This window comes from Lampris incognitus, chromosome 15 (assembly GCF_029633865.1).
Source record: "Lampris incognitus isolate fLamInc1 chromosome 15, fLamInc1.hap2, whole genome shotgun sequence".
Classification (NCBI taxonomy): domain Eukaryota; kingdom Metazoa; phylum Chordata; class Actinopteri; order Lampriformes; family Lampridae; genus Lampris; species Lampris incognitus.
Window position 1 is genome coordinate 29,985,677 of NC_079225.1, and position 144,179 is coordinate 30,129,855.

A 144,179-nucleotide genomic window follows, 5' to 3' on the forward strand; every position below is an offset into this window, starting at 1 on the left:
CGTCCCCCGTTTTGGAGTCCACTATTTTCCCGTCCAGCGCATCTAGAATGAACTTCGCCAGGTGGACCTTGTCCTTGCATATTGCTTCTAAGAGGATATTGGTGCCAATTCGCCCGCTAGACTTGAGCATGGTTGTCAAAAATAATTTACGTTTTCTGTTTTTTTTTGTTTGTTTTTTTTGTTTACGTGAGGCGTCATTTGCTCAGGAGCAGGTTTAGTACAAAATCTCTCTCCCAAACCTGAGCCCATCCAAAACAAACATAACCAGATCGCTGCTTTATAGTGATGCAGTTGCCATGGCAACGTTAATATATCATTTGCCGTTCTTTGTGCTGCTTTCTAATGGAAATATTATCTTATGATGATAATGAGGGGGCTTCAGAGAGCGAGCGAGCCGCCTGCGTTTGTGAGTGGGTTTGGGACGTGAATCTGTTTAGCACTCGTTGAATATAATTAGGGTGAAAAACACGGAGCCACATTTTGCCATTGTTTGGGGATGAGATGCATGCACGGTCTCTCTCTCTTTCTCTGCATGTGGTGTACTCCAGCCATGGAGAGCAAAATATGCCCTATACAGTCTCCGTTTAATCCGAGAAAAGCAGACTTTGGCAATAATATGGGGGGGGACTATAGAATGGATTATTAGACGACAAATCTGGTCAGCGCTAAGACTTTCATTGCCGTTTCAAAGACAATGTGTCATGCAAATATCGTATGCTGTGATGCTAAAGCAAATGTGTTAAAATAAGGTACAACAAGCTGGTCCTGTGATACAAAATAACATCTGCTTCAGATTATAGGAAAACAGCAATGTACATGTTAAAGCCCTAGTAAAATTTCAAGTAAAGCCACATGGCCCTTGTTCACCTGATGCACTCATGCACAATGGGAATATTTTCTGAAAATGAGTAGTATGTGTTCAAAGTATACAAGTCAATAAGTATGAGCAGACCTATATATGTTTCATTCACTCTCATTTATATATACATATATAGCTTGCATTGTGAAGAGAAACAAATGAAGAGCCACACAATCTCTAGCCCCATTTTACACCTGTACTTTTTATTGGTACACATACTATAAAACAGTATTAAAGGAGCCGGATAACAACAGTATTTTCATTGCTAGAAGTTCAACAATACAATATAAATACAAAAAGAGAGAAAAAAAATAACAACCACGGAACGGTCTGTTGACAGGCTACAGTTGAAATAGAAAACAAGAAGAGGAGATAGAAACGGAGGAGATAAAAATCAGTGAAACTGATTTGAAAAAATAAAATAATCCGCTTTCTTGACAAACTAGAGCGAGAGGTTACATGTAGTCGCACAACAAAACATTCAACTAGTGCAAAAAAAGCCACTAACAAACATAATGTCTTAAACTACACACTATATCTAATATATAATATATTTCATATGTATATTTATATATATTTATATATATATTTATATCTTCATATAAATAACCCCTTAATTTTGGCATTTATCGTTTGTAAAATAATTTAAACGTCCTAACAGACATGGAGTGGCACATTTGAAAGCGACGGAATAAAATTTTAAAAGCACTTTTTTTACTCATAATCTCTGCACTAGATAAGTGGTGAGCATCTACGGTGACGTGTGCTGCAGGAAGGGCAAACTGGAACAGAATAACAAAAGACCAAAGAAGAAGAAGAAAAAGAAGGAAAAAAAAAACCCTGTGGCTGATAAATGTCTTTCCCAGCATCCAATAAATCCAACTCTATCTATCCCCGAGCCCTTGAATGACAGGAGAACCTTTGGACACATTTGGTCAAAAAAAAGTAAATTAAGCTACATACATTCCAGTATATACAACAGCATCTCTTCTACCCTTTTCGTGTGATACAGCAGAATAAAACATTACAAAAAAAAAAAAAAGACAACGAAGGGTGTCTGTGAGTGCAACGTGAATGCCTGGCACAATCACCTGTGAACAAATACTACAGTACCCATGGCGTAACCTCGTAATAGTTCCATCATGTAATGCTCTCTTTGCAGCAGCACATCATGCAAACAGTGTCATCAGACCTGTGCCATGGCTAGCACTCCCCCAAATTACCGGCCTATTTGCTGCGCCTCACAAACAAACAACGATGTGTGGGAAGTTTTGGAGGGCCCCTGCTGCACTTGTAACCGTGTGCAGCACCCTTCCCCCATGACCACCACCGGGGCCTGTGACTCGCACAGACACCAGGCCCGGTCTGGGAGTCGCGGTGTGGTTTGTGCTGTGATCGCCATGTCCAAAAGCTTTTGTTAGCGGCCCGGTATTACACCGTCTAATCTCCCCCCACCCCTATGGCCGAGCAGGGAAATAATGAGGATTACAAGTCGTGTCGGCTGAGGTACGGTCAAGAAGCTATTAAGGGAGCACCTCACTTCAGCCGTGCCTTAATGACCGGGAAAATGCCAAAGGAGATGGCTTTGATTTCTGCTGGGCTTAGGTCTGTGATGAAATGTTCGGACCCGTCGATGAAAACTGGTGCACGTCACCGGCATTCATGTGCTGCTACAAATGGATTCGTTTTGTTATCGGTGTATCACAGAAGGCGAGATGGCGCGGCCGCTGTCGTGGAAATTTCTGCATGACAGTTAATGCAACCTCCTTGGTATTTCCTCGTAATTAAAACAAAGTTTGATTGATTAAATCAACCTGAGCAATTACATTCAATTTCCATCTGCCCTTCCGAACCGCTCCCTTTAAAATCTTCTGAAAAAGAGAGTAAAAGCCTTTAGTAATAGACTTTAGCATTGTTGAATAATAATAATAATAAAAAAACAACAACAATAAGTCATACATCACAATTTTGTGAAATCAAAACAAATTTGCAGTGAAGGACAAGGTGACGAGGGGGGCTTTCTGTTCCTTGATACAGTGATTTTTTTTTTCCGTTCAATGTGTTTGTTTACATTCTTATTGAAACACAGAAAACCTACAGTAGTGCACTGCTACATAATCCACATTTTTTTTTTTTTTTATGATGGCCTACCACATATAAAGTGCTCAGGACAGGACTGGTGTTTCGCATACAGTGTATTTCACGTAGGGTTTTTATTTCCATTTGTGCTGACATGAAATAAAATCTTAAAACATATTTTTCTCGCCCTCTTCCACACCTTCTCCAGAGCCATTGCTGTTTGTACCGATAGAAAAAAGACAAGTCAAAAATTGAACAAATATCTGTTACATCCGTGCGAGTGAGCATCCTGACGAGCAGGTTTGCTTGTGTGTGTGTTTTGTTGCGTGTACTGTCTACTTGTGTGTGAGTGTGTGTCCACCAATAGCAGCGGCTTTAGGTTGTGTTGCCAAATGTGTGCACAATACAGTGAAGGTGATATGGGGTTAGCATCTACAGTGAGGGAGGGGATGTGTTGGTCTCTTGTGTCTCTTTGTCTCTCGGGTACTTCTTCCCCTCCTTCAACCAGTGGCTTAGAGCCCCGTCCATGAACAGCACCAATAGTTCAGTGACACCTAGTGCATGAGGGGGGCCTGAAAATGGGCAGGACTGAACATTTGGGGAACTGGGGGGGGTGGTGAATGAATGTATGGTGACCAAGATTAGAGGGCTGCTGGGTGTGTTTGTGCCTGTATGGGTGATGATGAATGAGAGAGTGTATGATGATGTCTATGAGAGAGACTGAGAGTATATATATGCTTGAAAGTGTGTGTGTGTGTGTGTGTGTGTGTGTGTGCAGAGAGGGGTGGGGATCTCGCATCAAAAGATGGACGTAAATGAAGTCTGCAGTGTGGGTTAGGTGATAAGATTGGTTGTTATGGATGGATGTGGTGGGGATGAGGGAATGTATCTGCATCTTGTGTGTGTGTGTGTGGGTGTGTGTGTGTGTGTGTGTGTGCAGGTAAGTGCATGTGTCCACCCTGCACCCTGGTCTTAGTTGCTCACACCACTGTGGCAGGTCTGCGATCCATCTCCTCCTCCAACTTCACCATCTGCTGCATTGCTTTGGCCTGTGGCGGGACGTTAACACAAGGTGTAAGCCACCAACAAACACACACACACACTTTGCACAAACTAAACCTCAACGGTAAAGGTGTGTTGTGTAGCTACACATCTTTTTGTCGAGCATCTGTCACATCTCGTTTTGGTTCCCAATACCCTCTTTAGATAAAACTGTACACAATACTTCCACATGCTTGGTAAACCCCTACCTTCTGTCACTGCAGGATCTTTACGGCGTTAAAATGTGTTATCTATTTCACAAGAGGGATGCTAGCTTCACCCAATGTAAGGACTTAGAACTTCTACTGGAGGTATCTGCTCGTGTCAGCTTGCGGCTGAGTGATACCAAATGCTTGCTAGGATGAGCATGTAATGGTCGCTGCAACACAGAGGAAGCAGAGGAGTGTGAGCTGGCGTGAAAGCGCATTGGGCGACTTCCTCCGCCCGGTGCCGCTTCTTTCTGCTTAGTAATGGCGTATGAGTCATAGTGATAAATGACTCCAGCTGCCGGAGAGCACTGCAAACACCCCGAGCACCGCTGACTGAAAACGCGGACGCGTGGTTTTGCATCACAAAGGGCTGCGACTCACACTCTTTTCCCCTCTTTTTATCTACCCATCTCTGGAAAGACCGGCCTGCGCTGCTCTGCGGCCCGGCTCTGCCTCTAATAGCAGTTCCCCTCAGGAGCATCTATGATAGTATTCATGTCATTCTCGGGGAAATACCAGTCCTCTCAAGCTCAGAGAGGGGGAAACTGGGAAGGTAAATTTAAAATGTCTAACGGGGGGAAAAGGATAAAATGAGGGAAAGACCGTTGTGGAGCAAGTGAAGCGCTGAGAGTTAGGTGGTGCTGTGAATTAGATGCAGAAAACAGAGAAATGGAGCAGAAGGGGAGAGTTGAGTGAAAATGGAGAAGCCTACCTTGAACTTGTTTGTTTGCATGGTGTGATTTCAAAAGCTGTACCAAAAGAAGCAAATAATATTTAAATCAAATGGATTTGTGCATACATGTACGACACATGTACAGACAATGGGGTATGGTAAGATGGAAACACACAACACAATAATGAAGACCGGAGACCTTTATATCTGAAATAGACCCGGATATGAATTCCACTGGACTTAAGTGTTCATCTATTTCATTGCTGCTTTGAGAAAGTCGAAAACCTATGTTGCCTGTTTACAGTTGTGTGCACCTTTTGAGAAGGCACGCCCAGTTGATTACAGTATTCCACCACTGTGTGATAAAAAAAAAATTGTGACATAACCCATTTTCCAATTAAATCATCTAGCCTGACACATTCAGAGCTTTCAGTTATTTTTTTGGGTTTTGATGGCTGGTGAAGCCACACTTCAGGCAGGATTAGGAACTAATTCATCTTAAATCACACCGCAGTTAACCAGCCCCCCCCCCCCAAAAGAAAACAAAAAAAAAACAGCAGCCACAAGACAAGTATGTGACAGCTGGGTACATTTGGGAGGAACATGCCATCGGACCCATGGACCTGAGCTTAACTAGCACTCATGTTAATAGTTTTGCTGATCTAATGGGTCCAAACAGGAGCCAAAAATTACTGGCCACCTGTCCAATTCTGGTAAATTCCAGCTGTGGTTGGTAAGTGTTGTTTGTTTTTTTTTTTGGCCCCCCCCCCCCTTTTTTTTTTCTCCCCAGTTGTACTTGGTCAATTACCCCACTCTTCCAAGCTGTCCCAGTCACTGCTCCACCCCCTCTGCCGATCCAGGGAGGGCTGCAGACTACCACATTTCTCCTCCCATACATGTGGAGTCACCAGCCGCTTCTTTTCACCTGACAGTGAGAAGTTTCGCCTGGGGGACGTAGGGCGTTGGAGGATCGTGCTATTCCCCCCACTTCCCCCTCCCCCTCGAACAGGCTCCCCAATCGACCAGAGGAGGCGCTAGTGCAGTGACCAGGACACAAAACCACATCCGGCTTCCCACCCGCAGACATGGCCGCAGACACGCCTGATGGTGTTTTAATTCAACGCTAATTTTTGTTTTCCAAATCCTGCAATCCAGTTCAGCTGCTGAGGTATTGATGTAATTCGGACTCTCTGTCTCTCTGCGCCACAGCGGCTGCTCACCAGAAAGATAATTAAATGCTCGATTTGGGAATTGTACCTGCTCGTTGAACTTGTCCAGTTTCTCCAACTGTTCCCTCTGGTTCTTTTCTAGCTGCTCCATCTCCTTCTGGTGCTTCATGGCCAGCTAGAGACGCACCAGCAGGGACATTGCCAAAGTTAGTTAATCCTGATATCTAATTCAAATATCTAATCAAAGACCACCCATGCAGCTAAAACACCATTATCACATAGTATAGCGTAATGCACAAGAGGAGACGTTATCATAGAGTCATAAAAGCAGTGAAGCATCTTGAAATTTTGCCTTGAGTAAAAGCAATGAAGGTTAAAGAATAACACCAATATGACTAAATCCTTTAAAATAAAATCAACTTAAAAAAGGATAAGCTATGTTTATTCAAGTTCGTGCATTATGGGTATTAATAAAGAACTTATCTTACTCCAACTTATTTTAATATACAAAGAGATGCAATGGAAAGAGATGTGTGAAAATATCAATCAGTAAAATGGGCCTTTTTCAATAAGCTGTATAAACACAGTGGAATGAGAATCACATGGTTAGGGTGTGTTTGGCATCCAAATTGTAGTAAATAAAAAAAAATTAAAAAAAACGTGAAAAGAAACTGTAAAGGACCGACCCTTTTTCTCTCGTCCAGGAACTTTTTAGTGTTACTGCTGTTCAATTCTCGCACTCTCCTGTGGAGAAAACACAGGCGAGGGTTGGACATTACAAAAACTACGCAGCACTGCGCTGACTTGCGGATGGGAACAGACACATGCATGTGGACGGCATACCTCTCTCTCTCCGCCTTGTTTTTGATGGACTTGTCCTGGCTGATGGCTTTGCTGTTCTCCATGGAGGTCTTTGCCTGGTTGGCGCGCATCTCTTTGCTCTGCCTGTGACGGGATACAGTAAAGCCACAACAGGTAATTAAAGTTAAAATATTTTAACTTTAATAATCTGAATACTACAAAATATTAACATCTGGTATTATTACAAAACACAGCTTTTTCTTAATCGCGCCAAAAGTGGGACATCATGGCATCTGAAATTCCACATGCGTTGTTGATATGTTTGTACGCTTCGGCCAAATGACAGCATGATACGTTGTTCAGCTTTCAGAATGTGCACTGACCGAGGTGTACAAGCCATAATACTTTGCAAAATAAAGAGGGGAACAGCATATGAATAAAAAAAAAAAATAGTACATGGGACGTGCTGTAGTATTCAGATTACTATTAGACTATTCAAGGGGTCTTATCCAGGTTTCCCACAATAAAGATATAATATTTACGTGTCAACTCAAAGACAGAATACTGACTTATCCCAAATACATATGTGCATGTCGTAAATGCAAACAATAATTATAATGATAACATCAGGGGGAAAATAAGGATATAAAAAATAAACATACTAACATACAGTGGTTTTGGATGCATTTTGCTGGTGTGTTTCTCTTTTCCTTTGGTTACATATCCAAGGTGTGTGTGTGTGTGTGTGTGTGTGTGTGTGTGTGTGTGTGTGTGTGTGTGTGTGTGTGTCTCACCGCTCATGGATGAGTTTGAGCTGCATGGTCTGCTGTTCTTGGACAGTGGTCAGTAGTTTCTTGAGGTGCTCACACTGCTGTGTGACATGGCTGTCCCTCATCTCCTGTTCCTCGTTGCTGTGGCTGCTGATCAGCTCTGACCACTCCTTGGTGTGCTGCGCTGTGATTTCCTTCACCTACACACACACACACACACACACACCAATGGTTCTCTAGCTGTACTAGTTGAACTTTGCCTTACAGTTAAGTTAATGCCATTAGGTCAGCCTTGTGGTATGTAGCCAGAGGTGTTGAACCTTAGCTTTGTGGTCAGTGGTTAGTGTTTGGATCTTATCTTCTGTCTCCTTCTTCAGCTCTTGGCAGTTGTTTTCCCTGTAAGAACAACAGATACATTCGAACAAGGGTCAAAATCAACGAAACGGTGGTAATGAAGCACTTTATACAAGCCGCGATGTCGAACGGTGTTTTACTGAGAAAAAAAGAACTTGAATACAGATAAAAACAAAAGACAAAAACAACAAATGAGCATTATAATTCAGATTAGAATCGTGTTTATTGGTCATGTAGGTTTGCACATACATGGAATTTGACTCCGGTTTCTTGGCTCTCTCAGTGTGCTTAACATAGAATAACAACACTACAACACAACGATCTTCAGATATATACACGAGGATTGACTTATACAGGCAAAATAAGAGGTGATAAAGTGCAATGGTGCAGAGAATTACGAGAGGAAAGTAGACACAGGAGGGTAGGAAGTGATGGATCGGATTATTAAGAAGGCTTTTGTATTCCAGTCATCTCAAAAGCACATGTAAAAGTTGTGTCCTTCAGTTTTGTTCTTCAAAGTATTGAAGGAGAAGTTTGAATTAGTAGTTAATACTAGCGCTAAGTTAAAGGGGCTGTGTGTACTATTTTGTCTTTCCTGAAGCATAGCACAGCATAGCATAACATAGCTGTGTGGAGTTTGCATGTTCTCCCCTTGTGATTTTTTTTCATACCCGTTTTCTGGGAACTCTGCCTCTGATTGGCTAGTACTCGTTGAGAGAGCGTTCACCTGGATTCCGGGAAGACCCGCCCCTACTCTATCTCTGATTGGCTAACCCTATCCCTAACCCCACCCTAACGCTAACCTTAACCAACCTAATCAACGGAGCCAACGAGTACTAGCCAATCAGAGGCAGAGTTCCCGGAAAACGGGTACGAAAAAAAATCACGCGTTCTCCCCGTGTCTGCGTGGGTTTCCTTCGGGTGCTCCGGTTTCCTCCCACAGTCCAAAGACATGCAGGTCAGGTGAATCGGCCGTACTAAATAGTCCCTAGGTGTGAATGTGTGTGACGGCCCTGTGATGGACTGGCGGCTTGTCCAGGGTCTCCTCACCTGCCGCCCAGTGACTGCTGGGATAGGCTCCAGCATACCCATAACCCGGAGTAGGATAATCGGTTTGGATAATGGATGAATGGATGGCTACAATCACAGCTGCCCTGATCATTGGAAAGTCTGGCCATGACACCCCCTATAAATGTTCTTCAGTTACCATCAACTCTCTGAGGACGCCAACAATTTTCACTCTAACTGCATGTGGTTATTAGCCCTGGTGTTTTTGAATTGGTAGCATCCACGAGCAGCAATATAGTGTATTGATCTGAATATAAGACAGGTTTTTTTCCTGGAAATACATCTGAAAAGGTGGGATTGTCTTATATTCGGCATCTGGACTTCAAAATGTCTACATACATTCACAACAACAGATGGCACCAAATATCTGTTAAACGAGTGTTGCCCTCCTGACTGAAGCGAGCCTCTTTTTGGCTGGACTGGCCTGTGCGGCCAGCCCTACAAATGCCAATGTCCCTGACTGACTGACTGAGTGATCAGTGTGACATGATTGGGCTGCTGGATCAGGTGAACAACAACAGTTCCAGCTAGCGGCGACCAACGACATCACTGAAGTTACACGATTGGTCGGCCGACCAACGATGTCGCAAGTAAGACAAGTTTCCCTATTGGCTGTGAATTAGCGCAGTGGTTCGCACGTGCGCTAATGAATGTAATGTAACGAGCACGAATGACTAAACTCGCTAGCCCGTTGGCTAAGGGGTCAGACCCTTTAGTTGACTGATTAGCGCAGTCGCCTGTGGTGCAGGTGACCTGGGTTCGCATCCCGGCTGCGGCGGTTCCCGACTGCCCCCTGAATTCGCTACATTGGTGTGAGAAGTGGGATGGTGAGACCACGAGGCCATCGGAAGCGCGTGCGCCCAGAGGGGTGAGGGAGCTGGTATGCTGAAGCGTGGGGACGCACTTCCCAAAGGAGGGGGGCAGTGTAGCGACCACAGACAACTAGACTCGTTAGTCCATGGCTAATGGGTTGGACCCTTTAGTTGACTGGTTAGCGCAGTCACCCGTGGTGCGGGAGACCTGGGTTCGCTTCCCAGCTGCCCCTGAATTCACTACATTGGTGTCAGAAGCGGGATGGTGAGACCGACCGCTAGGCCATTGGAAGCATGTGCGCCCAGAGGCGTGAGGACGCGCTTCCCGAAGGGGTGGGGTGGGGTAGTGTAACGAGCCCAAATTACTAGACTCGCAAACCCATTGGCTAAGGGGTCGGACCCTTAGTTGATTGGTTAATGTAGTCACCCGTGGTGCGGGAGACCCGGGTTCACTTCCCGGCTGCCCCTGAATTCACTACAGTAATATATTGCTGCTCGTGGATACTACTGAAATGCCTCATTGCAAAAAAAATAAGTCCAGTTCACAAACACCAGGGCTAATAGCCACATGGAGTTAGAGTGAAAATTATTGGCGTTATCCGATGAGAGGGTCTAAGGACAGGATGTTGTGTTGCTGTTAAGCCCACTGAGGTAAATTTGTAATTTGTGATATTGGGCTATACAAATAAAATGGATTTGATTTGATTTGATTTTCAGGTGGTAACTGAAGTGCATTTATAAGGAGTGTCACGCCCATACTTTCCACTGATCATGGCAGCAGTGATTGTAGCCAGGTGATTATTTCATACAAAAAATAAATTTGTGCTTTTCAACTGTATAAATAATAAGGGTTTGAAAACTGCTGTCCAGTACAGCCGCTGTTCAGGGAACCGATGTCAAAACAGCCACTTTCTAAATGTAGTCCCGGTCCAGCCATACTAGGTTTTAACCGAGTCTTGTTTTTTCTTTCTGTCAGATTTGTTTTAGGACTGTTCTACAATTAGACTTCACTTTGATGGTTAATGCAGTTAATGAATTTTGATAGGCTTTAAGGTTGTTTTTTCACTTTGAGATTGATAGCCTGATTGGCATTAGAAATATCAATAGACTACAGTTTATTTTAATTTTTATGGTATTTAAATATTATAAGTCATTCGTTTACAAATGTAATTTTATCTTATTTTATTTAAATGTGACAATTTCACCTAAAATATATTGAAAACATGATTTTATTTAAAAGATGTTAACAACAACAGCCTACTTTGTTTTATTCAATGTGTTTTTATTGTAAATAAAACGATTTTCTCTGTAAAATCAAGATTTGGTGTTCAAAAAAGTCTTTTTCCAAAATGAGTCTTGAATAAGGGGCGGGGGGTTCGTTTCTTATATTCGGATTTCAGAATCAGAATACTTTATTCATCCCCGCGGGGAAAGGTTGACACTAGATCCAACGGGGTGTAGACACGGAAGTAGACGTGATTGGTTGTTGCGTCGGCCACTAGGCAGCGCGGAACCTCGAAGCGCATTGATTGCCAGACCGACGGATAGAGCAATAGTTGGGGCGAATTAAGTTAATGTTAGTTAGCTAGCAATAGCATTAGGGTTAGGGTTACAGTACGATCTGGCAATGTTTAGGTCAGTTGTAAGCTAGCTAGCTAAATGTTTCACTGCGCATCGTTTGTTTCAAGTCAGTGCGCTTTGAGGTTCCGCGCCGTCTATTGGCCGATGCAACAGCCAATTACGGTTGCAATAGCCAATCACGGCTACTTCCGTGCCTACTCCCCGTTGGATCTAGCATCAACCGAAATTGGGTTACCAGCGATGTCGTTGGTTGGCCAACCAATCTTGTAACTTCAGCGACGTCGTGGGCGCCGCTAGCTGGAACCATCGTTGGTCACCTGATCTAACAGTCCAATCACATCACACTGATCACTCAATCAGTCAGTCAGGGACATTCCCGTTTGTAGGCTGCCCCCTGGCTGGTCCAGCCAAAATTAGGCTTACTTCAGTCAGGAGGGGAACACTCGTTTTAGAGATATTTGCCATCTGTGGTTGTGAATACATATTGCCATTTAAAAGTCTAGACCCGAATATACGACGATCCCACATTCCAGACGCATTTCCAGGGGAAAAAAAACTCTGTCTTATATTCGGACCATTACGGTACATAGGCTTTTGGTTAAAAGGAAAGGATTCACATAATGTTCTTGAGTTGTGAGTGCTTGTTTCCTCATTTACCCTCGTTTCTTAATTGCTTTCTCCAGCAATTTCTCCAGCGTTGTCTTCTCCTTGTCATTCAGAGAGACCATCTTGTCCACCTGGGTGCAATGGGATTTCTGCATGACGTTTTGATCCTGTGGTGATGAAACAAGTTGTGGTTGGAACAAATGAAGGTATTATAGGACATGGCAGCTCAGGACAGCCAGTTGGTAGGTCTGTTAGGGAGCCCAGGTATCTGCTAAAGGTTTGCTGATGCTAAGCGGCAGTTATAATCACTGAGTCGATGCCTTTTGGCATCAGTCACTGAAATCATAGTTGTCCTTATAGATACATATTCGTACACAGTTGTAGTCATGCCAGGTAATCAACTAATAGGAGACATCTGCATTAAGTTGTTGATTAGGTCTGGCCATATACAAGCACCTAATGTGGTCTTTATGATTCATCAAACAGAACCACTTTACCAAGTCTTGCTATTCACTGATTCTGTTGTGAATAGCATTTCAGATGGATAGTGTGTGTGTGTGTGTGCATGCATGTAGTTGTACACTTGTGTAGATAATTAAGGTGATAAAACAAAAGCCACGGGACAAAAGCCACGGGAAGACGAAAGTCTTCCCCCTTCTCTCCCTCAGCCTCTTTCAGAGGATTAATGAAAATCGAGTATCATGGCTCTTCAGTGGTTACGGGGTATGAACAATGGTTCTGTTCTATAAAAGAAAAGAAAATCACAAGAAAATCCCACCTTTGAATGTTTTTTCTTTAAAGTGTTCAGCTCCTTCTGCTGCTTCTTAATCAACTTAAGGTACGTCTGCAGGGAGATGAAAACAAAATGAAATACGGTAGACAGCACACTGCTTGAAGGGAGAAATGTTATTGAGCATAATCTTCCTTTGGTTGTGAACATTTAAATTCAGCTCAACATGCAGCGATGTGTGCTGACAGTGGCAAGGCAATGTGTGCATAGCAATACAACAACATGGCAATACATAGTGTTGCTCTTCAAGTGGAAATGAATATTCAGAAAAATAAATACAACAAAATGACAGTACATTTTATGTAGTTTAAGCCCCACTGTTAAGTCTGGCCTACAAACCCTGACTTTTCAAATCTGAGGTGACATCATTTATTTTCTATAGTTTTACACACCTTTTCAGACCTGTGTAGTTGACAGCTTTTAAGACAGTTCCAATAATCCACCACAAATTCAATAGTTCACAAACACCTTATGCTCTGGAGAAATTACAGAATAAAATGTTCTTTGCATGAACTCAATATGACTGAGCTTAACAGAGAGCATGAAAATACCCCAAGTGAACAGCCAATGCTGGTACTGGTATATTTTGGCTGTGGTTGGCAAATTACTCAATGCTACCAGCTACTTCGGAAGGTAGTCAGCTTGTCTTTATTTAGAAGAAGCCATTTTATTTTTTGTCATTGTATTCTTACAATGAAATTATTTCTCTGCATTTAACCCATCTTATTGTATAGCAGCAATGGGCAGCTGCAGCGCCCACGGACCAACTCCAGTTCTTCTTTCCATTGCCTTGGTCAGGGGCACAGAAAGGAGTATTAACCCTAACATGCATGTCTTTTTGATGGTGGGAGGAAACCGGAGCACCCGGAGGAAACCCACACAGACATGGAGTGAACATGCGAACTCCACACAGAAAGGACCTTGGATGGCCTGGGGTTCAAACTCAGGACCTTCTTGCTGTGAGGCAACAGTGCTAACCACTGTGCTATCATGCCACCCAAATTTGGTCTTAATTAGCCTTTTTGTACTCGTATTGCGGCGGCTATCTGATTAAATTATTAACTATGACTAAGCACTACAATTTATGTCAAACTGTCAGAGAATTGAATTGTCCAGGTGGTACGTTGACCCAAATCTGAGACTTGCAGCACCAATGTCACAGCATTCTAATATAAAGTGCTGTTTTTTGCCTTGCACCACAGTACTTTCATGCAGTGCAGATCTAAACTTAGCACAAAAAGTAAGGAAATGTGTGTTTGGTAGATTATTTCTTTGTTGTAACAATGCTTCTTGGCAATAAATCTTATATCAGGCACCTGATTGTCAGCACCTGTGGGGTACCAGAAGCTCAAAACAAGAGTCAATAGCAACAGCAGAATAAGCTGTTTGGCATTGGCAAACAAGATTTGGCAAATTTTTCATGGGCGCAACCCACATACTCAGCTCTGCTGCTCATCCCACAAATGCATGTTCCTTACAAATGTGGCGCCATTTAAAAGGGAAATAAACAGGCTTTCCAACAGTATAAGATTTATTGCCAAGAAGCATTGTCACAACAAAGAAATAATCTACCAAACACAAATTTCCTTACTTTTTGTGCTTAGTATATTTACCGTGTTATTAATCAATCTGAATATGAAGGATCGCTTGAAGATTTCACTAAACATTTTGTATGGTACTATTTTTTTTAACCCCATGTTGTTATGCACATCAGCTTTGTGTCGGTTGACAAGTATCTCAAAGTATAGGGGTAACTGACTCTGAGGATAACGGTCAGGAGTCGGGATACGAACCTTCATTTGTTTCAAGTCGTCAATACTGACATTAGGCACAAGCGCGGCTGTATCTGTAGTTGCAGAAGCACAAAAAAAAATCTCATGGTTGGTATCTGAAGCAAGTGAGTATTGACAGCTGTGTGTTACAAGTACATGTGCTGCACACATACAGCAGACAGGAATGGTTTTGTAGACAAACTACATAAGACAGGACAGAGTTTATAGTGAGTGCTTGTGTGTGTTTGTACCCTTCTTGGTCTCTGCGGTGTTGTTTTGAGCGGAATTGGAGGTCTGAGCCATGTCCGAACTGGCCTGCGGTGTCACGTTGGCCTTGACCGTGTCGCCTTTCCCCCTCCCCTTTTTATCGTTCTTTGAGCTCCCGCTGGGTACATCTGCTATGTCGTTCTACACACAGACACAACATTTCTTTTTCACATTGCAAATCTCAATTTTAAATGCAAATCTCCTGAACAAATTCTTCAGAATCCTTGCACGTATGTCTGCGCTTGTGTGTGTACCGTGTCGATGCCTAGAGCCTTCATCTGGTCAGCTCTCTTCTCAGCTATGGTCAGGAACTTCTTTGGGTCTGACAGGGCATCAACAATCGCTGGAACACACACAAGGTTTTACCAGTACAATACACACAGTACATGACATTCTCAGCAATCAGGGCATTCACAATGGCTGAAATACAAAACAATCTATAGTTGTATGTATGGGTGTGAGGGACTCTGGGTGAATTTACAAGCATGTTTTAAACTTCTTTCTCTGCTTTTTAGTACTACGGACATAAGAGTAATATTAATGTGTCACGGACAGTTTCTGTTTTCCTGAACACATCCCTGGTCATGATAGTAAAAGTTGGGCGCCCGGATAGCGTAGCGGTCTATTCTATTGCCTACCAATACGGGGATCCCGGTTCGAATCCCTGTGTTACCTCCGGCTTGGTCGGACAGACACAATTGGCTGTGTCTGTGGCTTCTTTGTAAGAATAAAATCCGGCTTCCCACCTACAGACTCAATTGGCTGTGTCTGCGGGTGGGAAGCTGGATGTGGGTATGTGTCCTGGACGCTGCACTAGTGCCTCCTCTGGTCAGTTGAGGCGCCTGTTCAGTGGGGGGGGGGTAATAGTGTGATCCTCCCACGCGCTACGTCCCCCTGGTGAAACTCCTCACTGTCAGGTGAAAAGAAGCAGCTGGTGACTCCACATGTATCGGAGGAGGCATGTGGTAGTCTGCAGCCCTCCCCGGATTGACAGAGGGGGTGGAGCAGCTCATCCCCATCGGTCTATGGGACAACTAGTGCATAATGCCACGTTTGGTGGGGGGCAAAGACTAATTTAGCAAGGGTACGGGTCAGGCGAGACTTGCGTCAAGCCGTTTGAAGCACAGGTGTTATTGTGCCAGTGCCACTTTACCCTTCATGTAGCCTGTCAGTGTTTTACATAATTTCTTGTTTAGCAAGGAGTGTCGCACAATGACCCAAAAGTCCATTTGCTGTTCTCCACTGTACACGCACTCATAATGGGCTTTGAATGGGTCTTCTAAAAATCAAAGTCACTAATAGTAAGAAATAAAACCACATGATTAATTTTCAATCAGGATCACAGTTAATGTTTTTTGCCCTAAACTGTAGATGGTGCAAATTAAATTAGAGTTTAGTTTCAGTGTCATTTAGATTACCGAGACATACATCAGTTCTTTGCTGAGACTGAACAAAATGGTTTTTTTTGTTATTATTTTGTTAACAAACAAATTAACAAAATTACACTATAAACAATAAATAATAAAAATAAATATAAATAAACAAATTAACTTTTTTTTTTGTTATTCTTCAACAAAGTATTCCTTTTTGAGACTGGTGACAATTTTCAGAAAACAAAGCTACACAAAGAATGGGAAAAACTCACAAAATCTACCCCAGTAGAAAATTATCTCACTGAACTGCAAATGGGAGATGGAGAGAGGAGAATAATTTGTAAACGATATCAAATCTTTTTGTCTATGAACCAAGATGGCTCTTTAAATATAAAGCGGCGATGGGAATCAGAATCAAACATGGGTATAACACAGGACACCTGGAAGGAAACATGCACAGAAGCAAACCCAGTCACAAATTCAAACACATGGAGGGAACTGAAATGGAAAGTAATCACTACATATTTTCGAACACCAGAGATGGTGTCAAAGATAGTCCAACACACACCAGTTCATGTTGCAGAAACTGTGGAGCACAAATTGGAAGCCATACTCACATATTTTGGTTGTGCCCTAAATTACATGTCTTTTGGAAAGAGGTATTTGATGCTGGTAAAGAAGTGTTCCAGCACAGTATCCCACAAGATCCTATGGGTGCACTACTGGGAGTAATACCTGGCGGTTTAGAGGGGCGGTCTAAGAAATATCTCCTAGGAATACTACTTACAGCAGCCCTGAAGTATATTACGATTAAATGGATGAAACCAGACCCCCCCCCCCAACCTTATAACTTATGGATACAAAAGGAGTGGGATGTCTACCATATGGAGCAAATAACATATTTAGTAAGGCTCCAAAAATGTATATTTACTAAGCGGTGGGGCCCTGTCATGGATCTACAATACAGTGAGGTTTTTTTTTCTCTTTTCTTTTTTTATTCTCTTCTCTCACTTTCAACTTTCACCTGTTGTTTCTCCGGTTTACAACATATCCCTGGTTTATGTGGCTATTACTTTACTTTGGAGTGGATCTTTTCCGCTGTTTGTCTACTTAATATTTGAAAGTCGTGATGTGAAGAATGTATATAGATGCAGCTGGAAAAGGAATAGTGTCGTTGTGTGAAAATATGTTGTAATATTGTTTAAAACTAAATAAATTAAGTAAAAACAAGAAAGAAAACAAAGCTAATAGCAGTGCTAATGGTTGCTTGGACCATGCCCCTGAGCTTTTTTAATGACAAGTCCAAATGTCCCATTCATCTGTAGGCCTCTGACTAGTTCAAAATGTCTGTTCAACAAATCCACTGTAATCATCATTTGCTCCATGCCATTAATTTGAATGTTTAAAACCAGCCCGAGGCAGAGAAACCCCAGAGAGACCGGGAGCCTTTCTGTTTTCTATTCCTCTCCTCCTCTCCACAAGGCTACAGCCGCCACTTTCCTAGTGCCCAGGAATAAATTGAACACAATGACAAAATGGGTTCAAAGTGTGAACTGTGTACATGTGTGTGTGTGTGTGTGTGTGTGTGTGTGTATGTGTGTGTGTGTGTGTTAAGTGCATGCCAAAAAAGATCAGAGGACAACAAAAGGGCCTGCTGAGGATGGACAATGGTCGCTCATGTAGATCAGATTGACACAATTGATGCACACACACAAAAACACACACACACACTGACAAAAACAGATTTTCTCTTGCTCTCATACACGCTCACTGCACTCTGCATACAAACAACAAGCAAAATCAAGCCGACTGCGTTCATGTTTTTTTTTTTGTTCTGTGTGAGCGTGTCTGCCCTCACCTCCAAAGCCGTCGGGCACGTAGGTCTTGAGGATAATTTGGCAGAAGACGGTGGGCAGCGACAGGGGCTTGTTGCCCTCGTTCCTCAGGGAGATGTGGCGGTAGCCCGCCTGAAGGCCGTCCAGGGGCAGGATGCGCTGGCCTATCAGCTTGTTGTTGTCATCGTAGACGGCTATACGCAGCACCGCCAGATCTGGTAGGATCACCTACGAGTGTTAGGAGATGTAAAAGGGGGAGAGGAGGGAGGACGGGAGGATGGAGGGGAGTGCGGAGTAGGAGGAGGAAAGGGAAGAAAAAAGAGAGGGTGAAAGAAAGAGGCAGAAAACGAGAAAAGGGTAAGTAAGAGTCACCAGGAATTCGGCCATCAACCCCACAGTAGGAATTGTGGGGAGCTTTTTACCATACTCAAATTATTCTGCCAAAAACCGCTAAACATGAACGCTGTTTTTGGAGGCAATCTAGCCAAATAATCTTTTTTTTAAAAAAATCTTTATTCTTTATTTTTTAACAACCTGCAACAGAAACGCAGCCATTAAGAAGAACGGCCACGGAGGAAAGAGTGACGGGACACTATCTGGAGACGTTCACACAGCGATCTGAGGGACAGCCGCTTGTGTCAAAGCCACATAGCATCACACAGCATATCGGACTACTGACAACACAATCTCTGCAGCTAACACACAGCCGGGGAATAGACTACATCTTGTATTTGCATGTACGTGTTCAGGTGTGCGTGTGTTTGTGTGCATGTTTTTGTGTGTTAAGTGTATGAGCCAGTGTGTGTGTGTGTGTGTGTGTGTGTGGTACAGATAAAAAGAGTTAGAGTTAACAGGGCTTGTGTGTGGAGATAAATGAACAGAGAACAAGTGAGCAAGAGAAAGAGAGCGAACAAGCAAGAGAGAGAGAGAGAGAAGGATGATTAATAACTGAGGAAAAGTGAAGGTAAGAGATAAAGCCAGGGAACGCTCACTAAGGATGATGTTTGTGTGTGTGTGTGTGTGTGTGTGTGTGTGTGTGTGTGTGTGTGTGTGTGTGTGTGTGTAGATAAAGGTAGCCTTGCTTGGAGATTATACAATACATGTGTATTAGTGGAGTGTGCTGTGCATGTGCTGAGGCACAGTTGTGAATATGTATGCAGGTCTGAAAATTTAAATATGTGTGTGTGTGTGTGTGTGTGTGAGAGTGTGTGTGGAGAGCAGCACTGCGGCAGGCTGTGATTGATGGTGTGTGTTAGCGAGCTGGAGTCACAGTCATGGCTGAGAGACTACTCATTTTGCTGAGAGCAGCACTATTACACACACACTCACATACACACCCACACACACATTCTTCCTCCCATCCTCACATGCTCCCTACTACCCCCCATTCTCTCCATCTCTTTATCTTTTTACCTCTCTCTTTAATCGTTCCTTTCAGAATCCCCGCCCAGTGCGAGTCATTCTTCCTTTTCCGCTTCCTCCACCATCTCCTTTTCCTTCTTTCTCTCTCCCACACTGCTACCCAAACACAGTCAAACTCAATCCCTCGTTCGCCCCGCCACAATCTCTCTCTCACCATCCCTCGCAAACACAAGGGAACAAAGGTAGGCCACACAACCCCACTCTTATCAGCAGACACGTTCCCCCCTTTTCACACTCTTCGTTTTCTTTTTCCTTGGGTCTCTAGATGAGGCAATCTGTTTTTTCTATTGTTTTTTTATTTCAGTCATTCTGTTGGTCTTCTTGTTCCAATTCAATGTTTATTTTTTCTTCGCCTGCTCCACCTTTCTGTAACTTTCTCTTCCTCCCCTCCCACATATTTTGACACCATCCTCTCTTGCTGTGCTGCACCTTTTCCTCTTAAAGTCTGGATTGGTGCCGTCTTCTCTTTCTTTTTATTCTCTCTCTCTCTGCCCAGTCCTCCTTTCTTCCCCCCTCTCCGCTGCGGTAAGGGCGTAGTAAACAGCTCCGTCCACCAGCGAAACCTCAGTTCAACACCAGTGCCTCCTGTGTCTTCCTCCTCCCTGTCTTCCATCATTCCTGTCCTCCTGCACCCCCCCTCCCATTGTTTCAGATAATGCAGCTTTTGTCCATGGTGAGCACGGCGTTCTGAATGTGTGCAACGCATTTCCTGCGCCGTGCCCTGTAAGGTATCTCCGCCTCCGCAGTTGTTGCCCCACCTCTCAAACCCCCCTCCGGCTACCTTTCTGAAGACGAAGGGCTCCTCATTGTAGGCGGGGTTCAGCCCGTTGTTCATCACCATGCGCGTGCGGAACTCCTTGCGGATGGTGTCCGTCGGCAGCCCGTACATGTCGACCTCCACGTACGTGCCGATTTTCTTATCCGACAGGAACTGGCCAGAGAACACCTAGACGGGTAAAAGAGGGAAATCTCTGAAATCGTTTGAGGGGTCGGAAGTTGATAATGTGGCCATTAATACGGATATCATCACAAACGGGCACTTTGGCGATACCGACTATTGCGTCGTCATTGTCTCTGGAATAGGACAGAAGGCCCTGAAGGGTATCATGGCTTTTTATTCAAAATGTGCCACACGTGACATAAATAGCAGCATGAGACAGGAAACAAACTGAGAAGGCTTGTGTTGATATGGCAACCGCTAAGGAAAAACTACATTTTGGTGGAACTACTAGCATGGTAGGAATGAGACTTTGAACAATTAGACTGCTTGGCTTGAAAGTACCCATTTTATGATTCTCACAATAAATCTATTTTATCTGGCTTTTGAAATGCAGTTTGTTTGGTCTTTTCATTTACACAGTGGTAAAACACTAATGAGATTGTTGTGTGTTAAATGATTCAAGGGTTTTGTGAAGCAAAGCCGTGCCTGCTACCTAATGCACAACATCTCAACAGGACGGTAAACGGCTGCGTTAACATTACTCCCCAGCATCTGAGAGTGCGGGTTTTTGTGGGGTCTTCTGAATGACAAAACTTTATTGGACTCATTCAAGTGCTATAAAATGAACAAATGAGGTTGTTAAACATCGCTGGCAGGCTCTGTAAGGCTACATTCAGACTTAAATTAGACCCAAGTGTGGGGTGTTTGGGTAGCGTAGCGCTCTATTCCATTGTCTACCAACACAGGACTTGCCGGTTCGAATCCCCGTGTTATCTCCGGCTTGGTCGGGCATCCCTACAGACACAATTGGCCGTGTCTGCGGGTGGGGAGCTGGATGTGTCCTGGTCGCTGCACTAGCGCCTCCTCTGGTCGGTCGGGGGCACCTGTTTGGGGGGGAGTGAGCCTCCCACATGTCCCCCTGGTGAAACTCCTCACTGTCAGGTGAAAAGAAGCGGCTGGCGACTCCACATGTATTGGAGGAGACATGTGGTAGTCTGCAGCCCTCCCCGGATCGGCAGAGGGGGTGGAGCAGAGATCGGGACAGCTTGGAAAATAGGGTAATTGGCCTGCTACAATTGGGCAAAAAGCCAAAATTTTCCTAAAATTTGAAGTTTTAGTGATTTTTAAAAATTTTTATAGTGTGAACCACATGTAAAAGCATCTTTTCAAATCTAATTTTAGCCACTTTAAACATGGTCCTACATCAGACGTACATCTAATATGCGGCCACGTGGTCCAAATCCGAATTGTAAATTCAGAATTTATGTAGATTTTATATCACTGTTCAAGGTACAAGTCACTGTCGTCATCAATCTGCGTCGCCAGGCTTCATGTATAGTTCAGTGGCTTTATCTGAACATAACCGGAGTAAGATGGAGGTTTGCGATTGAAGTTAGTGATGACTGAGGTCAGTGGGAGATGCCTCTACTTCCATCCATCCATCCATTATCCAAGCTGCTTATCCCAATTTGGGTCACGGGATGCTGGAGTCTATCCCAGCAGTCACTGGGTGGCAGGCGGGGAGACACCCTGGACAGGCCGCCAGTCCATCACGGAGCTGAAACATTCACACCTAAGGACAATTTAGTATGGCCGATTAACCTGACCTACATGTCTTTGGACTGTGGGAGGAAATGCACGCAGACACGGGGAGAACATGCAAACTCCACACAGAGGATGACCTGGGATGACCCCCAAGGTTGGACAACCCCAGGGCTCGAACCCAGGACCTTCTTGCTGTGAGGCAACTGTGCTAACCACTGCGCCACCGTGCCGCCAATACCTCTACTTAAAGAAGTGAAATGAACATTGACATTTGTACCTTGTTAGCTCATTTCCCCACGCATACTATGCAGCTATTCAACAACTTGCGCCAAAAAAGCATAAAAATACAGCTTTACTTATTTTACATAAGTCACCATATTTGAAAGGGCGGCGAGCAACATTCCAGCCAATAATTTTATATTATGTGTTGTACAATCCAATGAAATCCTGAAGGATCGAATCAAAGCTCTCCCTACCATGTGTCCTGCCCTAACATCCTGTTCTACTTGGCAATACGTCATATTACAGAATCAAAACACACCCTGAATGCCATTGCACATTGACTTTTTTTGGGGGGGGATTTCCCCCCCTCTTCTCCCAATTGTACTTGGTCAGTTACCCCACACCCCACTGTTCCGAGCCGCCCCAGTCGCTGCTCCACCCCCCTCTGCCAATCCGGGGAGGGCTGCAGACTACCACATGCCTCCTCCGATACATGTGGAGTCGCCAGCCGCTTCTTTTCACCTGACAGTGAGGCGTTTCACCAAGGGTCGTAGCGCGTGGGAGGATCACACTATTCCCCCCCACTTCCCCCTCCCCCCTGAACAGGCACCCCGACCGACCAGGGGAGGTGCTAGTGCAGCGACCAGGACACATACCCACATCCAGCTTCCCACACGCAGACACGGCCAATTGTGTCTGTAGGGACGCCCGACCAAGCCGGAGGTAACACGGGGATTCGAACTGAAGAGCCCCGTGTTGGTAGGCAACGGAATAGACTGCTATGCTACCCGGACGCACCATTGTCTTTAAGCTAAACATGAGGGCACACATTGCTTTCAGCCCTTGTTTGAATAAATTGCTACTGGAATCGCTGAGTGTGCAAGACTTCTGTTGTTCGTTTGCCCACAGAAGTTGTTTCAGGGTGGTGGTCTATTCACACTGATATCAAACATGAGTCACATTCAAAAAGGAATCTGAACAGCAACACAAAAAATATGGCAACAGAGAAAAAATTCAATTGCGTGTTGAGGCATGCACTCCCAGTGCAGCCTAAGAGCCTCCAGGTATCACCTTTAATCCCTGACAGCTTGGTTGGTTTAACTGACCTGTACGCTGCAGGTAGCGGCAATGACCCCATCCACGGGCGTCTCTGAAAAGGGGTCAAACATCCTGTCTGACCGCCGCATGAAGTCGGGCTTCAGCAGGAACCTGACCACACAGAGACATGCAGATTTCTTTCTCAATGTCATGATATGCAGCTGTGTGTTTAGGGTCTCAAAACTGTGGAATTACAAGAACTAGGATTATCTATTTGTGGATAATTCGATTCCAATCAAAAGAAGAACGTGAGAAAAAAAAGTGCAGACAGCAATATTAATGCAATCTGACATTACCATGGTCATGCTAATGGAGCCCTCGGAGATCTCACGGCGACAAAGGCGAGTTCAATGATCTTACAAAATACGAACTTTTTCTTCCTAGGGAGATTTTTAGACGTTATCAAGTCCTATAAAGTAATGGTCTTCTAAGGAGAAGTGTAAGTCAAGAAGAATTAATGCCTCTAAGTACGTTCGTGTGGGAGGGAATCTGCAGATGTTAACTCCGGGCCCATTTGAGTGGCATTAGTAATGAAGGGTGCCCATGACAGTGCTGATCGCCTCCCATATGAGATTTCCAGTACTAAGCGGTGAAATCTATTCCCCCGGGGTCCCTTATTAGAAGCTGAGGGACAGAGACAACGACGATGGAGAGCGAGGAAAAGAGGGAGAGATAGATGATGGAGACGGAGAGCAAGTGAGAGCGGCTGGCTCTGTTGCCGAGACGGTCTTCGGGGGAAAACACCGAGAGGAGAACTTCATCTCTGGAGCTCTCACTGGCTCTTGGGGTGGACGGTGGCTGCGATCACCGCCGGCAACCGCTAATGAGATGTGACACACTTTAATTGATGAGCTTTGGAGAGCGAAGCGGGAGGAGGGGCGGAACGGGACGAGATGAGCGGGGATGGAGGAAGGACGAGGAGGAGTGATGCTCTCACCCGCAGGAGCCGTTGTACTCAAACTTTCCCTGGTTCAACTGCATGGCCAAATCTGCAAGACAGAGATGGGGGGAGGGGGTTGAGAGGAGGTAAGTAAGACAAGGAATGATATCCAATGACAAAAAAAAGGCAGCTTTTACACGATGAATGATTTCATTCTTAATCTGCACTGTTTGGTGATGAATACTACAGATATTGGTGGCTTCTTTGACACAGAGCTCTTGCACTGCCCGAAAGCAGAGACAGAGAAGAGAGGAGAGGCTTTTTCTATTGCCCCGACATCTCTGTTTTCCCCTCCGCTAATCCTTAATTCACTCCTGCATGTCTTTTGTGTGCACCAATCCCTCCCTCCACATGCCGACTCACAGGAGGCCATATGGTCTGACCCCCGCGCCTCTGGTCATAGGGCAGCAGCTGTTTCACAACAGGCATCACTTACTTGGTCTTGAGTGTATGTGTGTGTGCACTTGTGTGCGTGTGAGAGTGTGTCTGCAGGTGCAAAGCAAAGAAACAATAAAAGTGTGTGTGTGTGTGTGTCTGCGAGAGAGAGAATGCAGTGGATGATTGCATGTCTGTGTGAGAGAATACAGTGTGTGTGTGTGTGTGTGTGTGTGTGTGTGTGTGTGTGTGTGTGTGTGTGTGTGTGTGCATGTGTATGAATAGGTATGTGAGTGTGTTTATATGATGCACACAAAGGTTCATTCATTACTTTTTGCATGACATAATGTTGCAGGATGACATGCATACCAATTAGAGAGATCAAAGGTATATCTCTGAACCAGCACAACACATAATATAATGAATAGTTGTTATGTGTGCATGAATTTGTGTGTGTGTGTATGTTAAAAGGGTGGAAAGGTTGAGAGGGGCCATAATTCTTTTCATGCTCAGTATTGTGTACTGCAGTACCAAATGTCAATTTGTTTCTACACTGTTTGTAACTATGTGCGTTTGTGTGTTTGAGGTCAGAGGTCCCATGTTGCATGCTGTAATTTTGGGACAGATAGTTGAGTAACAGTATGTGTGTGTGTGTATACCCATGTATACATGTGTAATGTCAGATGATCAGTGGCTTGAGCTGAAGTCAAGTATTTTGGGTTAAAAAAGGTTAACACCACGTGTGTATTTGTGCATGTATGTAAGTACTGCATGTGTGTGTGTGTGTGTATACATCCATTTTATGTGAGCTCAGAGTGCTGCGTGCTGTGGTACCTGGGGTCTGGAAGTTGAGCGAGACCATCTGGCAGCCGGCGTTCCAGAAGATCTGAGGCATGTAATTACTGGAGTCCACGCGGCCCCCTTTGGGGTAGATACGGCTCATCTGACGCTTGTTGTAGCTGCGCTGACGTTGAGGAAAATGGCATTTAAAAAAAGAGGAGAGGAAAGTTTGTCTGTGTAAGCCTCTGCGTGCGAGTGTACATGTATGCTTGTGTGTGTGTGTGTGTGTGTGTGTGTGTGTACATCAAGCAGACCGCAGGACTATTTTTAGTGCGGAGCAGCTTGGGGTCTGGCGGTCCATTGGAGAGATTACAAATATGTGTGTGTGTGTGTGGTAAAAAAAAAAAAAAAAAGCACACCGGCCCTCTCGAGACCCCGAGTTCTTTTTCCGCCAAAGGAGAGTGCAAAAAAATGTGGTTAATAAACATTACCCGTGTCCCGCCAATCAGCTCATATCTAGGTGACCTAAATCCATGAAGTTTAACCTCAACTTTTTTTTTCTTCATATTTTTCACTTCTCTTTTGGTGAATACATCACGGCCCTGCCCGGAGCTGCACACGAGGAGGTAACACAAAGGGTGGTCTGACAGGACGCAGAAGCGGGGCAGGCTAAGCTAACTGCTAGCCCATGCAGACCGGCAGTTCTGATAACACTGAGGGTGGTCTGGCGGTGGCCTCGCCTGGCGTTGACTGTGTTTTTGGTGTCGTCGCGTGGAGGTGTGTCGAGGGTGTCTGGCTGGGACAGCTGGTGTTGGATCGGCCGAGGGAGCTTGGTCTGCTGTGTCCGGTGGGCCCAAGGACCACGGCCCTGCCCGGAGCTGTGCCCGAAGAGGAAACACTGAGGGTGGTCTGACAAGATGCGGAAGTGGGGCAGGCTAAGCTAACTGCTAGCCCATGCACACTGACAGTTCCGACAGCCATCCTGGCTAGCGTTCGTTCCCTTCGGCAGGGATTTTTTTGTTTAGTTTGGATATATGTGTTAGTTTGGATATATACTATGTTAGTTTGGATATATATGTGTTCTTGTAGTTCTTGTAGTTTTTGGATATGTGCTTTTGTCTTTGTGTTGCACTGCTGTGGGCCGGGGGAAATGACGTTTCGTTTCATTTCATGCATGCAAGTACATGAAATAAATGACAAATAAAGTGTTCCTGATTCCTGATTTTACAGCTTGTACGGACAGACGGCTGTGCCCAGTAAGTCAGCAGGGGGATAAACCAGTACTAGAGCTACGTAGTCAGTGCTTCCTCACATTAAACTGTGTCTAAATACACCCAGGATGATGTCAGTCTCCAGTGCAACTGCTAATGGCTGCACTCTTACTTTAGCTCAGCTACACCATCAAGTGAGTTCCCTAGAGCCCAGAGGATACTTGACAAATTCGATGGCGTTGGTCTTCAGATAGCCCAGGCCAACCGACTCATTGAAAGACGACATGTTATGATAGATGTTCCTCTCTGAAAGATACAGGATAAAAAAAAGCAAGAAAGAATGAGAGGAAAAAGTTTTTTGTTTTTTATACATTAGTGCTTAGCCTGAGTAGGGCTCCAGCAGACTTCATGTAATCATGGAAGACAGGAAATGAATAGAAACGGCAACTTCCTAACTCATCATTCCAACCAACCAATAGTAAGGAATGGAAAAAAAACAAACTAAAACTTAATGGGGAAGAGCGGAACTGTTATTTTGTGAATACTATCTAGCTATAGTTTTATCTTAGTCAATTCAGGGAGTGTTTTCTATATAAGTTTTACTCTTACTCTTGGCATGGCTCTATAAGTGTAATGTAAATTGTAACAAAACAACATTTTGCTGAACTCTATATTGTGTGTGTGCTTTAAGATACAGTATGTACTTTTTGGGGGATTTATAGGGACAAAAGAGACAAAAGCCTGCAAATCCTTTAAATCATCTTCAAAGCATTTTCTGCAAATTACACAACATGTAGAAATACGGCTTTAACCCAGGATAAAGGAGCTCTTTCCACACACTGCAAAGAAAAACAAACTTTTCCCACTTTTGGAAGAAACCTTTCCCACACATTGATCAGCTGCGCTAAAAAACCGAGAAAGTTGCTGAACGCGGAGTTTACCCTCTGCCATGTCAAAGCTCTGGAACTTGACAGGCTGTGCGTAGTTGACCATGGCTGAGAGGTAGGGGTGAATGTTGGTGGTGGCTCCCACGTACGTGTACTGGGCTATTAGTGCCTCTTCGGAGTCTTCTGCTGCCTCCCCACCCTGCATAAAGACACACACCGTAGTATATTATACCAGCCGATACGACCATCACGCACATCTGTACACATGTGTACTTCATGGGTACCCTATGTCCTCATACAGACAGTCAAACTCCAGACAGGTGTATCTGTATGTGTGAAAGTTTGTGTGTGTGTGTGTGTGTGTGTGTGTATGGTTTGCGCTCACCTTTTTGTTGTTGTCCTGGTCGGATGCTTCAGAGATGTCTGTGGCGTCTGTTGCCTCTGTGGCCTCTGAAATCTCTGTCACCTCATCATCATTTACCTACACACACACACACACACACACACACACACACACACACACACAATTCATCTGTAAGTGCTTTGCTTACATCACTTGGTCCCAAGGTCAGCCCTATACTTTATAGATAGCTTTTCACCATCAGATGTAGCAAACTCTCAAAAATTGAACAGGGTCGAGTTGCTCTTTAAATTTCTGCAACCAGTTCACCAACTGAAGCCATTACATGGTCCCTAATGGGAATACAGGGGTGGACACAACAGAAACATCAAATTAAAGACTTTAACTTTGAAGCAATTGAATAAAAATGACAAAGGCAGCTACACAACTGAGTCGCATGAAGCTGAATGCCAATTAGCAGTATGCGCTCAGCTGTAAAAGAGGTTTGTCAATCAACACTTTATATGCATGTTTTCAAAACAATATGAACTTCCAAAGAGGCCAAATAGTTGTTGTCCAAGTTGCAGAGTCATCATTCACAAAAGCTGCAAAACTATTTAGTGTGACACTAGGAGCAGTCTCAAACACCATGACACATGGACCAACTACATCAACCAACAGGTATAGCTGGACAATCAGCAGGCTAACTACACTACACATCACAACATAAATATAGCTTCAAAAATTACCACAGAGTTGAATTAGCAGCTCTGTGACACTGTCTCAATGGAAACCTTTCATCATAAACTTCACAAAGCTGGAATTTATGGAAGTGGCTGTTATTGGAAAACTGCTTGTGGGGCGTCCGGGTGGCATGGCAGTCTATTCTGTTGCCTACCAACACGGGATCGCCGCTTCGAATCCCCGTGTTACCTCTGGCTTGGTCGGGCATCCATACAGACACAATTGGTCGTGTCTGCGGGTGGGAAGCCGGATGTGGGTATGAGTCCTGGTCGCTGCACTAGCGCCTCCACTGGTTGGTTGTGGTGCCTGTTCAGGGGGGAGGGGGAACTGGGAGGAATAGTGTGACCCTCCCATGTGCTACGTTCCCCTGGTGAAAAGAACCAACTGGTGACTCCACATGTATCAGAGGAGACATGTGGTAGTCTGCAGCCCTCCCCGGATCAGCAGAGGGGGTGAAGCAGCGACTGGGATGGCTTGGAAGAGTGGGGTAATTGGCCGGATACAATTGGGGAGTAAAAGGAGGAAACCCCCCCCCAAAAAAAAGAACAGAAAAAAAAAGGAAAACTGCTTGTATCCGAGGCAAACACACAAAGACATATGATCTGGTGTAAGGAGTATAAAACCTGGATTTATTAGTAATGGACAACACTATTGTGGTCTGATGAGTGGTCTCACCCTTTTTCCTACACCTGGATGGGTTTGTGTTGGGAGGAAGCCAGAGGATGTCCTCAAACCCCAATGTCTGTTGCTAACTTTTCAACATGGTGGTGGTCCGTCATGGTATGTGGAACATCTCAATGGAAACATCCGGTACAACGACTGCTCTACACCATCATGTAATAGCCATGGAATATGAGGCCATCCTAAAGGACCAGGTATACCCTATGGTGCAAACACTGTTCCCTTATTATGTTCCCATTTCCCAAAAATAAAATAAAATAAATAAATACAGCCCCTGAACACAGATAAACGAATTCAAGCGCGTTTCATAAACACCGGGAGTGAAGTGAAGTGAAACGCCCTCCATGACCTTCTCAATCAACAGACCTTAACATCGATGAACAATGGGCAGTTTTGGAGAGCAGAGAATGAAGTAGATATCCAGCTCAATAGGCTGTCAAAGAACTGAAGGCTTTTCTACTTGAAGAATGGTCCAATATCCCACTGCACACAGTACAGGACTTGCATAACAGCATACCAAGAAAGACTGAAGCTGTTTTTAAGTCAAAAGGTGGCTCTTCTCCTTATCAGGAATGAGATAGCCTATCAATATATTGTTTACTGTTTCTGTTATTTTGTCCAACTCGTGTATTTGAAAGCTTCCGTGTTGAAGTGTCTTTATGCATGCTCAAAAATCCAGGAGAGAAAATCCCAGAAAGTTGAATTAGTTCATCTGGACATAATGTTTATTGAGAGAGAAACGTTTCATCGCTCATCTAAGTGACCTCTTCAGTCTCAGCTGACTGCAGGTATCCCCACCCTTATAAACAATACAGTGGCATAACCACCGAAACCAATGATCGGCTGGTGCACTGTGTACCATCAGCTGATCGAAGAGAGGAGGACGACAGCTGTCTAAGTGTAAACCAGTGGTGATTATGTATGTGGTGGGAGTGTTGGAACAGCTGAGATGCGTATTTTCAAAACACTGTCTCAGTTGCTTTCAGACCCCAAAACACACTACACCAGAAAGTGGTCCACCCCAAGGATCGAGTTCCCTGGCACAAACAGAGCAATATAGTGTACGCTAATTGCTGTTACTTGTACATCAGGGAAACCAAACAGATGCTGACCAAGAGGATGGCACAACACAGAAGAGCTAACACATCAGGTCAGGACTCCACAGTCTACACCATCTACAGGCCAGTGGCCACTCTTTCAAGGATGAGGATGTGCACATCCTTGATAGGGAGGAACGCTGGTTTGAATAGGGAGTCAAAGTGGCCATCTATGTGAGGCGGGAACAACCATCCCTGAACCGGGGGGGCGGGGCTAAGAGTACATCTGTCACCATCTTACAATGCTGTGATTGCAACCACTCCCCAATCCTCTGTGAATAGTACACATGGCCATTGTAACTCTAGTTAATGGTCACGGCAATTAGCATATGAAACTGATCACTGTTTTTGGTCGTTATGCCACTGTATTGTTTATAAGGGTGGGGATACCTGCAGTCAGTTGAGACTGAGGAGGTCACTTAGATGAGTGATGAAACGTTTCTCTCTCAATAAACGTGTCCAGATGAACTGACTCAACTTTCTGTGATTGTGTTTAAAAGGCCATGGCACATTTTTACTGGTCTGATTTTCCACAGTAAGCACAATCACCCAATAAGTTTTTTTTAATTTTTATTGCTAGATTAAGAACTATTTTGGTGATGTACACCATCACCCAAATAATACCATAATGTGTATCTACCTACCTGGCACAAACGTCCCTTTTCCACTACATGGTACCGGCTCAACCCAACTTGACTCGCAGAGTGTCGTTTCCATTACCGTAACAGTGCCCCCTCAGTGTAGCTGGTCCGCGTAGATTTTGGTACCCGCTCCAGTTTTTTTGGAACCTCGACAAAGGTGGTACCAGAAAAGTGGTAACAGTTACCAAAATGCTGGTACTTCCCGGTAATGGGAAACGAAAAAAGTCGAGTCGAGTTGAGCCGGTACCATGTAGTGGAAAAGGGGCAAAAGAGAAGTGCCAGAGTGTGCAAAACAGGGTAAAAGACCAACAGAAAATAAGCAATTGTAGGAATAAGCCTAACTATATCTAAGATAATGTGCTAGAGATAAGAGATAGAGCAGTAAGTGCCAGGTTTCTCCATTGTACTGAACAGTGCCAGTTTGTATGGAAAGCATGCAATGTGTCTCTGTATCAACGCTAGTGAAATGACTCAGATAATCCATCTCTACTGCTCTTCTTACTCTACATGCGTCACCATCGGCATCCATGACAAGTAAGTGTCTATATCTCTGGAATTGGTTTCACAAAGGCAGCCACTTATTTACTGTCGAGATGTGGCATGGCTCTCCTGAGGATAGGGAGGTATGGTCACCTTCTGGATGCCAAGGATTTGTTTGGATAAAACTCTTGAGGGAGTTTTACAACATACCATTTCCAGATTTTCAGAGCAAAAAGGCATCTAATGCTGAAATATTTCTATTATGTGAGTAATTTATAACAAGCAAGCAAGTATAGGCTCGGTGTCTTGTTGAAGGGTACATTACCATGACAAACTGTTGCCTTTTCAAACAATTTTACATCCATCCACCATTATCCAAACCGCTTATCCTACACAGGGTTGCGGGGATGCTGGAGCCTATCCCAGCAGTCGTTGGGCGGCAGGCGGGGAGACACCCTGGCCAGGCCGCCAGTCCATCACAGGACTGAAACATTCACACCTAGGGACAATTTATTATGGCCGATTCACCTGACCTACATGTCTCTGGACTATGGGAGGAAACCCACGTAGACACGGGGAGAACATGCAAATTCCACACAGAGGATGACCCAGGACGACCCCCAAGGTTGGACAACCCGGGGGCTCAAACCCAGGACCTTCTTGTTGTGAGGCCACCGCACTCACTACTGTGCCACCGTGCTGCCCTCAAATGATTTTACAATGATGAAGGATAAGCGGTTTGGAGAATGGATGGATGGATGACATTACCTCATTTTTACATATGGAGGCCCAGTAGCATGGGCCCGTGGCACTAGAAATTCAGTAGTATTTGGTTTTCTTGTTTTTTTGTTTGCTAAGTGCCCTTAGATGGCGAGCCAACCTTCTTGATGCTGTTGTTGTGCTCCCCCTCTTTCCTCGAACTGACAGTGTTGCTCTGGGAAATGCTGTTGGCCTCCTTCTCACTGGGCTCCTCTGACAGACTGCTGGGGGCCTCCGAATTCAGCTCCTTGTCATCAGGCTCCTTCTCTCCTACGTTCACATTGACAAAACACACACACATGGCAATTAATGTACACCGCTTTCCAGCTGAAGAATTTTGTTAATTGTTCATTAAAATAATTAGCTCAGTCCAACTCTAATTATACAGATACACATTAAAAGCTGGTCCTGTTCCAAAAGCATGAGCAGTACAGTATGTCATTTCACAAATACAAAGACGTACATGTACATGTTTACTACCCCACCCCAACACACACACACACACACACACACACACACACACACACACACACACACACACACACACACAGATTCAGCAAGCAGACCATTCTCTGTGTCCTCCTCATTTTCCTCTCCCAGTATGATGGCGGGGGTGTTGGTTTCTCCTGCCTCCATGTGCTTCTTAAAGGACTCCAGCTGTTCTGTATTAAGCACACACACACACACACAAACACAAACACACACACAAAGTCAGCAGAAGATGGTGCCCAAATAGGTATTGACTGTAGGTGTGCAACCAGCATGTGCCGGGAATTTAAAAAGGCTATGCTGCCTACATACTCTGTTCCACTTCTGGTTTTAAGCGTTTATTTTTGATGAGGATTTTGCGTTTGAGGTCAGTCGGGGAGGGTAAAGGGCGCCCAGCTTCAATCTGCAGGAGAAAAACCACCCATTTTTGGCTGTCATTCAAGCATAATAAACTGTGGGGATGATTGACAAGTTGGCTCTGGAAATGAATACTAACCGGAAAGCCCTCCAGAGGTTGTCTGAGGAGAAGGTCCCCGAAGATCTCCTCACAATACTTGGCCATCTTATACTGTTGTGGTTTACTGAAACGCACACACACACATTAATAAGGTATACTGACAGAAAAACCAATACATTTGTTTGAATGTGGACACAGAACAAACACAGAAAATACTCACAAACAAAATCACCATTACTAACAAATACCTTGATTTAAATATAACCTTTGAAATATGACATGAATTATATCAAATAAATGTCATACTCTACCTGCAATGGTTTTCAAAGGACAAGATAACGGGATACTCTGATGTGACAAACGCTGTGTCTTTGATAGCTTGGATAACATCCTGTTGGAAGGAGGAGATAGTTGCTATACCCACTTGTTAACACAAGGGGGCAGGCTTACATAATGAAATATCGCCAAAGTAGCTGAACATGAGTCTCGCTGCATTCATGCTTGTTTGTAAGCATGTAGATATGTGTTTGCTTAATGTGCATACCTGTGTTTTCACCCAAATGATTGTGCGTGTATATCCTTGTGTGTGTGTGTGTGTTTGTTTGTTCACCTTAAACAGGATGTCTGTGCACATGGCCTTGCCATGAGTGATGATTGGCTCCTGGTCCTCTCCTTTCCCATCCCAACAATCTAGCTCTACACACCTGACAAAGGGACACACACACAAACCTCACTGATACACACACATATTCAGATAGTGTACATCCAGTATGCATATGCATATTAGATGTTTCACACTTTCTACAAATCAAACCAACACCGAATTGTTGGGATGACTATGGCTTAATTTTACTATCGGTATACACTCACACACATGCACACGTACACACACACACACACACACACAGAGTCATCAATGTGTGCACACTGTCAGTGTCTCTATAAGCATGCATGTATGTGTGACAATATGCCTTTGAGTAAATGCGTCTGCATTGTACAGTGTTTTTATATCCTCGAGGGTGTGTTCTATGCATATACTGTATGTTTGCATATGCAAATTTACATATCAGACCACCTATATTTTCCTGAGCTGGGTACCTGCATCCGGACAGGAGCACCTGGCGGTACATTTCCACGGAGGACTTCCCCCCGAACTGTCGGCCTGTAAGGTAAGTGTTGTGTGAGGAGCTAATGAAGTAGTGGGCTAGCGGCTGATCCATGTCCTGGTACAGCTCCAGCCGGTCCAGGAACACCGGTGCATTCTCGTCAGACATCAGGTACCGACAGAAACCATCGCTGGACATAAGGCCTGGAGTGGAGGAGGGAGAGGAGAGAGAGAGAGAGAGAGAGAGAGAGAGAGAGAGAGAGAGAGAGAGAGAGAGAGAGAGAGAGAGAGAGAGAGAGAGAGAGAGAGAGAGAGAGAGAAGATGGTTAATTGGGTGAAATCTTCACCCTGTTCCAAGTGAATATCACTGCTCTGTCAAAACCGATTCAGGGATATCAGGGTGGCAACAGGGTGTCCAGACAGTTAGAGAGGGTCTCCCTTTGTCATCAAGCATCTGCCTTGCTGAAGCTTTCGAGAGCAAGGCTCTGTTGAACCTTCAGGTCTACATGAAGTGAAACCAGCTTTACTCTCCAGCAGAGAAATACATATGACTGAGGTTCGATTTCATGTATCTACCTTGCTTCACAGACAGATGGCACTGCAACCTCAAAAATCAATTTGCCTTCCCTTTGCAGTCTCTCGTGTCTCCGTCTTACCTTTCTTCTTAAGATCTGAATCTCTCTCGTATTTCTCAACGATCTGCATGGCTCTCTTGGGGTCGTAGAACGGGAACAGGATCTCGTTTAACCTGGGGTCGCGCTGATTCTGTAGATTCACACACACACACACACACACACACACACACACACACAAAATGATAAAGACCTGCCAAACACGAGCAACACAAGTCCTTTCACAGACATAGTGCGACAAACAGCTCACACTAACACACAACTGGGAGGCCAACAGAACAAAAAGACATGGGAGGAAGGACCAGTAGAGCCCATATTCATTTAAGTATCTAAGAACTGGAGTGCTGTTCTGGGGCCAGCTGAACCCTGGAATTTAAAATGCAACTTGACCTGGCCAGCCTTCCCGAGTCAGTACTCTTATTCTTAGTAGCTTCAACAATATGGCCTTCAGTAGACACAACTTGACGTCTACACCGGACACATAGTTTCAGGTCTTACACGTGTGCATATAAAAATGAGAGCCACACTAAAAGGTGCAGTGCTAGCTAGGGCTGTGGGTTGGCAAAGGGTTTGCTAAGGGGAAGGCAGATGTTTGTGTTGAAGGGGAGTAAAGCAGCGATATTTCCAAATGCAGCAGCATCAAATACAGAAACTAGTTTAACATTGACCATTCGGGAGCCCCAGGTGGGTATAAATGAAAAGTGAGCCTCAGCTCTACAGGGGGGGGGGGGTGTCTATTTTTGCATGATACAAAGAGCAAGTGATGAGATAGCAGGAACACAGCCACACAGCAGCAGAGGGACTATAGAGCCAGAGCCAGCTTTCAGCCGCAGACAGGAGCAGACAGCAGGTAACACGGCGAGCCGAGGCAGGAGACAACAGGGCAGAAACCTCCATGCTCCTGTTGCCACGGTAACACCAATCAGACATTGGGAGGCAAACCACAGTAGGGGGCAATTAGGTATGGGGGGGGCATGCAACTACTAGAGAAGTTGGATGAAGTTGCCCTTACAAGCTGTCTGAAAGTCAATTTTACAGTTGTCGCTCTAAGTGATTGTCGTAGGGTGTTAATGGGGCGTTGGCTGATTCTAAATCTGACAGGCTGACGGGCAACTTCTACCCACAGCGGGAGAAGGGGGAAGGCAATGGAACTGCAAGGGGGGGGCCAAGCGGTCACACAGAAGAAGTTAATGAATGATGAAGAGCTTACTTCATTCAGAAAGCTGACTAACTGGTCTACAGTTAAATAATCAGTTTTGTCCCCATTGCTGCAAAGAAATTCATTAGGAAAAAAAAGAGACAAAATGTTAAGTCTCTTAAAACAGGAAAACGTCACAAGTCAGCAAGACGGTCAGTCAGTTAATACTTTCAAGCAAGAACAGCAAGTCTGACAGGGGATCACACTTAAATGTTACATGTTTAGCGATAACAATGTTATATCACCATTCTCAATAACATTTATACAATGTTGTCATTAGGTTGAACATAATTAACGTTGAACTGTGGAAGCAGGTTAGGCTGCCCAGAGGTAGTTAGTGCAGCAGGCGCAGACACACTTGTCCTGATTATTTCCAAGAAGACACAGTAGCTCACGCTGGGGGAGTATTTCAATGGTGGGAATCATTGTTCTATTTTGGCACACAGATGAAATATGTCCCATGCTGGAGACCCATTGGTGTTGGCAGCCAAGTTATGTATTGGAAGATCACAGAGCATTGTACTTTGGGGTACGACAGCAGTTGTCGCTGCGTGTAAAAATAAAAATGGGAGCAGAGGTAGGCTGAAAATGAAGAGACTTACATCTTTTTGAAGAGCTCCTCGATGTCTGTGCGAGGGCAGATCTTCTGCGTGAGGGCGTAGAAGATGTCGAAGGTGAACGCCGATGGCTCAATCTCATCATTCTAAGGAGGAAAAAACAACCCCGCCGGCCGACAACATTTGAGAACTACTCACTTACCCGAAAATGCAATGCCAGGCACTGTGGAGAACCACAGTGTAGATGGATTTACTAAGAAGCACTGATAAATGCAACCATCAGCATCTGTTTCAAGACCATGCAGATGTTATGGGGCAGGGCTACAAATGCATACAAAAAAAAGGCAAAAAACTGTTGACATAAGTTTCTCATTTGAGAAACATAGAAATGAATGTATACCACATTCAAAGGGGAATGTGCTCTAAATGGGCAAATGATCGTGTCCCCTTTGGAACCAATCTTGCTGCTGTCCTCGAATCATACTCATAAATAAAAACAGTCTCAATTCACCTTCTTTTTTTTTTTGAAGACAACAGCTACTGTAGAATGACCCTCATCTTTTGCTTTCAACTGATGCAAATGCTTCTGTCTCGATGTATTGCTACATCCAGTTGGAATAATTCCAAGCAAACATCTGGTGTTCATTTGACCAAGGATGCAAAATGGTGCAAGTGGTGGTTGTTAAAACTTTGGCATTGTCTGACCTTGCCACTGGGCAGACCAAGCTCCTTTAGGGCCTGAAAGATCCCCTTCTCTGTCTTCCCTGATGCAAACGTTCGTGTGATGCTGCAAGAGAGCGAGCAACATATATATATATATATATATATATATATATATATATATATATATATATATATATACATATATATATATATATAGAGAGAGAGAGAGAGAGAGAGAGAGAGAGAGAGAGAGAGAGAGAGAGAGAGAAGAAGAAGAAGAAAGCTACTTTATTTTGTCATTTTGTCATTGTAAGTTACAATGAAATGTGTTCTCTGCATTTAACCCATCCTATTGTATAGCAGCAGTTGGCAGCTGCAGTTCCCTGGGGACCAACCCCAGCTCTTCTTTCCACTGCCTTGCTCTGGGGTACAGACAGGAGTATTAACCCTAACATGCATGTCTTTTTGATGGTGGGAGGAAACCGGAGCACCCGGAGAAAACCCATGCAGACACGGGGAGAACACACAAACTCCACACAGAACAGACCCAGGATGGCCTGGGGTTCGAACCCAGGACGTTCTTGCTGTGAGGCAACAGTGCTAACCACTGGGCCACTGTGCCGCCCCGAAGACAAGTCAGTAAGTCCACTGTGACAACAAAGGACACTTAAAGATTACCCCTGAATGAACCACTCTTACCCCCTCACTGGAATCTTCCCATTCACGTTGGTCAGAAAGCACATTCTCATCCAACTAGGGGGAAGAAGGAGGAGGAGGAGAGTTGATATGAGCAACAACAAAATTAGAGAATCAAGCAAGAGCAAAAACAGAGAATTTGGTAGTGGTTATGATATAATGTGGGGTACTCACTGTTTCTTTAGACAGGTCATTGGACAGACATTGTTGGCCTTAAAGTTGTGAATCACTGACCTCAACCCATCAGTCCACTTCTACAAACAAACAGATAACAAGCACTCAGGGCACAGGTTATGAGTGTCACTTACACACACGCACGCACGCACGCACGCACGCACGCACGCACGCACGCACGCACGCACGCACGCACGCACGCACGCACACACACCACACACACACACACACACACACACTCGCATGTGCACATAGTCGAGAGGGTAGCCAATAAGCAGTGTTTGTAAATGCATTGCCTCGGGAGGGAATAAACACAAGCAAATTAATTGCCTGAAAGTTTACACACACACATAACTGTGTTCAAGAATGCAACGACAGAGAAATACAAACATAAACATACAAGCACAAACACACATAGGGACATAAACAGAGAGGATGGATGCGAAGCCATGAGAAGGGACTGTAAACAAACAGCTGGAAAAGGGCCTTGTGTGTTGCAGGACAAGAGGGCCCATTTCACCGGAAGAAAGTGGTACTCAGAAGGACAAATCTGCGAACACCTCTTACACTGTCTAAAAAGCAATATTGGACCACGGGTGGATACATGTTGTTAAGCATGTTATTTCCCTGAGACTGTGTGTGTGTGTGTGTGTGTGTGTGTGTGTGTGAATAACAGTAAATAACTCCGTCACATCCTGAGTACTGCTACTAAGGGCCACCTGCATGCTGTGAGTTGGTGACGGTGTCATGGTGCCTTCGAGTCTCTGTGTTTGTATGTGAGGTGTGAGAGAGACAAAGACAGAGAGAGAGAGAGAGAGAGAGTGCAATAGAATGAGAGAGAGACAGAGAGAGAGAGTGATAGAATGACAGAGAGAGAGCGAGACAGAGAGAGAGAGAGAAGGAAGCTGAGCAACCGGGGATAAATGTTTTAAACCACAGGGATGCAGGCATCTACCTGAATGTGTGTGTGTGTGTGTGTATGTGTGTGTGTGTGTGAGATGTAAATAACTCTGTCACATCCTGAGGATTGCTACTAAGGGCCACCTTCATGCTGTGAGCTGGTGATGGTGTCATGGTGCCTTTGAGTCTCTGTTTGTATGTGAGGTTGAGAGAGACAGACAGATAGACAGACAGACAGACAGAGAGAAACAGAGAATGATAGAGTGAGAGAGAGTCAGAGAAGGAAGCTGAGCAAGCGGGGATAAATGTTTTAAACCAAAGGGATGCAGGCATCTACCTGAATATGTGTGTGTGTGTGTGTGGGTGTGTGTGTGAGTGCATGTGTGTGAATGCATGTGTGTGTGTGCATGTGTTTACACAGTGTGCATGTGTGTGCTCTGACCTTCAGGCTTGTCTGCTGAACGCTGCTCTACGTAGATTATTGCTATCCTTGTGGCACTGAATGCTTCATGGCACAAACACCATTTATAACACCCTTCATCACAACAACATTCTGTCATGGCAGGTAACTAACACAAACAGTGAAGGGCATTTTCAGCTAATCGGTAACAGCACCTCGGATATTAACACAGAACTATAAATAATCTGAACAAATAGATGGATTGCCTTTTCACATTTTTTCGTCAGAAAAAAAAAAAGAAGGGTTGATCGTACCTGATGAAACTTCCCTATGTCGCTTGTGATTTATGTAAATTAAGCACTCGTGGTTTATTTAGACATTTGAAAATAATATTTAGCATTTCTTTTCTTAAACTGTACTTGCGTATCATATTCTATTTAGCTTAGCTCTGCCTCAACTATTAATTTCCCCCGTCAGGTCCAAAGAATGAAAAGTATTGCGTTCTTCAAGTACCCCAACAGCTTTTTCCTGCATTTGCTCTTTTCATTTCTCAATTACTGCGGAGCCTTTGGACCACTCTGGCCACGTTTTTGCTAAACATACAAAATATAAGATAGTTGACATTTTTCTGCTTTCCTTTCCCTAGCCCTAAGTTTTTCATTGCCTTGGTCCTGCAGTTATTTTGAATACATCCATTCAGAGTAGCAGATAGCAACGTGGCCCAACCCTGCAGGGAGGAGCAGGTGGGGTTGGCATGTTCTGGGCTGATCCGATTGGCTTGATTCTGCCAGGGCAGATCGATCCATGACCCGAACAGATGATTCAATCCATTAGAAACGGTCGTTTACAGTGTGCACTGGAGGCGGTACTTTAAGTAAAGTGTACACTTTCTGGAAATTTGCCAGCAGGGGTCAGCATTTGAAATGTCGGCTACGGTGAGAGCTACACTTCAGAGAGAGAGAGCGAGTGTGTGTGTGTGTATGTGTGTGTGTGTGTGTGTGTGTGTGTGTGTGTGTGTGTGTGTGTTTGTGTGTGTGTGTGTGTGTGTGTGTGTGAGTGTGAGTGAGAGAGAGCTGTGTGTGGGGGTATTTTTGGAAACAGAAGTGGAGATGGAGATAGGGATTAGTGGTTGGAGAGGTACCCCTCCTCAGCCACTCCATGGCCTAGAGTCAAAAGGACTCAACTTCTGAAACAATTACAGCCTTACTAGTGTCCACGAGAATGTGAAGAGAGAAACAGAGAGTGAGAGAGAGAGAAAGCGCAAGAGAGTGAGCTAAAGAGAAGCAATAATTAAAAGAGAGAAAGACTGACAAATATGGAGAGAGAGAGAGAGAGAGAGAGAGAGAGAGAGAGAGAGAGAGAGAGAGAGAGAGAGAGAGAGAGAGAGAGAGAGAGGGAGAGAGAGGACATGGAAGGGGTAGAGAGAGACAGGAAGGGATAAAGAGAGATAGAGACAGACGGACAGAGAGAGTGAAACTCTGACTCACCACACCTCCCCAGTAAACATATAAAACCAAGGCCAACTCTGGCTTGTGTGGGTGCCGGCATATGAACCGTTGACCTGGCAGAGTGCTCCGTGTCTGAATTCAGTATTCTGCTGGCGTACTTCCCAAGTGGCTGAGTGCTAGGCCACCACATTAACATTGATTCAACGCTGTATTTTGGGGGTTGCACATTGTTATTTGCAGCGCCAACACATGTGACAGAAACAGCATTGATGCGGCGCTGAAGCCAACCAGATAAGTTTGTTGGCCTTCTTTGTGTGGTCGGTACAGTGTGTGAATCCTGGGTGAACATTCTGTGAATGCCAGGATCGGGCTCCCAGTGTTTTTAGGAAGCACTTTGCGAGGACATTTTCCATGAAATGCTTGGCTATACATGACAGCCAATGGAAGGTCACATTATTTAGCCATCAGTGGAGGCCTCATAACGCCTACAGATGGACGGACGGACAGACAGATGGATGGATGGATGGACGGACGGACGGACAGACAGACAGAGACTAAAACACACACACAAACCATTCCTTAAACAATTATCATTTGATCTTTGGAGCCCTTCACAGCATTTGACAAAACTAAAACGTGGCCAGATTTTTCCTGTGTGGCTACAATAAGATCTACGACAAAAAAATTATTTTATCCAATCTGTAACGATTAAATAGGAAAGAATCATCTGCCAATAATGAAAGTCACCTGAAATGTGCATGACATCTTGTATTTAGTATGCGTGACTAAACTTAGCTCAAAAGAACAACAACAACAATATACATTTTCAAAATGAGTAAGTCCATGTTATGAACCGGACATCCGGCAGGCTCAAGTAATATCTGGTCAGTGACATAGTAACTGATGTTTTTATTTATTTATTTATTTCGGGTGTGGGTTTTCCCCCCCTTTTTCTCCCCAGTTGTACCCGTCCAATTATCCCACACTTCCGAGCCATCCCGGTCACTGTTCCACCCCCTCTGCCAATCCGGGGAGGGCTGCAGACTACCACATGCCTCCTCTGATACATGTGGAGTCACCAGCTGCTTCTTTTCACCTGACGGTGAGGAATCTCGCCAGGAGGATGTAGTGTGTTGGAGGATCATGCTATTCCCCCCAGTTCCCCCTTTCTCCCCGAACAGGCGCCCTGACTGACCAGAGGAGGCGCTAGTGCAGCGACCGGGACACATATCCACATCCGGCTTCCTGCCCACAGACGCGGCCAATTGTCTCTGTAGGGACGCCCGACCAAGCTGGAAATAACACAGGGATTTGAACCAGAGATCCCTGTGTTGGTAGGCAACGGAATAGACCGCCACGCCACCCGGACGCCCCCTGACTGATGGTTTTAACTCCAACCTTTTGTTTCAAAAGTGAAACAGTGTTAAATTGTCCCCCAAAGTCCGTGTGCCAACATCACTGTCATTGCACCTTTCTACATTTAATGTCCTACGTATGTAATTGACACATCAAATGATGTGTTTCTCGCCAAGTTCTTGTAGAGCTGGTAGCACGCGGATATTTACCCTGGCTGTGTCGGGACTATCGGCCACCATGAACATGAAGCTGAGGTTGACAAGGTCTGTGCCGCTGCAGATACAGATGACGCAGCCCTCCAAGTCTGACTCCGTCTTCCCGATGGCCTCGAATGACGACAGGATCTTTGGGTCCTGAGGGGGAGAGAGAGAGAGAGATAGAGGGGAGGCATACAGATAAATAAAAATAGAGCCACGGACAAGAAGACAGACAGAGAGAGAGATAAGGCGGGCAAATGATAGGTTGGCACAGCCACAGGAGGAAAGACGCTGATATGTAATGAAAAAGGCAAGTGTTATGGTTATTATTCACAAACCTGTCCATTGTGTACAATATAGTCCATATCAGTGTGATAGCGCAGTCAGTCCCCCCCCCCCCAAGTGACTGCATGCCAAAGTTTAGTTCCTGAAACACACAATCTAATGAAATGTACTCACAATACCAAACTCCCTTTTTAATCTAATTTTGACAGTCGCCATCTGTGCCCCGGTAGATAGCAATGGTCATTTGCTGTATGACGGGTGACAGAATATGGTCTTTAAAAAATTAGAGCCAGTCGTTCCTTACCGTCATTCTTTTTCTGTTCATTGGATTAGCTGAAATAGCTAATTTGGACTGCATAACCACGTTAGGCGTGGAGGAAAAGCCCTTCTGTCAATTGATTTTGGCCCGCTGCTTATAAAGAACACAATGCAGCCTTACAATTATTAGCTGTATCAGGCCACAGCTGCTGTATACGTGCACTTAAGACGTACACATACAGGAACACCAATGCATACACACACATAAGTCACACACACAGCCTTACAAACAGGCTGCCTCCAGATCTGCCAGCAATACAAACACCACCAGGTGATGGATGTGTACACACTGGTTTTTACCGATGCCTGAATTCAGCCGCTTGACATGTTTATGTTGAACCTGTCTGGGAAGCAAATCCTAATTAGTGGACGGCATCCACATGAGCATTCCCAAAGCTTCACTGCCTGTTCATATTTCATCTAGTCCACACAGTGCCAGACATGTAAGCATAATGCATGACTGTCAACACTGAACTGTGGCCAGTCAATATTTAATACATAGAGTAGCCACTGTACATGTTTGTGTGCATCTGTGGACAGTGTTTGTGTATCGAAGCGTATGTGTGTATCTAAGCGTGTCTGCCCTGATGTCAGTGAAATTAAGATAACATTAGCTGCCAGCTTTATTGAAAACAGCTCATACGGTGCAGCTGGTCAGTGAGCTTTGGCTATTAGAGATTCAGTTCCTATAGCAGGATGAGGGGAGTCATCTTGACAGAGATAATACATATCGTACCAGCGGGCAGTTTGATCCCAAACTGTGAACTCCTTGAACCGGTGGCTCACCGGCAGCCTATCATAATAGGCCATGGAGCACTAAGCCATGCAGCACAGTCTTTCATTATTCCCCAGTGGATCCAAAAGCACGAACCAAGGCCACAAAAAGTTCCAGATACAACCCTCAGCTGAAGTCAGCCAAAGGTCTTGTATAAATTTATAAGTTTAATATTTAATGTTTGTGTTGTCGAAACGGCTCGGATGAATCGGGCCACATGAGAGCCTGGCTCCACAGAGGGAACTCAACCACAACTCCCAAATCCGCCGATCGATCCAAGTTTGAACGATGTACCCGATTCAGCAGTCCTGCCCCCGATTATACTTAGAGCAAAAAGGGTTGTAGTGACAGAGGTCAGGAGGAGGTTCGTGAAGGGGGGGTTGCAATGGAGGGAGGGTGGAGGGTAATGGTTGCTGGAGGACAGGAGAGGAAATTGTCTTTTTCAAGGTCTCACCTTTGGCACGGCTCCAACCCGAATGCTGTTGATGAGGGAACATTCGAGAACCTGACCCTCCTAGGGAAAGAAAGAGGGAGAGAGAGAGAGAGAGAGAGAGACTTTTGACTTTCAACAATACTTTAATAAAAATCACAAGAAAATTACAACACAAAGACCAACATGATCAGCAACATCAGATTCACAGAATTTAAATCATCTCAGGACACTCCCCAAGATCAGCTCATCATCCACAGTACAGCAAAGTACATTTTTACAACACCACACACTGCGAAAACGTTCCAGATCATCCATCAATTTGAAGTAGCAAAAATCTACTTTTAAACGAGCTCTTAACATTTTTATGAACACAAAAACAGCATCATCATCCCCAGCTTCCTCCATTCTGTTTCTTCTGCTCAGGTACACGGCCATCTTTGCACGCCCCAGAACGAAATTAGGAAGCTGGCATTTGGCCTTGTTTTTCCAAGTGTACCTGCAGCCCAGAATGAACATGGTAGAAGGATGGGGGGGGGGGTAAAGAGGACAAAAGACATTAAAAGGTGAAAGAGAGACAAGATAACTGAGCGCCATTTGTTAATGATTTTTGAAGATTGAATGTAATAATCCAAGCAGAAGCAACAGCACAACCTCTTATTGCCTGCCAAATGCTATTCCTGACAAAGACATGACCCAAATATAAGCAGGCTTATGCAAATTACCTCAGACATTTTGTTATTTGCATAGTGTTGTAAGACTACTTGCAATGGAAAAAAAAAGAAGATGCATAAAGAAAACCGAAACTGGAGCTAGCGTGACTTGCATATTTGTCTAGTTTGTGAGTTTGATGATGATATCATTACAAACCTAACATAACGTTCGTTATGGCAGACCAAGTGAAATACAAGACAAACTCCACAGCAAAGTAAACCAACGCAGGCAGTGGGAAGACACCTCAAACGGTAAACCATTCACATCGCCATTAAAGTTCAGGACTTTATTTCCCGTTGCTTAGTCCTATCTTAGAGATGCAGAAACAAGACAATTCAAGGGCTGATTTTAGGGCTCCAGCCTAGGCCGATCATCAGCTTTTACATATGCGAGAAAATGAACATGTACCATGTTTTGCTGACATGTTCCTTAAACAGTGTTGAAGTGTTTGATGTGTAAACAAGACGAGGCCATTTACCGACTAGAGACACTTGAACATCCCCAGGCCACTGCTGCGAGTTCAAACGTGACAGGGGGTGAAGCGTCTTTTGTTTAGTTTTGTTTACCCACAAGACTACAAATGCCTACTGTGTGACCTCATCGATGGTTATAATTGAATTATGTAAGCCAGAATTTGATGAAATTGACGATGAGTGCGGCTGCAAGCGACAGCAGCCTCCTCCCTATATAGTGGGCTGATAGCTTCTCACTTGCCGTTACAAAACACCCGTCTTGCACATTGTAAAGACCAAAAATATTTACCTGCTAATAACGTAATCAACCAAATGTAATAAGGCCGATAATATAGTAAAAAGCCAATGATAAAATCTCAAACCAATATTGTAATCACAACTTTGGCTTTTTAAATTTTTTTTTTTTTGCTGAATAATGTAACAACCATGCCAGTAATATCATCAATAATAATTTTGTTTTTTTTTCCTTTGGAATTTTCCCCCTTTTACTCCCTAGTTGTACTTGGCCAATTATCCTGTTTTCCGAGCCGTCCCAGTCGCTGCTCATCCCCTCTGCCGATTGAGGGAGGGCTGCAGACTACCACATGCCTCCTCCGATACTTGTGGAGTCGCCAGCCGCTTCTTTTCACCTGACATGAGGAGTTTCACCAGGGGGACGTAGTGCATGGGAAGATCACGCTATTCCCCCCAGTCCCCCCCCCCCCCCAACAGGCGCCCCAACCAACCAGAGGAGGCGCTACTGCAGTGACCAGGACACATACCCACATCCGGCTTCCCACCCGTAGACACAGCTAATTGTGTTTGTAGGGATACCCGACCAAGACAGAGGTAAAACGGGGATTCGAACTGGCGATCCCCATGTTGGTAGACAACAGAATAAACTGCCACGCCACCCGGACGCCCCATCAATAATCATTTGTGCCAGGGCTTTTATTTTGATCAGGGTGAAGTCATCTGAAATAATGTCTAGCATCCTAAAACGAGCTGTATTCAGATCTGTATGACATCATACAACAGTTCCAGTATATATATGTTAATCTATACTTGAGTAATCTTGCTGTTGAGTAACCATGACTGCAGAAATGCCCTACTGGAGTTCATGTCAATTTGTTGACACATCACAGTTTAAGTAAACAGCATTTTCTGTCACTTGATTTGTTTGTTGTGTTTGAGTTTGTTTGTTCCTAAAACAAGAGAAAGAAAATATAACGCATCCTTTCACCCTAACTCTTTATTATGTACACTGATGGATGCAGGAGCACTCAGGGGGGCAGTGATTTGGTCAGATGTTCTGACAACACTGCATTGCTGACACTTCTCCAAGGTTCACCACCAGTCCACGGGAGTGCTCTCACCGATTTTATTTCTTGGTGTGATAACAACTTTGTGGACTTAAATGTTTCTAAAACCAAGGATAATTGATTATTCATCATTGATTTTGATGTAACAGATGCAGCCAAAGAATGCATCATACATGATGAAAGTGTGGAAATGGTTACATCATAAAATATTTGGGTGTTATTATTGATCTTCCTCTTGCGGCTTGTTTCCTGTTTTTCAGGGGTCGCCACAGCAGATTTGATCATTTCCATCAGTACCCTGTGAGGGCACAGCACCAATGGTGGCCGTTGTTAACCCGGGCCTCAACTGAGATCTGGTATGGTCTTGTCAAGCCGCATACTGATTTGACAAAAATTTACATCGGATGCCCTTCCTGACACAACCACTAACCTATGGACGGGGGTGGGGGTGGGGGGGCACAGGTAAATATTGGGATGGCTGGATGCCATCCCAGTATACATGGACTTGGGCCCATGCCTGTCACCATAAGGGTACTATTATCGATGACCGCCTTAAATCTGATGTGAACACTGAGGCTTATTGTGAAGTGGGGGCAACGGAGAATTCACCTACTCCACAAACTAAATTCCTTTTCTGTCAGTCCCTTCATCCTCTGTCGCTTTTATCAATCTGTTATTGAGTGCCTGCTGAGTTTTTCTTTTATCGGCTGGTTTTACAGCCTCACGGTGAAAGACAGAAACAGCCTGAACAACATTGTTAAAATCTGTTCTAAGGTCACCGGAGTGAAACAAAGACATCTGAATTCTTTTTGCAACCAACAAATCCTCCAGAAAGCAGCAAGTATGGTGGCTTCTGCTGGTGATGTTCTTGCGAGGGAATTTTATGCCGCCATCAGGGTGTCATTACGTTTTACCTGCATGTAAAACTAACCCTTATTCTAAATCATTCAGTCCCCCTGCAATTCAACTTAGTGCTCCATAGGGTTTTTTTCCCCCTCTGATTGTTTTATTGTGTTTATAGAGCTTATAGATTGTATTCCACATTTAACTCCCTGGAGTGTTATTATTTATTGTTTGCATTGTTTGTTTGTATGTTACTGTGTTTTGTGTACAACAAGCTGCTCCAAACAAATTGCCCATAGTGGGATTAATAAAGTTGTATTGTATTGTATTGTATTGTATTGTATAAAGCAACTGTTTGGGATTTTTGCCACTTTTCTACAAGATAGAAAGGCTGGCATTATGGATGGATGATACAAAAGGCAGGCAGGGCATGTAGTGTTTTTACATGACAGGTTTAGTTTGTTACATCATAAAGCAAAGTAACGCTTAACAAGCCAATAACGTAATAACTGGCTGAGAATGTATTATTACATCACTGGCAAATATATTGTAACGTGCATGGATAAGTAGACATGTTGGCCCTTGGCTGACGGGTCGGACCCTTTAGTTGAGCGGTTAGTGATATCTCCCGCACCGTGGGACATAAGGGTTCGTGTCCCGGCTGCGGCAGTTCCTGTGGTTGCCCCCCGAATTCACTACAATATGTTACTACATTGTTGGTCCTAGAATTTATTACATTATCGCTTTTTTATTACATTATTGGTTTCATTACATTAATTCATTAGCCTGTTTTGATACCACTGCATTTCCAGGGTTTATCTTAACTCTCCATCGACCTGAAGCCCAAAACTCACTGGATGCTGGGTTGTTCAATTCCAGGGAGATGCACCTCCACAACTCTGGCACCAAATATTTTAGCGAGCTCAGCAGCACACTACGAACTAACCATCAATATTATCATATGCAAGCGTTTGAATATTATAGTGCTGATGAAGAGTCAGGGGTGCCAGAATGGGGGGGGGGGGCATTGGCCCGCCAACTTTTACCCTCTTTCCACATTTTTTTAAAAGTCAAGAATCCCTGTATCCTCATTAATGCCCCTATACTGCAACACTTACGGTAAAAAGACGTTTCAATCGTTCATGTCCACTCCAAGAAATTACGTCAAATAAAGCACGCAGACATAAATCAGAAAGAATATTCACATTTTAATCCAATCAAAGGGCACATTGCAACACAAATCAGATGCATTGTAGCCTACATAGCAACCAATCAAATGATGTGTTTGTTTGTCTGTTTAAGCCGTTAATTTAGCTAACGTCAGCTCTGCTAGCTATCAATGTTGCGAACACATGCTTCTGCAAAAATGTCAAAAGAACCAGTGAATAAGAAAGTAAAATACAGCGAAACAAAACTAAACTTTAACAGTAATGTTACACCCCCACAGTCCACCACTCCATTGGAGCCTGGCCCCCAAAATCGAGAACCAGCGCAGCCAGAACCCCGAAGCAGCAGCTCCAGGACCGGGACTGCTGAGACTGTTGAAACCGCCAGCTCAGAACCGAAACATTATTATATGCTGTAATTCTTTTCGTAATATCTTAATTCGTGTTAACACATAAAAATATTACCTAAATAATTAATGTGTAATTCTAATTCTTTTCGTAATTTTTTTTACGAATATTACGTGTTAACACGACCAAACTACGTGTTACGTGTTAACACGTAATATGTAAAAAAAAAATAGTACGTGTTAATAGTACATAAATATTACAATATTAAAATAAGTGTTATTATTAAAATAAGTATAATTATTAAAATAAGTATTATAAAACTTATTTAAGTAAAAAATATTACATTATTTTAACGTAATATTTTTTATTTATTTTAACTTTTTTACTTATTTTAACGTTTTAATAGTACAAGGCAATAGTACGAGGCAAACATGACCAAACGTGTTAACACGTTAAAATAGTACGCGTTAATGCGAGCTTGGTCGCGTTAACGCGTAGAGTTTGATCGACCAGGCGTTCGGGTAGCGTAGCGGTCTAGTCCGTTGCCTACCACCACGGGATTGTCGGGTCGGATCTACGTGTTACCTCCGGCTTGGTCGGGCATCCCTACAGACACAATTGGCCGTGTCTGCGGGTGGGAAGCGTTTGTTGGGTGTTTGTCCTGGTCGCTGCACTAGCGCCTCCTCTGGTCGCTCGGGGCGCCCCCCGGATCAGCAGAGAGGGGGTGGAGCAGTGACCCGGGATGGCTCAGAAAGAGCGGAGTAATTGGCCAGATACAATTGGGCTGAAAAGGGGGGAAATTGAAAAAAAAAAAAAAAGTTCGGTCGACTAAACACGTAGACCAAACTCTATTAACTGTTTGGTCATGTTAATGCGTTAAAATATTACACGTTAACATGACCAAACTCGTGTTAAACTCTACATGTTAACACGTAATAATTTTACGTATTACATGTTAACACAACCAAACTCTAATATTTTTACGTGTTAACACATGTTAACATGTATTATTTTGACATTATTGACAAAAAGGAGACTGCTAGGTTGTTTGGCCAAAGGGAATGATACTTGTATGGTATAAAAATAGAGAGTCGTTAATTCTGCTGAACACATGGCAACATTACCGTTGCTATTGCTTGCTTGCTACTACAGCATTACTGTCTTGTAAACTCGTATTTTAGGCTAATTGAACAAGAAATGTTTGTATCTAATCCCACATGCACTAACTAGCTGGTTTGTGTTTGAATTATACCGCTACCCCATGGGCAGGTAGCAGAAAGAGTGGGATTTCAAAACTGAATACAATGCACCACTTAAGCGCTCAAGCTCAACACAGAACGCTACCCTGACGTTGCCTAATTGCAACAAAGTAAAAAGATGGGGTGGACACGTGTCTTCAATAATGTGCTTTATTGTATTAAAACCGCAAATACAGCCAATATGGCGCTGCGCTCCGCTGCGCTCCGCTGCGTTCTTATAACACTATACAGTACACCCCTGCACACGCATATCATTGTTGGCCCCCCTACTTCTACAATATTCCGGCCTGCCTGTATATTTCATCTCCGTGCGGGCTAAATGAGTACTAGTGAATTTTCAGCACCAGCTTGGCACTGGAAGTAACAATGCTGTCACTAGGGAGAGCTGAGTGGAGCAGCCATAATCCTCCCCTAAAAAAATCCAAAACAAATGCTAAGAACGGGAACTTACTGGTCACATTAACTTGGTTCTTCAAATAGCCGTTTGTTTGTAAGTGTCTCACCAGACCATATACCTCCTTGCTTGTGTAAAATAAGAGCTAGTTCATCTGGTTTTGACTGACGGGACACCGTGTCAGCTCAGTATCTCAAGAGGAGGGTTCTGCGCAGGCCCCTCGCTGCCAATTTGACTTGGTGGCCAACTGCGGTACTGCAACAAAAAAAATCCCTGCAACCAAAAAACGCACGCCCCCTCCCATAGACGGCCATTAGAAAAAACACATCTCGAAAACTGTTGACAGCAGTGTACAAGGTCAAAAAATGACTCTTTATATTGTGCATTTTTAGACAATGAAGGCCAATTATCATAAAAGACATTATACACCCTGGACACCATCTGTTTCATCCCCTCCCATTAGGTAGGCGCTTCAGATCAATCTGCACACGCACAAATAGACTGGAAAAACAGCTTCTGTCCAAAAGCTGTGGCACTAATGAACTCAGACATCTCCTCAGTCTGATGAGACTGATGTGCTGCCACCATTGGGCATGTGCAATATTTACTCACATGTCACTTTAAGCCACTATCTGTCTACCACATCTTTACTGCATTTTTGCTGATGATATTTTTGCACTTCGTAAGCTGTATTTTATCATTAACTGTATTGTATTTTATACTTAATCTACTCATATATTTTCGGAATGTGTGTGTGTGTGGTGTTAGTGTGTGTGTGTGTGTTAGTTAGTTAGTTAGTTAGCGGGACTGAAAACTAAAGCACTTATGATCCTAATTCTTTTTGGAGGTGGTAGGTATTGTTCCAGAGAGTACGGGAAAAATCTCAAAAAATTAAAATTATACATAATTATGCATAAATGTGCAAAATTATGCATTTTTCTAAAAATGGCTAAAAACCACTTTTCTCGGCATTTCAGATGATTCTGAGCATCTTTGATTTTTTTCACCTACAGTGCTGCTTGAAAGTATGTGAACCCCTTGAGCAGTTTAGCTGTTTCTGTTGTTTTACCATGATTTTCTTATTTTATCATCACCAGTTTTTATGTATGAAATGTCAGACATATGTATATCAATTGCATCTACTTGTTTAGTGGGACTTGTTTATGTAGCCCAAAAACTACATGAAACATGGAATTAGTGTATGTGCAAAAGTAAGGGAACCCCCAGCTGCATTGGTTAAGTCAAGCAGGTAACAGACTCGGGTGAAACACATTTGGGTGCTTAATTAATCATTTAAGCAGACCAATGAAATGAGACATCCTTGGGAAAGGGTTTGGCCTGCACTAATTAAAAGAGAGAGGAAACCAACCAAACCAATGTGGTCCCATACAAATCAACAATGCCGAGAGCAAAGGAGATATCCGAGGACATGAAGAAGAGGGTAGTGATAGCCCATCAGTCTGGGGAGGGATATAAGACCATCTCCAAAAGATTCCAGCTCCATCCATCCACTGTAAGACAAATAATTTACAAATGGAGGGCCTTCAACATGACAGCAACTCTGCCTAGAAGTGGACGCCCATCAAAACTATCACCCAGAAGCACCAGAAAAATAATAAATCAGGTAAAGGCCAACCCACACATCACCTCTAGAGAGTTGCAGACCTCCCTGGTAGCATCTGGGACAAATGTGCATGCGTCTACAATCAGACGAAAATTGAATAGCCATGACATTCATGGGAGGGTTGCTAGAAGGAAGCCTCTGCTCTCAAAAAAGAACAAAGCTGCCCATTTCAACTTTGCCAGAGAGCACTTGGACAAACCAGAGGCCTTCTGGAAGTCCATTCTCTGAACAGACGAGTCCAAAATAGAATTATTTGGTCACAATCAAAACCAACATGTTTGGAGAAAAGCCAACACTGCATATGAAGAAAAGAACCTCCTCCCAACAGTGAAGCATGGTGGTGGAAATGTGAAGGTCTGGGGCGGCTTTTCTGCTTCTGGACCTGGACGACTCCATATTATCCAAGGAACCATGAATTCTCCGGCATATCAACAAATTCTTGACCAGAATCTCCTGCCGTCAGTCAGGGAGTTGAAACTGGGACAAAAATGGATTGTGCAACAAGACAATGACCCAAAGCATTCCAGCAAAACTACAAAGGAATGGCTTCAGAGAAAGAGGATTCGTACTCTGGATTGGCCCAGTCAAAGTCCAGACCTTAATCCAATTGAAATGTTGTGGCGAGACCTGAAGAAGTTGGTATATACCAGATGTCCCTCCAACCTCTCTCAACTGGCTGAGTTCTGCAAGGAGGAGTGGGCAAAAATCCCCATAAGCAGACGCGAGAGACTGGTTAGTGGTTACAGAAGACGTTTGGTTGAAGTAATGGCTGCAAAAGGAGGAGCCACAAGCTACTAATACAAGGGTTCACATGCTTTTGCACATGTTAAATTTTCAGTTTTTGTGAAATAAACCACCTTTGTTGAATTAAATAATGAAAATATATCTCTTTTTGTGTGTGTCCATTATTTGGAAGGTGTGCTTTACAAATTGGAATTTGGATGTATGTGTAATAAGCTTATTTTAATGTTTTTTACAAAAACAGTGACCATGTCTAGAGAGTTCACAAACTTTCAAGCAGCACTGTATATAAAAAAAATTTCTGGGACTTAGACATGTTTTGGCATTATGCAAAATAAATGCATTTTTGCAAAAATGCACTTACAATCCTAATTTTTTTTGGAGGTGGTAGGTATTGTTCCAGAGAGGACCAGAAAAATAGCAGAAAATTAAAATAAGTATGCATAATTATGCAAAATATGCATTTTCTAAAAATGGCTAAAAACCACTTTTCTCGGCATTTCAGATGATTCTGAGCATTTGAGGGGAGGGAGTTGGAGTGGGGGGGGGTTTAGGGGCAGGGGGAAGGCGGTTAGCTGGCAGGATGAAGAGGAGGGAGATTTAGACGGGTGGATAACCAAGCCGCTACATTGTAGCGGGGTTCTTCTAGTACTGCTTATATTTTGTATTTATATTGTTTAGACTCAGCACTTTTGGGGGGGGGGGTTCCCCCTTTTTCCCCCAATTGTACTTGGCCAATTACACCACTCTTCTGAGCCGTCTGGGTCACTGCCAAGCTGGGGAGGGCTGCAGACTACCACATGCCTCCTCTGATACATTCAATTCAATTCAATTCAATTTATTGTCATTAAAAACAATGTGCAGGCACATGTTAAAAATGAAATGAGGGCTGCGGCTTCACCAAACAGTGCAATACAGACACAGACAAACACAGCAAACACAATATAAGATATACACACAGCAAGACCAAAAGCTAAAAATAAGTTAATACATAAGTTAAGGGTTTTCCAAGATGGCAGCGTGCTGGACGCAGCGGCTACTGTGGTTCCCTGTTCAGTGTCGTGTTTTCTTTGTTATTTATACGTTAGTTTTGAGTTTATTTACAAGTGTAGGTCATGCGCTCTTCTACAACCGTCAGGAACTTTTAAACCTCAGAACGGATTACTCACTTCCCTAGTGCAATGACCAGGACACTTACCCACATCTGGCTACCCACCCACAGACACAGCTAATTGTGTCTGTAGGGACAACCGACCAAGCCGGAGGTAATTCGAACCGGTGATCCCCGTGTTGGTAGGCAACGGAATACATCGCCACGCCACCCAGACTCTAAACTTTTTATTGCTGATATTTTATTTCTTATCTCTTTGCTGTCTTATTTATTCTTTGTATGCACCATTTGAGGTTGACGCAACTGCAATTTCATTGTGCTTGCACAATGACAATAAAGTTCTTGAATCTTGAATCTTATTTGTAAAATTTAAACAGAGCTTCTTCTTTTTTGTGTGAAATGCAGGAGCTTGGCTTCAGTCGGTCTGAGCCTGCATACACACAACCACCGAATATGACAAACGAGATGTGCATATGCCATGAGTCGCAGATGTGAAAGCATACCCAGGAAGTATCAACGTACATAGTGGGTTGAAATAAAGTGGTGGCCATTTTCCATCTTGTATACTGTTCTATTAATACATCCAAGGTTCTGTGTCTCCAACCATCATGCATCATGATTACAAGCCAATAACGGACATTTTAATTCCATCATACATGTTAGAGCAATTTTAAGAGGTACTGAAGTTCAATGTTTTGAGCAATCTATCACACTTTTCATACATTTAAGATTTTGATGACCCAACAACAGTCTTCTGAAAAACACAGAGTCACAGAAATACTCTCAGAATAAACCAATAACAGGTAACCTCTCTACTGAGTTGAGTTGTGTAATCAATACACCTCCATTCACTGTCTCCTAATCAGAACAAAACGTTTGGAAGACATTTCTTTGAAGAAAAGAATAGACAAAGGTGGAGAAATGTTCACTGTACCTTTCCCTCACTCTTCCAGGTGATGAAAAAACCAAACTCGTCCACCCTCATCTGACAGTTGGGCTCAAAGACGTATGGGTCCTGCAGGAGAGGAAAAAAGTATATACATTTTCTTTTTAAATAAAGAAGTAAACTCATCAATCACGGGCTTTTATTCGACATGGCGGGACATTAAACAGCCGATCTGCTCTGCACGCATCAGGGCTTACGCAACCAGAACAACAGCAGCAGTTCTAATTCATTTTCAAAGATGTATCTGCTTAGGTGCGCACACGCACACACACACACACACACACACACACACACTCTTACAACTCAGCTGGATTAATGTCCTAAAATGAGAATACACACACACACACCCACACCCACACACACACACACACAGAGTAAAGGCACACGCACAAATACACAACACTAATCTTGATTCATTTCCTCCACTGAGAACACACACCCACACACACTCACATACAAACAGACACATGCCCGAGCTGCATGCAGAAGAGATCAACTCTATTGCTAAGGCAAACACAAAGTAAGATAAATGTGAATGCCATGAACTGTTAAATACAAACATCACTTGGGTGGAACAGTGCTGCCTTGGTGACAGAGGAAAACCCTCTGCAAACTGTGTGTGTGTGTGTGTGTGTGTGTGTGTGTGTGTGTGTGTGTGTGTGTGTGTGTGTGTGTGTGTGTGTGTGTGTGTGTGTGTGTGTGTGTGTGCATCGAAGTAGATACATCTTCCGGGGTTCCATCTTCTACCTGATGTCAAAAACAGTGCCCTGTTCAGTTCAACAGCAGTGTCCAAGATAAAAATCTTCATTAGCCAGTTATCTACTATAAACATTCTTTATTTCAATCCATCATCAGAAACCTTGACGTACTGATGAGTGACTGAGTCTAAGTCTGTGTGTGTGTGTGTGTGTGTGTGTGTGTGTGTGTGTGTGTGTGTGTGTGTTGGTGTTTGTGTCTGTGCATCCGAGAGGAATAAAACAAAGGAGACAAAAACAGAACAGCAGATGACTATTGGGTCACTCATATGTGTAGCAGGGAATGATGTGATACACATGAGCAACCCCACACACACACACACACACATTATTATTTCAAGACGCTGTTGACACCAGATACAGCCCTAATACCACGGTAAATAATACTGGGTTGGCTTGGTATGGTAGCAGACTATTTGGCCATCATCCTCGCTATTCCATCCTGTAATCTGAAACCAAATCCCCATAAAACTGAATAAGAACATTCCTTTTTACTTTTAGAAAGAGCAGAACCAAAATGAGCACAGTTAGCAGCACTGTTAGAACTCTGTTTCATCTGGACTGAGACTGACATCAGTTGCAGATATATATGCATATATATATATATAAACACGGATACAGGAAAAAAGATTTTAATGCATAGCAGTACAGGTCTGTTTCATGCACATCCGTGTTGATATTCCTCTCCTCATTAGTCGAGCACTCAACACCACTGATGGTTTTGGAAAAAAACGCTATATATATATATATATATATATATATATGCTGAGTGAGTACCTCAGGAATGGCCTCCCCGATCTGAACCCGAGCAGTGCCTTGTTATTGGACTTCTGTGCGAGTCATGGATTGGCAATAACAAACAAACACCATGTTCGAACATAAGGTAGTTCATAAGTGTACTTGGTACCAGAACACCTTAGGCCGAAGATCGATGATAGACTTTGTGGTCGTATCATCAGATCTGCGGCCGTATGTTTTGGACACTCAGGTGAAGAGAGGAGCAGAGCTGTCAACTGATCACCACCTGGTGGTGAGTTGGATCAGATGGTGGGGAAGGCTGCCGGACAGGCCTGGCAAACCCAAACGTGTAGTGAGGGTGAACTGGGAATGTCTGGTGGAGGCCCCTGTCCGTGAGGTCTTCAACTCCCACCTCTGGAAGAAGTTCTCGTGTATCCCGAGGGAGGCTGGGGACATGGAGTCTGAGTGGGCCATGTTCAAAGCCTCTATTGTAGATGCGACAGGCAGGAGCTGTGGTCAAAAGGGGCAGCAACCCAAGAACCCGCTGGTGGACACCGGTGGTGAGGGAAGCCATCAGGCTGAAGAAGGAGGCCTTTCGGACTTGGTTGGCCCAGGGGTCTCCTGAAGCAGCAGAGGGAGGCCAGAAGGGCTGCTGCTTCGGCAGTCGAGAAAGCAAAAACTCGGATGTGGGAGGAGTTCGGCGAGGCTATGGAGGAGGACTTTCGGTTGGCCTCAAGGAAGTTCTGGCAAACCACCCGGTGACTCAGGAAGGGGAAGCAGGGCTTGACTCAGGCTGTGTTCAGCCGGGGAGGGGAACTGTTGACCCGGACTGGGGATGTTGTCGAGCAGTGGAAAGAACACTTTGAGGAGCTCCTGAACCCGACTAACACGTCCTCAGTGGAGGAGGTAATATCCCTGGCAGAGGCCTCTGAGGTAGTTAAAGAGCTCCTCGGTGGCAAGGCGCCGGGTGTGGATGAGATTCGACCTGAGATGCTGAAGGCTCTGGACATTGTTGGGCGGTCTGGGTTGACATGCCTCTTCAGTGCCACATGGAGGTCGGGGACAGTACCTGTGGAGTGGCAGAGTGGGGTGGTGGTTCCCATAGTCAAAAAGGGTGGGTGTGCTCCAATTATCGGGGCATCACATTGCTCAGCCTCCCTGGGAAAGTCTACTCTAGGGTGCTCGAAAGGAGGCTCCGACCGATTGTTGAACCTCAGATCCAGGAGGAACAATGTGGATTCCGTCCGGGCCGTGGAACAACAGACTAACTCTTTACCCTTGCGGAAGTGCTGAGGCGGGCATGTGAGTTTGACCAGCCAGTCTACATGTGTTTTGTGGACTTGGAGAAGGCTTACGACAGTGTACCCTGGGGCACTCTGTGGGGGGTATTGCGGGAGTATGGGGTACCGGGGCACTTGCTAAAAGCCATCCGGTCCTTGTATAACCAAAGTGAGAGCTGTGTCCGCATTTTTGGCATAAAGTCAAACACGTTTTCGGTGGGTGTCGGACTCCGCCAAGGTTGTCCCTTCGAATTGTAATATTCATGGACAGGATCTCAAGGTGCAGCCAAGGTAAGGAGTGCGTCCATTTCGGGAACCTCAGAATTGCATCTCTGCTCTTCGCAAATGATGTGCTTTTGTGGCTTCATCAGAACGCGACTTCCGGCACGCACTGGGGCAGTTTGCAGCTGAGTGTGAAATGGCCGGGATGAGAGTCAGCACCTCCAAGTCTGAGGCCATGGTTCTCTACCAGAAAATGGTGGATTGCTCCCTCCTCTCTCTCTCTCTCTCTCTCTCTCTCTCTCTCTCTCTCTCTCTCTCTCTCTCTCTCTCTCTCTCTCTCTCTCTCTCTCTCTCTCTCTCTCTCTCTCTCTCTCTCTCTCTCTCTCTCTCTCTCTCTCTCTCTCTCTCTCTCTATCTCTCTCTCTCTATATATATATATATATATATATATAGCGGACTACTGTTATACTAATGAGGGCACTCCTTATTTAAACCTAAAAGCTTTATGGGTACTTTGCATCTATTTTACGCTCACATGCAGGTGCATGCCCAATGCACATACAGCGCAGACTCTCACGGGAACAATTAGCCAAAGACTGCATGCATAGCTTCGTGGAAAGAGACAGAGACCCTTGGCTATGTTATCCTGGCACCGGCACACAAGTTTACATTCCTCCCTGAGTGCTTGGGAGAACTCCATTCAGCATGTGTGTGTCCATTTGTGTGTTAGCTATACACCCCTCTCCTCTTTTCTTCTCCTGTCCATCATCATGCTCTTTAAACCCGGGAAAGAGACGATCACCAGATTACTTTATTTCAATAAAAAAGGGGGAATCTCACACACACACACACACATGCACGCGTGAATCATTAATTTGTCATATCAACAAAAGTACCACCAACTGTAGCTACACAATACGAACACAAACACAGCCTTGTTTTTTCTTTTTTCTTTTGGACTTTCCCCCCTTTTTCTCCCCAACTGTATCCGGCCAATTACCTCACTCCTCTGAGGTGTCCCTGTCACTGCTCCAACCCCTCTGCTGATCCAGGGAGGGCTGCAGACTACCACGTCTCCTCCGATACACGTGGAGTCGCCAGCCACTTCTTTTCACCTGACAGCGAGGAGTTTCACCAGAAGGAGTAGCGCGTGGGAGGATCATGCTATTCGCCCCAGTCCCCCCCTGAACAGGCGCCCCGACCGACCACCCGCAAACATGGCTAATTGTGTCTGTAGGAACGCCTGACTAAGCCGGAGGTAACAGGGATTTGAACCGGCAATCCCTGTGTTGGTAGGCAACAGAATAGACCACTACGCTACCCGGACACACAGCCTTGTTTTAATGACTTATTTATGTCAACCTGAATGACAAGAGGGCAATAACACACTCGGGAACATCTCCACCAACAAACATGTCTTTCCATGCTGAGAGGCGTGGACCAAGAGGCGGAAACACACAGGAAGTGTTTCATGCCGCGTCTCTCCTCTGACCAGCTGGCACACCACGCTTAAGATGGCCAAACAACCGAGATCCCACCGAGTCCCTACTGTTGCTATCACAAATTCAATTTGTCCAGAAATATGTTCCCCTTTTACCAGCAAAACCAGTAAGGGCAGCTCATGCAGAGTATAAGCACACTATGATTGTAATACAACCTTGATATGGTCAAATATTTCTCAAGTATCTGCACTGCTTAAACACAGTGGGGCAGGAGATATAGTGATATTCGGTAAATTAATAATGTTTGAAAATAGGAATAAAAAGACATTAAAAACAAAGGAAATGTACCTGTGATGCTTCATAATCAACTCCAAGCAAGACTTTTTGTCCCTTAAAACAATCCTTGTTAGTCAAGAAAGGGTATTTTGTTTGCTGTTTGCGTTTTTCCAACAGCAGAAAGTGAGGAGAACGTTTGTATATACACTGCTCAAAAAAATAAAGGGAACACCTAAAAACACAATATAGACCTCGATGAATGAAATATTTCAGCTGAAAATCTTTATTTATTAGACAGAGGAATGTGTTTAGAGCAAAATAACCTAAGAATGATCAATGGAAATCAAAATCATTAGCCCATTAAGGTCTGGATTCAGAATCATACTCAAAATCAAAGTGGAAAATGAGAACATAGGCTGATCCAACTTCTGTGGAAATCCTTCAAGACGATTCAAAATGAGGCTCAGCAGTGTGTGTGGCCTCCACGTGCCTGTATGCACTCCCTACAACGTCTGGGCATGCTCCTGATGAGACGACGGATGGTCTCCTGAGGGATCTCCTCCCAGACCTGGATCAGGGCATCGGTCAACTCCTGGACAGTCTGTGGTGCGACATCGCGTTGGCGGATGGTACGAGACATGATGTCCCAGAGGTGCTCGATTGGATTCAGGTCTGGGGAACGTGCAGGCCAGTCCATAGCATCAATGCCCTCGACATACAGGAACTGCTGACACACTCTGGCCACATGAGGATGAGCATTGTCATGCATGAGCAGGAACCCAGGGCCCACTGCACCAGCATATGGTCTGACAATGGGTCTGAGGATCTCATCCCGGTAGCTAATGGCAGTCATGGTACCTCTGGCTAGCACGTAGAGGTCTGTGCGGCCCTCCAAGGATATGCCTCCCCAGACCATCACTGACCCACCGCCAAACCGGTCATGCTGGAGGATGTTGCAGGCAGCAGAACGTTCTCCACAGCGTCTCCAGACTCTCTCACGTCTGTCACATGTGTTCAGTGTGAACCTGCTCTCATCTGTGAAGAGCACAGGGCGCCAATGGCGAATCTGCCAACCAAGATGTTCTCTGGCAAAGGTCAATCGGGCTGCACGGTGTTGGGCTGTGAGCACAGGCCCCAATTGTGGACGTCAGGCCCTCATACCATCCTCATGCATTCTGTTTCTCACTGTTTGAGCAGAAACCTGCACATTAGTGGCCTGTTGAAGGTCGTTTTGTAGGGCTCCGGCAGTGCTCCTCCTGTTCCTCCTTGCACAAAGGACCAGATGGCGGTCCTGCTGCGGGGTTGTTGTCCTCCTGCGGCCCCCTCCACGTCTCCTGGTACCTCCTCCATGCTCTGGACACTGTGCTGGGAGACACATCAAATCTTCTTGCCACAGCACGCATTGATGTGCCATCCTGGATGAGCTGCACTACCTGAGCAGCTTCTGTAGGTTGCAGATACCGCCTCATGCCACCTCTAGTGGTGAGGGCACTAGCAAAATGAAAAACTAACCAAAGATCGGCCAGAAAAGATGAGGACAGGCAAATGGTCTGTGGCCACCACCTGCAAATCCATTCATTTTATAGGGGTTGTCTTGCAAATTGTCTAATTTCCACCTGGTGGAAATTGGACAATTTACCAACAGGTGAAATTGATTCACAAATCAGTGTTGTTTCCTAACTGGACAGGTTGATATCTCAAAAGTGTGATTGACTTGGAGCTACATTGCATTGCTTATGTGTTCCCTTTATTTTTTTGAGCACTGTATATTGATTCATAGGAGAAAATGAAAAGAAGGCTTTTGTGAAAAGATAAGCAATTGAGACTTCTTTGAGTAACTTAATAAAATGCATTTTGACATGCAGCAGTATTATTTAAAAGTGGAGCTCAAGGGGTGTCCGGGTGGCGTAGTGGTCTGTTCCGTTGCCTACCAACACGGGGATCGCCGGTTTGAATCCCTGTATTACCTCCGGCTTGGTTGGGCATCCCTACAAACACAATTGGCCGTATCTGTGGGTGGGAAGCCGGATGTGGGTATGTGTCCTGATCATTGTACTAGCACCTCCTCTGGTCGGTCGGGGTGCAGAACTGGGGGGAATAGCGTGATCCTCCCATGCGCTCATCCCCCTGGTGAAACTCCTCACTGTCAGGTGAAAAGAAGCAGCTGGTGACTCCACATGTATCAGAGGAGGTATGTGGTAGTCAGCAGCGTTCCCCGGATCAACAGTGGGGGTGGAGCAGCGACTGAGACGGCTCAGAAGAGTACAATTGGGGAGAAAAAGGGGGGGGATTAGGATTAGGCCAGGGCTAGGGCTAGGTATGTATCGGGCAGCATGGCTCAGAAGGTAGAGTGGGTTGTATAGTAATCGGAAGGTCACTGGTTCGACCCCGGCTGCTGTGGAGAGCATGTCGAAGTGTCCTTGAGTAGGCATTGAACCTTAACTGCTCCTGATAAGCAGGTTGGCACCTTACATGACAGCCTCTGCCATCAGTGTATGAATGGGTGTGTCAATGGGTGAATGTGAGGAAGCACTTTTGAGTGGTCAGTAGACTAGAAAAGTGCTACACAAATGCAGTCCATTTATGGTTAAGGTAAGGATTAAGGGCTAGGAAATGAATTTAGTCAATGAGGTGTCCCCACAAAAATAGACATATAAAAGAGTGTGTGCGTGTGTGTGTGTGTGTGTGGCTGTTGCTCTGTTGCCTGGCTTAGTGAAAGCCTGCAGGGGACATCTGTGTTGATTAAGATGACATGTGCCCAGCCCACATGCAGATATACAGACGTACAGATACACACTCACTTTTCTCTCTCTCATCTGGCTCCACATACACAAAAAATATGCTAAACAAAAAGAACATTTCTAGAAAATGCTCTGTACTTAATGAAGCCCCACAGAGAGACAGATGGTAGAGACAGGTTTTGTGAGTGTGTGTGTGTGTGTGTGGGGGGCATGTGTGTGCATGCATGCATGTGTATGAGTGTGTGTGTGTGTGTGTGTGTGTGTGTACATGCACCCATACAATTTTAAGTGCAACTCTAGGCTCTAGAGGGAGACCATTATCAATAGGAAGAATGTCAATTTGTCAAATCTTTATTGCTGCTTCTTTTTTATTCAATATATTAGTTGAGAGATGGAAGGGGATTGTTACTGGAAAAGCATATTGATGCGACCAAATGCCTATGTTTTCCAGTTGGTCTTGCTTTCTTTCTTTCTTTCTTTCCATCTTTCTTGCCAGTGTAGCCTTGAGATGCCTAACCAACAGACATAAAGGATGCTTTAAGGACCCCACACATCCTAATAATGCATCAGTTGTCTGTGCTATCTATGCTATCTGTGCCCCGTAGACAGGTCCAGGAGCATTCCCAGGGCTAACTGCAGGAGAATGAGGGCCCATCATGACCACTGAAGGTCAAAGGTTAAAGAGGTGTTCTGTCATCCTCTATACTCAAGGAATTCCTATTGTGTGCCTCTGTGTGTGTCTGTATCTGTGTAAGTGTGGTCTTACATGGGTGTTTCAAACCAAGCAAACTCCCCCTCCACACACACACACACACACACACTGGTAGAGATTGATCATATAATATCCATCCATTATCCAAGCCACTTATCCGAATTCGTGGTCACAGGATGCTGGAACCTATCTCAGCAGTCATTGGGTAGCAGGCGGGGAGACACCCTGGACAAGCCGCCAGGCCATCACAGGGCCGACACAGTCACACCTAGGGATAATTTAGTATGGCCGATTCACCTGACCTACATGATCATATATAATATTCTGGAGAGTATTTCTTGTGGTTTCCATGGGGACTGACAGTCTCATGTTGACATGCAGACACAGGGAAAATCAAACAGCTACCGTTCTGTTGGCTATAACACAAAGCAGAATTTACCAGGGCCAATGTCGGGTTTTATGATCTGACGCAAATTCTTTTTATTCATTACTAATTCCTCATTATTCTGTTTGTGTGGACGTTCCATCATAATCTCAATTTTTAAAGAACACTGCTGCATGTCATAATATATTTTATTAAGTTACTCAAGGAAGTCTCAATTGCTTATCTTTTCACAACAGGCTTTTCATTTTCCCCTATGAATAAAATATATATATATAAACGCTCTCCTCACTTTTTGCTGTTGGAAAAAAAAGCAAACAGCAAACAAAATACCCATTCCTTGACTAACATGGATTGATTTAAGGAAGAAAAAGTCTTGCTTGGGCTTGATTATGAAGCATCACAGGCACATTTTCTTTGTTTTTAATTTCTCTTTTTATTTATTTATTTATTTATTCTAATCCCCCCCCCTCCCCTCTCCTACCAGTTGTACTTGGCCAATTACCCCACTCTTCTGAGCCATCCCGGTCGCTGCTCCACCCATCTGCCGATCCGAGGAGGGCTGCAGACTACCACATGCCTCCTCCGATACAGGGGGACGTAGCACGTGGGAGGATCATGCTATCCCCCCAGTTCCCCCTCCCCCCTGAACAGGCGCCCCGACCGACCAGAGGAGGCGCTAATGCAGCGACAGGACAAATACCCACATCCTCCTTCCCACCCGCAGACACGGCCAATTGTGTTTGTAGGGAAGCCCGACCAAGCCGGAGGTAACATGGGAATTCGAACCGACGACCCCCGTGTTGACAGGCAACGGAATAGACCACTACGCCACCGGGGCACACCTTAATCTCCATTTTTAAATAATACTGCTGCACGTCAAAATACATTTTATTAAGTTACTCGAAGAAGTCTCAGTTGCTACCCGGACACCCCGACCAGGTGAATCTAAGAGAAAGATACGGCCCATTACTGGCATCACTCATCAAATCCATTTAAATCAGGATATAATACGAGCTGAATCGAAGAAATGTCAAGGGAGACATTTTGGGCCTTAACATTATTATTGGGGACATTGGTTGTGTGAAAAAAGGTTGCCAAGCTAATTGCCAGTCAACTCAGGCTTTTGACACCGGGCTGGTGGACAAAAAAATAACAGAAAAAAAAAGAGAAAAAAGGATGTGTGTTGCAATCTCTCTGTTGCTGTGGCCAATCCCACCGCCTCATGAGGACCCAGTGCAGCCCAACAATCATGTTCAGATGTTAAAGATGTTTGGCTGTGTTACACGACACTTAAAGAAGTGTAACACAGCCGGGGCAGCCATGTAAAGGTTAGAGAAGCGGGCTTGTGACCGGAAGGTCGTCGATCCGATTCCTGGACCGGCTGAAAAATGTGGGGGGTGGTGGTGGGGGAGTGAATGTACAACACTGTTCCCTCCCTTAATACCTACGTCTGATTTGCCCTTGAGCAAGGCACTTAACCCAAAGCCAACTGCTCCAGTGGAGCTGCTCAGCGGCCACCAGTGAAGACTGTGGTTGCACTGGGAAGCTCCCAGGTGTGAATGCGCAGCATGGCGTTGTTGAAAAAACCTAAATGTGCTCAGCATACTACCCTGATAAAAAAAAAAGCAAGGACACATGCAAGTTTATACGCCTAGGTCATTTATCCCATAAGTCACATTTGTCCATCCATCCATCCATCCAAACCACTTATTCTGCTCAGGGTCGCGGGGATGCTGGAGCCTATCCCAGCAGTCATTGGGCGACAGGTGGGGAGACACCCTGCACAGACTGCCAGGCCATCACAGGGCACACACACACAGCTAGGGACAATTTAGTACGTCTGATTCACCTGACCTACATGTCTTTGGACTGTGGGAGGAAACCGGAGCACCCGGAGGAAACCCACGCAGGGAGAACATGCAAACTCCACACAGAGGACGACCCCCAAGGCTGGACTACGCCCGGGGCTTGACCCCAGGAGCTTCTTGCTGTGTGGCGACCACACTAACCACTGTGCCACTGTGTCACATTTGTCCATTTACCCCACAGTCATGGTCTGCATCTTAAATGTTACTGCAGGTAACAGTTATTGAATCAGGGCTTGTTGCAACTAATTGAATAAACAGCAAAGCGGTGTCTTGGTGGTTGTAGAGTGACATCATTGCTTCCAGACGTGGACAACTTGATCCGCGGTGCTGATAGATGTGTATTATTATATGAAGTCAGAGTGAGTGGCTGAATAGCAGTAAACTTTATTCCTATTGCACTTCTTTAGACAAAAGTTACAAAATACTTAACAGCGAGTACAAAAACAGAAAAACTAATGGATAAAAACAGGGAGCGCGACACAAGGCAAAAAACCAAAGCAATCAAACGTAGTGTGGAACAACAGATCAACAGAGATTAACCAGAGAGAGAAAAGGCAGTTCAGAGAAGTGCATTTTGAGGGGGAGATTTTGAATTATGAAAGGGATTTTGCCGGTGTGAGAGCCTCTAGCAGGGCAGTTTGAATCCTAGCGGCCCATGGAACAGAGGCCCCATCGCCTTTAGTCTTAAACCTGGACTTCAGAACAGCCAATGGTGTCTTTTAAGATCTTCAGTACCACGACCGAGGGTTTCCAAACCCCAGCTCCGCCAAGGCCAGGCCGGGCTCACAGCGACAGCAGCAGTAAAGTACACACTTAATTCACAGGCAAGCAGGCCCACTGTTATGACCCCCTTTGACGTGTGCTTTGATTTGATTATCCTTTATTCTCCACTGCTTTCAAGCTGTCCTGTCTGCTGAGAGGGAACCTCCTCCCCCGCTGATGCCAGCACGGACAGAGAGGACTAAAAGGATTTCCTGATATGTATTTGTGTGTGAGTGAGTGAGTGAGTGTGTGTGTGTGCGTGTGTTTGTGTACGTGAATACTCAGTGTTTGCCTAGCGAATGTCCTAGCTGTCCTGATTAAGTTAGTGAGAGGAAATGTGGAAGGACACACACACACACACACAAACACACACACACACACACACACACACACACACACACACGCGACAGACTTTCACCGATTGTTAGTGGCCAATATGTTTTGATTTTTTTCCATTGGTCTGATATTGGCATTGGTTTGTATATGCATTGCTGATAAAAGGGCATGTCACTATAAATAATTCAACATAAAAATGCTTGATATTTATTTTATATTATGTAGAAACAGAGAATATTCATAACACATGCACACACGCGTGCGCATATACATACACACACACACACACACACACACACACACACACACAGCATTCCTGTGTGCTGGGTTTGGGGTCCTCAGTGGATGTGATGCAGACACGAGGTCACCACACCGATGCCCCTTAATGAGGAGGATCAATAGGGGGTTCAGGGTCTGTCTAGGGTTTTAGCTCTGACCACTGACATCAGGTCTGAGGCCACCAAACAGACTGCACCGTTCTTTTGTGTTTTCGCACGAGTGTCGGAATACCTGGCTGTCGGTCATTTGCATTAAAGAGGTTAAAAAGTGCCAGTCACGGTTAACACGGTGTCAGCAAAGTTAAAAAGTGTCCACTGACCCAAGTTCCTTATTGTTTTTACCTCATCGAATCTGTCGAAAGAGACGCCTTCCTGCATGAACTCAGGTAGGTGCTTCTGCCAGTTGAACTCATAGGACTTTGTCATGGCTGCTCACAAACCTGAGAGAGAGAGAGAGAGAGAGAGAGAGAGAGAGAGAGAGAGAGAGAGAGAGAGAGAGAGAAATAGTCAGAGCCAGTAAAGGAAAAAAACAGTAACAAGCAGGTGCAAAGACTCATGGGAGTTCCACAGACGGCAAGCCTACTGGCTTGCTGGGAAAGAAAGACATATGCACTCACATATTTTTCATCATCTACACCGGCTCTCTAGAAATAGAAAAACAACAACAACAACAACAACAACAAAAACACCCAGTGCGTTTTCAAATTCCCAATACTACACCATAACTTCATTTTACCCACATTTTTAACTCGGTGGATCAACTGTTAAAGGATTCTTATTGGGGCATTAGGATGTCAACCTGGATGGATATATATATATATATATATGTATGTACCGTGGATATATTTTCTCATCAAATCAGTCAATCCATGAAACCAAGTATTTTCCACGTTTCTCCAAAACTTGGTCTAAACCTGATTGGATGCGCACTCCTCGACTTCAAAATCCAAAAACTTTCATCAACCCCGAGTCACGTGAGACGGCTTCACGTATATCATCACATCAGACGAGCCGACTCGATGGGGTCGTGACAGAAAACCAACGCGGCGGCGTTAACACCTTCCAAATATAGTCTCATTTTGTGACGTCGCCTCAGATGCGTCAGACAGACCAAAGAATGGGAACGGGAACGCGAGGGTGACATTCCACGTATAGGCCTGACGTTCAGTCGCTCAATAAGTCAATACAGAGATACTCTTGAGGTGTGTGTGTGGGGGGGGGGGTTTCTGTGTTTGACAGAGTGCGTAATCTAGACGTCATCTAGTTTTCGGTAAATGCAGTATTGCATCGGTGCGAGGACCGCACGTGACTTTGTGTACGTTGCGTGCACGTGCATATGTGTGTGCATGTCTGAGCCCTGTGAATGGTGTGCAGAGATAGAGATCACACATTGGCAGCAATCTGCAGCTTTTTTCCCCTGGAGGGATGGAGGGGCTCTTGGGTGTTGATAAGTGACATGAGAGAAGAGAAGAGAAGAGAAGAGAAGAGAAGAGAAGAGAAGAGAAGAGAAGAGAAGAGAAGAGAAGAGAAGAGAAGAGAAGAGAAGAGAAGAGAAGAGAAGAGAAGAGAAGAGAAGAGAAGAGAAGAGAAGAAGAAATGGAGATAGGGGGAAAGGAATGAGAGGATAAAAAGTTAAAGTGATGCGAGAGAAAATAAATGCTCGGGTAAAAATATGACAGGGAAGAGAAGAGATGCACACCAAAGGGGGTGGCTGTTGGAGAAAGAAGGAACGGTATGGCCATGACAGGAGGACGGATAAAGAGAGAGAGAGGGAGACAGAAGAATGAAACAGCTGTGTGCGACAGAGCCCAGCTGGAGAGGCAGGCTGAATGGGGGAGGGGGGGGGGCAGAACTAGATGTGGTCGGTCACTGGGTGCAGGGAGGATGTCTGCGTTTGATGTGGGGGTGCACAGATCACAGACCACATAGATGAAAGCTACTTTAAACCGCTGGCTGTCTGGGCTTCCATCCACAGCCGGCGTAACCAGTGGAGAATAAACCTTGCCGTTCAGTTGTCTGTGGGTTTTCACACGGACGACAGACAGAATATACTGTCAGATAACATGCAGAGTCAGCAGGCAGACTCAAAACTGTACAAGACACAAACACCAATATAGTCACACAGCTAACACGATCTAAGGAGTATAAAGACAAGGCATTAATTTCCAACACTGTCAATAAATACAGTCCAAATAACCCAGCTATTGCTTTGAGTCCCAGTAATGTAAGCCCTCTGATCGTAATAGACAGTCCACAACATCTTTTCCTTCAGTTTACCCTTTAGGTGAAAGGAGTTTTCATTTGTCTATCGTTATGTGCTAAAACACGGATTTCTCTTCCTGGAAAAGGCACCAAGTCAAGAGCTGCAACTCTGTGCATGTATTGGCGGGCATCAAGACAAATGTCCAGGAGTAATTTGATTTGAATTTCTCCGCCCATCCATCTAAATGTGGGTGTATGCGCTTTGCAACATTATGGAAAGCAGTTGCATCGTTAGCTGTCCACATCCAGAAACAGTCTTTCCTTTCGAAAACAACGTTTGGAGTCCGTTCCTGTTAGAACGTCAGTTGAATTGACTGCCAGCCCGTTGTTGTTAAATCCCACCCCACTGGCCCCGTTTCTCTTGGAAATACATCCCATCGCAGAAGCTCAGGACGCCCTACATTTGATGTGTGATGTGGTCTTTAAGGCTGAAACTAGACCGGTCACTAAAATACAGCGATAGGTAGACAAAGTTCGGTCCCTGATGAAGTGTCCTCGAGCAAGAGGCTGAATCCCTTCCAGCTTAATGGATGGATGTTATTTTGTAGGAGACTCTGCCCCTGTCAGGAAGGGTAGGAGAAAAGATGAACTCCAGAAATTGTTTAGGTTTCAGAAAAGTCAAATGACAATGAATCTGAAAATCTAGATGATGGAGCTCAATTCCAGCATGTGTGTGTGTGTGTGTGTGTGGTGGGGTGATGGAGCTCTTAACAGCCCATCTCACAGTTCAAAATACACAGTTCTCAATTCCTACTTTAGGTCAATACACACACACACACACACACACACACACACACACACACACACACACACACACACACACACACACACACACACACACACACACACACACACACACACACACACACACACACACACACACACACACACACACACACACTCAAGCAGTCTCACAGTTAGAGGGAGCCAAGCCCATCAAACACAGCACTCCACCATCTGCGGCGTCCAACCGGGGGACCATAACACAGACGCACTCACATCCTGTCAGGGGACCAAAAACACAGAAGCACGCTTCCTGTAGAGATCAAGAACCCACGCCAGGCCGGCAGCCAATAACACAACACACAGAATGGCTTAATAAGGCTGTTCCCTTACAGAATATCTAATAATAGCAAAGCAGTTTTAAAAGAAACATTGAATATTCCTATATATTATTCAGAGTAAATCACAAAGGACTAATCAAGCCTCTCATTTGGATTAACTGGGCTGTGCTGTCCTATCAGATGTTAGCCTAGATCTTTCCTCTCTCAGCAGTCGCCATTAGATAACGCGTTCCTCGGTGGGATGAGATATAGCCAATCACGGTATGGTGTGCCGAGGTGCAGCAAGGCTCCACCGGCGTGCACACCGGGCCTCTGAGCACCTTGGCAAGTGTGTGTGCATGTGAGGAGCTGAGGGAAGCTGAAGGAAGTGAAGCGAAGTCCGAGCCCCCTGTCCAACCCCTGACAATGAGATAATTACGATAGATAGGAGCCCCGTGAGGCACGCTGTTCCCAGCCTGCTCCTCATCTAAAATGGCAGCTAGGGTAGCACCCAGCGGTCCTGCACCTCATAAACTAAAATTAGGCTGCAGCTACACCAGCCAGCCAGCGATGGAGAGGTTGACTGGGGACACACTCATACAGACATGCGTGAACAACACACCTGCAGATGCATCCGACGAGGCTGACACAACAGTGACGCCGTCTTTCATCATTTCGAGTCTGGAAGAGGTAAAGAACAACGGAATAATACACCTTCCACAAAGAAAACGATCCCTTTTAGCAGTTTCTCGCCAAGATACTCTCTCGAAAACCATATGAGAGCGAGAGAAATTTATATATAAAAAAAAAGGGCTTTGGCTCGGATTCATCCATTTCATTACCTCATTACTTTATCTCCACTTTGCTTAAATTTCAACTCACTTGCCCGCTTTCTTTCTCTTGAAATAGAGCTGTGTGTGAGTTCTTTAACATACCATTAAAAACCCTGCAGACCCCAATTCTTTTCAATAAAAAAGCTCCCACAGTAAATGGACAGTTTTAGTGGACACCGGGGACCTATGAGCTTAGTTTAAGGAAATATTTTGTGGTAAAAAGGCTTAAAAAGGCCAAAAAGCGCCAAAACCACTTGATTTTGTTCACGTTGACTTCCAACATCCAAGCATCGTAACCAACTATTCAGTTTCTGAAGCAAACATCGTATTACATCATATTGCATCATCATCGTCATATTGCAATAACTCATCGCTGCTAAGGAGAGGGGCGATTTTGGCTGTTTCCGTTAGGCAAGATCTCATCCATGAATATCCTGTTTTTAGCCTAAATATAGATGGCTGAAAAGAGATCCCTTTGTTGTTTTTGCTCAGCAACACTTATTTTCCCCAAGAGGCAACTCTGTAAATAAAGTGATGCGGCTTGAGGCATTATTTTGCCACATAAAACCGTTTTTTCTTTTATCGAGTCTGACACATGACGTTTGTTGTGTTTGACATATCATGACGAAGCACATTTTAAAAAGCCTTCATTGATAGAATAGCTCACAGTAGATTAATATTTAGGACCTTAAACAGAATACCATCAAATAACTAGACTACTTTGTGCTTGTCAACAAAGTTCAGGTCACCATTCGTTCCAGCCGATGTTTTCTGAACCTGGTTTTTCTGTTCACAGTCTGACGAGACTTAAGAAATTGTGGATTTCTCACTTTTTTCTTATTTTTTTACGATTTACCTTCTGAAACGCCATCTCAGCTTAATTTCCCTCCCTGCTTCCCCTGTTGTTACTTCAAAGGTGAGAAGAAACTGTTTTTTAATCCTTAGTCAGGTGAACTTAAATCTTAGTCAGAAGAGGAGCCAATGATCCGCAGTAGATTGATGGCGTTTTAATGTTTCAAGTGCGAGTTGCCCCTCCCATCCTCCCATCCCTCACATAGCCTCTTCAGTCTCCTGCCATCTGGGAGACAATAACGGAGCCTCCCAGCCTGCCCCACCACACTGGGTAACAGCTTCATCCATCAGGCTGTCAAGATGCTGAACTGTCCCCCCTCTGCCTCCAAAACGTCTGGACTGTACGTAACTCGCCCATCCTCACCCCCTACACGTCCAACAGCACCAGGCTTCACTCAGCACCACCACGCCTGCATTCAGCACCAGCCACTTTGTACAGAGCACCACTCCACAACTGCTGCTACTTACACATTTTATTATCACTTTTTGCACTATATTTGTTACGGTTTTTGTTCTTGATAAGGGCAGCATGGCTCAGGAGGTAGAGCGGGTCATCTGGTAATCGGAAGGTTGCTGGTTCGATCCCCGGCTCCTCCAGAGAGCTTGTCGAAGTGTCCTTGAGCAAGACACTGTACCCCTGACTGCTCCTGATGAGCAGGTTGGCACCTTGCATGGCAGCCTCCACCATCAGAGTATGAATGTGTGTGTGAATGAGTGAATGTGAGACATAAAGTGCTTTGAGTGGTCGGTAGACTACAAAAACGCTATATAAATGCAGTCCATTTACCATTTGATCTTTGCCTTGCAATGCCCCCCCTCCCCGGCTTAACTTATAAATATTTAAATTTTAGTACTTTTTTAGTATTTTTTTCATCCTAGTATTTTTAAACCCTTGTTGTTCCGTTTTAGCACTTGTATATGCCTACACGGTGGTCTGAAAGAAACAGCATTTCGATCCTCTATATGTCCTGTATATACAGCAGAACTGACACAAAAAGTTGACTTTGACTTTTAAAGCTAAGCCTGTTTTGCCTTGTTCGCTGTGTGGTCAATGCATTCCCATCTATGGAGTAAATCCATCAAAAGACTTAAATCCTTAACTACTTCAACTCCCAAGCTATGCCACACAATGTGCTACTTGCCTCGCTACCGTCTTTTTACATTATTGGCTGTGTTTCAGTCAGTACCAACAGCAACCCTTTAACGATTTGACAAAGTCCTCATATATCAACTGTGTGAGGGCAATCACACAGGCAGGTTTAATAAATTGGCCACGACATATGTAAATCCCACTTTATGCTACAGTCAACACCAACAAATGCAAGTAAAAGTAAAGTCTTTGCATAAAAAACAAAACAAACCCCAACAAAAAACCTACATACGTATCCGTGAGCATTCAAGGTGTAAAATGTCCTGCCCTGCCCAAAGCTGATGATCACCATGGGAATACATTAATGTGAATAATTTAGAAGACTTTACAGAATACTCGTTTCAGTTTCTACTTCTGCCAGATGAAGAGAAAAAAAACGGATTTATCTGCAAGTGCAGTCCTATATTTTTTAATCAACTGTGAAAATTGAAAGCATGGCATGAGAGAAAAAAAACCTGAACTGCTTCAAATATTCCTTCCTTTTGTGAGTCATCAAAACATGGGGACTGACAATTTTTGCTATTCCATGAGGCATATATGGAAACACGCCACTTATTATTCCTCAGCTTTACTGATTATTTTTTTTATTATTTCACTGGGACTGACTAAGTGTGAGATTGTCTTTTTCGTAGTGATAGCAATTCAGGCCTTTGGAATTATTCATCATTGCTTTTACAAATTCGGTAAATGACAGAAAATTCTTGGTTAAATGGCTCCATATTCCAAGATGCAAACCCATGCATGCATTTACATTTCATTTACTATCTCCTTAGGACTCAGCAGATACCCTTTCTTAAAGACTTTCACTTCCCAAATTTTTGTGCTTTTCTTTCCTAGAATGGCGAGGGAAGTATCATGAATAATTCATGAGCACGAAAGGCGTTACCCCCCCCCAACTTGTATTCTGACAAATTAAGCACTGTTCAGTATGACTACCTAACCTTAACCTAACCTAAAACACAAACCTAAAATAACTGCTATCTAACCTTAACCCCAAAACCACTTTGATTTAGCTGGGTCATAGATGCCAGATGTTTGCCTAACAACATCAGGCAAAGGGGCTGCCAATGGAAACTAGCCTATTAGCTGACTTGGGTACATTTACATTTGTTTCAGATGTTGACTAATGTAAACTGTCCCTTCCCAAATAAACGTTTAACTAAAAAAAAAAAAAGGCTCTGTGATTGGATGTTTTAGAGCGTCAGCCACTTGTGAATTATTCATCACCCTTCCTTTGCCATCCTAGAGAAAAAATGTCACCAAATTTTCACTTAATAAGCCTGAATTTTAAAATCCAAGGGCTACTTCCAAGCCCACTTAACTTGGGTTTGCTTAAGGTGGGAACCTATGAGGCTATTTCCAGGGTGCTGGAATAAACTCTTTTGCCCATGTTGAGTGCTGCAGTCTTGAATTCAACAAAACATCAGTAGAAGAAGTTTTCTACTTCCTCACCTCAATAACATATCTGCAACTGGACATATTATAGTGGACGTCTCAGGCAATATCATCCAGTTAACTACCTACACTAACTACTGAGATGTTGGTAAATTGTATTTGAAAGTGGAATCAAGAAACGGTTTGTCTGTGTGAGAGCTTGCACTGCAGTAATGACCAGTATGTCCACTATGACTAATGTTTCAACAGACAAGTCCAGTAATTGCTAATGCATTTAAAATAATCATATTCTTTAGGACAGCTGATGATGCATGATGATACAAGTGTGAATATATCGCCTCAGTTATGAGAAACAACACAGTTTTGACTTATTTGACCCCAGTGAGGAAAGATGAAATAGAAAGAGATAATTATCTTCATTCCAGGTACAGAGCTGCCAACCATATTCACAAGAGACTTGTCATCTTTCTTTTCCTATTAAGTGGTCTGAAAGTGCAGGCTTAGGTCACATTACTGTAACCTACTGTGACTCAGAATATCATTTTCACCTCTAAGGCTGTATGCCGCGTGCATAAAATAGTAGGGCCACCTGCTCTTTTTATGAAAAAAAAAAACTGGCCGGGGGACTTTAGGTGAAACTAATCAACTCTTAAAAAATCCACATGTAAAATGAAGGGAACACGTAGGTTGGGGGAAGGACCAAAGGTTTATAAGATGAATTTTTAAGCCTAAAGAAAAATGAAAAATTGATTATGCGTAAGAGGGTTCAACTTAATATTGATGTTCCACATATTTTGTGTGGTATGCCATTAGGTTGGGTTCTGTTACACCTTGTAAGTACTGATATAACATACAGGAGAGGGACTTAGTCATTTTTCCCTTCCTTTACACAGATGTAGGCTGCTATTGCAATTTGCACTATTTATGGACAAGTGATGAGTTACTTCATTCATTCATTATCCAAGCCACTTATCCAAATCAGGGTTGTGATGATGATGATGATGTGATGATGAGTTACTTAATTGAGTGATATTGGTCATTTTTGTGACTTAAATATTCAAATTGTTCTGTATAGTTGTGTGCTCTTTGGATGATTTAGCACTTCTACAACACTGGAATACAAAATAACATCCAGCCATCCATTACCTAAAACGCTTATCCTGCTTTCAGGGTTGCGGGGATGCTACCGCCTATCCCAGCAGTCGTTGGGTGGCGGGCAGGGAGACACCCTGGACAGGCCGTCAGGCCATCACAGGACTGACTCTCACACACACATTCACACCTAGGGACAATTTCATACAGCCAATTCACCTGATCTACATGTCTTTGGACTGTGAGAGGAAACCGGAGCACCCGGAGGAAACCCACACACACACGGGGAGAACACGCAAACTCCACACAGAGGACGACCCGGGATGAACTCCAAGGTTGGACTACCCCGGGGGTTGAACCCAGGATCTTCTTGCTGTGAGGCGACCGCGCTAACCACTGACGCCACCCACAAAATAACATCTTCTTGGAAAATATTCATGGCAACAGTCCCTTTCAGTCCACCCATGTGTCTGTTCTACATTGATTAGTGTATCTGTACCATTAGACATGTAGCTACAGTAGGACTTCCTTTATCTTTGCAACTGATCTCCTCTCCAGCCTTTATCTAATGCACTTGACTCCATAAAAACAACAGATTATATTCAATTTAACCTTGCTTCGAAACACCATAATAACCAAGCAATACAAGAGAAAGTAAGAGCGTCAAAGTCAAATGTGGCAGAGCATGATTTTATTATTTGTACTTGCACTGGGAGCTGGTTCTTAAGGGTACAATTAGCCTAGATTGTTAAACTGTAAAACTTTTATGACAACACATTCTTCATGTATTGATGACTCTTGCCAACATGAAGATATATAGCTACATCATTTTCCATGCTACTGCAATATGAAAAGGACAGCCAACAGAAAATCTGCTACCAGAACATTGATTGAAAAACAATGAAAAGCGAATCAAAATATCTCCTTATGTTTCAGAGGTCATTGAATAATGTGAAAAGCTGTTGCATTTCAAAGGATAGGCTTTGTATATAGACGTTTCCTTTCTGTCTGCATGATTGAGACCTTATCATCAAGGACGTCGATTGTAAATCCCCAGTCTCGAGGCTGCAACATTGTCAAATCAGTATTTCATTGCATAAAAATGAGGGAAAATAAACTCCTATAGTGTAGAGGGTAGAAAAAAAATTCAAGTCAATGTGGCCATGTTAATTCCGGCTGAAGGCTCCGAATCCGGGTTCCTAATCTGTTCTTTATATTTAACAAGTGCCAGCATGCTCTCTTCATTTTCTAGCATAATATTTATCTTGTCTAGCAGCTATAAGAATACTGAAATGAAGGCAAATAACAAACATAGGCCTCATCCTTCTGCATATAGGCGATTCCTCATAACTGACTTCACTAGGTTAACAAGCCACTGTCAAACACTAGTTAGAAGCAGCGTATACCATAAATACAATGGGGTTTTCTCCCCAATTGTATCCGGCCAATTCCCCCTCTCTTCCGAGCTGTCCCAGTCGCTGCTCAACCCCCTCTGCCGATGAGGGGAGGGCTGCAGACTACCACATGCCTCCTCTGATACATGTGGAGTCGCCAGCCGCTTCTTTTCACCTGACAGTGAGGCGTTTCACCATGGGGACGTAGCGCGTGGGAGGATCACGCTATTCCCCCCAGTTCCCCCTCCCCCCCGAACAGGCGCTCCGACCGACCAGAGGAGGCGCTAGTGGAGCGACCAGGACACATAACCAAATCCGGCTTCCCACCTACAGACACGGCCAATTGTGTCTATAGGGACATCTGATCAAGCCGGAGATAACACGGGGATTCGAACCAGCGATCCCCGTGTTGGTAGGCAATGGAACAGACCACCATGCTACCAAGACGCCCCTACCATAAATACAATTTAAAATACACCAAGCATTCTACTCACCCAGTACTCAGTGTTACACAATGCTGTTATATACATTTCCACAATGACAAAATAATCCCAAATATTGGAGGACTGCCTGTCCGCCCCTACTCCACCCTCACAAAATACACCTCTTATACCATAATACCATCAGTCTTGCAGACTTACCCTCTTCCCTCACTATTAGGGACAGAGCAGCCCTAGAGACTGAAGCAAACTGAGGACAAGCACACTACTTACCTAGAGTGACTCTGTTACCAAACACAAATCCACTGCCCTTTGAGGAGATTTTCTTTCCAGGCCTATTCATCAAGGGATACTACATTTCTATATATATTAAGCTGTGTACACTTTCTAACATCTAACATATACTGTCTATCATACACACACACACACACACACACACACACGTAAGGCTACGTACAGTGCATATTGAAATGCCAGAAAAGATCTGACCACACTTAAAGATCCCATGTTGAGAACATTATGGATTTCTGTGTCTTGTCCTGTTTCCGTCTCTCTGCCAATCTGTACAGGCAAAAGTGTACCTCGGTGTATACAGGGCAAATCCACTCCCTCTTTGATTCTTTTTTTTTTTTTTTTTTTACCAAACAGAACAAGCCTGCATGTCTGCCTGTCCTTCTGAGCCTGTCTGTAGAAGTTTTAATTTACCGACAAAGCCAGGGGTGGCTGGGAGACCTGTGGAGTGCATGCACACATATCTGCAAGGTCCCAGCACTGTGTGTGTGTGTGTGTGTGGTGTGGTGGTGGTGGTGACGGGGGGGGGGGGGGGGGGGCTAAGACAGGACTGGAGGAAAGGAGCCGAGTGGAGGAAGTGAAGAGGAAGGTGGAGGCCAGAAGGAGCCCCATGGAAAGCAAACTTCACGGTGAGAAGTTTATATTGAAGACAGACTACAAAGGCCCTTAAGATTGGAAAGAATGAGTGAGAGAGAGAAAATGTGTAGCTAAGAGCACTCTAAGTTTTCTTTCACCTGGGATAAAACATTGCAGTATACACAAAACCCGAGACGCAGAAAGGCCTGGCACGTTTCCAGACACGGAGCGAAAAAGACCGAGCGAGATTGAGAAAGACATGGAGGGAGAGAGAGAGAGCGTGTGTGTGTGTACCGTAGCACTTCAGCAGAACACACCTCAGGTCTATTGCTTTAGTTTAAGAGCCTGTTTTATGACCTCTGGCAAGGACAACGACTAACCAGGATGCATGGAGAGAAAGACACACACACACACACATGCATGCATGCACACACACAATCCTGAAGAGAATCCTGCTGGTGGGGAATAACAGCCCTGTTCATTTCACTATCATCATTTGTCAATGTATTCCTGCTACATACAAATTTCTATAGGCTAGCTGCAGAGGGGGCGACTGCGAAGAGATGAAACTTCGATTCAGACAGACATTCTGGCGGCAACGTGTTTGTTTAATAGCATTACCATAAATTAGATTAAACCAATCCCTATCAGGCAGTAACCAGCTAACATGGAGGTTAATGTTCGCCTCAGCTTCCCTGTTCGCATCCCTCACACACACACACTGCTCATGCAGCCGGAGGCAAACTGATACCGTAAAATCAGAATCATGTTTATTGGCCATGTAGGTTCGCACATACATGTAATTTGACTCTGGTTTTGTGGCTCTCACAGTGTACTTAACACAGAATAACAAGACTACAACACAACAATCCAGATTTATACACAAGGATTGACTATATATAGGGTGAAATAGAGGTGATAAAGTGCAGTGGTGCAGAGAATATATCAGAGATGCTGAAATAAATGTTAGCAGGTTACTTGCATACATGTGTGCATGCCGGAGGTAGAACTGGTACCATATACACTCAAAGTAGTCTCTGATAATAATGAGAGCCCTCTGTATATGCTTTTATGGCACCCAGAAGGCCTTCGCTCTTTGTGCAAACAATGTAAATGGCAATAAGGTCAATGCCACTGTGCTCATTTGTCGGTCCTTCTTTTTTATTTAACCAAGTTAACAACAGAGTGGTTAAGGGGAGAGGACAGCAATTACGCTCAGCAAACACACTCTTGACGTTACGAAGATGGAGATCGAGTGTGTGTGCTTGTGGGTGTTTGCGAGTTGTACACAGAAGATACTGGACTTCAACACAGCTGCTTATGCTTCACAGCAGCACAATGCAGCATGCAATTTTTGAAACAAAAACAGATACCCAGGGCGTCCAGGTAGCATAGCGGTCTATTGCGTTGCCTACCAACATGGGGATTGCCGGATCGAATCCCCGCGTTACCTCCGGCTTGGTCGGGTGTCCTGTTCAGGGGGGAGAGGTGGGGGGAATAGCGTGATCCTCCCATGTGCTACGTCCCCCTGGTGAAACTCCTCACTGTCAGGTGAGAAGAAGCGGCTGGCGACTCCACATGTATTGGAGGAAGCATGTGGCAGTCTGCAGCCCTCCCTGGATTGGCAGAGGGGGTGGCGCAGCGACCGGGACAGCTTGGAAGAGAGGGGGAATTGGCCAGATACAATTGGGGGGAAAAGGGGGGGGCACAAAAAACAGATACCCGAAAGCATTCGGTGTTTTCTGCAAGTCAAGTTTATTGTGGAGAGGCGGAAGACCGAGCATGGGGAATGGAGAGAAGAGAGGATAAGGAGAAATGACAGCGGGTGGCAGAGACTAACTAAACTCTATTACAATTCTCTGTGGAAGATTAAAACTCAATTCAGTTCATCTACATTTGAGCTCCAGAGTGCTTCCCAGCTGCTAATGTGCTAAACTGGGTTTCACTACTAGCACTTTTAGCAGCGTGCGAGTCTGTGTGCACATTTATTTGTTGTATTTCCACGTAATAACATGTTTGTGTTTGACCAGTATGTTTGTGTGTTTTCATGCAGGCCCATGTGCTTTGTCTATGAGCCAAAGTACATTGCAAATTCACAGATTAAAGAGTGCCTGTAGTCTTTTTTTTTTTGGATCCCCCCCCTTCTCTCCCCAATTGTACTCATCCAACTACCCCACTCTTCCGAGCCATCCCGGTTGCTGCTCCACCCCCTCTGCCAATTCGGGGAGGGCTGCAGACTACCACATGCCTCCTCTGATACATGTGGAGTCATCAGACGCTTCTTTTCACCCGACAGTGAGGAGTTTCACCAGGGGGATGTAGCGCGTGGGAGGATCACACTATTCCCCCCAGTTTCCCCTCCCCCCCAAACAGGCGCCCCGACCAATCAGAGGAGGCGCTAGTGCAGTGACCAGGACACATACCCACATCTGGCTTCCCACCCGCACATATGGCCTATGTGTCTGTAGGGACGCCTGACCAAGCCGGAGGTAACACGGGGATTCGAACCACCGATCCCCATGTTGGTACGCAACAGAATAGACTGCTACGCTACTCAGACACCCAGTGCTTGTAGTCTTACAGTACGCATGATTCAAATAAAGTCACAGACTCTTGTACCACTACAATTTAGGGGGTGTCATTAACCTAAAGGATTGATAATTGATCTTGTGACAGGCAGACTTGCTGGTATGATTCTCCAGAGCGGGTGGGAAGAGTTAGATAAATAAACAACCTAAGAGAAGGCCTTAAACGAGACATTAAAGCCAACATTACCACCTTCGTATTCCAACAAAGCTGCTAACAGTGGATTGTAGTGGTGCACTATGCATGCTGTAGATTCCCATGTCTGTAACTGACTGTCAGGCGTGTTTCATCAATGCTTTTAGATTGCATAACTATATGTCACATTTATTCTTTCTATGCATAGTGAATAGGGGGGAAATATCCACAGCGTGTACTGGTCATTCTTCTTTTCTTGTTTTTTTTTTTTAATTTGGTACCATTGCACCAGAATGGGGAAAAAATATCCCGTTTTTACTGCATGTTGGTATCCCAACTTGTCATCTTAACCCTATGGCATCACACAGTACCTTGTTAAGATTGTTTTTCAAAGACCATGTGCCTCCTGGATAAATAAAGCTCAAAAAATATTAAAATAAGCAAATCTGTGAGGCTTGCAAAATCACGCCAAGTTCCTTCTACTGAGCTTTGGTGTTTCTGAACGTTAACTTCTGCAGTTTAAACATTACACGAGACAAATCTGCAAGTCAACCAGCGGCCGAAATGGCAAAAAATGACCTCTTGTAAGACACAAATGGCCAAATAAGTAACTTTCAATCCCGTTTTTCTGATGATGCAACGAGCTGAACAAATGTTTTAGTAGGGGATGCAGACTGATGGCCGGATAATGAAAATGTAAAAAAACAAAAAAAGAAAAACCGACGTGCCATGTTTTTCTCTAGGATCATAGGGAAGTTAGTATTATGTGGCCGGAGGGAAGAATTTCTTTTTCCAAGCCAAGGTCCCTCTTCTATCCCCGTCTTTGCCTTTTATAGTTGAGGATAACCCTTCTCACTAACACTCCTTGGTCCTGGGTTACATAATTAACTTGAGCCCGGGATGGAAACTGGCCGCCATTCCGTCACACATACTGACTACGAGACCCGACCCAACAGACAGCTCATGCATAAAAGCATTTGCGCACGCACACACACACACACACACACACACACACACACACACACACACACACACACACACGCACACACACACACACACACATGCAAAAACACATACACGCAAACACACAGAAACAAATAGCCGTGTGCATGCACACATGCGCAGAACAACCTAAATGTAAGCAGTATTGAGTCATCCTCCACAGGCTGTAATTCAGCCACAGTAGCGCCATTGTTTTATATGCGATCTTGACCACAGAACCTTCATCACGGCATTTTCCAGCATGTGACAGTGGTAGCTTTTCTTTCTTTTTTCTTTTTTTTTTTCCAGTTTATCCTGAATGGGATTTAGCATTCAGCAGCACCTGTGGCCAGCCTGGTAGTTGACAATAGATAGAGGGAGTAGATAAGCTTATGAAAGAGCCCTCATATTCACATACACCGTTACACAAACACAACTCACACACTGATTCTATACTTGGCACAAAAAGTAAGGAAATTTGTGTTCGGTAGATTATTTCTTTGTTGTAACAATGCTTCTTGGCAATAAATCTTATACCGTCGGAAAGTCTGTTCATTTCCCTTTTAAATGGTGCCACATTGGTAAGAAACATGCATTTGTGGGATGAGCGGCAGAACTGAGTATGTGGGTTGCGCCCATGAAAAATTTGCCAAATCTTCTCTGCCGATGCCAAACAGCTTATTTTGCTGTTGTTATTGACTCTTGTTTTGAGCTTCTGGTACCCCGGGTGCTGACAATCAGGTGCCTGATATACAATTTATTGCCAAGAAGCATTGTTACAACAAAAAAATAATCTACCAAACACACATTTCCTTACTTTTTGTGCTACATTTATATACAGCAGTCAACTTCTCGCCTGTCCCAAATTGAATTATACAAAGCGCTTAACACATGGTCTAATGAAGGGAAAAGGCAGCTAATAAAGGACTGCGCTTTAGCTTAATGAATCAGTGTGTGTGTGTCTGTGTGTGTGTTTTTGTGTCTGTCTGTGTGTGTGTGTGTGTATGCCCCTCTATCTGGGCACGTGCATGTATGTCTGAGAAAGAGAGCTGAGCTGTCACACTCACAGAGGGGGACAGTGAGGCCTCTAAGAGGGAAAAGAGAGGAGGGGTGGGGGGGTGGAGGGCTGTCCCAGGGTTATCATCAGTCTGGATCAGAGATACAGAGCACACTGTTTGTGACTGCTGTGTGGTGTGGTGTGTGTGTGTGTGTGTGTGTGTAAATTTGAAAGGCATTAAATCAGGGAGTTCCCTCTATGCACTATGATAGAGGGGCCAGGCTGACACATGACCCAACCCTGAAGCTGGATGGAAAGTCTGGCGGAAGCCTCTGTAATCAGGCTATACACGCTGACACAGTATCTGCACTGAATCAGAACCACCATCGCTGCACAAGGAATGTGACGCCTCTGTAACAAGTCAGTCATACAAAATGGGATTACATTTTTGCTGAAGCTTGGTAGAGCCTTGGGTTGTGTCGTTACCTGGTCAGGATATAAAATCTGAATAATCGCCAAATATCTTTAATAGTTGCTCTGTGCAGACCAGATGGATAATCTTTTTTTTTTAAAGGGAGTGGGGGGGATCCTCTCCATTTACTTCCATTGTCCGACGAAACAGGTCTTAAAAACCTGCTTCTAGCACATAAACAAACATGAACAAATTGGACTCCGTCAGTACATTTAATAATGAGCCCTATCGCTCATGTTTTGGTGTCTATTTACAGGTATATCAAAGTTTTATTTTCTCTGCGTAGCTTCACCGAATACATCTCTCGTAGCATCCTGGCAAGCAGGGTAAAATAACACGAGGAACGACATGACGTTTTCCCAACACATTAGCAGAATCCGCTTCGTTAGCATTTTTTATGTGCTAAAAGTGTGACTCTGAGATCTGTTTCAATACACAATGGAAGAGAATAAGAGGGCAAAAAAACAACATTTTGGGCTGTATGGAATAACTATTGAAGATATTTAATAATGTTAATTTAATTTAATGATTTAATCAATTAATTTAATGATGATTCTGTGATGGCCTGGCAGCATGTCCAGGGTGTCTCCCCACCCGCCGCCCAATGACCGCTAGGATAGGCTCCAGCATCCCATGACCCCAACTGGGATAAGCAGCTTGGATAATGGCTGGATGGATGGATATTTAATGATTATTTGTACTTATGGCTAGGTAACTACAAAACCCGAGGTTCTCCCAAACTTCAACGACATCTTAACACACTAGGTGCAGAAAAACCTGCAAGAGGACCTCACACAGGGTAGAAAGGCCACTCTTTATCACAGTAGCACAAACACAAACACAGTGTAATTAATAGACAAAGACCCAGCAGCATCAACAGTGGGGAGAGGGGTACAAGTGTCTGTTGGTGCAGTAGTGTCCTACGCCAGCTCTAATCAGTCATGAATGATGCCTGTTGCGCCATACCGCACCACCACTTTCTTTGTATTTTATTTCCTGCACACAGTCCTAGTTTGGGGTGAGGCGGCTGAAAGGGTTCTTACCCCCTCACTGTTTCAGTCCCAGTTTGGGCTTTAGTTCAGCCAGTAGCACCAAAACTCTTCGTCTCGGACGACTGTTATGACAAAGTAACTGTTAACACAGATCTCTATTTGTTTGGCTAAAATGTTCCATTATTTCATACGGTTCACATTCCCTCCAAGAGTGCTGGCACTTTTGCTGCTATTTTGGAACATCGCTGTTTAACAAAAGCAGAGGAAGTGATCTTGGTCATTTGACACCCGTTTTGTAATCTTTCCGCAGGCATATGAGGATACAATCATGGCCAAATCTAATGTGAGGCTTAATCTAATCTTGACATAAATGGATTCGTGTTTCAGCTGGAGGTGAGAAAGGTAGGTAGAGGTCAACCTGCAAAAGCCTGTTAATTTGGGTTGGGAAGTTAGATAACTGGCCTTAGAGAAGGGATGCCTGCCGACTCAAAATACCAAATTATCCAAAAATGACTCTGTTACATCACACACTCTGTGCGATTCTGTACCGCGCTGTGCTGTGCGTTGTACTGCCCTGTCTGTGTGATGGTCTCATTTAGACCAGATTAAGAGGTTGAAGGTTTGGTTCGCCCCACTACACACACCCTGCCGAGGGCTTAATTGGGCCAGGCTTGCCCAAACATGGTCAAAAATAGTGAGGGTGCACGCGCGCGCGCGCGCACGCACGCACGCACACACACACACACACACACACACACACACACACACACACACACACACACACACACACACACACACACACACACACACACACACACACACACACACACACACACACACACACACACACACACACACACACACACACACACACACACATATATTCTAGGAGAGCCGGTTGACCTATGTGGAGTGGGTGAGAAGCGGCCTAGTCTTTCCCCTTAAATAAACACTGTCCCCTTGACGTTCTGCTCATTAGTTGATGGCGCCTCTTCCTTCTAGCCTCAACGCCTGTACATGTCGAGAAGTTAAACATGCAACTTTCATAAATTAATTCAACTTGAGTTGGATGTCTGAAAATGGTACGAACATGTTTTGAGAAAATCCTCACACAAAGCATTGATTCAATAGTGGAATTGCCGACGGCAAGTACATATATTCATTATAAATAAAAAAAACGCTAATCCATTGCATAATAAACTAAAATGGACTTAGTTTTGACATAGGTCCCACCAGTGCTAATTGGAACGGCCCCGCTTTCGACATGAAATCTGCTGTGATCAAATGTTTTAATGCACATCTTAAAACTCAACTTTATAGCCTCGGTTTTCCTGATATTAGAATCCCTTTTAATCAGTTATTACCTTTATTGCTCTGCTCTTTTACTTATCTTTATATCTTTTTTTTTATTGTTTATTCTGCCAAAGTAAGACTTTCTTCCATGTCTTACTCTGCTTTATTGTGAAGCCCTTCTTAGTGCATGCTTGCAAGACGCTGCACAAAGAAAGTTTTTTTATAATTTTTTAACCGCTATCATTATTTGTACTGGGTATTTATGGACAAACTATGAAATGTGAGCAGAAAAACGGCTGTGACCCTGAAGCGCATGTTCATGGGTGTATGATTTTGCTCTCAAAGCTCCAGGCCTGCCCTCCATTCTGCTTGCTGCTCTCCCGAACAGAACCGCCGTCTTAGAGGGGGGACACAGAGAGCGAGAGAGGAGGAGAGAGAGAGCGAGAGAGAGACAGAGAGAGAGAGAGACACACACACATACGCACACAGAGACAGAGAGAGACACACACAGGAAGGCAGAGAGAGACAGAGAGTGAGAGAGAGAGAGAGAGACAGAGAGAGAGAGAGAGAGGGTAACAAAAGCAAAAGAGAAAGGGGGTGAAACACCGAGACAAGAAAATGAAAGGAGAAAGACAGATGGGGAGGGGTGGTTATCCAAAAATACGGGATTTCTCCCGTTGCCCAAATAAGTACCTATTAAAAGAAGACCAGTGCCCTGCTGAACTGCAGATAAGGCAGCAGGGAGAAAAGAGCATATTTTTCCGGCCGAGAAAATAGAACATGTCCTTATAGAGAGGAGAGCTGGGGAGATGCAGAGCCATAGGGGGGCAGGGGTTACATGCTTCCCCAGAACCTGAGCTTTTCACTGGGGTAAAACCCTGGGCCAGAACCCCTGCCATTTAATGCAGCCCCAGGGTTTGCTGGGAGGATAACGGGTTTACCGATGTTTGAAAAACATTTGGAAATTGGGAGATAGAAGAACATGCATTTGATGTGCAAGCTTTTATATAGTGTCAGCCTTTGCAAGGCAATGTCCTTCTTTTCTGACTGAAAAAAAAAAAAACAAGACAAGGAAAGAGCCAAAAAGAGGAGAACCTGTCTCGACAAACACACCCCACAGATGTTGCTCCTCTCTGACACTACTGGTTTCTATGGCAACTATAATAGCCTCACGCTTGCCTGGCTGCAGTCGTGTTGCCCGTACGTGCACACACCCACGCACCGCACACACACACTGGATTCAGAATGGGATCCCAACGTGTATATATATAGACAGTGGGGACTCACTACATGTAGTTCCCCCAGCCCACCCATCCCCTCAGGCCTGAACAAGGAACATACTGCTCTAAACACAGCCCCATTATCAGACCCCGGCCACTCACGCTCACGCACACTCACAAACAGGGATCCACTGAGAGCCCTCAAATCTGGTAAACAAGCCTTGCACTCAGGAATAAGAAGAGATAGATGGGAATTATAGTACATTAGAGACGCCTTATGATGTTGCTCTCTCGGGCCCCTGCAAAAAAGGACTTGCAGACTGGTATGAAGATATATTGGATTTTTAAGCCGGACCAAATTGCAGCCAATGCAGCTCCCTTGTTCCGTATATGCTACATTACATTATGAGTACATACAGTTGTGCAACACATACTCCCTTTTTAACTGTTTTTGGATTTAACTCGTTACTCATCGTCAGAAGGCGTCTTTACCATTATCCCACACCAAGCTTGAAGAGTGTGACCACACGTGTTTGAAGCACTTATTGCAGTGGGTACTATTTTTTTCACCATTTTTCCAACGTTTCAATTTTCTGGGACATCATGCAAATGCTCCATATAGATATGTAATCGAACGCGTGAAAGTCAAAATCCAAGACTTCCTTTCTCTACCGAGTGTGTATTCATACAGCAGAGCAAATGAGAATTTTGAGACCGAGGTTTCCGGACATGCCTGAATATCTAAGGCCTTATTCAGACTGTCAGCGCCCAAATCCGTTTTTTTTTTTGTGGCATATCCAGATTGATTTTAGAAAGTCTGGACAGCAAAAAAAAACCCCACATGAAATCAGATCTACATGCCATTTGGAGGTGGTTTGAAATGCGATTCTAATTGGATGCATCTCAGTCTGGATGCTCTGGCCGCCCAAGTCGGATTTCAAACCGTCTTTTGCGTCACTTGCAATGCGACACGCAACCCCGATGTCAAATCTGGAGTGATAGAAATCGAGCCCGCCATGACCGCAGCATGGAACATCGCAATGTACACCAGCCTCCTCCATCGCTGGGTTTGTCTGGTGCGACAGAGTTCTGCACCACAACTTGACAGCGTGATTGTTCGGCGGATGAGATGATGGATCTCCATTTCTCATGCTTCCATGTTGGTAAATCGTGTCACCAGCGTACGTAGTTACTCACACCTACGTCATTACCGCAGCAACTCATGCAGATTAGGTTGGTGATGTCTGGACACACCAATCCGATTTGATCACTTGCAAATAGCAGTGAAACAGTCTATCGTTTTTTTTCCTTTCTTATCCCCCCCTTTTTTTCTCCCCAACTGTATCCGGCCAATTACCCCACCCGTCTGAGCTGCCCCGGTCACTGCTCCACCTCCTCTGCCGATCCAGGGAGGGCTGCAGACTACCACATGCCTCCTCCGATACATGTGGAGTCACCAGTCACTTCTTTTCACCTGACGGTGAGGAGTTTCACCAGGGGGACGTAGCGCGTGGGAGGATCATGCTATCCCCCCCAGTTCCCCCTACCCCCTGAACAGGCACCCTGACCGACCAGAGGAGGCGCTAGTGCAGCGACCAGGACACATACCCACATCCGGCTTCTCCCCCACAGACACGGCCAATTGTGTTTGTAGGGACGCCCGACCAAGCTGGAGGTAACACGGGGATTTGATCCGGCGATCCCTGTGTTGGTAGGCAACAGAATAGACCACTACGCTACCCAGATGCCCAAACAGTCTGGCTTAAAGATCTGATTTGAGAAACAAATTTGATTTTCCTGCAGTCTGAGCAAAGCCTAAGCTATCCTATCCAGGGTGACTAGATAAACTGTGACCAAGGTTTCTATACTCAAATAAATAAATAAATAGGTGTGTGTATGTGGGGTGGAGTGGGGGTGGGGGGGTTGAATGATTAAAGTCAGCTGGTGGATGAGCCCACCAGCAGGGTGGATGTGGTGGAATGTGATTGATAACTTTATCCAAATTTCCTTACAATAATGTGTGTACCCATTTTAAGCATGTATAGCGCAAATGGGAACTGTACGCGGGCGGCATTGGCATCTGTCAGTGCCACTTTCTACCTAGTGACATATACAGGACATCTAACAGAAGTACAGCGTTTTAGGTACATTATTTCTGATGGTCTTTGTCTTCAACAACCCCCCTCCCAAACTATTCCCCACACAAAACCCACCCCAATGGTGAACATTTAAGCCTATCTGAAGGCCTGAAAAGGGGGGGAGGGTGGCTGCTGCTATCCTCTGCAATCTTGGCATTGTTACAGCAAAATAAACTTAGACAAATATTAGTATTTATGGAGTACAACACAAAAGCTCATAACACATACTGGTGCAAAGGTGCTATTATTTGATATACATAAATATACATATTATAGAAATGACCAGAAATGAAACAGAATGGGTAACATGATGTAATATCACCATCCCTGACCTTATATTTTACCCTCGTGGCAAAAAGAAACTCATCCATTTTGATTTTCCAGCAAACTGTAATCCTTTGTTTAAACTTTATACTGAAGTTTTACATTTTAACTTTCCTCCTGGACTATTAACGGTTCTGACTGAGCGATTCTAACAGGCGGATTTGGCTGTGAAGCAACTTCACCAAAGGACCTTTCCAGTATATAGACAATAAATGACATCATATTCCCTGACACAAGGCAGAGATTATAAACTGAAGCCTTAGTATCATAGCAGAAGATGCTGGCTCATGCAGTACTTACCAGGTGACAGACGGAGAGACAGAAAACCGAGGGGGAGGGACACACTGGAGGACAGCACTGGACCGCTCTAAAGAGAAAGCGAGAAAAAAAGAGAGAGCGATAGAGAGAGAAGGAGGATGAGAATGTGAGGGGTGAAGACAAAGAGAGATAAAGACAAGAGATGGGGGGTTAGCAAAGATTACATGCCCATCCAATGCGCCGCCAAGTCCTTCCTTCAGCTCTATCTGTAATAACAATTCTCATTACAAAAGATGGCTTTGTTGCCTTCAGGGGAGACACTGACACACAAACACCCATGCACACACACACACACACACACACACAAACGTGTGCACACATACACAAGTACACACAAATACGCATGCACACACTCTGGGGTGTAATCAACCCCACCCACGCCACTGCCGCCACCACCACCACAGCTCCTCATCCCATTTGGCTAGAGCTGAATTTTAATCATACCTCTGGCTTCTGCTAAATAAACTTTTAATAGGAAACTGCTTCCCATAAGAAAAGTTCTCCGAGTCAGCGGACTGGTAGAAACAAGCAGGCAAATTAGCCAAACAGCACCACCTCCACTTCTGCTTCATTGTAGCTATTAAGATGTAGGTGTGTCACTGGGGATAAGAGTCTTGGCTAAATAGTGAAAATGAAGATGTAAAGCACCAAGAGATGAGAATGGACAAAGAATTATTATTATTATTATTATTATTATTTTGTTTTTAGTTATATTTCTGCAGAGAAAGGTGGCTGAACACAGATGCAGTTTTCCAGCAGCATCTTTCCTTTATATGATGATGGATTTACAGTAACTGCTGAGGGATTTCAGGGATTTGAACCGGCATACTTCTGATTCCTGCGCAGTTCCTCAAGTTTCCTCAAGCTGAACACTTTCCACTGTGCTATGCAACGGTATCATCAAGGGTTTTAACATGGCCGAGACAACTGTAAGTCTTTGTTGTACGTAGCTGCACAAAAAAGCCATTCTGAACATGCTGTTTCACTAGACAACATCTGCCAAATCCTGCCCAGGCCCCGGAAACCGTAATCTTGTCTTTATACAGCCTGCTCACACAAAAAAAAAAGGCTAACCATAACTGCCCAGGATACAGTTCACAAACCATGGGATCAGATTACATTATTTCGTACTCCAGGAGAATGCAGTTGTATCTCGGGTTACACTTTCTCATAATTTATTAATAGTAATGTCTGAAAGTTAATTAAAAAATGATTTATTTTAGCGCTACCCCTTGTCCCATTTTCTATAGTATAAACTGGCATATAGTAGTACATCTATTGGGTCCATTCTGAAGAGATGAAAGAGATGTGACTGATTACCTGTTTAATAGGAAAAATGATTTATATTAACCTCTGCCTCCATCTCTGAGACGGGCATATCTCATTGGCTACTACACAAATAATGGGAATTCCTGGTAAATTACACAAATATGTAAAAATATACCTAGATGTGCTGTCTCCCTACATTCCTGAAATAACCACACACACACACACACACACACACACACACACACACACACACACACACACACACACATACGACTCACAAAAATGACATCTGAAAACTATATGACATTTCTAGACTATATAACTTTCATTAGACACAAATTGGTTTGAGTGGAATCTATTGTGCGTCCTAATTAGGGCGGAGCACTGGAGGGCAAGGTGCCGATTGTTCCTGCAAGGATTCTTCTTCTTCAAGACTTGGCCATTTTTGAGATGGATCCCATAGGTGAAAACTCATGAAATTTGGTACACACATCAATGCTTGTGACAGTTACTTGAGCACAGAGACTTGGCCCTGAGTGTGGCCCGGGGACTCCATAGCGCCCTCATATGTCATTGAGGCTTGTGCCCGGCACATAGTTTCATCTACATGCACCATATTTGGTACACATGTGGGTCTCCCCAAGACGAACAAATTTGTTATGTATATTATGTTAGCCACACCCAACAGGAAGTGAGTTATTTTCGATTTTGTGCATTTTGATATGGGTTACATTTCTTAATACTCTTCCTAAACAGTTCATTGGATTCATGTCAGATTTGGTATATATGTCAAGATGTTACTGATTTTAAATTGTGACGGGATTTTTGATATCTTGCAATGTGTTGAAATGGCGTTTATGTCTCGCCACGCAAACAGGAAATGTGTCATAAATTCGCCATGCACTGCTTGATACGCCTCAAACTTCACAGGTTACGGGTTATGATCATATCCGCATGCCAAAAGTGACTCTCTGGTATAGCGCCACCATTTGGAAACAAGAAGCTGTTGGAGTTTGGCTGTACACGCTCCAGTATGCAGCAAACTTGACATATATATATACATTGTGTGGTCTACACCTGATATACAGCAACATCTGTTGATGTGTCAAACAGGCCGCAATGGCAAACACATGACGCCATGCCAAACAGGAAGTGAGAATAACTCAGCAATGTTTTAACTGATTATTCTTGAACTTATCGCACCCCTGTGACATTCGTGAAGCATAGTTTTAGCACCATCTATATTTAAGAGGTAAACTGCACTTCTAATGACTCCTACAGGTATTTTAATGTGATTGATTTCAAATTTGATCTCCACAACTTATATGCATATCTGACACTAAATTGGAAAGGTATATTTGATGTGTCAAACGAGGATGACATGCCAGACACTTGACGACATGCCAGAGGGGAAGTGAGAATAAATTTGCAATGCTTTGGCTTATATGGTACTACACTTTGAACTCAAATATTTAAAGAGATATATTGGAATTTTAACTATTCCTGCGATGTGTTGACCATGTACTGAGACTTTTCATAACAGTTTATTGCAAAAGAGATGATGTTGCTGCCAAACAGGAAGTAAAGCTCTACCTCTGCACCAATTTGGTGTATTGGCATGGAACTTCATATGTAAACTGTAAATCCATTCACAGTGTCAGATAATCCTTAAAATTCAACCGACCTCCACGAGTGTGACCACGGCTGCCACACCGGCTGACTCCCGCATGCAAGGTGTGAGGGCCCATTCAACACTGCTTGCAGCTTTAAGTTAGGTTGAAATCGACAAGAACAGTGTTTACATTTAAGAATGGTGGTTTAAATTCAACTCACAACATCCTTCCTCTCTTAGCTACTCACAGTGCATTATTAATAAGAATGCTAACTGGTTGTACTGCCAGCAGCAGCTTTCACAAGAGAGAGCAGCACATGTTTTTGTTTTCACCGCATATCCTGAAAATCTTTCTCTAAAAGCCACTCAGCAGGAAGACTGCTATTGACAAGCTTTAATATACCAACATTTTCTTATTTAGCACTAGTACAGGCCCCAACAGATGTTTTTCTCAAGATTTCTAAGGAAAATCAATTAAAAAAATGAACTGTGAATTAGGAAATGCTTTGCATTACCAGTAACAGACTAATTTCCATGGACAGGTAAGCTGTTGGTTAAACCGTGCAACATCACCCCATCCTGTCTCTGGAGAAATGTACCTCCTCTTCACCTCTCCTCCTCCTTCATTCCTCTCCTCTCCTCTCCGTGAGGATAGGCCTCTCCCACAGTGGCAGCTCCATGTGGATTCAATGTTCCACATGTCAAGTGGCTTCACTGTCCAAGAGCTATTTACAAGCCTCTTCAACGTGAGAGGATTACGGTCTACTGCTCTGCACCAAAAAAGGGTAGCAATGTCATATAGGCCCATATTTATGCATATTTATGTTGGGTTGAACATTTTTGTGGGAAAATGGCAAGCAGCCATTCAGTAGTTAAGGCAGAGGGAGAGAAATAGAAGGTGAGGGGAGGGAGGGGGAGAGAGAGAGAGAGCGATAAAGAGAAACAGTAAAAGACGATTTCTGGTTACTAAAGGTAGGGTCTTATTTGCACTGAGCTACCTACCTCTTGTCTGGAGCCAGTCAGTCTGACACCTTGTCTTCACTGCATGCTTAGCGAGTGTGACCTGAATACAAAAACATGTCGCTCTCATTACAGTCAAATAACACTGTCCTGACCAGTGATGGGGGTCAAAATGCGAGGCAAGTGTCTCTTTTCTCAGGTGCATTGACAGACTATTTTTTAACACTCGCTCAGCCATGTTGCTATTAGAAAAAAGGCTGTGATCTTGAGCAGATCGAGTAGGGCAATCTGATTGGTCTGTGATTCTGACTTAATGCGATACCACGATGGTTCTACTGCAAACAGCCTAGCTCCTCCACAAGTTAAAATTTTGACACACACATACAGTCAGGAAAAGGAGTTAATGGGCAGTATCAGTGAGGGACCATGCATGTCATAGTTTGTGGTTAAAGTTATGGTTGCAAATTAAGTTGGAATCCAAAATTTTAGGGCATAATGAGTAGGACCCCCCCCCCCGAAATAGCATAAACTTATCCAGAACGTACTAAATTATTTCTTTATTTTTGAGATTTTCTCCCCTTTTCCCCCCCAGTTGTATCTGGCCAATTACCCCACTCTTCCGAAAGTCATTCCGGTCACTGCTCCAACCCCTCTGCCGATCCGGGGAGGGCTGCGGACTACCACATGCCTCCTCTGATACACGTGGCGTCGCGGGCCGATTCATTTCTGGTCGGGAGTTTTGATTCACCTGAAAGTGAGGAGTTTCGCCAGGGGGACGTAGCGCATGGGATGATCATGTTATTCCCCCCCAGTTCCCCTCCCCCCTCATCAGGTGCCCCGACCAACTAGAGGAGGCGCTAGTGCAGCGACCAGGACACACACCCACATCCGGCTTCCCACCCACAGACATGGCCAATTGTGTCTATAGGGACGCCCGACCACACCAGAGGTAACATGGGGATTCGAACCAGCGATCCCTGTGATGGTAGGCAATGGAATAGACCGCTACGCTACCTGGACACCCACCTCAATTATTTATTGTCATGGCCCATTGGTAGTCTGTGTCAGTGTCTGTCTACTGAGATGCTGCGCTCTGTCTGTATTGTTTCTGAATGTTCAGGGATCAGGATGTTTCTAGGCCTCAACCTTTTGGCAAACCTTTGGGTCTGTCAGTCAATTCCAGCAACCAATAGCACTGCTTGTGAGGGTGGGATTCTTCGAAGCCACAGCGTTCAGTAATTGCGCCAGATCATTACCGCTGAAATTATACATAATGGTGGACACAGCAAGTAAAAAACAAAAACAGAACGAAGCGAAGTGCCAAGCGCACTGGGCTCGCTCCAGCACCAGAATGGATCTGGGGTTGGCGTTCCACCATTGTTAAGCATTGAAGGAGAGGATGGGATGAAAAGCAATGCAGAGTTTTGGGCTTTGTGTCTTACTGAGCTTGACAGGAGGGGCCAGCTTTTCAAGATGTGTGAACAAGCAGCAGAAAACTCTGTATTCCTTTAATTAAACTGAGTCAACAGTGCAGACATACGTATTTCTATTACAAAATTACCTGTACAGTGACGAACCCTTGCAAAAACATGTTTCTCTTTGTTTGTTTTATATTAATGCAAGTATTCCTATGTCTCAGCTACCGATTAATCCGAATGAATCAGGAACACCTTATTTGTAATTTCATTTCATGTGCTTCTATACATGAAATGAAATCTTGTTTCCCCCAGCCCACTGCAGTGCAACACACAAAGACAAAAACCCATACACAAAAACTACAAGAACTTCAAGAACACACATACTAACACATATATCTAAACTAACACATAGTATATCCAAAATTAAAAAAAAAAAAAAAAAAAAAATCACTGTCCAAGGGAACGAACACCAGCCAGGACTGTCGGAACTGCCGGCCTGCATGGGCTAGCAGTTAGCTTAGCCTGCCCCACTTCCGCGTCCTGTCAGACCTCCGTCGGTGCTTCCTCCTTGGGTGCAGCTCTAGGCAGGGGCCGTCGTCCTTGGGCCCACCGGATGCAGCAGACCAGGGCTCCCCCAGCCGATCCAACGGCAGCTCTCCCAGTCAGACACCCTCGAAACACCTCCCCGCACTCTACATGAAAACACCACAGTCAACGCCAGGCGAGGCTGCCGCCAGACCACCCTCGGTGTTATCAGAACTGCTGGTCCGCATGGGCTAGCAATTAGCTTAGCCTGCCTCGCTTCCGCGTGCTGTCAGACCGCCCTCAGCGTTACTTCCTTGGTCGCAGCACCAGGCAGGGCCGCGGTCCCTGGGCCCACAAGACGCAGCAAGACCAAGCTCACCCACCCGATCTAGCGCCAGCTCTCCCAGCCATCACATGAAGACAAAACTTACACGCAGACGTGGACAAAGAGACTGCATGGATGGTACTGGGTGAGGCTACCGATGGCAAACGTGAATTCCCGCCACCATCTTCCCACACCGGTATTGGGTGAGGCCGCTGCAAACGTGAATTCGCACCACCATTTGACACTAAATAGGTAATTGCACGTCAATGTTTTCCTTCTCTGTAGACCGATAATACAATGCATGTCACACTTGCATAACTCATTTAGAGCAGTGGCAAAGCAAGTGATAAAATTACTATTTCAGAACTGTGTTCAAACAAAGAATGGACGTGCTTTGCCACCTTAAATGCACTCTGCCCTTTCTCTGTGTGCATAGTACATGTGTGTGTGTGCTGGTTCACACACATGTGTACTTGTGTGCGTGTGTGTCTGTGTGGGCGTTATAATTTTAGATGGTGCTATTCCGGGCAACATCCAGTGGTGCGATAATAATTCCCTTGATTAGGGCAACAGGTAAGAGGCTGGTAATCCCACCCCTGCCTGCCTGCCTGGCAGCGGATTTAAATTGCTCAAACACAGCAGCAGCTCCAACGTTACCATGTCTCCATGGGGAGAACACAGGGGCGCTGATTAAAAGGACAGCACCGCTCTCACACACGCACACACACACACTCACGTAAAGACTGAAAGGGTGAAAGTGGTTATATAACAGGAGTGATACATCACACATATCAACAAGAATAGCTTCATTTTAAAAAGAAAACGCCACTCACTCACACACACACACACAGCACTTCATCGACAAATGGTTCCCTTCATACAGGTGAGCTGGTACAAAGCCAATAACCACATTGCACTGTGCACTGGATGGGGGATGAAGCCATTCATATTTCTTGAGACCAGCTGGTTTATATGAAAAGGGAATCACTGAGCTAAACAGGAACTAGATATGTCAGTTCCCAACCAGACCAGTGCCGCTGGAAGTTTGACACGCGGCTCTTTAGGGGAGCGCTCAATGTCGCTTTCCTCGCCACTGTTATCAACAACTGTCAAGAGTTTAAATGGATAACATTCAGGATATCCTTACGTTAAATCCGTTTTGTTGATGAGCTAAAGAAATGTAAAACGGCCCCGACTTTTTGAAGTCATAATGGCAGTGAAGCTTAACAGCTACAACTGGTAACTGCTAAGACCATTCAATGCACTCTTGCTGCGCTTTTATGAGGCGTCGCGTCCAGCCTTAGAAAATTTAGTAAAAGACGGCTCAAAGATCAATTTTGCCTCAAGTCTTAAAGCTTTATATCATCTGCTCCTCTGAGAGCGGCTCTGTGGGGACATTAGAAAAAAACCGGTACATCTGATTGGAGGATCGCTCTGAGAAAACCCCTCCCCCCCCACCACCAACCCTGCAGCTGCGTCCCATAGGGTGGCGAGGGTTCTGAGAAGGTTACTGTGGGGTCACCATATTGAAAAGTCCACATCAAAATATGGGCTTGTGGTTAGGGGTCTCAACCGTGGTACATCACTCGTGAGACATAGGGAAATGTTAACATGACATTCGTCTATCATTGGAAGGAAGTGCGCCAAAAGAGGCGGTTTGATGTACACTACGCCATGCACTTCCATTGATTACGCTCAGAATTAAGGAAACCCATAATGGTTGGCCTCATGTAGGGTTTTAGCTGTTCCAAAATCAGGACTGATACACTTACATGACCTAACCGTTTCCATGGCACCCCTTTAGTTTCAGCACAAGTCATGCCAAATATGTATATGAAATATCTGTTTTTGAAACAGATGCTGCCTTTCAAAAAATGAGATCAAACAAAAATGCAGTCTTTCACCCCGTCATTTCATGATTTCGACTTTTCTTCTCTCAACCCTACCGAAGAAATTTTAGAAAAGGAGTAAAGGTTTTCAAAATCTTGGTCTGACATAATAGACTTAATGTTGCAGACTGTAAAAAAAAAAAAAAAAAGTACATCAGAGTCTTGTTTTTCTTGTCATCAGAGGCTGTAGCAGCTTCAGACACTAATTAGCATTTGTCAGGATATTTCACGTAACGCTAGTTAAAGTTTTTGGAGCAGTACAAGCCCAAAAATACTTATTAAAAAGGGATTTTTTTAATGAGTATTTTAGCTCCACTGATTTGCAGGTGAATTTTTGAAATGTTAATCAATGTAAAAAAAAAAAGAAGATGCACAGTGTTGCTAAAGAAAAAAAAAGGCTAGGCTAGTGATTATTACTAAAGTGTGGGGCGGGCCCCATTGGGGGTACCAACATATTGCAGGTGGGGCATGTGCGATGATGGATCACGATGATAACAAGTTAAAAGATCAGGACATAAGGACAATTTCATCAAAGAATTGGTGTGCACGGAAGCAATATACAAACATCGTTAGTTATGAGACCTGGGGTGCTTACCAATACCAAGAGTACAAGCCTGTATTTTGGTTCAGGGACTGGCAACATGATCCAGAGAGGGCCGGTGTGGATGCAGGCCTTTGTTCCAGCCAAGCAGTTACACACCTGACTCTATTAGTCAAAGTCTTTGCTTGAGGACCTTGATTTTTAGACTCGGGTGTTGGTGTTTAACTACTTGGCTGGAACAAAGACCTGCACCCACACGGCCCTTTCTGGATCATGTTGCCAATCCCTGCATGTTCTTCTGGTGTTAACTTGAGAAGAACAAATTATAAGAACAAAAGAGAGCCGCGTGTGTCTCCAGTGTTTTTGAGACTTACTGTGCCGAGTCACTGTACCAATGGCGCAGCTGGGAATCAGCTATCTTTCCAAAGTGGTTAATTTTTCATTGTCAACCTGATAAACAATAAATGTATTATGTTTTGCAGCATTAGTAATTACGTTACCGGAACTGTACCGTAGCAATTCAGTTTCTCTCTCTCACACACACGCGCATGCTTAAACACACACACACACACACACACACACACACACACACACACACACACACACACACACACACAATCTGCTGCTCTATACACTGTGTATATATACACAGCAGAAGTTGTTCAATAAGACATTGCTGAAAATAAGCACTATTCTTCCTAGTTGTATTCTACCCCACAATACAGATCAGCAGTGGGGCAAATCCCGACGGGCTGCCACATCGGTGGGCCGGTGGGCCGTCAAAAAAGCCACACAGGCCCCCGTATGCCTGTCATTCGGGGTGCGCATGAGAGCGTACTGTGTGCATGTTCCAGGACTAGGCTCACTGGCCAATCACAACCAAGTTAGTTAACGCACTAATTCAAGGCGCAAAAGTGGTGCGCCGCAGTGAGATGGCTAACGAAAGCCATGGACAAGAAAATCAAAAAACTGAAGCAGGCGCCGAACATTTTTGAGAAAAAGAGTAAGCAGGCATTAGAGGCGCAGACTTCCAAATGTAAACAAGCACGAAACTGTCCAGACCCATGGTGCCGCACGTGTAGGTGGAGCAAGGCAGTGTTCAATTAGAAAAGCGGGGGACTAGCAAGTAGCGATTATGTTTCAGGGATTAGTCATATCCTAAAAGTGTCATGAGCAAAACTAGGCTAACTATATACCTAGCTAGCTTCGGCATGTCTTCACCTCTGGAACGTTATTTGTTGTCCTCCATGTCTCCATATATCAGTTGCGAGCGCATCCTACTAACCGTCCATCTCGGGTGTTTGAGATGCATAGACAACGGCAGTTGTGCATGCAGCACGGGGGTGGGGGGTCGACTCGCTGTTTGGGCATCCTCAAGAGGCTAGCAACACTATTTAAGAGGTGCAGACTGAAGCGGTGAAATGGACGTTAATTTACAGGCTAGGCTACATGTTCAGTTAAAACTGCTGTAACGTGTGTGGTTACAAAACGACCCACTGATGGGCTGCTTGTTACTATTTAAGCCATGCTGATGGCGGATAAGTCTGTGCCTACTGAAATGTGTCCCGGAATAAGCATATGCTACTTTCCATTCCAAAAGCCTGTGAATAAGTTCAGAATCACCTGTCAACAAAAAAAAAAGATTATATCATTACCAGCAAGGACTAGGGGTGTTGGAAGTGTAGGGAGCGGAATGGAGAATTCAAACCACACTGCCTACTGCTGTCTTCACAGGAAAACGTGGGTAAAATTGAAATGGCAAGCATAACAAAAACGTAGGCTGCAAGAGCCACAGAACCATATAGACAGAGAGGCGGTAACTGACAAAGAAGAGACCAAAACAATTTCACATACGCTGAGTTTTTTTTTTTTTTTTTTAAATTTATTCTGTAGTGCTGTCAGGAGCCAGCTCTCTGAGGACTGTGGGGGAGACAGCTAGAAAGAGAGCCAGACAGTGAGAAAGAGTGAGAGGTGAGAAGGAGAGTTCCCTCTCTTTGTGAGTCAGAGAGGATGCATTTATCCCCGTCCGTTGAAGACTAGCAGACAGACATCTCATAACAGGGAAAGATTAGCTGTAGGGCTAACATATATTTCACACACACACACACACACACACACACACACACACACACACACACACACACACACACACACACACACACACACACACACAACCTCTCCCCTCAACAACATCCTGGCTAACTAGTGAACTACATTAACAGGGAAGGTGTCCAGGGATGGCTTCTCGAAGGACCATTGTTGCCGTTAAGCCCACTGAGGCAAATTTGTAATTTTTGATATTGGGCTATACAAATAAAATTGATTTGATTTGATCATATCCATGTTTTTGACTTTAGCCATGTTTTTACTAGACATTAGGTATACCTAACATTACTCCCAACCATTTTCCACAGCATACCATTGTATTAAAGATTTTCTGGATGCATTGTTCCTACCTTCCCGGAAAACAACTCAAATCAATCCGCTCTTGCATCTGCATTATTATCTCACAATAATAATGTAACATTGACCAAAAAGAAAAAAAAGTGCCTAATTATTCACTGTGAAATGAAATAAATGGAGACAAAACACTGCCTGGTTGGGAGTAATGTGAAGTATATGCGGTTTGTAGTAAATAGGCTAAAAAAACAAGAACAAACACTTACATGGTCATCAATGCACCAACATAAGCAAACCATTTCACTTCAGCTCAGTTATTACTGACAAAACCACTACGTGGCATATTCTATGTTGGCATGATGTGGTACACTGTGATATTTCAGATGTCCTGTAATGCTGCTGTCCTGCAAATGTGTTTCTACACTGTAATTTGCTGCTGGAAAGGACTTGTTTGGAAAACTTTCCATGAGACACAGGGAATTGCAACTAATTGTGTTTTTTTATTACAATGTTGACAGCACGGTGGTTTTCCTTTTCATTGTCGACTCAAAACTTTGGCTTCTGAGGTCATTGCAATGGTTTTATGGTGAGATCAATGGCAATTGTATGGTGAAGTAATCGAGTCAGTTTTACCCGAAACTGCCAAGCGTAACAAATATACACCCTTTAACATAGGAGTTTGTCTAACAAAACGAAAGTCTTCTGTTATTTACAGAGGCAGTGAATCTTTCTTTAGCTAATGAGAAACTTAAAATCTATACTCTGTGGTGTGCTGTGCCCAAACTTTTTGTAACGTATTCAACAATCGATGCTTGACCATCTCTGGCACATTCACTCAATCCTGTCCGTCCGACTGTGTACAACTAAAGTCGTCCTAATGTCAACTGAAGCCACACCTTGTGCAAGCGAACCACAAATACCATAAGAACAAAACAGTATGGATGAACAAATCCGGCAAATCTCTTCATTTTCTGGCAACTCCGCTGGGAAATAATTTTTCAGGAGTAACTAGTGTGACAGGGGACACAGCCCGGCACTAGCTGCTCAAAATCTTTGTTAGTGATGTTTTCCCTGCTTAATTGCCTTGGGGCTGATAACGGCACAGGGAAGTGCTGCTTGGAAAAACTGGTATGCGGGTAAATGTTTCTGTGTGCATAGAGGAAGGGAGTGAGAGGGGGGAGAGAGAACGAGAGGGGGAGAGAGAACGAGAGGGGGCGAGAACAAGAGGGAGAGAGAGAGAGGGAGAGAGAGAGGGAGAGGGCGAGACAGCGAGACAGCGAGGGAGAGACAGAGAAAGGGGGAGGGAGAGAGAGAGGGAGGGGGAGCGAGAGAGAACATACTGGCTATGGGTAGGCATATTTGCATTTTGATGTAATACATAATTTCTTCCTTTTCCTCCTCTAGTATTTCCTTTTTTTGTCAATTCAATCTAGAAGAACCCCCACACAAAAACAAGCAGCACTGCAGCACTCCAAACGTTTACCAGATTTACATCGCCTCCTTTTCATGTGCTTTAATCGTGATGAGCTTACAAACTTCACAAGACTTCACTTTTTGTTATGATAGCCGTCTAATGGATTTATGTGTCATGTCCAGAGGTTTATTTAAATGACAAGACTCAAGTGCCTGTAGAGAAATGAATAGAAGCCTTTGACAAGTATCTAGCGCCGGTCGGAAACACATGCGAGGGAAACGTTTCGCCGTCGTACTTTGTTTATACTCGGCCTTCAATTTGTTTGTTTCCCTGAGCCCTAGATCTAGCTTGGGAGGAATAGTTCCATTTCATGAGTTTAAAAGCTCCGGAGAAGAGCGTGACAGTAAGATACCCCTATTAAAACCCACTTTGTCTTACAATTTGGAGAAATGAAAAAAAGTCATGATTTAAGCTTAACGTAGATTATTTTGTCCTCTAATCCATTACAGGATATCTCGATGAAAAAGACAATTCCGGTGCAGCCATTTGACTATATAATACCGTGGTACAATGCTGCCAATACAGATGGCAGCACTCTGCATGCTACGCTCTATGTAAGTGGAGCTAGATAACTGATAAGCTCAGCTGCTAAATGTTATATAATTGCCTGGACTTGTTATCTTGTACAGTAGTGGGCTGATTAAAGATGCTATTCTGGCGCACACACACACACACACACACACACACACACACACACACACACACACACACACACACACACACACACACACACAGAGTCTCTCTCTCTCTCTCTCTCTCCTTTCCCAGGCAGACAGAGAAGTGCCGTAGGAAGAGGAAGAAGCTACATTCCTGCTGTTTATCTAGTCATCTGATCTGGCCACCGAGTCATGTGTTTGAGCCACGTTGAGGCTCAGTAGCGTCCTTTAGGCTAACTCTCGTCTATTCTTTTCTGCCCTGTTATTACCCTAATCTATTCTGCTGTGGGCTGCTCTTTTCTCTTTAACTTTTCACATTCCTCTTTGCTCCCACACCGGTGGCCAATTTCAATGAGACGGGCCCAATCTGAAACGGTGTTATATCATGCAAAGCAGGCCAAACAAATACATGCCTCCCTTTGACTATCTGGCACACTAGGCAACTTTTTTTTGGGGGGGGGGGGTGTGACGCAGCATTACCTGAATACTCGGTTTCTGATTGATTTGCCACTTGCTGTTTTGCATTCATTTTGAACATTGCCGATGAGCCAAAACAGGCTAATGTATCACAAATTTCACCAGCTGGCAAAACACTCTGCTCTCTCGCTGATCAGTCTGCTTTGCAACCTCAGTGGAAAAAGAAAATAAATAAATGAATTAAAACATGAGCCTTCCAACGTGCTCTATTCTTCAAATGGTTCCTTGGATACAGCGTGCAAGGTGATGGTGGAAGATGGTGCCAAACAAAAACAGATTAATAATTCACTTGGTTCCACTATTTATCTTGTGAGGCACTTTCATCAAAAAAAAAAAAAATCTGTGAATAAGCCACATTTCTCAGGGCTTCATCAACCCTTGGTAAAAACAGAGAAAATATACTGAAGAGTTACTTTGCTGGAGTTCTGATCCTGGTACAGTAAGACTGTGTTACATTAATCGTTATATGATATGTCAGTGTTTTATAGAGCCTCCTTCACTCTAATATTGGACTGGTAGGGTAATTATAGCTATCCAGGGAAGGATGGCAGGAAGTCACGTTTAGCATACTGGAGCAAAAGTCAACAGTTTAATTGGAAGTGCAAATTGCGTTCACATGTATCCCCGTTGTGGATTGAGCCATGGGTAAAGTGAACGTGCAGACGGTTTGCGCGTGTGCGTCTCACAGGGTAGGCGAAGGCTGGATGAAGGGACAATTTACAGAGAGCTGGATCAGCTAATAGCTCTTTCCTTTTAGCTGCCATGTATTCCTCTACAACCACACACATAGCTTAGGACCATTTAGAAGCACACAGCATATAGAGCCAGTGACCATGACGCAACAGAAACAAGGCCCTCCACTTCTGTGTACCTAGCTAACGCTAAGGATTAGCCGAATGTTGACATCAAAGGTATGTTTGTGAGTGATCAAATCACAAACATAGTGAAACGCACACCTGGAAGTGAAGTATAATTGTATCTGAGTGGGTAGCTTTATTTTTGCTCCTATATTTTTTACAATAATGCTAAGTTAACCAGTGTCATTAATGCCAGCTACTAGCATATGTAGCTGGGATAGCTACACATGCTAGTAGCAGCAGGTTCGTGAAACTATCAGACCCGGCATACATGTCATCCACTTTCCTGACTCATAAAGAGGATGAGGATAGTAGGCAAAACTACAGGATAGTTAGTCAAGATGCTATAGATTAAAAGAAAGAAAGAAAAAATAACGCTCCTGTTTTAGGCCATCCTTTTGCTGTTAATGATAATCAATTGATATATCCTGATATTTTTTAATTCTGTGTATCTGTGCTTCCTTGTGGCAACATCACTGGATAAAGGCAGGAAGAGACTAACACAATTCAATAGCCAAATACGATATCCTAGAAAAACTAAGTGACGAAGTGCCTTGCGCAGATGCAATCATGGATGTTTGATCCCCAGCGGTGTTTTCCCTGATCCGAGCTATCAAACCTCCTCCAGATTGACCAACTACATCATCAGCTAGACCAGGGTCTCCCCATTTAAATCATTTGCTTTTGACAGAAGGGGATTGAAGAAAAAAAAAAGCCATCCTTGCCGCCTTGTTATTTAATTTAACAACTCTGTACCCCAATGGTGGAATTTTCTTTCACTATCAGTAGAACTGTACCCACTGATTACATTTGTCACCCTACACTTTGGTGGGCAGCTACATACATGGACGTGATGCTCGGTCCTTTGTTTACATTCAAATATGTCCATAAAAAATAAATAAATCCAGAATGCTCCTGCTAGCTTTTCCTGAATCAGCTGCACTAATTCTGCCAAATGTTTGCTAAGAATGAACAAATATTGACTTGATGAATGCACCATCCATCTGCTGGTGGGAGAGTAAGCAGTTTGCTCTCTCTTCTTTTCCAATTCTAGTTTTCTGTTCATTTTGCGTTCACGCTGCATCCTCCATCTCTCGCTCTTGCTCCCTCTCGTTGTCTCTCTGATGCTGGCTGAGAGTCTGTAGAGTACTTCTCTCATTCTATTGTCCCTCAAGCCACACTTAACCTTGTCATGAAGACGGACCCCCTCCGCAGACAGCGGGCTAGCAACTCGATTCAATCTACAACAACTAGAGCAGTTAACCCGAGGTCTGAAACTTGGCGCTTTTACAGATTGTCAAATTTAAGACGTTAACGTTATGGCATTTTCGTAACATTAATAACCTAGACATTGATGGTTTATTGTTCTTCGCAGAAAGACAGGTGGTGGCAGGACACTGGAGTTTATCGTTCAAGTGTTTGAGATTTGTCTTTGGGCTCTAACAAGTAATTACTATGACATTTTGGCAGATATATTTCCATGGCAGTGTTCACCCTGAATAGTAATAGGAACTACACCTGACTGCACAGCACGCATGTGGGACAAAATGCACCTCCTAACCCAGATTGCCTGGCACACTGGGCAACAATGTCACCACAATGTCACAATCCATCACGTTCATTGTTGCTGTGGACCAAAATAATGTTGGAAAATGTTGGAAAGCTGGTGGGAAAAAAAAGAGAAGGCAGCTGAGCCTAAATCCAACCTAGGGAGCAAGCAATCCTTAAAGTAGAAAGCCAGGATATTAGTAGGTCACTTAGATTCTTCAGAAACAGAACTTGTGTATTCTTTCCTTGTCCTAACTAAAAGTTGTACTAATGTTTTAAAACATCTCACTGTCACAATATTTCAGACCATTTCAACTGCATTCTATGTTTGGGTCGCTGTTTATTTATCTATCTATCTGTTTAGTTATTTATTTTCTCTGGAAAACAGGATTGCAACTAGATGCAGTATGCAAGATTCTTAGGAACTATTGCATGGATCCTGCGCCCGTCATCACTGTAAACCATTTCCATATTTACAAATGAGCGCACCTGAATTCAGTATTTTGTTTCCATTTCCAACATTGTTGTTAACATGGGTGACGCCTATTTAACACTTGAGTCTTACAATGGTTCGTCTACCCCCATTTCTTAGCCTTCCAATGGACCCACCCAAAACCCATGTGTCCTTTTATGTTACGCTGTTAGTTCAGTTAAGTGTCATACTGATGTCACACTCGTGATAATTTATACCAACAAAATAGCCCTTTTCCAGATTGTTTTAAAACTGCCAACCAACCCATAAGGTTGACATACAGCTGTGACTTATTCCTCTAGCGTTACGACTCTGGTCTGGAGCCAAATATGCTCTTTTCATCAGCAGTTCTTTTTTTTTTTTTTTTTTTTTTTAAGAATCCCATTACAATGCAAACTCTTCATAAACTAGCAGCAGTTGCAAGCTTAGTGGGACACTCTCCCATCATGATGAACACAATTTAATCATGGCTAGAGACATAAATAATTATACAGTGAACGCAAACCACTTGCTAGCTAAAAACGACTCTGACCATTTGCAACAGTGCTGAAGAAATCCTGCAGTGTGATGACTTGGCTATTACAGGTCTGCAATGTGCAGCTCAGTTGTGGAAAGAGGATCTGTGTCCCGCAATTCTTGCTTTTACCATCTTTGCTGCTGATGTACAGTTACACAGGAGTGAAGTGGATAAATTCACCAGAGTAATGTAATGTCTGCACCAGTGTTCGCTATCCAAAAATGTGTGGACACAGTGTGGACTGTGACCCACAGGAACCAGCACAGATTAACGCGTGAGCATGTACCTGCTGTATGTGTAGCCACGTAATGGTGCAATATTGTAAAATACAGTAAATATAACAACGTGAAAATACAGTTCCGATACTATACATATGCACGCCTCCACATATCTATTTCAGCCGTCCGGCAAATTCCCACAATTATTTGCTGCATAGTTGCACCGCAGTTATTTGGTGTATAAACATAAGGCAAAGTTGGTAAAAAGCAGCTAGTGATTTCCCAGAAACAGAAACTGTGCCATGAGATCTTTTCAAATATCCCAACAGGGGGATGGATTAATAATCAAAAGATGAGCCTCTAAAAATCCAAATCCTTCCCTAAAGGAAAACCGAGAGAATCACACTATGAAAAGACACCAATTAAAGTCATAAACAGATATAGCGTAATCAGTTGCTTTGGTAACCTCAATTTGAGAAAAATAATAAATATTGTGGTGAAATAATTATCTTATACAGTACTCCCTGTCTGTATGAGTTTCTTGTAAGGTCATCTCTATGGTCTAGCAAATATATGTTTCAATTCTGACACTTTGTCTTCACCATTTAATTTGATTAGGCTATCTGTACTCAAATGTATTTCTTTCTTTTTTGGGGGGCTTTTTTTCCCCTCTTTTTCTCCCCAATTGTTCTTGGCCAATTACCCCATTTTCCGAGCCATCCCTGTCACTGCTCCACCCCCTCTGCCAAACTGGGGAGGGCTGCAGACTACCACATGCCTCCTCCAATACATGTGGAGTCGCCAGCTGCTTCTTTTCACCCGACAGTGAGCAGCTTCGCCAGGGGGATGTAGTACGCAGAAGGATCACACTACCCCCCCCCCCAAACAGGCAACCTGAACGATCAGAAGAGGCGCAACTGCAGCGACCAGGACACATACCCACATCTGGCTTCCCACCTGCAGACACGGCCAATTGTGTCTGTAGGGATGCCCGACCAAGCCGGAGGTAACACGTGGATTCGAACCAGCCGATCCCCATGTTGGTAGGCAACGGAATAGACTGCTACGCTACTCAAATATATTTCTATCAAATATAAAAATTACTCTGCGAAGGTCATGTGACTACTACTGTTGTTCATATGCATACATATTTGTTTTTGTATAGACTCCTAGCTGAAGAACAAATTGCTACAAAAGGACATCAGAGATTTACTCTAAGATACTCCATAAATTTACAGCTTGTAAAACATCCGAGAAGACTTATCAGTCCCGGCAAGGAGACAGCCGTAATGCTATCCGACATGCATTACATCACCACTATAGACACTAGCATTCACTAAAATTATTGTTTATGGCTTTGCCAACAGAAACCTACAGCAGCAGCAATGCAGCCTGCTTATCAATGAATGATGTCTGGTCATGGGCCTGGCAGCACAGCACATCGCTCACACATGGAAGATGCAATAAGAAATCAGGCTTCCAGCCTCCATCATTCAGCACAAGTCCAGCAAAATGGCTGTCATTTCCCACTCTCAACAACCTTGCTTGTAATGTAGAATGCATTGAGAAGAAAGACATCTGAGCTCCCTGTTGTGGCCTCACAGGCAAAATGGGTACAACAGTTGCAGGAAATGGTTAAACTTACTGTACTTTCTTATTGCTAACTGCATTTGTGTGTTTCCCCTTTGGATCTCTGCTCTGTGCAGCTATCTATTAAATCAGGTGAGGACATACAGGTTATATGACTTTCCACCTGGACCTGCAGGCTCCATGATTCAAACTGCGGTCATAGCCGGTAAAGACTAGGCTATTAATATGCAATCATAAATCAGGTGTGAAAAGGAAAAGGTGATGTTATCTCACATTAAACTAAACATTCCCAGGAAAAGAGCCTGTTTTAGTGTGGCTTGATATTCTACAGGGATGTCATATGGTATTTATCCTGGACAAGGAACAAAAAGATATATATCGTTAAACTAATCATTGCCAGTGGCGACCACAAAACTCACCAGTTCAGCATGAAGAGTCTTCACAGCACAAACTCATTTCTTGGCCTACAGAGACAAAAAAAAAAGGACAAAAGAGGGGTATAATTTAATAAATCTTTTAATACCAAATCTGGACATGTTTGGCTTCTAAATCCCACGTGACACACCGCACCTGATGGCAGTCCAGAGATGGAGCACCACAGGAAGACAAGCACATACCACAGCCCCCTTTCTCCTCTGCCAAGGAAAACCCAGTAAATTAAAATATCAACGGACAGCTTCTCCAGAGCCTTAGCTTGTCACACTCAAACAATATGGTCAAGACATGTCGAGCGCTGTGATACAACCTGTTTTCAACCCAACACGTTATCACGACATGTCAGCATAATCACATTACCACAGCTGCCCATGTGTCTGTGTGCCAAGCTATTCGTCTGTCAGCTTGTCTCCCCTGGTTCCACTATAACGGACCCAAACTCTCAGGCCGCATATGTCAGTTGAAGCGACTATGACAGTTCGGTCGTGGCCAAAACGAGGGAGAGCCGTTTGCAATACAAAGAGAAAGCTGCAAAAAACGAGGCAATGAATAGGCAAATACACCTGTCTGAGCGACGCCAGTGAGCGAGCGATTAAATTATTAATTGCACACAAGATTGATTGCTGGTTACATTATGGCGTAACGCCATAACCTGTTATTCAATACGATGCTGAGAAGCAGGCCACTGTAAAAATGTTAAAACAATAAACGACATTTTCTCTGACTCCATAGTCTGTTCACCACTGCATCACCGGCATCCCCAAAGACAACTTTTATGGTGTGTGTTTGTGTGAGAGCATTCACTTGCATGCGTGCTGGCCACTTGTCAGGCAAATAACAATGAAAGCAGCAATGGCCCATTTACAAAGAGGCATCCAACCTTGAGACCGTGGGTTGGAAAACCGACATCAGAATCATGTTTATTGGCCATGTAGGTTTGCACAAACATGGAATTTGACTCCGGTTTCGTGCCTCTCAGTGTAAAACAGAGAGAGGATGGGAAGCCTGGGCTAGGCATGCGTGCCGTCTTCTGTTTCCCTCACTCCCGAGTCAAGATGCTGTGCTATCATCCTGGAATCATTTCCACTTGTTTTGGCCCCACTGTGACTCATAGCAGAGATATTGTTATTCTGCCTTGCTAAATGTCATAAGAGAGATGGCGGGGGGAATACTGCAATGCACCTCCAATCTATCCAATTCATAACGGGAGATTAAATGGCAAATCCATTGTGGTGGACACAGAGCACACAAAAATATTTCAACAGGACAAAATGAGCTCATTTCATTATATCGGAGCAAAACAGCAACTGGCACTATCTTTTTTTTGTCGTTGCGTCAAACAGAATGACAAGCCACCATGTTTACCTTCTGGGAGCAGCATGTGTTTCAAGATCACCCACGTCTCAAGTCATTTGCTGACAGACTCAACGGAGTCAGATAGTGTAATAATCAGTAGTGCCAGTCGGCACTGTTTCATCTCAGAACCCAAACCAGAACCTCAGTGGCTTCAAGCTACACTATGCAAGCTTGGCACAGTAGCAGCGATTGTTTGCTCAAAGCGGTATTACCTCGGTGCTTTCAGTAGATATCAGAAGGCTGCAGCAGCACACAGTAACAAAGGCTTGACGCTGAAAGGTCTGTTTTTGTTTTTTTTGTCTACCGTCGTGCCGTTCCATTTTCAAAACTACTGAGGACGCGTTAATGCTCGTCCTTCCTTAGTGTGCAAGAGCAAGAGCCCTCTTCATTTTGATAAGAACAATATTCTGAGACCAGACAAAAACGTGATATAAGAGAAGATGAGGAGGAGGCTGGTCACAGCAAGACAACTGGTGGCTCTAGGAGTGAGACTACTTGGTGTATTGAGTCGCCAGTGGGTGCAATTTGTTCTGTATAAACTCGTATTATGTAAACTCAAGTTAATACACGGCAAGAAGTTTCGGTGTCGAGCCTCCATTAATCTGCAGGGCACTGCCAGCGTACCCCTTACAGCACCACTACTTGCTAAACGTGCATAGTGTGGTTTCAAGGATCCTATTTACGTTCAATGAAGCCCCAACTCTCATTAAATCTCCAATTACAAAAAAAATGAGAATGATTTTCCTCCCATACCACTGTGCCTGCACCCCAGTTAACGGTGGAATAATTTTTTAAATCATTTTCATCTCACCTATCTAAAGCATTGGATGATAATTCCACTAAGACTACTTAAATAACAGCCATCAAACCACGACCACAAAACTCATTACCATACCTTCTAGCCCCCCCCCCAAAAAAGGAAAAAGATAACACCTATAACACCTACATCCCCTCAGTTAGCTTTTAAGCTTCTTAACACACCTCTATTCATCCAGATGATTCACAGACTCGGTTTTAAGCCACAGGTAAGGGATTGTTTCTGTGCGAGGGAGGGTAATGTTGGCCTCTGTAATCACCTCTGAAGCACTTGTGCCACGGTGTCAATAAGCCAGAAAAGACTTAGTTTTTCTTTACATAATACCTGAAGTTTCTCTGGATCTGCACAGTGTACACACACACACACACACACACACACACACACACACACCTTTAATGTTTGGTGGGGGATATTTCAAAATATTACAGTAAAAAAAAAAAGAAAAACAAATGACACCCCACTGTCCCTCCCAAGAAGACTGTGAAATCTATCTTAGGTGACAAGACACCATTAAAAAGATGCCATTACTCGCCTGTGTCTGTGATGCAGCGGTGACTAAAAAGGCAACCAGCCATTTGAATGGGCAACGGCTCAGAAAAGCATTCATTTATGTATTTTTTCCTATCAAAAACACATCACTTTCTATAACTTAGGCCAGTTGGATATGGTTTTACTCTGATGTATAGCGACAGTGAATTTATGTTGTGAGGATTTACGTCAACCCTAAAAAAAACAGCTGGGTAAACTGAATTCTGCAACAAAAAAAAAGAAGAAAAGAAAAAAGTAAGTTGGGTAGGGTCACCACTGAACACGGGGGCTCCAATGCAAAGATTGCTCAGTGAATCCAGTCTGGTGAAACGACGCGTTATGAACGCAACGAGGGCTGTGCACCCGTGAACAGGTATTAACAACGTGTGTTTAAAGGCCACCAGCCAGACCCGTCCATCAGTTTATTTAACTGCACAAAAAAAAAAAAGGCAAGAGCAGGATCCTGTCGAAATCGACGTTCCACCGGTTGTTTGCAGAGTCAACATGCTTACATAATTGCCCAGGGGTGTTGTTCTTTAACAAATAATGCCCTCTGTTTTCTATCTTCAGAGGAAACAACCCAGCGAGAAGCCCTCTCCAATGACTCCACAGCAGCGCCGGCAATGTGGAGGCTATGACGCGGGTGCTCGACGCTATCGTAACTCCAACAGCGCGACTTCAATTTTATCCCTGACCTTATTTTTCGTTTCAATTCACAACCCCTCAATGGAAATAATGGATAAGGATAAGTATGAATGACAAGCCTGGTTTTTTTTTTGTGGCTCCTTGTCATTTTTTGATAATCGTCGGCGACCGCTGCGGTCTCACATGTCGGATAGTCAACAGAGGACAAGCGGGGCACAAGTAATGTCGGGGAATAAGAGACACGCAAGTTAACTTCTATGGACGCCGTGCAGTTGTACCCCATGCATGACTGCTACGGTCTGTCCCGCTACAGCTAGCAGACTAGCCTCCGAGGCGCACAGGAAACATCAATACTACCCCCCTCCTCCTCCTCCATTTCATTTAACTTTCTGCAGCTGCGTTGATTTTACGCGGGGACATATTTAGACAACAAAGACGCTACTGCACCGAGCACTCGGTATCAAATCTTATTTCCAATCGCATACGACCCCCCCCCTCTCTCTCTATCTTTTGGCTAGCTAGCTAGCACATGCTACTGATTCCAGTTGTGTGTGTGTGTGTTTGTGTGTGTGTGTGTGTGCGCGCATGAGAGAAAGAGGCAGTGTGGTGATTCACTGTCTGAATGATGCGAGGATTCAGTCAACTAGCGTGATGGAGAGTTCAAGAGAGGGTCCTGCCTCGAATACGGTCATCATCAAAACAGCCTCCGTTCAAATATTCACAAATCCGACACGACCGACTTAAGAAAGATCAACGCTGCGCCTCCCCTCACTGTAATCAACCAGCAGCTACAAGATAACATAGATGGCGGGTTTTTTTTCCTTACGTGATTTAGTGTCGGAGACGGGGGACGGATTTAATCCGATGGCGGAATATGATGCTTTGCAGTGGCCGGGCCGGGATTTTCTCTCTCTCTCTCTCGCTTCCAGATGCTGCTCTCTCTATCCCCTCACCCTCGTCCTGTGTATTCCTCTCAGCGCGTCCCAGTCCTCTTGTACCACTCGCCCTCCAGTGGTGAATGGCCTGATGCGGTCTGATCAGGAACCCCTCTTCATTACGGTGGAGAGAGAGAGAGAGAGAGAGAGAGAGCGAGAGAGAGCGAGAGACAGCGAGCGTGTGCGTGCGTGCGTGTGCAAATGAGAGTGTACGTGGGGTTGTCATGAGCCGCCAGAGTGAGTCATCCAGCAGAACTAGATATCGCCCTCCCCTCCACCACCATCCCTCCCTTTTATTTAACAGCTGACTGCTGTAGCCGCTATAATGCGTTGACAGACGAGCGCTGCCAATCACTGGGAGGACGCAAGCGTTGACGGAATAAGTGAAATTGCTACTCAGACGCGGTCTTGTTTGGGGCATAATGTATGCCATGTCAACACAACCGGCTCAAGGACTCATTTGGGATTATGGCAAGCATCCATTTAAACTATAATAATAATAATCTAACAATGTGCGCCGTTGATATTGATAATTTTGCTGCTGTGGCTAGTTATTGCACATCTCTCTCTCACACACACACATTAAAGCTATCTATCTATCTATCTATCTATCTATCTATCTATCTATCTATCTATCTATCTATCTATCTGACACTTCAAGAGATACTAGTGTACAATAAAACTGAGTAAAGGTAAACTGTATTATTTGAGCCAATGTAAATGTATACAATGAAAATTCTCAACAAATCTAATACTGATCCCCCCACCCCATATGATACTTACGAATTTCCGATGATGTATTCCAACAATTTAGGCTGGCGTTTGTAGAAAAACGTGAGTCATGTTTACCCAAAGAATCTGCATTGGTTTATTCAAGGATGAAGAGCTATATGCCTACACCCGAATGGCTGTTTTAGTGTACGGAACGAGTCTTCATGAGCCCAACTTTACTGCTGTGCAGAGTTACGAATTCAAACCTTATATAATTTAGCACAATTAATGTCATATTTCATCAAACCCCATGAGAAGACCATGATAGTCTTGTCAGTTTATATAAATCATTCTGTGTGTGTGTGTGTGTGTGTGTGTGTGTGTGTGTGTGTGTGCGTGCGTGTGTGTGTGTTAGCATGCGTCCAGTCACGTGTACCTTCCAAACACTACCCTGTAGTCGTTTTCTCCGCCGCTCTCCTGGTGTTCCTCATTAAAGCCCAGTTACATGACACCTCCTCCCCCTTGTCCCTGTAGCAGATGGACAAACGCAGGACGATGATATTCCTGGGAGTTTGGAGAGGCGTCACTGTTTATATAAGCCAGAGAATCTTATTAAAAAGCCACTCTCCTTCCTTCCTGAACTCAGCGCGGGGTTAATTAGCTCTCCTCTTAGTTGCTGGTATGCACTGAGGCCTCTGAATGGTCACAGTCGTTGTTAGGGGCAACCAGGCTTGTCTTATCTGCTGTTGCCCACTGGGATTCTGCTGAAGGGCTGGTGAGTGAGAAGACCGAGACGGATACAGTATTATGTATTTCACAAAAGCACACCCGCACGGGCGCCGCACACACACACACACACACCTATAGTCTCTCGCTCTCGCTCTCTTTCTCTCTCACACACACACATACATACAAACACACAGACACAGACACACACACACACACACATCTATAGTCTCTCTCTTTCTCTCTCTCACACACACACACTACACACATACATACAAACACACAGACTCAGACACAGACAGACACACACATCTGTGGTCTCTCTCTCTCTCATACACAAACACACACACAGAAACACACACACACACATCTATAGTCTCTCTCTCTCACCAACACACCTGTAGTCTCTCACACACATACAAACACACACACGCACACACATCTATAGTCTCTCTCTCTCTCGCTCTCACACACACACACATACATACATATACAAACACAGACACACACACATAAATACAAACACACACAGACACACACACACACATCTGTAGTCTCTCTCTCACACACATACAAACACACACACACACACATCTGTAGTCTCTCTCTCTCACACACATACAAACACACACACACAGACACACACTTCTGTAGTCTCTCTCTCTCACACACATACAAACACACACACACAGACACACACTTCTGTAGTCTCTCTCTCTCACACATACACACACACACACACACACACACACATCTATAGTCTCTCTCACTCTCCCTCTCTCACACACACACACACACACACACCACACATGCATACAAACACACAGACACACACACACACACATCTGTAGTCTCTCTCTCTCACACACACACACACACACACACACACACACACACACACACACACACACACAAACACACACATAAAAACTTTGCAAACATACATAAACAAGTCCACACGTACATGCAAACACACAACCACACAGCTAAAGATAAAGCGAGTGCGGTCGTAAAAACACATAAAAACGTGGCGTGGGCAGCCCCCTATTAAATCCCACTGAGAAAAACGCTCGCACAAATCGTAGCTGCCTTCGTTTTAAAACGTGTTAAAGATCAAGAAAGCGACGATCTGTTGCCAGCAGGGTAGCACAACACAACGAGGGGGTGCAGAGGAATAGCTTACCTGCACAGCTGCTCGGCGCCTTCCAATGAAAATCTGGACAGAGGTCAACAGAATGGATTTCATGACAAATAACGGTGATTCACTTCAGTGTGTCGGTCCAGGATGAGCGAGTCTGCACATGAACTACAAACGCATGAGTGCACTCACACGCATCAACTTTCATTCATAACGAGCTGAGTTTTGTACGGCAACACGATTTTGTATTACTGTACTGAAGCGAGACCAAAGGCGGCTGCGTGCTATTCACCCACGAGCTTCCTCTCCCGTCTCCCCGCGTGACCGTGGAGCATGCAGGTTATCATGTCAAAAACTACACCTGCGAGTTCACCAGCACATTAGCCTTCCCCTGCCTGGTGATGTGGTATTAAGCAGGGTAAGGCAGTGGACCGTTGGACTGGTATTGTCACTTAATAATTCATGGCTGGGGGAAAGGATGACCCAGGGGTTGAGCGGCGGCCCGCGTAACCTCGCCATGACCTTGAAACGCTTCCGTTCAAGATCACTTGCATCTGTCTCCATCACGTCCCTCCATGTCATCGTTCACCTCCATCCCCGAAGGGGCTGCAAGTGTACGTGACTGATGCATGGAAGTGCTCTAATTCACATGTTCCTCTTATGTTTATGTGAAAGCTGCTGTTGCCGTGGAGATGATGGGAAGTAGGCCATAGGAGGTACCCCCCTCCTCCCGCCGGACCGCCCTCATGTTGGGCAAACACACACACACACACACACACACTTCAAATCAAAGCCCCGATGTTCTTTTGCCCTCCTTTACACACACACACACACACACACACACACAAATACACACACACACACACACACACACACACAACACGTCATAAGCAGATGTCGACATGTGGATGAGTCCTTGGTAGCTGATAGCCAGTTTTCTGGTATAAAGCGTGCAGAATAGCAACCACAGGACGGTATGCTTTCCATTGCCGTCTTCATTCCTCTCTCTCCTCCCACTGTGTTTACCCAGTTAACAGCCCACACCCGGCGCTCAGGTGTCCCGCCCGCCGTCTGTCACGACCTTATACAAAGACAGCTGTTGAGGAATCAAACCAACTTTGAGTTAAAACAATATTGCACTGGACATGACAATGATGACCAACAAATATCAGTGCGAACAAAATGTGAACACTATACACACACACACATACATGCACACACTGCTACTTGAATCAAATCTACAAAAAAAAAAAAGATCCCATGGTGGAGCTGTGTTATACATAATTTGCAGTGTCGCTAAATTCAACAAAAAAATACAAATGGACAAATGAACACAATACATCACAGGGCTGAGACCGAGACCAATAGCAAAATCAAAGACACACACAAGTTGACATCGGCAAAGTACAATAATACCCACATTTATTTTAATTACAGGCAAATTCCCTTTACACTAAACTGTTATCAACTTCATTTGTTTTTTTTATCCTTAATGTTATACATACATTTACAACTCCAGAACGCATACACTTACGGTGATGAAAAAGGGGGATATTAAATAAAAGTCGTTCAAGACAAAGAGGAGGGAGGGCCGTCTCAACACCTCTGGTGAGACGCGTGTCAAATACTGCTCGTCACAAGCGCTACTCAGTAGTGGTACTGTACTAAAAGGTGCACACAGTCTAGTCAACATCGTACAGCTTCATATCATTGAATAGGATGGCAGTTTAAACAATGACGCAGTTCACACATTCACCATCAAACAAGGCAAACCAATGCAAAAAAAGGCACAGGACTCTCACATCAATATGAACCGTCGACTCTTAAAATGTAATTTGTACTTACACTTCAGGTAGTCCGTCACTTTACAAGTATTCAAACATCAGTCAGTTGTCATTTTTTGTTTTTTTTGTTTTTGTTTTTTTCATATCAAATGACACATCCATGAGTTGAATGGCACACGACTGGCAGGAAGTAAAAAGTTTTTCCTTAACATGTGGGTACTGGGGGGCATCCGGGTGGCGTGGCAGTCTATTCTGTTGCCTACCAACACGGGGATCGCCGGTTCGAATCCCCGTGGCTGGATCAGGCATCCCTACAGACACAATTGGCCGTGTCTGCGTGAAGGAAACTGGATGTGGGTATGTGTCCTGGTCGCTGCACTAGCGCCTCCTCTAGTCAGTCGGGGTGCCTGTTCGGGGGGGCAGGGGGAACTGGGGGGAATAGCGTGATCCTCCCACATGCTACGTCCCCCTGGCGAAACTCCTCACTGTCAGGTGAAAAGAAGCGACTGGCGACTCCACATGTATCGGAGGAGGCATGTGGTAGTCTGCAGCCCCCCCGGATCGGCAGAGGGGGTGGAGCAGTGACCGGGACGGCTCGGAAGAGTGGGGTAATTGGCCAAATGCAATTGGGAGAAAAAGGGGGAGAAATAAAAAACACATGGGTGCTGAATGGCCAGTGTATAGAACCGTATTAACGCTGGTGCTCGTGACAGATGTAAACTGGTGTGTCTGGGGTTTGTTAGAAAAAATAACTCAACCATTCCCCGACTTCAAACCATAGCTACCAGTTGTTAATGGAAAAACTGTGAATCGTTTCAGCAAGCCACAGCCTTTTTTTCCTTGTTTCCATCTGACTGCTGCATGTACAATGGAAACGCACACGCACACACACACCCGCCCCAGTAGGTGTAGGATGAGCCAATTCAGGGGGCAGTGCACTTCAGGCATATCATTCGGTTTGAATGTCGTTTACTCACATCCCAAGGAAAAAAGTAGGGGGGGTGGGGGGTTCCTTGATTGAGTGCAACCTGCAATCTTGAGGCAACTATATGGATTTGCACCAGAAGCGAGGGGGTGGTGGTGCTCATTTCTGTGTCATTCAGCATACGCCACTATGACAGACTGTTTCGGGGCCGTACTGGGTCCCCTGTTCGCCAGCTCAGCTTAAAACCTTAAAACTATACGAGTCAGTGTTAGGGATTCGCTGTACAAGAAGATCAGATTTACACCGAATTAACATCTCTTATCTGCTACACAGCTACTGCGACATTTACAGTTGTTAAAATACATGCGTGTACTGTACAGATGCGTTCTGACTCACGTCCTCTCGCGGCAGAACAGCCTGTTCACTATCAGCGCCCAAGTGTCGAACCAAAGGTCCCGACGCTAAACAGTGAAAGATTAACATACCGCATGATATTACCATGCCTAATATCAAGTACAGCAAATCATGATTTAAAAAAGAATAAAATGAAAAAAAATAAAAGAACATAAGGTATTAAAAACAATAGCAGCAACACATAGACTTAGTTCTGTGAGAACAGGATTGAGACCCAGCAGGCCACCAGTGCCTCTGGTTATAAAGTAAGAGTCACATGGTGGTTAAGGAAGCCTTCAGTGCAAACACACAGGGTTGGATCTAAACCTTATACAGATGGAAGCAAGAGGCTGACTACGTAGTGGTTTGAAGTGCAGTACAAGCTGATGCCACCTCAATGACAACGTTCACTGTGAGTGAGACGAAAACACCGGCACCGCTGACCCGACTGACCACCGCTGCTGTCAGCGTAACGAGAATAAAGTAACAAATAAACCAAAATGAAGCATGAAAAAGAAAATATTCTCTCTGTGCAATTGTTCAAGTATGTTATTTCCTGCAAGTAGTTAGTGCTTTGTGACACATCCCGTGGCCGTTCCAAAAGAGACGACAACATAACATACAAATACACAAAAAAGTATTTACACGGATGGTTTTCTGAATAGGACTGCATGGCAGGCAGAGATGACCTCTACTCACCGATCCAGGCTCAGATTTGATCTAATCCTCCAACTGGTTAGAATGAGGACTGAAGGCGGGGCAGTCTCATCCAAGAACCTGTGTTCGCAAACACCTCCGCCATTCAGTGTCCCGGTGTGAGGCAACGGGGCACAGTGAGTTCTCTAAAGGGGCGTGTCATAGACGCGCTCGGACGAGCCGTCCTCCATGTCATCCTCCGACTGCGACGCCTTGTGGTTGAGCTTCTCGGCCGTGGAGGAGACGGAGAGGTTGCCGTGCAGGCCGTCGTCGCTAAGCTTGGCCTTGCTGCTGTCCTGCACAAACTCCTGGATCTCTACAGGGAGCCGGCGGAACTTGTCCTGGTACTCCTGGTCCAGGTCGCCCTGCAGCTGTGGAGGGAGAGAGCGACCGCCAGAGTGAGTCAGCACCACGAACAAGCACGAGGCGTAAATCCCCACACCAGCAAACAGCTGAACTAGACGACTGTATAGCGGCTGTGAGCTGGACTTTGTATGGCGTTATTTATGTTGCATTCAATTCTCTTGAACAGTTAGTGAGAGGAATGCACCCGGAGTGTGCTGGCAATGTTGCCTGTTAGACTCTGCACCATCCAGTAATCCACCATAAAAAACCCTTATTGCTCCAGCAGAATTATTTTTGGACTTTCCACGAATAAACTTAACAGTCTAAATTAGGTCAAGTGTATGGTCAATGTGGAAACACAACCACTCTTAACTATTCATATTGAAATTAGTTATTAGAATACGCTACACAAATACAGATTGGCTGATGTGATGAAGCGGGCAGTGGAACTGGATAGGATAACAACCACATATCATCCACAGCAGCTCATCTGCTGGACCCACTGAAGGCTATCATGGTCAAATATTACAAACACAGACAAAGGGTTTTACCCACCACTGAACACGTTTAGGTGTTACCCTGGTTTGTCAATTAGACCAGAGTCCCAAAATCCAAGAAGCTAAAAACTAAACACCAGATTTACATGCAACTCCAGATGCTCATCTAACAAAGGTACACGTGCAAAAGCAGGCTGTATGTATTAACATCGATTTTTAATTTGGTTTTCAAGTTTTAATTTGGGGCGACAGTGGCTCAGGAGGTAGAGCGGGTCATCGGGTAACTGGAGGGTTGCCGGTTCGATCCTCGGCTCCTCTTTGCAAAAATGTCGAGGTGTCCTTGAGCAAGACACCTAACCCCTAACTGCTCCCAATGAGCTGGTTGTTACCTTACATGGCTGACACGGCTGTTGGTGTATGAATGTGTATGCATGGGTGAATGTGAGGCATTCATTGATCGTAAAGCGCTTTGACTGGCTGCTGCCGCTAGAAAAGCGCCATATAAAATGCAGTCCATTTCCCATTTAATATAATAAAGGAATGTGATATACTGATCTTCACAGGAACAATCTTTTTGCCTGCTTCTCTCTGGGGGGGGGGGGGGGTCAGTGAGCCAAGTCAGCTACAAAGCAGTACTCCAATTAGGAATTAAATGCGTTGCTCAAGAGAACTTCAGCAGAATGGATGTCTGTCTTCATGTGGCTTGAACTCCGTTAACCACCCTTGGCAACTTAATCTAATTAACCACACTTTTAAATGTTCTGCTTCCTGAAAAAGGGAAATAAATCTTGAAAAAAATGTGAGCTGTATGAGAGGTTAGACACTAAGGAAGGAGAAAAGGACTGGTACCGATTGGCTAGACAGAGGGACCGAGCTGGGAAGGATGTGCAGCAGGTTAGGGCGATCAAGGATGGAGATGGAAATGTGCTGACAAGTGAGGGGAGTGTGTTGAGAAGATGGAAGGAGTGCCTTGAGGGGCTGACGAATTAAGAAAATTAGAGAGAAGGTTGGATGATGTGGGGATAGTGAATCAGGAAGTGCGGTGGATTAGCAAGTAGGAAGTGAGGGCAACTATGAAGAGGATGAAGAGTAGAAAGGCAGTTGGTCCTGATGACATACTTGTGGAGGCATGGAGATGTTTAGGAGAGATGGCAGTGGGGTTTTTAACTAGATTGTTTAACACAATCTGGGGTTATTAAGAGGGAGGACAGTGGAATGGTGAGGATGCAAGGAGTAGAGGTGACAAAGGTGTATGAGTTTAAATACTTGGAGTTAACTGTCCAAAGTAACAGGGCGTGCAGAAGAGAGGTGAAGAGAGTGCAGGCAGGGTGGAGTGGGTGGAGAAGACTGTCAGGAGTGATTTGTGACAGAAGGGTACCAGCAAGAGTTAAAGGGAAGGCTTACAAGATGGTTGTGAGACCAGCTATGTTATATGGTTTGGAGACAGTAGTACTGATGAAAAGACAGGAGGCGGAGCTGGAGGTGGCAGAGTTGAAGATGCTAAGATTTTCACTGGGAGTGACCAAGAAGGACAGGATTAGGAACGGGAATATTAGAGGGACCGCTCAGGTTGGACGGTTTGGAGACAAAGCAAGAGAGGCAAGATGGAGATGGCTTGGACACACGTGGTAGAGAGATGCTGGGTATATTGGGAGAAGGATGCTGAATGTGGAGCTGCCAGGGAAGAGGAAAAGAGGAAGGCCAACGAAGAGGTTTATGGATGTGGTGAAGGCGGACATGCAGGTGGCTGGTGTGACAGAGGAAGATACAGCGGACAGAAAGAGATGGAAATGGATGATCCGCTGTGGCGACCCCTAACAGGAGCAGCCGAAAGTAGTCGTAGTAGTAGATTTATTGGAAAAAAATGTGGCCAAGGACACAGAAAAGTAAAGTCTTATCCCTTTTACTGTCGTTGAAGTAGATTTTGAAAATGAAAGCAAATGATTAACGTCTGCAAAGATTCTTGTAGCTATGGTGAAAATTCTTCACAAGTTTCACCATGTATTGTTTTGTTTTTTTATTTTATTTTAATGACATTTTTATTTGGTATGGTGTTCAGTATGAACACTATGTGAAAGCAAAGACTGAAGAAACAGTGAAGGGATGACCTTTAAACTATCACATCCTGGAATGAATAAGTACCTCGGGTCCATAGAGTCAGCACTGGCTCTACCCACCCTACCTTCACACACTGACAGATACAGAGGAGAAGCTGTTTTTCTCCCAGGCATAGACGCCCCTAATGATTACAGATGACAAGATTGTATTCATTTCATTCTGATCCAATAATTGCTTTGATGCTGATTTCTCTGTTTAACTACTCAGCTGGCTCCCTTGGGAGAGCCATAATTAAAGGAAAAGCAGCTGAGACGGGGGGTGTCAGAGACTCACAGACCGACATGGCGTCATCTGGATTTTGAGGGACTGAGATTTTCGTTTTATAATCTGGGATGCTGTAGATCTTTTTCTTCAACGGGGGGAATCGAACATCAGCCGGGTCATTAAAATGCAATGAATTCCCTTCTGATACTTTACACGAGGCGACTTTGACCATGACACTGAACAGCTGTAACTACTAAGTGTAAAAAAACCCATATTAGTCCAAAATAAGTGATGAACAAAAAAGAAAACTAGTGCGATGCAGCTGCCATAAATTCATGAAAAGTGTGACGTTTCCCCTCTTGTTTCCGCAGACATCTTGTCACAAAGTCAAATTCTGCTAACCGCACTGACCTTCAGCTACCTTTTACTAGTTTGGTTGCATTAAAATCTACCCGAAATCTGGGAAACAAGCCCAGAATGGGCAGTGACACTTGAATCTCAAACAGGGCCATCAAGGCAAAAGACAATTACATCCTTATGTGGGGAATAACAGTGAGATGAGAGACATTCATGAGGACAGTCCTTTCTACTCAAGGACTGAGGAGAGCTTGAGGAAAGGAGGGGAGACTAGAGGAGAGAACCAGGAAAAAGCAGAGAAGATAGGGGAAAAGAAGAGAACGGAGGAAGGAAAATACAGAAGATGAAAGGTAGGAAAAGAAGAGAAGAGAGGAGAGGACAGGAGAGGAGAGGACAGGAGAGAGGAAAGGAGAGGAGAGGCTGCCCTCTTAGACCTTTCATATCTCTGTGCTCTCATCTTTCAGTTTAAAGTGGATGGAAAATCTGTTTATTCTGAGGAAACTGCATGGGGAAATGAGAATCCATGACTTCTGCAAACAGCGTGGTCATTTCCAATATAATCCGTTCTTATACATCAAGTCCAACATTAATTTATAGGCGGACTTCAGAGCGGCGCAGCCCTTGAGCGGTTTTCCAGGGCTATAACACAATTTGTTCATTTGAAACTTTGCAACTAATTTGTCAAAAAACGCAAGAGGAAGCATCAAGTCTGAACTAATGACTAGATCTAGGAGATCATTTGAAACCTACTTAACCTTCCTCGGAGGCCTGTGTAAACCAAGCTATTGGTATAAACATAAAAAAGGGCGTCACTATTTTTCATGCGGCTATCACAGTCTCTGGAGTTGTCTCTGTTTCGTGTTGACTTCGAATGTTTACGCAATTCACGCGGAAAATGTTCCCTTCCTAGCATGCATACCTCCTGAGAAGTTCACGAACAGTCAATCATCAACATATACTGCAATCTATATCCAGAAGCTATTTGTTCTCTCTCTCACAAGAGCAACATTTGCTAAAGCTGCAGTACGCTACAGTGCTATGACCGAGCATACATAAAAAGAAATACAATCGTCTGTGTGGTCAAACAATGACTTTAGACAAGTTTTTAAAAAGCAAATGAGCAGTATCAACCCAGATACATATAGGGAGTCGATACGAGTGTAAAAACCGTTCAGGAGGGGCGTGCAGGTAGCGTAGCGGTCTATTCTGTTCCATACCAACATGAGGATCGCCGGTTCGACTCCCCGTGTTACCTTCGGCTTGGTCGGGCGTCCATACGGACATGGTTGGCCGTGTCTTCGGGTGGAAAGCCGGATGTGGGTATGTGTCCTGGTCACTGCACTAGTGCCTCCTTTGGTCAGTCGAAGCACCTGTTCGGAGGGGGAGGGGGGACAGGGGGGGAATAGTGTGATCCCCCTACGCGCTATGGTGAAACTCCTCACTGTCAGGTGAAAAGAAGCAGCTGGCAACTCCACATGTATCGGAGGAGGCATGTGGTAGTCTGCAGCCCTCCCCGGATCGGCAGAGGGGCTGGAGCGGCAACCAGGACGGCTCAGAAGAGGAGGGTAATTGGTCGGATAGAATTGGGGAGAAAAAGAAGGGGGATAAAAAAGAAAAGAAAACCCGCTCATGAACTCATGTATGTAGCGGTAAAGCATATTTCACGAAAATGTGAAAGTGCTCCGACAAAAGTTAAACGAGTCCAGACTCAATCAAACTGATAATACTAATAGCCACTTAAAGCTGTCTCTTTGTGTGTCTGCTATTGCCCACCCACTCCGAAGACTAACGCACCGCTTGACTTTTGTCTTTCTGACGATGTGAGTGGCGCAACTGAACCTGGGGGGAAAGTCTGGAGCCCCGAGTGAAGCCTCCCAAGGTCACCTTGTCTGGAACGCCACTCTCGCCCTCGCCCTCGCCCTCTCCCTCTGTTTCCCACTCTCTCAGTGGGTCTCAAAGAGCGGACATCCAGCAAATCACAGCCAGATGGCTAAAGATGTACCCCGCCTCAACTCTCTGCCTGCTCTGCACTGCGTGTGACCTACATAGAGCAGACAAAAACAGCCGGACTGTGTGTGTGTGTGTGTGTGTGGCTGCACATGTGTGTCAACATGAAAGTGTCCAGGCATGCATGTGTACATACTGCATATGTGGTCTGCAGTTACCCTTCTCACCAAGGCTCAGCTGCCTTCTGATTCAAGCCGTCATCATTTTCCCATCTGATGACAACCTGGCACTGAAGGGAGAGATGGAGCAACAGCAAGATGTGAGGGGGGCCTGGGCAAGAGGCAGGGAGACATGTGTGTCTTCGTATGGTACGCGTGTGTCTGCGGCTGCACATATTTGTATGTACCGCCTGCGCATGTGATTAGCTGCTCAGAGGCAAACTGTGATAGCCGTCTGTTAGACACGGGGGCAGGCAACGAACACAGCACTTTATAGTCATCCAGGGGGTGGAACGACAGCTGGGGTAATTAAAAATCTCGGAGATGGAAAGATGGAGGGACATAAAAAGATAAAAGGACATCCAGAACTGGCATCTCCAGTGGTCCGAACGGATTCAGACTGATTAACTGAGCTAATAGAGAAGTAAGCGTAACCGAAGCAGGGTCTGAAAGTGTATGATGACTTACGTGTGTGATACATGAGTTCTTCACATGCAGCTGATATTTGTAAAACAAGTTCACGTGGGAATATTTGTGAGCGTTTAAGAGTGGGGAAAACAGAAGTTTGGGAACATACTCGCTGTCCAAGAAAAATGGAGCGGTTCAAGTCAGTCTCAAACTCTTTGAATGGGGTGTCCGGGTGGCGTGGTGATCTATTCCGTTGCCTACCAACACGGGGATCACCGGTTTGAATCCCCGTGTTACCTCCGGCTTGGTCGGGCGTCCCTATAGACACAATTGCCTGTGTCTGTGGGTTGGAAGCCGGATGTGGGTATGCATCCTGGTCGCCACACTAGCGCCTCCTCTGGTCGGTCGGGGCACCAGTTCAGGGGGGAGAGGGAACTGGGGGGGGGGGAAATAGTGTAATCCTCTCACGTGCTCCATCCCCCTGGCGAAACTCCTCGCTGTCAGGTGAGAAGGAGCGGCTGGTGACTCCACATGTATCGGAGGAGGCATGTGGTAGTCTGCAGCCCTCCCCGGATCGGCAGAGGGGGTGGAGCAGCGACCAGGATGGCTCGGAAGAGTGGGGTAATTGGCTGGATACAACCGGGGAGAAAAAGGGGGGAAAAAAACCAAACAAAAAACACCACTCTTTGAATGAACACTAGTCAGACAAAATCTTAATAAGGACCTCGAGACATACTGCCACTTTTGGGGATCTTGAACTGTAATCAGGCCAGCCGTCATACACCCAACCTGCAGGTGAGGGTCAGTCCCGAAAGGAAGACAGTCTTTTTTAGCGTTATTGACACATATTCCTATGAGCATGTGTGTGTGAGAGAGAGAGATGGTGGGGGTGTTCTTGTACTTGACAATGTCTGTTTGTGTTGCACGTGTGCATGTACGCACAAGTTTAGTCCAGCTTTCCATTTGGAGGCCAAGCAGCAGCAGGTTAGCGAGCCAGCTTTTAGATCTGTCCCTTTATCTCTGAAGGCCTGTCATCTGTCAACAACCCCCCTCCCCACACACACACACGCACGCACATTTCTGTCTTTCTTAAAATATTACACTCAGCGACCTTCTTCACCATCTGTCCTCATTTTGAAAAGCCATCGAGGGAAGCAGAGAAGGCCTCTCAAGAACTAAATTCAGAGTCAAATTAATTCTTCGCGTTTCCGCTTCTTCACAGCGCTGTGATATAACGCCTGCTGCAGTACCGCACTGCTGAATAACTCTACAACTGTCACCTTACGACTCTTACACATCTTTACACACATGGACCCGCTGCATCTCACCTTCGCAGCAACAGCAAAAACGTTGAACAGAACAACTTGAAGGGTTTTCCTTTCTTGCCTTTGCATGTCTCTTGCAATTTCTGTCTGCTCCGACCCGGAAACATTCCCAAGAACCCAATCACAGAACCACTGCAGCGGCTGGAGGAAGGCAAAGGAGAGGCCCATTCCATTGTGTTCATGTCCGTGTCTAACTAGATGTGTATGTGTGTGTGTGTGTGTGTGTGTGTGTGTGTGTGTGTGTGTGTGTGTGTGTGTGTGTGTTTGTCCTGCACTATATACAAACAGAGCCCAATTAGGCTCAGTTTAAGGTCCCATGACCGAGAGATGAGATGAGGTCACCACCCTGCCAGCAGTACTCTTGGCGGGCTCTTACAGGAAAAAGTAAGGTAGCAGAGCACTATAGATGTTTCTGAGTGAGTGCCGGACAAATGAGGCATGGAGTGGAAAGCCTGTGTGTGTGTGTGTGTGTGTGTGTGTGTGTGTGTGTGTGTGTGTGTTTGAGTGTAATAGAGAGTGAGAAAGGTAGAGCCAAAGAGAGAGAGCGAGAGCAAAAGTGAAAGTGAGACAGACAGAGAGAGAGCGCGAAAGAGAGAGAGAGAGCGAGAGCGAGAGAGCAGGTTTACTCGACTAAAATTCTTCACACTATAGAGAGTCATAACTGCTGTGGGATGCTTGGGTAGTCCAGCGGATTAAAACACCCAAACACTTAGACCCCATTTTGCCCACATGCGATCTGTATCAAGAGAGCTTATTTGGACAATGGAAAACCCATGTTAATGCAACATGTAAATGAAGTGAGTTAGAAATGGGATGGAATATGCCTGACCGCGTTTTGGACGAGGTCTGGCTCGCATGGTTATCGAATCTCGGGCATAGTCAGCCAAGTGTAAATGATATCTGTACGCCGTGTTTACATTTGGGAGAGAGAGGGCACCAACTATACAATTTAAATATAATTTTGCACCCTTACTTAAGGGGGAAAAATATATAGGCTACGCAAGACTAGACATTGCAGCGCAAGAATTCAGAATGAGCACCATGGATAGCGCCTCGCGGCTGTCAGCCAGCATGAATATATCACTTTGTCTCCCTAGTTCTGTTCCAAGAGCAATATCTCATGTCACCATTTCATTTCACAATATTCAAAACCTTTATTTCTATTGAATTTACCATTGCATTTACCAAACAGGACTAGACTTAAATGCATACACTACATTTTTAGAAACAATGCGGGTGCCAATTGCGTTCCGTTTAAAAACTATCAAGTGTTAAGGACACTATCTTTTTTAACTTAGCTTTTATTTCAATTTCAACAACTTCTACAATGAATTCACAATTTTGCCTGCTGTTTTTTCCATTTTTTCAGCTGTACCTATATGGTTTACAGATAATTTAACAAAAGGAAGTTAAAAATAAAAATAAAAAAGGAAAACAGAAAAAAAAAACCTTTACTTCAGACTGAAGTGTTAGTTGTAATGGCGGTATAAATTAAAGACATGAATAATTAAAAAAAGGAAAGGAGGGGTCAGGGAGTTGTGTATGAATGTGTGTAGTGGTAAGGGTTTTGTGTATATGCATAAACAGATAAGGTGAATTGAGAAGAAAGCGATGCATGTAGATACAGAATGTATACAAGGGTTTAGAACACTTCATTGTCTCAATATAGCCATGGCCGGGCTCCACCTTTTAATAAATATACTTGGCACAAAAAGTAAGGAAATTTGTGTTTGGTAGATTATTTCCATGTTGTAACAATGCTTCTTGGCAATAAATCTTATACCGTCGGAAAGCCTGTTTATTTCCCTTTTAAGTGGTGGTGCCACATTTGTAAGGAACATGCATTTGTGGGACGAGCAGCAGAGCTGAGTATGTGGGTTGCGCCCATGAAAAATTTGCCAAATCTTCTTTGCCAATGCCAAACAGCTTATTTTGCTGTTGCTATTGACTCTTGTTTTGAGCTTCTGGTACCCCAGGTGCTGACAATCAAGTGCCTGATATAAGATTTATTGCCAAGAAGCATTGTTCCAACAAAGAATGAATCTACCAAACACAAATTTCCTTACTTTTTGTGCTAAGTTTATATCTTTCTGAAGTCTCAAACAGTATGTCATTTGTTCCATCTGATATATTTTCCATAGTTTCTCAGTCCATAAATCTTACGTTGGGGGGGTCAGGTTTTATCCACTTAATTGTGATGCATTTAATTACTGCTGTTAGTAATATTTGTAAAATATATTTTCTAGCTTTTCCATCAATCCCTTCCGGCATTAATCCCAGTAATGCCATCTTTGAATCTTTTGTGAAGTTTTGGTGGAATACTTCTTTAAGTGCCTCAAACACCTCTCCCCAAAATGTACTTAATTTAGGGCATGTCCAGATTTGTGGGTATGGTTGCCAATGTGTGTTCCATAGTTTCTCCAGCATTTAATTGAGTGTGTTGGGCCAATTTTAGCCACTATTTCTGGTGTCTGAAAGAATCTCATAGTTACATTCCATTTGAATTCCCTCCATGTATTTGAATTGGTTATTAGATTTGCTCCAGTGCATATTTCTTCCCACATGTCCAGTGGTATAGCTGTATTCATTTCAGTTTCCCATCTTCCTTTTATCTGCAGTGTATTACTCATGTTCAAGCCTAAAAATATTTAGTAAACATGACATATGACTTTCTTATCCCTGATCCCTGTTTGTAATTTTATCAAGAACTCTTCAATTTGAGTGGGAACCGATATTCTATCCCACTCTTTATGTTTTGTTAAAAAGTCCCTTAGTTGTAAATATCTGAAAAAGTCTGCATTAGGAAGTGTAAATTCCTCTCTCAGCTGTTCAAATGATTTAAGGATGCCATCCTTATTAAGTTGGTGCAGATTAATGAGTCCATGTTCTGACCATTTTCTAAAACCTGCATCTATATGGGAGGGTACAAAATCCTTATAAATCCAATACTAGTTAGTGCAGAAATTACTTTAGGCAATCCAAATGCCAGTTTTATTTTCCTCTAGATTTTTAGTGCAACTCTAGTCCAGTCACCCATTTGAGTTTATTTTAAGGGGACATCTATTAAAGACAAGGCCTGTAGGGGCTTCACACACAAGCTTTTTTCTATGTTAAGCGCGCGAGTACATGTAAGATCCTGAATCCATATTGTTAAAGGTTTTGACTGTGCAGCCCGAAAATGATATCTTAGATTTGGGAATTTGAGCCGTCCATGCGGTTTAGATAGCTGTAATGTTTTTAATCTAATTCTTGGTCGCTTTCCTTGTCATACACATTTTGAAATTAGCCTGTCTAATTTAGCAAATATAGATTTAGGAATATCAATAGGTATCATCTGAAATGGATAGAGAAGTGCAGGTAGCACATTCATGTGTATACTCTCAATACAGCCTAACAGAGACAGGGGTTGACCACCGGTCCAAATCCTTACTGATAATTTGAATTATGCTTTTGTAATTTGCATCATATAATTTTCCAAGCGATGGGGGGATTCTAATGCTAGGATATTTAATGCCATCTTTAGGCCATTTAAACCCACTCTGGAGTTTGACTGTTTGAGGAATTCTACCACTTATCTCCATTGCCATTGTTTTGTCCACATTTACTTTATAACCTGATAAGTACCCATATGTAGGATTGTTGTTGTAGGTTCGGCTATATATAAAAGCACATCATCTGCATATAAGGATAATTTGTGTTCTTCATTTATTGTCAGTGCCTTCATGTTATTGTCGTCTCTAATAAGCTATGCTAGTGGTTCAATACTAATATCGAACAGTAGGGGTGATAGAGAGCTACCCTGTCTGCAGCCACGTTCTAGGGCAAATTGATCTGATAGGGCCCCATTCACTTTAACGGGAGTTTGTGGATTAGAATGTAGTGTTTGTATCCACTTTATAAAATTGGGGCCAAACTGGAATTGTTTCAGTGTTTCAAGCAAGTATTGCCAGGATACTTGATCGAATGCCTTCTGAGTGTCGAGGGATAATATCATTGCTTCCTTCTCCTTGACTTGGATAAATCACTAAATTTAACAGTCTTCTGATATTGTCCCCATAACTTCTTCCTGTGATAAACCCAGTCTGATCAGGATGAATAATATCTGTGATAATTTTGACGCATCTCGATAGAATAGCTGTTAATATACATAGGTCTCCATTTTATAGGCCTATATGATTGGTATTTGGTGGGGTCCTTGCCTTCCATATGTATTACAACCATTGTCGCATCCCTCCAGGAGGGGGCCATGGATCCAGATTGTAGTGCATGGTGGTGAGCTTTTAACAGTAAAGGTGATACTGTCTATTTAAAAAATTTATAAAATTTATTAATATACCCATCTGGTCCAGGGCTTTTATTTTTTTTTCAGTGTAGAGATTACCTGTTGTATTTCCCATTCCTTAATTGGTTCATCCAACTCTTTTGCCATGGTCTCAGGTAACTCTTTTATTTTGATGTCTTTCAAAAACTGTGCCAACTCTATATCATCTGCGCAAGTGTCTGTGTTTTTGTATAGGGATTTATAAAATTCTGCAAGACTCTGAAATTTCATCCGGTTTTGTAAATGTTGAACTATTAAGACTTTAATTTCTGCACTACATTGGATGATTGCTGTTTTTTTCTTTAAGTCTTAATGCAAACAATCTACTTGCCCTGTTACAATTTTCATAATATTTTTGATTGGTGAACCTTAAGTTGCTCTCAATCTTTTCAGTGATTAGGCTATTTAGAACTGTTCATGCTTGTTTGAGCGCATTAAGTAGATAGGAGGATGGTGTTCTTTTATGTTGTTCCTCGAGCTGTCTTGTTTCGCTTCCCTTCTTTTTTTCACGCTTGTAAATGAGATAATGTGGCCTCTAATATGAGCCTTAGCACAGTCCCATAGTATAAGAGATGATATTTCAGGTAAGATATTTGTTTAGTTCAGTTGTTACAAATGAGAAAAAGTCCTCAGCATTTAAGTGATGCATTTAATCACCATTGTTTAGTTGTTGGTCTGTGACCTATGTTCAATGAGCGTGCTAGAGGTGCATGATCAGATAGAGTAATTCATAGAATCTCTGTCTTCTATCCTGTGCAGTTCTGCTTTAGGGGTGAAAAAAATAATAATTTCTAGAATAGGATGAATGTCTATCTGAGTAAAAAGTGAAATCTCTACCTTTAGTAGGGAATTTACATCTCCAAACGCCACCAGACCTGACAATGTCGATAAGTGTCTAAGAATTTTACTCATTCTAGAAGTGGGAGATTTTGAGGTAGGTTGTCTATTCATGAGCTGAGACATAACACAGTTGAAATCCCCTCCTAGCAGTAAAATACCAGAGCTGTGCTGTAGGATTGTGGTAAAGATTGTACTAATGAAGCCAGGCTCATCCTCATTTGGAGCACAAATGTTCATAAAAGAAACTTGTATTTCATCAATAGATCCATTTACTAGAATAAATCTCCCTTCACCATCTTTGTGGACTTAAGTTTGTGTAAAATTAACCTGTCTATGTATCAAAATAGATACTCCTCTGTTTATATCTGATTAAAGTGATGAGTAAAATACTTTGTCTGCCCAAGATTTTTTTAGTTTCTCATGTTCTATTTCCGACAAGTGGGTCTCTTGCAAAAATACTGTCTGAGTGTTGGCCCTTTTTAACTGGTTAAGGATTTTCTTCCTCTTTATAGGACTATAAAGACCTTTGACATGGTAACTTGTGACTTTTAAGTGATCCCATGACTTAAAGTTAGAATTAGGTAGATTATCAGTTTTGTCCTTGAGTAATATGGTGGGAAGGAAAGGCAAGTGTGGAGGACAGAGTTGGAAGTGGGGTGTAGTATCAATGTGTGTGATTTTATTAGAGTAGGTGGGTGGGTGTAAGAAAGTATTTGCAGTAGGTAGGGGTAGATAATGTGGGGAAAGTGGGGTATCTTAAAAAAAGAAAATATATAGAAGTAAAATACATACATAAATGGACATACACGTAAAATTATGAAATTGTGTGTGAAATAATTAGTAATACTAAGTACAGCAGTATGATCACCATAATGTTTTAACATTAACAAAAAGCATTTTTACTGGTAAAAAGGAAAAGTCAATTTCCCTGTTGCTCTTATTCTTATGGTAGGATCCCTGGGGAACAGTGGGATCTGTGCAAATAGAACTGAACATAAAATAAGATAAACCATGAACTCAACCAGTATTAGCATCCGGTCACTTTTTTGGGACAGGGTCCCATGCTGCAGGTCAGAATAGGCAGCTGTGCGAAGTCTTTAAAATGTTCGCATTTGCTTGGATATAAAACCAAGCATACCAAATAGTGTCATCAGTTAGTACTCAGGCTCCTGCAGAACTTCCTAATAAAACCTAGCAAAGATAATGCCACCTTAACCTCAATGTCTCTGTTATCAAAGTAATTATATATATTATATATAGCTTATTGTGAAGCTGGGAAATAGTCACAACCAAGGTAAATAAAGAGAAAAATGGAGAAAAAAAAATATAGATAAGTAAATGTATCCTATAGGGATATGCCCTTTGTTCAGTACGGCAGGTACACATGCCTACATCAAATCCATTCCTATAAACACACGTGTGCGCATGCACACACACACACACACACACACACACACACACACACACACACACACACACACACTCACATGCACACACACTATGCCAAAGAGCACAGGCATATCGACATGTAAACGTACAAACAACCACAAGGGATTGGTATATTCTGTTAACCTAACGACTTATAAGAAATAAAAATATCATATCATCCGTATGGATTACCATTTAGAAAGTTGTCGATGGTGTTACATAGACATGTTCATGTGTTACTTATCATATAAAATAAGGATACAATTACGTTCGGTCACTTGCCCATATGAGTTGATGGCATGGTCTTTTTGTCAGGGGGACGTAGCACGTGGGAGGATCACACTATTCCCCCCAGTTCCCTCTCCCCCCCTGAACAGGCGCCCTGACCAACCAGAGGAGGCGCTAGTGCAGCGACCAGGACACATACCCACATCCGGCTTCCCACCCACAGACACAGCCAATTGTGTTTGTAGGGACACCCGACCAAGCCGGTGGCAACACAGGGATTCAAACTGGGATCCCTGTGTTGGTAGGCAATGGAATAGACATCCCAATTAAACTTGATGGGCATTTATCACAATATGGAACTGCGAAACATTTTTAGCCGTCCATATATTCACTTTTTTTTTTTGGAGCTTACCCCCTTTTTCTCCACAATTGTATCTGGCCAATTACTGCACTTTTCCGAAACGTCCCGGTTGTTGCTCCACCCCCTCTCCCAATCCAGGGAGGGCTGCAGACTACCACATGCCTCCTCCGATACATGTGGAGTTGCCAGCTGCTTCTTTTCACCTGACGGTGAGAAGTTTCACCAGGGGGACATAGCACGTAGGAAGATCGTGCTATTCCCCCCAGTTCCCCTTCCCCCCCTAACAGGCACCCTGACCGACCAGAGAAGGTGCTAGTGCAGTGAAGAAGAGTGTCAGGAGTGATTTGTGACAGAAGGGTACCAGCAAGAGTTAAAGGGAAGGTTTACAAGATGGTTGTGAGACCAGCTTTGTTATATGGTTTGGAGACAGTGGCACTGATGAAAAGACAGGAGGTGGAGCTGGAGGTGGCAGAGTTGAAGATGCTAAGATTTTCACTGGGAGTGATGAAGAAGGACAGGATTAGCAACGATTATATTAGAGGGACCACTCAAGTTGGACGGTTTGGAGACAAAGCAAGAGAGGCAAGATTGAGATGTTTGGACATGTGTGGAGGAGAGATGCTGGTTATATTGGGAAAATGATGCTGAATATGGAGCTGCCAGGGAAGAGGAAAAGAGGAAGGCCAACGAGGAGGTTTATGGATGTGGTGAAGGCGGACATGCAGGTGGCTGGTGTGACAGAAGAAGATGCAGAAGACAGAAAGAAATGGAAACGGATGATCCGCTGTGATGACCCTAACGGGAGCAGCCGAAAGTAGTAGTAATAGAGATATTCTTTGCCACTCCAGCCTCCTTTCATATTCACCAACTCTATACCTGAAATCCAGTATTTCTTGACAAGTGCTTTTGTTCCCCCTCCCTTCCTTGCTTTGTCAAGGCGTTAGTTAAAAAAAAAAGAAAAAAAAGACTCCTTGACCGACGTGGAACCATTAAAAAAATGATGTGGAGAGCACCGTTTTCAGTACGATGAATAAAGTGGATGCCCCACTGACCAACCGTAACCAGGGAGAGCTTCATTAGCAGGCATGTGCACACATAATGAATACTCCTGCACCGATCTGAAAGTGTAGAGGACATAATGAAGAGAAAATGCATTCCAATAAGGCCGTTGTGCATGTCCCCCCCCCCATACACACACACACACACACACACACACACACACACAGGCCTATGTATAAAGAACCCATACCCAAACAGCAGCTCTCACTTCACTGCCTCTGGTTTCCACTGGGTGTTGCCTGTGGCTAGTGTGTTTCTGTGAGTATTTTGTGTGTAACATCCACACACTCCAACACTGTGTGGATGATGTGTGTGTGTGTGTGTGTGTGTGTGTGTGTGGCATGTGTACACAAGTGCATTATTGATGTGACCCTGCCAGGCAGAGAGCGAGCAGATCAAAGTCTGTGATGAGGGGCACCACGGCTACCCCTGCACCACCCAGAGCCAGAGAAATAGAGAGGCGACAGGACAGAGGGAGACGGAGTGACAGGCAGTGAGATATTGTGACAGAAAGGGAAAGAATGAGAGAGAGAAAGAGACAGAGAGGAGAGAGAAGAGAGAAAGAAAGAGAAAGCACATGACCTTGCTCACCACCTTCACAACTTCAGTCTGCCGGTGTGCTGCCTACCTCAATATCTCCTCCCAACTTGTTTGCACCCCCCCCCCCCCACACACACACACACAGAAACCATCCTTGGTAATTTGTCACTCACTTCCAAATGAACAGATTGCAGAAAGCCATGAAGGATAGAAGAGACGATGGGGGGGTGTTTTTGCATGTGTGTGTGTGAGAGAGAGAGAAAGAGTGAGAGAGAGAGAGAGAGAGAGAGAGAGAGAGAGAGAGAGAGAGAGAGAGAGAGAGAGAGAGAGAGAGAGAGAGAGAGAGAGAGAGAGAGAGAGTCGGAGTAGGGACTTAAGTTTCCATGACAACCACACAGAACTCCTGCGTGTTGATTGAATGACTGTGTATGTGTGTGTTAGTAAGGGTATGTGTGTTTAGTTAAGACTTTTTAGTTTGTTTTTTACATTTTCAGTAAGACAGACTCATATATTTCACATGAAGTTGTGTGCATTCACACCAACCACACACACACACACACACACACACACACACACACACACACACACACACACACACACACACACACACACACACAGCCATGAATCATATGGCATCATCACTACTTCGCAGCCTTTTCACAGCCAATAAAAAGGTGTGAAGGGACTGGCTGTTACAGAGGAATTATACTGTGATTAACAGGCTTTCAATCCAATCAGTGACTAAAACTATCAAAGATTTCAAGAAGGGAATCCCTTTCACTGGGTCTCTATCACCATACTCCCTAGTTGGCTCAAAAAAAAAAAAAAAAGAAAAAAAAAGTTAAAAAGACCTCACTGAACTTACGATGCTAAATAAACCAGCTTCAGCAGGCTAAACCTAAAAATAAAGTCATCGTAAATTTATTAGTGTGGCACTAACCATATTTCCACAAAAATTATATATAAATAATATGACCAGGGAACAACAACATTTAAGTTATATATCACGATACACTCGCAGACAGTCACAGACAATATTTAGTCTCACGTCACAATAGCGATATTATTCCGATATGCATCCGAACTCCATCTGGAAGGCCAGCTTATCTCAGGTGAAGCCTCAGTCACAGATAAGAATCCTGTGAAGCAGTTGGAGGTCATGTTAACTGATCTCACACAACTTTATCTCTCCTACCCATGAGGGGTGTCCGGGTAGCATGGCGGTCTATTCCGTCGCCCAACAAAAAGGGGATTGCTGGTTCAAATCCCCGTGTTACCTCTAGCTTGGTCAGGCGTCCCTACAGACACAATTGGCCAGATGTGGGTATACTCAGATGTGGGTATGTGTCCTGGTCACTGCACTAGCGCCTCCTCTGGTCGGTCAGGGCGCCTGTTCAGGGGGGGTGGGGGAACTGGGGGGAATAGCGTGATCCCCCCACATGCTATGTCCCCTTAGCGAAACTGCCCACTGTCAGGTGAAAAGAAGCAGCTGGCGACTCCACATGTATCGGAGGAGTCATGTGGTAGTCTGCAGCCCTCCCTGGATCGGCAGAGGGGGGTGGAGCAGTGACCAGGACGGCTCAGAAGAGTGGGGTTATTGGCCGTATACAATTGGAGAGGGGAAAAAAAGGGGGGGGGATCTCTCCTACCCAGAGACACTGACAGGACATTAACTCAAACTGTTAGCACTTAAAATTGTTGCTAACCGACTGGTCATAAAGCTGAGAGCTTTATGACAGAACATGAGTTGACTAATCCATCAAGCACTGGGCCTTACTGTGTTGGAAGTCTAATGTTAAGGATCTTTGTAATCTAATTTAACAGCTAGCAGTGCTATAATACACAATATCACCATGTTTTACCTTCGCTGAAAGATAAAATTGTGAATAATACTATGATGATGATGACCATTTATTTTGAACATGTAAATATGCAGGACATAACATACAGATAAACCATTGCGATAATCTGAAGTGATCATCAAATCCACACATCAAACTCAGTGAAAACCTGATGATGTATACTATGATGGGAGTATGACAGCAGCGCTGGTATTTCCTGTGACATGAATAGAAACATCTGAACTCCTGCCCCTTGTTCAATCTGGTATGAAGCATAAGCCAGCTTAAGCAGCATCCTCCAGTTCAAGGCTTGGACAGGATGGTGGAGCATCATTTGTCTCCATGCTGTGCACTGTGAGCTCCTGGGGACCATTTTGAATGGACAGGACAGTGACACCTAAGCACACACCTTGGGAATGACAATGGACCTCTCACTCACCCTTTTGCTCCCTCTCCTTCTCTCTCACCCCTCTTAAATTTAATTTAATATGCCCTTCTCTATCAGCTACTACATCCAGTGTTCAAAACATTTAAGTTGACCCTTCAGGGGTCAATACTTTTAGCAGTTTGACTGACTGGCATGTGAGCAGTCATTTAGGTAATAAAACGACAGTGCTTACAGGGTAAACTGGTTTTAAATGTACTCAGTTTCAAGGTGGAAACAGGGTAAAGTCTATCTCATGCTTGAACTAATACGCGCACACACACACACACACACACACACACACACACACAGACCTTCTGAAGCTGAGTACTATCACTGGCGGGCCGCTCGGCTCTCAGGGTCTCCACAGACCAGGGATGGTTATAGCTGTCCATTAGTGGCTGCTCTGAGCCCAGAGGAGAAACTGGGTCAGAACTGCAGGAGAGGGAAGTATGTATCTCCCTCTCTCTTACAATGAGACACATATCCACATCCACATGAATACATATGCATATTCAGGTGCTCGTGCACGCACACACACACACACACACACGCACACACGCACACACGCACACACACAGGGAGTGCTTATGCCCTGTCCTGGTTTCTCATGCCCTCATCCATTAGCCTCCAATGGAACTCTTGACACCATGTCTCTGTGTACTCACCATCTCATCTTAATTTTTTCTATTAAACTGTCAATCAAAAGCATACACACTGCAACACACAGCGAAACACGGTGAGCATTCAAAACAACCCTAATGTGGTGCAGGAGGAATATGCGGGGGACCTACGTGATGTGTTCAGTTGGATGCTGAAAGGAGGTGGCGTGTGTGCACACACAACACCTCCCACAGATTTCACGGCACGGTTTCAGAGAAACGAAGAACCATTGCTGTGAGAGAGGGACGGTCTAGTGGTGGTGAGTTAAGATGATGAAGAATACTGATTAATATCATTCATTTCGAAAAGTGCACCTAATCAGTTAAAGTGAGGAATGACCAGCATGCTATCCATCTGGCTGTGAAGGGACAGAAATGAGATGAAGGTGACTCGGCAGATGGAGGCTCCAAGTTATGGGGGCCTCTAGTGGTGGTTTCATTCAAGCCAAGAGATGTATATGAAGCTATCCCAATGCTTACACTCACGAGTCCTCTATGGTGTTACACGCTACAACTTAAGGGCAATAAATAAAAAGAATAAATCATAGTTTTGAGGTTGAGAATATTCAAATTGATCTGCATGTCTGATTAACGCTAACGCAAAAGTAGTGACCAGTGAGAGGGGGGAAAGCCAGGGCAACCTAGAGCTTATTTCTATAGTTTTTGCCATGATATTATTTTACTCCCCAGCTTCATTTTGGAGATTTTGTATATGGGACCACCGCTGGACACAGCTTTACAACAGCGTCTTACAGGGCAGCTGAACATGAGCCTTAAACCTGTCCTTTCAACAACAACAACAACAAAAGCCTGGTGTCCAAGTTAGATTGTGCATGATTTCCTATTATATTTATATAATTATATTATAATTTCCTATTATAATAGATCATATAATTGATTTAATGATGATGATGATGATGATAATTATCAGTCGTGCTGGCGAGGTAGTTTATCGATGGTTAATTTTACCCATGGTAAGAAAGATAGTCGTTCCTGTAAGTGGAGCCAGAAAGTTGCTTAGTGGGGCATCCGGGTAGCATAGCGGTCTATTCCGTTAGCTACCAACATGGGGATCGCCGGTTCAAATTCCTGTGTTACCTCCGGCTTGGTCGGGCATCCCTACAGACACAATTGGCCATGTCTGCGGGTTGGAAGCCGGATGTGGGTGTGTGTCCTGGTCGCTGCACTAGCGCCTCCTTTGGTCAGTCAGGGTGCCTGTTTGGCGGGGGAGGAGGAACTGGGGGGAATAGCGTGAGCCTCCCACTCACTACGTTCCCCTGGCGAAACTCCTCACTGTCAGGTGAAAAGAAGCGGCTGGCGACTCCACATGTATCGGAGGAGGCATGTGGTAGTCTGCAGCCCTTCCCCCGGATCGGCAGAGGGGGGGCAGCAGCGACCGGGATGGCTCGGAAGAGTGGGGTAATTGATTGGCCGGATACAACTGGGGAGAAAAAGGGGGGGAAATCCTTTCCCAACATGTGCCTTAGATAATTGGGTCGGATTGGACATCCATGACTGACGCTCGTGTAAAGCCGTCTGCAGCGGTGGTCCTGGATCCAGAATCTATACAATAATGCCGTAAAGTAAGATAATATCACAACCAATATACACGAACTACAAAAACAAAAATGATCTGAAACTGAACTATCCTTTAGAGGGGAGAGAGGGAGAGGTTAAGGAAAGGTGAGCGGTTTAAGTGAGCTCCATGGGGAAGGAGTGGTGGTGTATGTTGTTCTGACCTTGTGTGCATCATTACATCATGGCTCATCAGTAACAAGCTTTCCCAAATAGACAACAGCGCATATTGGAAATGCTGTGTGGTGCATCAGGTGTGTGTGAGTGGTGCGCACTTCGTTTCAGCAAGAGGGCTACGAAGCACGAACCGATGTGCAGTTTTATGGCTGCTGATATCATCTTCACATCACGCTTTCTTTTGAAATACTGTAGTGGCTGAGACCTTTTAAACGTTAGCAAATATTTTGACACACAGAGTACCACTGGATTTAACAGGTCCTTCTTGTTATTCTGGAGAACTGCTCAGTCTATTTTATATTAGTTAGCATTCACTCATCCAAAGGAGTTGAATCAGGTGCAACTGGACTTGGTATATATCCGTGAGGACGTTTCGCCTCTCATCCAAGAGGCTTCCTCAGTTCGTGCCTTTCTGACTAGACCAAGCTAGTCTGACTGGCTGGTGATGAGACTCAGATATTTAGCCTCTAGGAGTCGTTGTCGGAGCTATTGATATGTGTCTTTGTGTCCCGATGTTTAACAACGCCCGTCGCTAACAGAGCCATAGATATGCGTGGCTCTTTTGTGTACCGATGTTACACCGCGCTCATAACATCGGTACACAAAAGAGCCACGCATATCAATAGCTCTGACAATGACTCCTAGAGTCTAAATATCTGGGTCTCATCACCAGCCAGTCAGACTAGCTTGGTCTAGTCAGAAAGTCGCGAACTGAGGAAGCCTCTTGGATGAGAGGCGAAACGTCTTCACGGCTATATACCAAGTCCAATTGCACTTGATTCAACTCCTTTGGATAACCATGACCTGGATGAATGAGAACATTCACAGACATGTTAGCATTCACTCCCATCCACTATGGCAAGAAATAAGACACCAGATCATATTTGTTCTCCTTATTTGTAATTAATTTGTATATCATGCACTGATGTTTAAATTAATGGGGGGAAGGTCGTCCGGGTAGCGTAATGGTCTATTCCGTTGCCTACCAACACGGGGATCACCGGTTGGAATCCCCCATGTTACCTCCAGCTTGGTCGGGCGTCCCTACAGACAAAATTGGCCATGTCTGTGGGTGGGAAGCCAGATGTGGGTATGTGTCCTGGTTGCTGCACTAGCACCTCCTTTGGTCGGTTGGGGAGCCTGTTCAGGAGGGAGGGGGAACGGCGTGATCCTCCCACGCGCTGTGTCCCCCTGGGAAAACTCCTCACTGTCAGGTGAAAAGAAGCAGCTGGCAACTCCACATGTATCGGAGGAGGCATGTGGTAGTCTGCAGCCCTCCCCGGGATCAGCAGAGGGGGTGGAGCAGCGACCGGGACAGCTTGGAAGAGTGGGGTAATTGGCCGCATACAATTGGGGAGAAAAAGGGGGAGAAAAAAATTATGGGGGGGGGGGGGTTGCGGGAAAAAATACATTTAAAAGGAGCCTAATGTGACAACTTACTTTCAAAGAATTTGGGATCGTTTTTCACAGACTGAGATATCGCAATTACCAATATTATGTTTTTTACATTAACATGTTGAAATATGAAAGGAAATATTGTTTTGGGTTTCTGGTTTCTAGCTTATCTAGCTTTGTTAATGAGTTTTTATGCTCACAGTCACTGAGTGACCATCCTCCTGTCACCAGTATCATCAGGCTGTTGGGGATTTTTACAAATTCAGAAAGCATATCCAATGCTCTATTTAATTATTATTATTATTATTATTATTCACTTAACATAAACATAGGTTGTCATTTTGTTTCAATGCAGCTGATGGAAATGAGCCTATGTAATGTACAAACCTGCTCTCCGAAAAGTCTCTTTTTTTGTTTTTTTGGATTTCCCCCCCCTTTTTCTCCCCAACTGTATCCGGCCAATTACCCCTCTCTTCCGAGCTGTCCCAGTCGCTGCTCCACCCCCTCTGCCGATGAGGGGAGGGCTGCAGACTACCACATGCCTCCTCTGATACATGTGGGGTCGCCAGCCGCTTCTTTTCACCTGACAGTGAGGAGTTTCACCAGGGGGACGTAGCGCGTGGGAGGATCACGCTATCTCCCCAGTTCCCCCTGCCCCCTGAACAGGCACCCCAACCAACCAGAGGAGGCGCTAGTGCAGCGACCAGGACACATACCCATATCCAAGGCTCAGCGTTTTCGTTTTTTATTTTTCAAAGCCATCCAGCATGCCAAATTTTGCCACAACACGACACTGTTACATAACCTCACACGAACAGGAACAACTTTTGGATCCGTGGAAACATAAAATCCTTGTGAAAATCAGTTTAAACCGATCTGCTCCTGTTAAAAAATCTGGGTCTTTTTTGGTGAAAATTTGTAAAAACCGAAAACGCTGAGCCTTGCCCATATCCCACCTGCAGACACGGCCAATTGTGCTTGTAGGGACGCCCGACCAAGCTGGAGGTAACACGGGATCCCCATGTCGGTAGACAACAGAATAGACCGCTACGCTACCCAGACACCCCAGTATCTTTTTTACCTAAACAAGAAAAAAATGGATCTTTGGAGGAAACAAACTGCCAGCTATGTATGCATCCCATAGTAAAGAGCTGAAGAAATCAATTTGTTTATAGTGCTGAATACAGCACTCGGTATAAAAGCATTATGAATGTTTAAAAGGTATCAGCCAATACTGAGGTGCAAAAGACATTCACGTCGTACCACAAGCAGGCCTTGTGCACAGAAGCCTTGATATTAATTCTGCCAAACCGGTGGAGCATTAATTAACACTAAGATAAAATGATTGCTCTTACCATGCTCATCAGCCGTACCTTCTTCCTACAATGACAGTAACAATGACAACGATTCGGAAACATGAAATTCATGTAAAGGCAGCTATGACAGCATACCGGTGCACACACGCATTCAGAATGTATTCATAAAACCAGCTAAAAAGTAGCATCCATGAACCCCTGGCAGCACACTAGAAACAATATACAGGTGAACCACAAACTGGCCGCCCATCCATAAAGCAACAAACCAGCCTTGCCTCACACACTGCATAGTATTTTAGACCTCAGATGTGTATACTATCAGTACGTGGGACCTATGTGACATGCAGATTGCTTTTGTTTTTGTGCTTTGTTCTCTCTGTTTTTGGTGGTGGTGTTTTTGGAGGTTTCTGGATATGTGTTTTTGTCTTTTGTGTTGCACTGCTGTGGGCAGGGGGAAATGGAATTTTGTTTCTTTTGTGTACTTACATAAGATGAAATGACAAATAAACTGTTCCTGATTCCTGATTTACATTTACACTGTGAACACGATGCAAACCCACGCCTAACATTGCTGGGATCGGCAACCCCAAACATCTGCATCATGCTTTGTTCCAGTCCAGTGTGGGGGTTTCTGGTCATGATTCCCCACTCAATATTCCCACCCGTTAGACGGTAGAGGGGGCAAGTCAGACATAAAATGGCAGTATGAGGAGGAGGTATAGAAGCTGATGAAATAGGATGAAAAAAATTGTGACATGATATTTACTTAAATCGCCCATGGGTTTGGTTTAATCTTAACTCGTCCTCCCTGTAACAAACATCTCACCTTTGGTTTCTCATCCAAGATCTGCTGGCGGATATCCTTGTGTTTCTCCAGGAGTCTCTCCTGCCTTTTACTCTGGGCATCCTCCAGCTGGCAAACACCAGACATTAAAACAGATATGCACACAGACAGG

At 44.3% G+C, this 144,179-nt stretch overlaps 3 protein-coding genes across 3 annotated transcripts in view; all 3 read right to left on the minus strand.

Moving 5' to 3' along the window:
- lamp5 (lysosomal associated membrane protein family member 5) overlaps positions 1-130 on the minus strand; it is a 7,614-nt gene extending 7,484 nt beyond the window's left edge. The window contains exon 1 of the mRNA XM_056295118.1: positions 1-130. This exon is cut by the window's left edge and continues 55 nt beyond it. Within this exon, the coding sequence (XP_056151093.1) occupies positions 1-130 (130 nt within the window).
- Positions 131-3,910: 3,780 nt separating this feature from the next.
- LOC130125229 (1-phosphatidylinositol 4,5-bisphosphate phosphodiesterase beta-4-like) lies at positions 3,911-113,372 on the minus strand. Its single transcript, XM_056294737.1, has 40 exons — positions 113,156-113,372; positions 108,968-109,012; positions 89,783-89,849; positions 67,359-67,456; positions 55,210-55,290; positions 44,326-44,385; positions 42,506-42,649; positions 38,193-38,272; positions 38,022-38,075; positions 37,365-37,446; positions 36,705-36,805; positions 36,115-36,172; positions 34,929-35,037; positions 34,266-34,476; positions 33,778-33,871; positions 33,479-33,558; positions 33,207-33,291; positions 33,023-33,113; positions 32,788-32,883; positions 32,343-32,491; positions 27,865-27,960; positions 27,534-27,678; positions 26,814-26,898; positions 25,436-25,560; positions 24,224-24,275; positions 23,295-23,397; positions 20,263-20,427; positions 18,083-18,287; positions 15,106-15,194; positions 14,836-14,992; positions 14,606-14,652; positions 12,801-12,866; positions 12,074-12,189; positions 7,922-7,997; positions 7,626-7,801; positions 6,874-6,975; positions 6,717-6,774; positions 6,119-6,205; positions 4,901-4,937; positions 3,911-3,987 (listed from the first exon to the last, which is right to left on the minus strand). Exons 4-40 carry the CDS (start codon positions 67,440-67,442, stop codon positions 3,911-3,913), a joined length of 3,723 nt encoding a protein of 1,240 aa, XP_056150712.1. The 5' UTR covers positions 67,443-67,456; positions 89,783-89,849; positions 108,968-109,012; positions 113,156-113,372.
- Positions 113,373-119,783: 6,411 nt separating this feature from the next.
- LOC130125085 (1-phosphatidylinositol 4,5-bisphosphate phosphodiesterase beta-1) overlaps positions 119,784-144,179 on the minus strand; it is a 191,259-nt gene continuing 166,863 nt past the window's right edge. Inside the window, exons 32-33 of the mRNA XM_056294534.1 lie at positions 144,050-144,136; positions 119,784-120,008 (exon numbers count right to left, since the gene is read on the minus strand). Of these exons, the coding sequence (XP_056150509.1) occupies positions 119,784-120,008; positions 144,050-144,136 (312 nt within the window). The remainder of the gene's footprint in view (positions 120,009-144,049; positions 144,137-144,179) is intronic.

Bases quoted from the DNA above. Each gene is read 5' to 3' on its own strand.
- LOC130125229 (XM_056294737.1), bottom strand. From the start codon at position 67,442: ATGACAAAGTCCTATGAGTTCAACTGGCAGAAGCACCTACCTGAGTTC. The intron at 33,292-33,478 runs GTAGAGTATGAC...TGTGCGTTTCAG, and splicing joins TCCTTTGAAAACCATTGCAG to TAAACCACAACAGTATAAGA. The intron at 25,561-26,813 runs GTATCCTCTGGG...ACGTCAGCGCAG, and splicing joins AACGCCATCGAATTTGTCAA to CTACAACAAGCGTCAGATGA.